Source organism: Mesoplodon bidens (assembly GCF_964165515.1).
Source record: "Mesoplodon bidens genome assembly, chromosome: 11".
NCBI lineage: Eukaryota > Metazoa > Chordata > Mammalia > Artiodactyla > Ziphiidae > Mesoplodon > Mesoplodon bidens.
Window position 1 is genome coordinate 43,140,891 of NC_138167.1, and position 142,599 is coordinate 43,283,489.

Genomic DNA, 142,599 nt, shown 5'->3' on the forward strand with positions numbered 1-142,599 from the left:
GTTAGTGGTACTTTGTTACAGCAGCCCTAGGAACTAATACACCATCTCCCCCTGTCCTTCCGGCTATAGCAGTATTCAATGGCCAACCCCTGGCAAGAGGAATGCCAAGGCTTGGGCTGGGGCCCAGTGCCCTCTGCCAAGCTTGGTAGGAGTGAGGGAGGAGGATGGGCTGTGACTTTCATATGACCCTTCTCCAACCACACTCCCCTGCTGAGCAGCCCCCGGGAGAAAACCAGGCATCTGCTCCCTGGCCGCCTACCGTCAACAACGCACCCAGAGCCCAGGGGCCCCTTCCCTCCTACTCCCAGTAACCTACCTCAGTCCCGTCCTGTGGCTGGGGAATTTTCCATCCCACCCCCAAGTCAAAGTCAGTAGATTTAATCATTAACAGGGCGGGTGTTAATTAGCGGGGCAGGGTGATCCTCCATGCTGATGAGGACACAGCTGGCCATCAAGAACAGCTGACCAGACAAGGGTGGGAAGAGCAGGGTCTCGCTAAAAAGGGGCAGGGGGTGTTCTGCAGAACCCCTCCCAATTCTGAAATTTTTGAAGCCCCCATTTCTTTGTCCCTGCCTTTTCCAGAGTCAAAGGAGGAAACATTAGCTAAGATGATCTCGTTACTCATGTTCCTTTCACAAGAGCTTGATGGGTGCCAGGCACTGAGCTAGGCACTCTGTGGACATCACCTTATCCCACCCTCACTAGGATAATAGAGATACCTGTTAGTTACAGATAAAGAAACCAAGGCTCAGAGAAGTTAAACATCTTGCCCAAAATGGCAGAGCTAAGATTTGAACCCAGGAGACGGTTATCTGAGCAATCAGAGGTTATATTGACCTTCCTCCTTCCCTGATGCACCTCATTCTTGTACTTTCACTTTGCAGTATTTGTCATTTATAATTACCTAGTTACCCTACTCCACCCGGAGCCCTGCTAGGCTGTAAGATGCCAGTGGACAGAGACTGTACTTGTTCTGTGCTCCACTGTATCCCCAGTGCTTAGCACAATGCCTGGCACATATGAATACCTGATAAAGATTGGTTGGGGGCTTCCCTGGTGGTGCAGTGGTTGAGAGTCCGCCTGCCGATGCAGGGGACATGGGTTCGTGCCCCGGTCTGGGAGGATCCCACATGTCGTGGAGTGGCTGGGCCTGTGAGCCATGGCCGCTGAGCCTGCGCGTCCGGAGCCTGTGCTCCGCAACGGGAGAGGCCACAACAGTGAGAGGCCCACGTACCACAAAAAAAAAAAAAAAAAAAGATTGGTTGGAAGTATAATTCAACCTGTTAGAGAGCTGGGGTGGAAGGCGAGGGATTGGGTCTTCTAGACTAGTGATGATCACAGGGTTAAAATGCATTTCGAGAGGTCCTCTGATCTACGCCCCTGCTTCAGGTTCAGCCGTTGCCTCCAAATCTGGCTTATTGGGGAAAACATTGGCATGGGTTCAGGTCCTTGGAAGAGCTGCTTCCTCTCTTGGCCACAGTTTCCCCTCTCTAGCTCAAGGATGTTGGGTTGACTGATCTTTACGTCTCTTCCACCTCTACCAGTTTGTGGTTCAAGAAGAGGCAAAGCATTTTGGAAATGAGCATCCCCTCGGTTTGAATCACCAGCTCTGGCCCCATTCCCAACAGTGCCAGCTGCAAGCGGGTGTGCACCCAAGCCTGGCAGAATCGCAACAGTGGGTTTTTTTGCAGGCAAACCAGGACTCAAGCAGCTGGAGGAGGCTGGGCCTTCCAGGTCATCCCCTGAGAGGCCACACATCTACTCCAACAGTGCTGCTGGGGCTCACAAGAAGTTCTGGAAACTTCTCTTGCAGAGATGGTTTCTAGAAGGGCTTTGGAGCCCCAGGGGGCAGACAGCCTCACTGCAGGATACCCACACCTCAGTTCTAGATCCAGTTCTGCTCCTCATCTGGTTTCCCCCCTTCTTCACAAGGCACAACCCCTAAAGACTCTCACTCGTTTCCAGAAGAGCAAAGCCACCCCAAAGGACAAAGATTCGCTCCCCAGTAAGGATTTTTCAGAGCAGATGCCACCAGTTCTGAGATGATTCCAAAAGACTTTCCAGAAATGTTTGAGAAACTGAAGCAAATTGGTAGGAGCATATGGCTTCCCAGGGGACCACTTGGATAGGGTCATTACTCCTTTGGGTGTATAGAGTCCTGAGAGCTGAATGCGTGGAAAGTGCGCATGCATCATGTTTTCTTTCCTTTTTTTTTTGAATTTTATTTGACATCATGTTTTCAACAGGCAGGAGTTTAGCCCTGACACACTGGCCAGCAGGGAGACGCAAAGACAGAGGTAAGGGCTTGGCCTCCTGGGTTCTAATCATAATTCCTGACCTCCTTCCTGGTTGGGTGTGGGGATTAGTAAATTAACGCAGGAGAAGGTTAGTGGGGGGTGAGGATGACAGACAAATAAAAGCAGAAATGCTGAGAACCACAAAGAGCAGCCACATTAAGCCAGAGTCCAGCTTGGAGAGTAGGGGCGGGTGGGAGCTGTGAAGCAATTGCATCACCGAGTCATATCCCTGTAACCTTAAATATTTCATGGACCCAGAAGTACACCACGTGGAACAGCTGCTGCTCCTCCGGTGGGGCCGGGACTGCGGCAGGGACGTGAACGCTTGCACACACACAAGCACACCTTGCACAGGCATGTGCAAGACAGGGACGGGGCAGGCTCCGCTCTTGCTCATTCTAGGAAGGGCTCCAGGAGCAGGCATTGCAACTCCCAACCTCATATGCAAGCGACCCACGTCTTCTTCCACCCACAAGCCCAACAGACACCACAGTCACCCACCCAGCTCCGGGCATAAAAAAGGTCAAAACGACATCACAGGCCTTCACAGACAGACCCCTTCCAGCTTGTGTAGCAACCCCAGGACCAGAGGCTGCAGCCAGCCACACTCCCCTCCCTGCTACACTTAAACGTTTTGCCCCCACCCCCAGGCTCCTGCCAAGCCAGAACCAGGAGCTGCCTGTCCTCCCTCCCCTCTCTTCCCCCTCCTCTGCCTCTACCCCAGCGTTGGCTGCTCCCAGGAACCCTTGTCCTACACAGCCCCCGTCAGCCATCTCTCCAAAGCCTGAGCGCTCTGGGCCCTCTCCTGACATGGAGCTTTCAGGGGAAGGGAGTCTGAGGATCTGGAGCCTGAGAAGGGAAAAGGAAGTGTGGATGTGAGGCTTTGGGAGGAATTTCCATGACCAAACTCAAGTTTGAAGGGAATACGGCAAACTGGGTGACTGGGGTGGGTGTGGAGGGTCTTCTTTTGAGAACCTGGAAAGGTGACTCCCCTAACTCTGCTGTCCTTCCAGGAGATAACACGACAATAATAACAGCAGCTATCAATTAATTGAGGGCCTTCTATGTGCCAGGTGCCTTACCTCCTATGATACTGAACTTTATCAGGTAGGGACAATTCTGCCCATTTTACAGATGTGGAAATCAAGCCTCAGCGAGGGGCATCTGAGTCACCAGAGACGGGGGTGTGGGAACCCTGGCTTCAAGTTCCAGGTTCCAGGGTCCTGGTGGAATGGGGTAGGGGAGGGACAAGTCACCTACTTAAAGGACACCTTGGACCCTGCTCTGTGTATGTGTAGTTAAGAGATGGGTGAGCGGAGGGAAAGCCAGAGAGAGCACCTGGGCCCTATTGGGCCCCCTTGTCCCCCACCCTAACCTTATCTTCTTGGCTTCAGTACCTTCACACACCCTCCTTCCAATGTCACCTGGGGGGAGGGGAGCAACTGGAAGGGAGGGATCTGAGGATCCAACCAGCTGTTATCCAGACTGGCCCTGCTACCTAAAAGAGAGCACAAAGGGGCTATGCATGTGTAGGCTGGGTGTAGGGGGTCATTCCTGGAGTCCAACTGCCAGCAAAACAGGAGCGAATTAACAGCAGATAGAGGTCTGGCTGGCCCACTAGGTGCCTATAACCCCAGCCTTGCCCTGAGAAAAGTGAGCCAGACCTGTTTTGGTAAAGGGATACGGTTAGGGGGAAGAGCAGGGGAGGTTTTTTTGGGAGCTAAGATGGAAAGGGGCAATGTGAAATCCAGGCCAGGGAAGGGCTGCCTGGAAAAGGAGGCAACTGAGGATTTAGGCTGACCACTTAGAGGAGAGGATGATACCAGGGTTCCCAGAATACCGGGCATCAATCTGTACGGAACGTGCCAGTTGCTCAGTTTAAGACTAAAGAAACAGATCTCTGGCCCTGGCCTCTACCCAGCCCCTCCCTCAGAACTCCCTGTGCCCATTTCTCCTCCTCCCCCAAAGATACATCCAGCCCTGCCCCTCCTCAGTGCCCAGCACCTCTCCTCCCTCTACCCAGTGGGCCCCAGCCCCTGGCAGAGTGCCCACCAGCTCCGGTGAATATCCTATCTCCCTCACTCACTAGTATTGACATCTTGGTCCTACACCAAACTAGTAAGTTCTTCACATAGTCTCACCTCCATCCCTTCAGTTACAGCAGATCCTTTTCATTATTCTGCCAATAGTGGAACTGGAAACCAACCCCATCTATAAACAAGCCACTCCACCAAAGGTGTTTCCCTCTCCATCCCCGGGAAGTGTTCTCCCCTGGCAGGCCTTTCACCTGCTTTACACCCCCAGAATTTAGCAAGCAAGAAGAGAAACCTATTTCACAAGCATTACTGGCTCGCCACACCCATTTCTCCTTCTGCTGAGTCCCAGATGGTCCTGCTCCCTGAGCCCTCCACCCACTGCCATCAGCACTTCAAGACAGAGGCTCTGGATACCCTCTAAGGTCTTCGGTTCCCCCCTCTCGCTGCACAGTGAACCCAGACCTGTGCCCAGACCCCACGCCTCCCCTCCAAGTTTCCACCTCCGCTCTAGTGGTCTCCTCTCAGTGGAAAGTCCCTCTCCTGGTCTAACTTTAATCCCTCCTGCTGCAAGCCTAGATCCCCTTTCTTTCTTTTCTCTATGAGGCGACCCCTTTAAGATCAGAAAGGAAATCTTCCTCTAGCGTTTGCAGCCTCCTCTCTGGCAGCGCCCCTCCACATTCCCAGCCCTTCAATTCTGCCCCAGCCTGGAGAAGTTCTCCACCTCCACTCCCCGCCCAGAACTCTGAGGATCCCCGCATACCCATCCGGTTTGTGTCCACTGCGACCGGGACCCAGGTTCGCCCGCCAGCGGGGCGGTGACCCCCGCCAGCCCGCAGCCACCACGGGGTTAAGGCTCCGGGCGTGGGGAAGGGGAGGGGGCCGGGAGGGGCGGGTGCCGAGCCAATCGGCGGCCGCGGAGTCCCCGGGGCCGCGAGCCGGGAGCGCTGAGCCGGGAGCCGAGAGCCAAGCGCGCCGGGCTGGGGCCGGGCCGGAGCGGAGCGAAGAGGGAGCGCTCCCGCCCCAGCCCCGAGTCCGCCGCCTGCCCGCCCGCCGCCGCCGCCGCCGCCGCCGCCGCCGCCGGCCCAGCGGCCGCCGCCCCAACCATGGAGCAAGACCACAGCCCCCGGAAGATCCAGTTCACCGTCCCGCTGCTAGAGCCGCACCTTGACCCAGAGGCGGCGGAGCAGGTGCGGAGCGGGGCGGGGCTGCAGGGAACTCGCCCCACAGAGGACGAGGGACCCTGGACTGTGCGATCCAAGACCCCCGCTCAGTCCTCCCTTGGCGGTGCGCCCCTGCGAGCGCCGGCGCGCTGTTTGGGGGGAGGGGTCTTCTCTCCCCTCCCCCACCGTGGAAGCCCTATCTCCCCGTCTGTGCTTCTTCGAGACGGACTGAAGGACGAGAGCCTGCCCTCGAAGCCGGTCCCCGCGAGAGTTGCTCCCTGCCTCCCCAGCCCTGGGGGAGGGGGCTTGCCTGAGGACACGACCCCTCCCCCCTTCGCCAGTCTTTCATCCCCCACCCAGTCAGCCCCCTGCCAGAGTTTCTGAGCTCGGTAGGGGCGCCCAAAGGTGTCGGAGGGCCTAAGGGCGAGGGCAGGTAATGGAGAGAGTTGAAAGAGGAGAAAGAGACCCCCCAGCCCTCTCCTAATTGGGGGCGACCCTGCCGGACCCCAGAGGGTGAGGACAAGAAGGGGCTGAGGAAAACTGCGAGGGCCGGGGCTTGGGGGAGAGGAGTGGTCGTGTCAGCAGGCTGACTCCGCGCTCTGCAGGTCTGGACACTGGGTCCTTATTCCCATCTCCTGCCCTTTGGATCGGTAATGGGGTGGGGGGGGCGGGAAGGGGAGGGAATGGAGAGAATGGCCCTGGGGAGCGCGAAACGAGGGCTTTCTCGGGGCTGGGGTCCTAGCTGGGCGTGGGCAAGGTAGAAGCACTGTGCTGGCCTGGGCTCAAGGGGTGGGAGTCCAGGGCCCTGGCCCAGCCTCCCGGCCTGGCCTATTTTTAGCTCCGAGCAGCCTGGCAGAGGCGGCAGTGTATGAGACTGTGTGAGCAAGTGTGTGTATCAGGGAGAGTGAGCCTGTGCGTGGAGACGGTGACCACCCGTGGTCGCTACTACCGCCCATTTGCCAAATATTTGTTCATTTGCTCGTTGCTCCATCTCTTTTCGCATTCTCTATCCATTTGCCTAGACATCCCTGTTCCTAAAGACTATCCATCTCCCACAAGGTCACTTCTCTGTTTCCCCCAACCGGCTGCCAAGTCTCTGGCTGGGCCTCCCCACCTGAGAAAACTCTGACCTCTTGGGATGGGCTGGAGGGAGTGTTCTTTCTGCTGCTCCAGCTGTTTGGTGGAATAAGGTCTGATGTGAAGGGAAAGGCTGGGTACACACACTCTCCCTATAACGTTAGCTTCCCAAAGTGTGGGGAGGGGTTAGGGACCTGTGTCTCCATCCTCTCCCTGGCCTGTGGGGGGAGTCGCATCTCCAGACCTCTAAGGTGTGACAGGAGGAGGGAGGGTGGTGAGACTGCAAACCTCCTGAGGATGAGGAGGGTGGAGAGCCAGGAGCATGGGGAGCGTCCCCTTGGGGTCAGGATAAAGGCTATTATGCCTAGAGGCAGGGGGCCGGCTAAGATAACCTCAGACCCAGGGAAAAGCGCCCAGGAGTGTGAGCTACCGGCTCAGGGGTGAGGTTCCAAGCAGAAATGCCTTTCACTGGCACAGCAAGTGCTCACTGCCTGACGCCTGCCTCTGTTTGGTGTTAGATGTGGCAGGTGTAGGTGTGTGTTGGGGGAGGGCAGGCCAGCTGGCCCAGGGCTCTGGGGAGCAGGGGAGGAGGATGAGGCAGTGCTACAGAGCCAGAGGGAAAAAGAGCTGGGACTTCAGCCTGCTTTTCTCTCATCTTCAGAAATCTGTGTCTGCTCAACCTGAAATTCTACCTGCAGTCTAACTTCAGCCCCCTTTGCCGTGTTACCCAAGTGTGTAGGCAAAAAGCTCCAGGCTTGGCAGGAACACCTAACCCAGACTGACATGAGAGGGCGGCGGGGGTTGGAAACTCTGAGTTATGGAGCACAGAGTGGCAGGGGATGGAGGGGTGCCCACAACTACCAGGTCCTTGGCATAACTGGTTTGGAAAGAGATCAGAGGCAAAGGCACCAAGTGTCCTTGAGAACTAGGATTTGTGATCGAGGCAAGGAAAATAAGAGACCGCCTACTCATTTGCTAGTAGTTCAGGTGCCTGGGAGGTACTTCAGGAAGTCTAACTTTACTCCCTCCTGCTGTAGGACATCAAAATTCTCAAGGACTCTGAGTGCTTAGAAATCTTGTCCAAGGCAAGGAAATTGGTTAAGGGACCTGTCCAAGATCACAGAGCCCTGCTGCCCTCTCAGAGGCCCTTTCTATCAAACTTGCAGACTCCTTCTCAGGCTCCCAACCCCCATTAATCCCCACCCCCACCGCACCCTCTCCCTGTCTCAGCTCCCCTCCCCCAGGGCAGGAAAGAAAGAGAGAGGAGTCCTCTCTTAGGAGAAGGATGGCCTCACCCCACATGCACGAAGCACACTTGCCCACCTGCTGGCCCCCAGCACGTTTGCACCAGGAATAGCCAGTGACAGACTCACAGATAATGTCTATGCTGTGCATGCTCGTATGTACACACAAACACACACACAGAACTGGTATTGCCAGGGACCTTGAAATGCCACCAAAAACAGATACTGCTGGATTCTCCCAAGAAAACAGTCCCTACCCCAACCTACCCCCATTCTATGTACCCATTTCTTCTTTGAGGTGTCCTTCTCTCAGATTAACCTTGCCCCCAGCTAGGGCTGATACCCACTTTCTGCCCTGGAGGGAGCTGCAGGGACTCCAACCCCACGGTACCCTTCACTTTCAAGCCTCCAGAGAAACAGAAAAAACTACGTGTCCCAAGCGTCCTTGGATTGACTTCAACAACAGTCAACTTTATTGGCAGCAAGACAAAAGAGCAGAGGCGGGGAAAGGGGGCTCAGAGGCCCAGCAGTCAATCCGCTCTTATCTGTTACTTCCTTAGAATGGGACCCCAGAGCCCAGGATAAGATTTTTCAGCTTAGCTTTAGTGCCTGACCAGGGTCCTGCCTCACGCTTCTCCTCATATTATATTTACCATGACAAGGATTTCTCCAGGCCGTATTTCCTGACAAATCAGAAAGGCAGTGTGTAGAAGGATAGGGAGGAGATGAGGGAGGGAGGGGCATGGGCCAGGTGAAGGCACGTTCAGACCTACCTTCTCTGTGCTGTCCTCTGGGCTGGGTGGGGTTCGAGGGGCGCTCTCTGCAGGTGCTGGCCCACCACAGGTTCATGTCCGTTTGGGGAGTGGGCTGGAAGACTAAGGGGAAAGCTTTGTGCCCTCTCGGGTTATTTCTGACCATTGATCCAGGATGGACGGAAGGACAGCAGGCCAGAGATCGATGCATTAGCACAGATATAGCTGCTGAGATGGAGAGCTGGGGCCAGGACCCGGGAGATGCGGAGACAGAAAGGGGGTTGGGGGAAGCAGGGAGTGGAGGTGGTCTTCTGGGTCCCCAGGGCAGAGGGACGGGCCCAAGAACGTCCACCCGGAGACCGTGGGTTCAGTGTAACGTGACACTTTTGGAGGTGTGCTAAGTGGGCGGCCTGGATTATGTTGCTGAGTGTGCGTGGGGCTGTGATGCTTCCACGTGTACTTGACCTCTTCCCTCAGATCCGGAGGCGCCGCCCCACCCCTGCCACCCTCGTGCTGACCAGTGACCAGTCATCCCCAGGTAACCCCAGGATGGGTCGCTGAAGGGAGTGGGGGCTGCTGAAGACAGCTGGGTCCCAGTGAGAGAAGGTGGGTGCTAGACAGGAGGGCACATCTGAGGAGCCCGCCGTCTCCTCAGTCCTGGAGGCAGGGAAGCAGTGGCTGGGTTAGCAGGGGGATTTCCTCCGCTGTGGAAAGACAGAGCAGTGCTAGGAAGGAGGGGAGACAACCTGGTTCCTAAGCCCCCCAGGAGTTGAGGTGGTCAACGGAGTGTTGGTTGCTGTGGCAACAGCCTTCCAGGTTTCTCCAGCAACTGAGAGGCTGCTGCCCCCACCGCCAGAGGCGGTGACAGCTGTGAGGGAGAGGGACCGCCGCCATCAGCTATTCTCATGGCCCCCAGAGGGGAAGGGGAAGGTTAGAAACAGCTCAGGGGGCAGCTGGCATTCTGGTCACCAGTGTCTCCATCAAGGTCTGGGGAGAGAACAAGGTCTCAGAGAATGTCAGGGGCGCTGGCGAGAGCATGGAAGAGAGGTAGTGATGCTAATAAACCGGACTGGAATTCAGGATACCTGAGTCTCCAACTTTCCTCCAACTACTAAAAAGGACTGTCCTGGGCCCTGCACAGGATAAGTTTGCTGTTCTCTATCCGGTGGTCCCTCCTAGGCATGTTTCAGTTCTGGATCGGGGGCTGACTGGAAGGAGACAGGGAGGAAAAGGACAAAAGGACCACAAACCCTGCCTTCAAGAACCTACAGGTTTGAGGCAAGGATGTAGATGCAGACTGACCACAGAGGCAAGGACAGGACTAGAAGCAGGAGGTAAAGCCAGCCAGCAGAGCAGGAAGGAGCTGGAGGGAAGAGGCTGGGGACAGCCACCATCAGGGCCAGCTTCCTAGGGGCAGATGTGAGGGACGGATCAGGAAGGAGGTGATGGCAGAGGCTCCTCCCCTTGGGAAGTCAGTCTGCGGAACCCCTGGATTTCCCATCCTCATCACTTTCTCCTTTCCCTCCTTCCCTCAGAGGTGGATGAAGATCGGGTCCCCAACCCACATCTCAAGGTGAGTTGGCCCCTCCCGCTCAGCCCAGCACAGAGAACCCCCAGACGCATTAGAAGATTATTCCTCAACCCTCCCATCTGTAGGACCTTTTGTCTCCCTCTTTCTTGTACCCCCCCCCACATGTTCTTGAGTGGATGTACACACATGGTCCTCTGCGTTCTCCCATACACGGTCTCCTTGCTCACATCATGGGGGTGGGGGCCGAGGAAGCAGTTTTCTTCCCCCACTTGCTGAAGCCCACACCTACCCCCAGTCTCCAGTCCCAAAGCATGGCACGGCAGGGAGGAGGGCGAGAAGGGCGGACGCCCACCTGTGCTCTGTGCCCTTCACAGTCCACTTTGTCCATGTCTCCACGGCAACAGAAGAAGGTGACGAGGACCACACCCACAATGAAAGGTTCGGAAGACCCTTCCCCGCTATGCCTGATGCTGAGCAGTGGCCGGGACGACCCCTTTGGAAGGAATCCTTGGGAAGTCATTAAATCTGCCTTTATTAAAGGAGAGTTGTTGCTGGACCACCCGGGGCTGCATATCAGCTCTGCCACCCACTAGCTGGGTGGCCTTGGAGAACCTGCTTAACCTACAGGGGCCCTGAATACTACCTCACTTTGGCAGTTAAATAAAGTATGTGAACTTACCCGGCATAATGCACAGCACAGAGGAGGTACTCAAATATTTCTTGAATCTAAATTGAGTCTTTTCTCCTGCCCCCAAAGGAGACCAGGTATCCCAGCAAGTCAGGAGGATCTTTTGATCTTAAAGGCTCTTCCTTTCCCCTCCCTTACCTTTGAAAAAAGTACATTTTATTGTCTAGCTTTAGTCCCTCCTTATTGCCCAGCAGATGTCCCTCCTTGTTCAATCTCAGACAGGAAAGTCAAACCACACGGGCAGTGTGTGCTGGCCCTCTAGTGGGGCTGTCAAATCTGAGGGTCCATGGAGGAGGCTGGGCAGTCACGTCCAATGCTCTCTCCCTTTCTGTTTGCCCTCAGAGATCCAGATGATGGTTGAACATCAGCTGGGGCAACAGCAGCAGGGAGAGGAGCCTGAAGGAGCCGCTGAGAGCACAGGGACACAGGAGTCCTGCCCACCTGGGATCAGAGACACAGCAGCGGAGTCGTGGCTGGGCACCTCTGGGAAAGCACACAGTACGTTCAGGCTGGGGAGGGACCAACCCCGGGGGAGGCCAGCCTTCCCCATTGTAGGGAGGGGCCTAGCAGTAGCCAGAAACTGTCTTGAGAGTATGGATTCTTTGCATGGATGGCATGTGTTTGCATCTCTCATCTTTCTTTACTGAATGACACCATCCCCTCCCAACTTGGACTTCAGAGCTCCCTGTTGTATCGGGGGAGCCCGCCGGAATGGGAGCAGCCTTCACGGGCTGGAATCCTGGCTCTGCCACTTTATCAGCCCAGAGATCTTGAGCAGCTTAACCTCAATCAGTAAAGTGATAATGATGGCGCCTATTGCATTGGGTTGTTTGTGAAAATTCAGTGAGACTGGTCCTTAGCCCAGCAGTGAACACAAAGTATGCAAGCAATGGAACCTGCATGTCCATGAGTCCTTATCCCAGATGTGGGCCAGAAGTCAGAATTTTTCCAGTTTTATGAAGGTGACACGGTATATATACCATATGTTCCATAATACCCCCAGCAGAGCCCCCTGTAATCAAACACATGAATATTTCTGCAGGGAAATGAATGGTCACACTAAGTGGGATAAATAGGCTATCAAAAGCTCATCTCGGGCTTCCCTGGTGGCGCAGTGGTTGGGAGTCCGCCTGCCGATGCAGGGGACGCGGGTTCGTGCCCCGGTCTGGGAAGATCCCACATGCCGCGGAGCAGCTGGGCCCGTGAGCCATGGCTGTTGGGCCTGTGCGTCCGGAGCCTGTGCTCCGCAACGGGAGAGGCCACAACAGTGAGAGGCCCATGTAACGCAAAAAAAAAAAAAAAAAAAAAAAAAAAAAAAAAGCTCATCTCTATTCAGATCAGGTTTAGCCACACTTTGAGATCATACCCAGAATTTTAAGCTTTTTTTTAGAGGGTTTTTTTTTTTTCAATTTCCGATTGCAGATTTAAAAAAAATAGTGAACCTAAGTAGTCATTGTGACCAGAGAAAACCCTGTTGGTCTTGCCCCGTTGCCTTCCGCTTGGTCTTGGGCTCCTCTCAGGGGTCGTTGAAGTATGGGCTAGGGTGAGCAGAAGCAGCTGTCTCTCTCCAAGCCCTCGTGAATACTACCTGTCCCTCCCACCACCTGTCCTCCCTCCTCAGAGCCTGCAGAATCCATCCCTAATGCTCAGGAGAGGGGCAGTGAGAAACCCAGCACAGAGGAACCCTCAACCCATAGACCACCATTGGATTCCAAGGAAGCCAGTTCGGTAAGACCCCAGGGCTGGGCTGCCCAGTCTGCAGGAGAGCAGGCTGTGTGGGGAGGGTGAGGGCTAAGATCTGGAGTCAAGGAAAAGTGGGACAAAGGACCAGCTTCAGTCACTGAAAAGCTGTCCTCTGTGGCCAGAGGATTTGCATCTCCCTGGAAGGACAGACAAAGAGAAACGGGATAAAAGTGCAACAGGAGGCATTGAGGTTAGACTCTGTCTGAGGATTTCTGGCTCCTGGAATGGGTGATGGAAGTAGACCGTGGATTTTCTGATAAAGGGCATTTGGAACCCAAAGGGAGATCCTCACCTGTCCAGGCTGGTGAGCACTGGTCCTGCCTGGAATGGAGACACTGATGAAATAACCCTGTGAGCTCTGATTTTACAGTCTCCCCTCCCCTGTGTAGACTGGACACGGGGCCAGGGACTGGTGTCAGACATAAGAAGTTAGATGCCTAACGGGATGGTTGGACACACCAGCAGGGGAGGGGACAATAGGACCTCAAGCCTCTCACTCACCTTCTCTTTCTACCCGCTTCCCTCGCAACAGATCTGAGAGTGAATGAGGTATCTTGGAATCAAGACTGCAGTTGGGAATGCACGGACACTGAATTTGTTTCTTATTTCTTCACTTTTGGGGAAAATCTCGTTTTTAAAAGTGATAAATTTAGTGTTAAGTCCTTGGTATTCTCCTTCTTTCCCAACTCGGAGAATCTTTTCTCCCTCCCGTCTTGTCCTGCCCTCTCTAGAGCCCCCCTCCCTCTTGCCCAGCTGCCTCCAGGAAGGAGGAAATAAGGAAGCTGGACAGGAGCCTTGAGAAGGGAGTTTTACCCCAGCCTTGCCCTGACTTGCTGGGGGAAGAGAGCTGAGGGTCAGATAGGTAGGAGGACTGACTTCCGGGGTACCAAGAAGGAAGGATGACCCCAGGCTCTCTTCATATTGAGGAAAAGATACAACCACCTGGCAGGGCTGCCCTGAAGCCTTGGAGCCCTAAGGCCCGGCTGGCTGCGACGCTGCTGTGGGCGCCATCTGCTGAACAAAGCCGGGAACTGCACCCTGGCACTTGGCCCATGGGAAAGAGGCGGGGTGTTGCGGGGATGCCTCCCTGCCTGCCCTCCAAGCCTCAGTGATTCCCAGGCTTCAAGATGTGTTCCTTCTCCAGCTGTGCGGAGACCACCACCCAGATTCCAACCTGTTAGCCAAGCTAGATTGAGGACACCGTGGCTATTCACGGAGAGGCCCTTGCTGGGAACTAGAAAGGTCACCTCTCCCCCTTGTCCAAGACACCAAGGGGCCAGGGTAAACGACGAAAGCTGAGCAGAAGTGAAGAACCTTCCTCAGACCCCACAGCCAGGCCTCTCCTGTCTACTGCTTTTGATTTTTCCAGGCAGTGGAGAGAGGAGAGGAGGGGAGGGGAGATTCACCCCTCTTTACTGAAGAAGTAGTGTGATGGAGAGAAAAAAGAACTTCAGAAGTGTAAGGTCCCTTTCTGCCACCCTTGCTGTGCAACTCAGGCAAGACCTCACCTCTCTGGGCCTCCATATATAACAGGATGAACACCACACCAGGGTTTCATCAGCTTGAAGAGACAGTGCACGTGAAGATGCCCAGTGCACTTTCACCCGGCAAACACCACACACAGCCAGGCCAGGTCTCCCTTCTTTATTGATCTCTGGCTATAGCAGGATTCTGGGAGACCAAGGGTGGGGGTGAGTCTCATGCGTCTCTGCCCCACTCAGGGTGGGGTAGGAGGGACAAGTGGCAGGTGGCAGGGCTAAGAGACCATGGATATGACTTCACAGGAACAGGGCCCACTGTACAAATGCATGGTTGGTACAAGAAAGGAGGAGGGCAGTCACCTGGACTTGGGCCCTTCCTGGGACAAAGCGGGGCGAGAGGAGCCTGAGGAGAGGAAGGGGCAGGGGCCTAGCTGGGCTCTCGCCAGAGGACACGAGAGCAGCAGCCCTGAGCCCCTGCCTGCCTTTCCACCCGCCACTCCCCACTTGTCCTGGGGAGGGGCCTCTTGGGCCAGGGCTAGGAGGGGGAGGGACCCTCTCTGTCAGCAACACAGGATTACTGGGTTACACCTCACCCTCCCCATGCGCCCTTGACCCCAACCCAGCTCTCCCCACCTGTGCTCGTAGGATGTATCCTGAAGGTGCTTTGCTGGGGAGACTTCAAAGCACTTTACAGACATTGGTCGGATGGGAGCCTCCCAGCCCCAGGGGAGAGGAAGGAGGCAAAGGGTTCAGGACTCAGCCAGGGCAGGTGACAAGCCCCAGGGGCCTAGACCAGGCCTGAGTCCTTGGGGACCCCAGGAAAGGCCTCCTCTCAGCCCCTGGTGGCAATGGCTCCTCTTCCCCCAGTCACCATTTCAGAATGGGAGAGAGGGAAGATTGCAGGGTCTGGGCTGGGGATGGGACTGAAGCAGTGCAGGTCTGGGGTAAAGAGGATGCCCCCCATTCCCAAGCCCTAGAAAGGTACCATGCCCTGAAGGAGCCCACTCCCCTACCCTCACATAGGGCTCTGAAAACCCCCAGCTTCCTATCCTATTCCAGCCCTTCCCAGGGGAGGAAAGGGGGGACCCAGACCTGCCAGCTAAGATCTGGGGTGGGGGCTGAGGAAACCCCCCAAATGTATTGCTTAGAAACTTGGAGGCAAAAAGGATGGGGGAGGACCCAGGGGGCTGGCATCTCCAACCCTCACCCCCAGGCCCTGGGAAGCCTCCCGGAAGCTCCCCTCCAGCCGGTCATCTGGCCATAGGGAGAGTCCAGAGGCAGGGGGGGATGGACACAGTGGCCACTGGGAGCCTGAAGTTCCCCGGTCTTGCCGCCGGGAGATTAACTTGCGCCCCAATGGGTGTCGGGTGGGGACAGGCCCTTTCCCCAATCCCGCAATCTCTGGCATTTGTCCTTCGGGTGGGTGGTCTGTTCCTCGACGTCCACGCTCCCTTGGAGCAGATGGGGGAGCCAGTCCCGATAGATGGTGCTGATGACATCGAACACTTTGGACTCGGTGAGGACCTGGGGGAAGAGGAGACACCTCGGTGCTCTGACCTCCTCCTTCATCTCCAGCCTGACTTACCTTCCTCGGGTCCCACTGGATCCCCACTCAGTCCCGCTTACAGTTGAGCAAAAAATGCCCTGCAGAAGGAGCTCAGCCAGGGCGCGAGCGGGGCTGGATTGAAAGTCACGCCCAGCTGACCTCCCGGAGCCTTGGGCCCTGAGTGCTGCCTCTCCCCAGGCCCTCACAAAGGAGCTGCTCAGCCCCACTCCTCTCTCCCTGCAGGTGGGAGGACTCTGCTCTCCACTCAGGCCCCAGCTCGAGTCTGTGTGTTCACTTCCTCCATATCCCTGCTGGGAAAGAGGGAAGGACCACCTTGCATCCACTGAACCCCAGAGATGACCCTTCAAAGAGGCCTGTGGGACACCCTGCTGGCCCAACTCCCTGCGGAACCTTAAGCCCCTCCCCATCCACCGCGACAGGCTCACCTGGGCCAGCCCCAGGCTAGTCCAGATTCCCATTCTGGTTGTGCTCATCTTCAGCAGGGGAGGCTGGGGCCTCTTCCTCACAGGGGGACAGCTCGTCAATGGACATCTGGTTGGTGACGCCTGCAAAGGCGCATGAAGGAAGCTGGGACCAGACCAAGCAGTATGTTTCCCCCAAACCCAAGGAGTATGTGGAGACAAGTAAGGGATTCTCACACATCCCCCTTCCTTCGAGCTGAGCTACGTTCAACCCACACCCACCTGGGGACAGCCTTTCCAACCTTGCTAAAATGCACAGCCCTCAACTCCCACGTTAAGGAAGAGATGTCCCAGCCAGGGCCACCAGGTTACCACATCCACAGGGTACCACTGACAGACCACAATGTGCATGGGGTCCCTCGGGTCGTGGCATGTGGCTGTCCCTATCCTCTCTCAAGTCCGCATTCTAGAACAGTCCAGGCCAGTCAGCCAGTCAGTCGTTCCTGTGATCTTACTGCAGCCTAGTCAGTCACCTTCCCAACTCAGGGAAGGAGTCAGACAAAGGGTTGCTTGACGGGCTTAAGGAAAAGGGACCCGCTACTGCCGCACCAGCCACCCTCCCCGCAAGGCCTCATCCTCCCAATGGACCCACCACTTGCTGCCCGTTCCTTCCATTTCTGCTTGTTCTCCTGAATGTATTTGATCCAGGTAGAGCGGAAGCTGACCACGTCGGGGTTGGGGTCTCCCACTTCCACATCCAGAGAAGGCTGGCGCCACTGGAAGCTAAAAGCCGGACCCCAACATTGCAGAGGTCAGGCCCTGCCTACCCCAGAGCCATCTTCACAGCCCTCGGAGTAGAGGGGGTAGAAGACCAGTCGGCTCAGGGAGCCTCATCCTTCTCCTCTTTTCCCTCTGCTAGGTACCCGCAGTCCCCATCCCTCTCCACACCTTCCCTCCTACTAGAAGGAAAATAAAAGCAGATTAGCAGAAAGGCAATAAAGACAGAGCTAATGGGAGAGATGTAATTACGGTGGAGGGAACAGAGGTGCAGACCACACTCCCTGCCCCCCATCCTTCCGCCCCTATGTCTGACTCGCGGTAGAGGGGCTCCCAATTTTGGAGTCGCCTGCTTCTCCACGCCCGCCATACCTGTACCTCCTCCCTGGGAGTCAGTGCTCTCTGTGGGCCCCCGGCTGCTGCGGCCACCCTCACCTGGGCTGGGTTTTCGACTTGGAGTCTTCCTCCCCCATGGGCTGGACGCTCTTCTCGGCCACATCAGTCAGCACAGAGAACGTGGGTTCCACGATGAAGTCAATGAAACCTGCAGTGCAGGGGTAACACAATGGAGCCATCTGACCTGGGGGCCTGGGCAGAGGATGTGGCCGGCACAGCTGTGCCCCCGGCTGCATGTAAAACAGGGTCACCTAGGGCTGAAAAGTTCCCGGTGGGGGCAGCCTTTGTGATGATGCCTTTGCGACCCCAGAGAACTCCACCCCAGGACCCCATGCTCTAGCACAGCAGGCTTGCCGCTACGGGAAGAATGGCTTTGAAGGATGTGGACTTAGAGAGGTCCTGACCCGGCCCAGCCAGCATCCTTTAGCCTTCGCAACTCTCTCCTTCCTGCGGGAAGGGACACTTACCAATCTGGGACTGTGCCACGAGAGTGGAGGTGCGGTCACAGAGCGGAGAAAAGGGCAGGCCCAGCTCTGCCTCTTTGTCACCCTGGGGGAGCAGACAGCGCGGGGAAGCACCTCAGTCTACCAGATCGAGGTGCAGCTAGGGGTAGAAGGGGCTGCCGGGGGAGAAGAGGGATCTCTGTGCCTTTGACCTGGAAATGAGTGGCATGCAAGTGCCACTGCCAGCAATTACTGTTAAGCTTTTCGGAGATGACACTATATCCCATGGTTGTGGGATCCGGTTGGCAGCTGCAGGCCACTGAATGAGGAGCTGGAGTAGGAACAGGGAACTTGGAGAACAAAGGGGAGAGAAGGCCCCATGGGCGGGGGCGGGGGCAGGCAAAGAGGCCTCGTACCTGGCGGAAGAATTCCTCCATGAGGGTTTTGGTCCAGCGGCTGTGAACCGACCACTGCTTGGTTGGGTGGCTGATGTCAGCAGCATGGAGCAGTAGAGACAGGGCCTTGGACTTATCAATCCTGTTGGGGCAGATGGCAAGGGGAGGGAGACTGGTCTTTTAGGAAGAGGAAGCCTGGACCATTCCTAACTTCCCATCACACGCCCTCTCACAGATCAAACACCCTGTGAGACTAGACACACACACATTTACATATGTATAGGAAGCAGCCCAGGCTCTCAGAATCAAAGGGCCTGGGTTCGAATCCCCACCATACCTATTACACGCTAGCTGTGTGACAAAGAGCAAGTTACTTAACATTTACATATTTCATTCTCCTCAATCCTAAGTGGAAATAATAACAGAATCTGCCACATAGAGTTGTTCTGAGAATTAAATGACATACAGGATATAAGTATTTAGAAGAGTGTCTGGCACCTAATAAGTGCTTGGTAGATGTAATCTATAATTATAATTATTATTATTATTATTATTATTATTTCCCAACAATGACATGCTCTGACACTGCACTCTCCCACACCCAGACACCGTACAATTTTTTTTTTTTTTTTTTTTTGCGGTATGCGGGCCTCTCACTGTTGTGGCCTCTCCTGTTGTGGAGCACAGGCTCTGGACGCGCAGGCTCAGCAGCCGTGGCTCACGGGCCCAGCCGCTCCGCAGTATGTGGGATCTTCCCGGACCGGGGCACAAACCCGTGTCCCCTGCATCGGCAGGAGGACTCTCAACCACTGCGCCACCAGGGAAGCCCAACACCATACAATTTTTAACACACACCCTCAGGACACACAAACACAGTCTGTTCTCCCTTACATTTATATACTCCCACCCACTTTTAAGCAACATTAGATGTAATTATGGCATTTCTTCTGTGCTTTTTTTTTTTTTAACCTCACATGACTCTCCCAATAGCCCTATTAGAGTAGGAACTGGTGGCAAGCTATTGTGGAGAGAGGCATTACATTTTCACATTTCACAGATATATAAATGAGTCCAAAGAGTTGAATGCTTTTCCATTACATTCCAGAGTAAGCCTGACCTGAAGCTGCCCTGAGAACGCCCATCTCAGACCCCCAGGCCAAGCGCTCTCCAGTAGACCAGCTGCCTGGGCTGTACACATCACATACACAAGATACACTCAGATACCTGGAGCCAGGAGAGTTTCTATATCCAGGTAAAGACTTGTCACACCCTTTACCCATGTGGATGCCCCCCCCCAATTCACACACCCCTCACTCTGGCCTATGCCCAGCCACACCCCACCATATCTCACCTTTCCAGCTGCTGCAAGGCCGTCTTCATGGACTTCACTTGCTGGAAATGGCAGGACATGTCTGTGGCCAACACCATCTCGATGACCAGGGCCCGCAGCTCTCTGAAAGGACAGAACCCAAGTATTGATCAGCACTGCTAGGCAGGAGTTCCGGGAAGTGGGAAAAGAGGGTTGGGGTGAGGGGGTCCCTAGGGATGCCCACTCCTGGCTTCTGCTCACACAAACTCATCCTTGGTGAGGTTGATGAAAATGTTCATCTCGTCGTCCTGCATCATTCGGAAAACAGAGCTGATGTGGTGATTCTCCAGCACCGAGCGATCATTGTACAGGATGGCGCAGTCCGACCTGCAAAGCCCAAGTCACCGCGTCCGGCCCTCTGCACCTCCACTCGGCCCCTCCTGCCCCTGCCACGTCCCCACCCCTCACTTGGTCTGGATGTGGAAGCTGTTGGTAGTGCCGGTGTGCTCATAGTCGTGGATGGCTGCAGCAAAGATGATGGCCAGGACCTCGATCTCCGACAGGCAGTGCTGGGAGAAAGAGACAGACGATGAGAGGGGGCGGACCCCGTGCCGGCCGCTGCCCAGAGACCTCCACACACAGGCAGGACTGCTCAGCCCAGCCCTTCCATTCTTTGAGGCCAGCTCTTGGGCTAATGCAGCCACGTTTCTCAGCTCGCGGAATGGCCAAAGACCTTCCTCCATCACAACCAGCAACATTCCCATCACATCCCGGCACACATCCCCAGCGCTGCCCATGAAGTTACGGTCCACCCAGGAATACTCTAGAATGAGTAAGCCCAATCTGAATCTGTAAAGACTTTGGGATGCCAAAGGAGAGGAACCAAAGAGAGAAAAAAGGAAATGGGAGTAAAGTCTAGACTTCCCGGTTCTGCAGCCATAAGACCCTGAGTCACAGAAGAGTGATTTCCAGGGCACCTACCACCATCCCTGTGCGGAGCAAGAAGCAATGGACCGTCTGGGTAACGTCAGCTGCGTGGATCTGGTTATGGTAAGGGTTCTTGTACTTCCCATAGCCTGTCTCCAAGGCATCCAGGAAAGTCATCAAAAACACAGTGGGAATCTGCAGTAGGACGGAGGAAATCGAGATTTGTGGAGGATGTGCGGGGAATGGCAGGCGGCTGAAGACGGAGGTCAGCAAGGCCCTTTCTTTGGAAGGCAACAGGGCATAGGAGAGCGCTGGCTCTGCAATCGGGTGAACCTGGGCTCACATCCTGGCTCTACCACCTGCGGGCTGTGTGACCTTGCGCAAGTCACGTGCCTTCCTGTGCCTCAGATGCTTAACTGCAGAATGAAGAGAATACCACCTACCTTGAATTTAACGAGATAAGCACAAGGCACTTCGTAAGTGTTCTCTAGAGAGTAGCTATAATTACTATTATTTCCCTGGAGATTTTTAAGAAGAGGAAAGAAAGTTTCCCTCCTACCTTCCAACCACTTCACCCCATCCCCAAGCCAATACCATGGAGAGGGGCTCAGAAGCAAACGAAAGAATAAGATGACCCGGGGCTTCCCCGGTGGCGCAGTGGTTGAGAGTCCGCCTGCCGATGCAGGGGACACGGGTTCGTGCCCCGGTCCGGGAAGATCCCACATGCCGCGGGGCAGCTGGGCCCGTGAGCCACGGCCGCTGAGACTGCGCGTCCGGAGCCTGTGCTCCGCAACGGGAGAGGCCACAACAGTGAGAGGCCCGCGTACCACAAAAAAAAAAGAAAAGAATAAGATGACCCGGAGAGGCCCCTCTAGCCAGATGTGGATCACCCCCTCCTCTGAGAAGCCTTTCTCCACCCTTCGACCACCGCACACACACACCCAAGCAGCAGGAGCCAGAGCTCTGTCAGGCTGCGGGCTACTCAATCCTGTCTCAATCCTGTCTCGGTCTCTGCAGGTGCCCTGGGGTACGTTTGCTTCCTTCAAAGGCCCAAGGTTCCGGGAGGGCGGGGCTGGTGTCTGTACCTGTCCCTAGATCTCTGAGGCTGCAAGGAGAGCAGGGTTCAGGACTTGAGGAAGCTTCTGTAGAGATGCGCAGTAGTGACGAGACAACAGAGATGTGCCACTAGTCAGTCAGACCCTCACATCCCCTGTCCCAACCCCTGGAGGGCTGTGCCCCAAATTCAGGGAATTTTAAAGGACTGTTTCCACGACAACCGACCTTGCTTTTGCGTTGCCATGGTGTCCCTGGAGGAAGGGAAGGGAAGGGGAGGAGCATGGGAGGGGCTGGGTGCCCAGGAAGAGAATGTGGAGCTTGAAAAGGGCGGCTCCAAGGGGGTCTCTACTACTAGAGCAAGAAGGCTCCTCTCTCTCGAACTGCCTTGGAGCAAGGTGGGCTGGGGCTAGGCCAAACCCAACGTGATGCAGTTACTCTTGGAGTTCCCGGGAACCAGTCCTTCCAGGTGAGGAAGCACCTGTAGGAGAACTTGGTGTCTGGAGGAAGCCTGAGAACCAGTCTGGAGAAACATGAGCTGGGAAAAGTCTTAGGAAAAATAAGAGCCTGCTGTTCTCCGTCCTGGAGAGGGCAGGATTGGAAAGAAGAAAACGCAACTGCAGAAGAACAGGGCTCAGGGAGGCACTGAAGAAAATCTCAGCTGAGCATCTCAGGGAAGTTCTGGAAACACCTTGGGAGTTGTAAAGGGAGGAGTCAAGGGTCAAGGAAAGGCTCTCACACACCAATAGTCTGTTATAGTGAAGTGGAGGCACAGGTGGCCGGGTGACCTTCCAGAGCCCTCTGGGAGGGGCCCTCCAGCTGGACTCCTTTGACCCCCCCAAACCCCTCAGAACACACATGTTCTCCTCCACCCTAACGCCTATTGTCACCCTCACCCAAGTGCTCACCAAATACCCCCCTGGCGACTCCTCAGCTCCCCTCACCCTCCACTTCCAAGTGTGGTTTTTCCACGTGCAAGTGATCTTTTTCCAGCCCCTGTTCCCAAAAGACGCTCCCTCCTGGCACAGGATCTGAAGAGGACGTTAATCCTGTACACTTCCTGGCCAGCCAAGCTGAAGAGCAAATCGAGTTCACACCCTCCCTCCCCTCCTACAGCCCTACCTAGCCTTGCCAAGAGCTGACCCTCTCCCTAAAATTCCTTGGACAGAGACTAGAGCTGGAGGGGGAGGGGAGGGAGAGCCCCCCCAAAACAAATGGAGAGACAGAGACCCCCCCAAAAAAACAAATGGAGAGACGCTAGTCCTGCAGGGCACCAGCTGAGAGCATCTGGCCTCTAAGCCTCCAGCATCCATGGGCAGGGGCAGGAGGGCGGAAACAGGGAGCTGAACTTGCAGCCAGCCTGGAGAGGACAAGTTAGGGGACAAAGCCAAGGGCGAGAGTGCAGAATCCTAGGCTGGAGAGTTGCAGGGCTAGAATCTTCCCCTAGAAAGCAATACATGAAGCCAGAGGCTGGGACTGCAGCAAGTGAAGGAAAGGCTAGACTGGGGTGTGCACGGGGCGACTTCACTGCCAGTGAGACCGAGCCAGGGAGCCTGTGGAATCTGCTGCTTGTTGGGACCCTTTGAGAACAGGGTGGTGGGAGTAGAGAATCCTACCCAGAGGCGGGGATAGGATGCTGCCCAACCTTAAAGCGGCTGATGAGGTTGTGCCGAGTCAGCAACTCAAAAACAATGGTCCTCAGGGCGTGGTCATCAGCTGCCCGGTTCAAGGAAAAGACATCAAAGCACCAGAGATCCAGGTTCTGTGGAGAAACAAGGGACTAGGCAGGGAGACTCCCAAGGGGGACATCCCCTGCAGCAGCGAGGGCTGCAGGTAGACTTCAAGGAGGACTTCCCAATGATTACAGAGGCTTGGGAAGCAGGAAAACAAAGAAGTGGTAAATAGGACTCTTTCTTCCCAGATATCATTCAGTATGGGAGTGACAAGAAGTCAGGAGTGTGCCTCTTGAGTGGGGAAAAGTTGTTTTGAGGAATATGGAAACAACAGTTAAAAGGGAAGGCAGGGGCTTCCCTGGTGGCGCAGTGGTTGGGAGTCTGCCTGCCGATGCGGGGGACGCGGGTGCGTGCCCCGGTCCGGGAGGATCCCACATGCTGCAGAGCAGCTGGGCCCGTGAGCCATGGCCGCTGAGCCTGCGCGTCCGGAGCCTGTGCTCCGCAACGGGAGAGGCCGCAGCAGCGAGAGGCCCGCGTACCGCAAAAAAAAAAAAAAAAAAAAAAGGGAAGGCAAAAATCATCCCGTAAAGAGTCTGAAAGTCCCAAGGACTGTTCCACACCCCCCAAGCTTCTCCTCTTGCCTGAAACCCCCGGGATCACCTTGAGACAGTTGAGGACCGCAGTGGAATGGGTGGGGCCCACAGAGGTGTACGTTCTCCGGAACATCCTGAGGGAGAAGAACGAAAAGGAGCCCAGGTGTGAGGTCTGGGAATGGCGTCGGATCAGGCGGGGCTGTGCGGATAGGCCGTGGGCGTGTGAGGCTGGTGGTACAGTGGGGTCCTGGAAGACGAGGGTGGCTGGGAACGAGGGACACAGCTAGGGGTAGAAGCGGGCAGGGCGTGGGTGAGCCTCACCGTTCCACGAAGATCCCAGCCTGCACCGCGTGCACGATGCTCCGAAACTTGGGCTTCTCCTCTGCTCGGCGGCCTTTGGCCCGGGCCTGCTGGGTGAAGGTGGAGGCCAGCCAGTCCCGCACCTCCGAAGGCACCGCGTCAGACCGCAGCTCCTGCAGCTCATCCTCCGTGTCCAAGATTTGCCTGAGGCCCCAGAAGGGGAGTCACAAAGGAAAGACAGCAGGTGCTTCCACAGCCTAGAGGCCCATGCCCAGCCACACCTTGGAAACTCTCACACCAGCTCTCTCCCTTCTCTGACCCTCCCTTTCCTTTCTTTTGCTAAGTCTTTTTACTTCTGTTTCTCTATCTGATGTCTCCAATAATGAAACAGGTCACTATGCTAAGTAGTGAGCACCCCAGCTCTGGAAGTATTCAAGCAGACAGTGGAATGGATACCACCTGTCGAGGATGCTACAGACCAGCAGCACTGTCCTCCAGAAATAAAATGCAAGCCACGTATAAGTTACTTAAATTGTCTAGTAGCCACATTCAAAGGTTAAAAAAACAGGTGAAATCCATTTTAGTGATAACATTTCTTTAACCTAATACACGCAAAGTACTATCATTCCAACGTGGAATCAGTATAAAAATATTAATGAGATAGTTGACATTCTCTTTTCAAAATCTTTTGAAATCCAGCATGTATTTTACATACACACACATCTCAATTCACACTTGCCACATTTCAAGCCCCACAGCCATGTGTGACCAGTGGCTCCCATCCTGGGCGCGCAGGTCTGGAAGGCCTCCGCACTGGGGAGCAGGTTAGGACTAGATGACCTTTAAGGTCCCTTCCAGCTCTGGAACAGTGTTCTCTTCTTGATGTCTGTGTTTGTCTCTGTCTCTGCAACTCTATGCCTGTACCTCTGCCGATATTTCTACCTACAGATCTATCTAACCTCCCGCCCCTCCTCCCTGCTCTGGCTGGGTCAGGTTTCTGTCCGACTCCCCAGCCCTCCCTGAATCACTGTGTCTGTCTGGTATCTTTCTCCTCTGTGTGTGGGTTTCTCCCCGCAGCCCCATGTCACCACTCTCACCGCGTCTCATTTATGTAGACGGCCTCCAGCAGGGAAGCTGTGTACTCCAGGTTTTGCTTCAGCTCCTCAATGTTTACCTCCCCATTCTCCAACTGCTTCACCATGTAGCGCAGCCTGTAGGGGTACAGATAACCTGCTTAGGCGCTGCCACCTTGTCAAGAGAACAGGATACCTCTAATAGGATGCATTTTACAGAAACAGCCTCAGTCTTCCATAACCCATTAATCTTTCTAATAGAATAACAGCAGTTGGGCTTCCCTGGTGGCACAGTGGTTAAGAATCTGCCTGCCAATGCAGGGGACACAGGTTCGATCCCTGGTCTGGGAAGATCCCACATGCCACGGAGTAGCTAAGCCCACGCGCCACAACTACTGAGCCTGCGCTCTAGAGCCTGCAAGCCACAACTACTGAGCCCACGTGCCACAACTACTGAAGCCCGTGCACCTAGAGCCCTGCTCTGCAACAAGAGAAGCCACCACACTGAGAAGCCCATGCGCCGCAACAAAGAGTAGCCCCCGCTCGCTGCAACTAGAGAAAGCCCACGTGCAGCAACAAGGACCCAATGCAGCCAAAAATAAATGAACAAATTAATTAATATTTTTAAAAAAGAATTAAAAATATAACAGCAGTTAATGTTTTTCATCACAGGTCATTGCCACTGCCTGTACTAAGTTTACCTAGCCCCTAAAGTTAAATCTCAGGCTCTTCCATGGTCCCCACCCCCTCTGACCTCTCAAAGCCCCCCTTTTAGTCAGTGTTTCCTGAAAACTCTTGTTTAGATTGCCCAGGGCCCAGCAGAATTAGGCAGGTACAAGCTCCCGGGGTGATGTTTTGGGGATGAGCTGTTTCACAGTCTGAATAACCAAGAGCTGAAACTGCTTATTTCCCCCTAAGAGAGGGCTTTGGGATCAACAACCATCAAAAGAGCCCCCAGCATTCTTTCATTATGTCTTTTGGTCTTGGCGGGGAGGGGGTTCCTGTCCACAGCCCCGCTGTCTCTGGCAGGGATGGCAAAGACACAGAACAAAGACCAATCTGAATTGGTCTTTCGCCTGGCCTCACTCCATCCCGGCAGAGCTAATCGATTATGATTCCAGAATCCATCAACCAGGAAAAAGCAGGGTTAACCCCTGCCTCCCCAGTGCCACTCCAGAGAGAACCTCTGGCCAAGGGTGACTGTACCCGCCCCCTACCTCTGCCCCGTGGCAGCTTCCCACAGAGCCAAAGTGGGGAGGGTGGGGTTGGAGGTCTCACTTACTGGATGCTTCGCCTGAAGGAACAATCCCTCATATTTTGCACTCATGAATTCCAGGGGATTAACAGGGAGGCTTCTTAAAAGTCTGGTTTGTGACTGCCAGAGTCCAGCCCAGGCAGTCACAAAGCAAACAGAGCTCTCTGACTTTAGATAGTGATTTTAAAGAAAGCAATGAAACATTCCTCTCTGGCTCCTTCCCCCAGCCCTGCCCCATCCCATCCCACCTAAAACCAAGATGGCGTGAAATGGTGGCCAGCACAGTTCGCCACTGAGAGGGGCTTCAGAAACCCAAGGTCACCCTATGAGTCAGGGAGGAGAAGAGAATGAGTCAGGGACCGGAGGCTGAAATTAGCATCGATTCCCAGGGATGCCGGGGTGGGGGGAGGGAGAACAATGGCATTCCTGAACAGAAGCAGCTCTAGAATCCTGGGGTCTCAGCAGCTTTGGAATAGGGGCATCCAGAATAGCCAGCCCCAGGAAGCGTCAGGGACCAGCAGTCCTGGCCAAAGACAGGTCTGAATGCAAATGGGGCAGAAGGGAAAGGGGAAAAATGGGTGGGGAAAGAAGTTGGAGGGTGACACTGCAGCCTCCTCGGTGGGCTATCTTCTAATATCACTTCCAGCCTTCCTGCTGCACCATCTCCATGTGGAAAGCGCAGGTGGTTCAACAAGGAAGAGTCCGGGTTCAGTAAAGCTCAGCCCCAGCTCAGGCTTCATTAGGGAGGAGGAATAGAGGCTGACAACATAAAAGGCTTTCCAGGGGGCTTCCCTGGTGGTGCAATGGTTAAGAATCCGCCTGCCAATGCAGGGGACACGGGTTCGAGGCCTGGTCTGGGAAGATCCCACATGCCGCAGAGCAACTAAGCCCGTGCACCACAACTACTAAGCCTGCGCTCTAGAGCCCGCGAGCCACAACTACTGAAGCCTACACACCTAGGTCCCGTGCTCTGCAACAAGAGAAGCCACTGCAGTGAGAAGCCCACGCACCGCAACGAAGAGTAGCAACCCCCACCCCCCGCTTGCCGCAACTAGAGAAAGCCCGCGCGCAGCAATGAAGACCCAATGCAGCCGTAAATTAATTAATTAATTAGTTAAATTTTTTTAAAAAGGCTTTCCAGCCAATGGACTGGAAAGGAGCAACTGAGAGCTGACCAGAGATCACAGAGGAAAGAGATACACTCTGTCACTGGGGCACACAGCTTCCCTCTCCTGGTCAGTCCCCAGGGCCAGGGACCCTCAACTCTAGGGACACACAACCCAGGAAGAAAAAAAGGCCTCTGGTCCCATCTCTTCCCAATCCCAGCCCCAGTCTTCCATTTCGATCAGCCCCTTTTACAGTGGAAAACTCTGCCCACTAGGGGTCAATACCCACCACCGAAGTTCTTCTTTCTTGAGCCACCTAGGGAAACACACATCCCAGCACAAGCTCCCAAGTGAACAGCCAAGCCCATGGGTGCTCATTTGCATGTATTTGCATAATCTCTGACAATGCTGCCAGCTCTACATTTTAAAAAGGGCTCGCTCCTACATTATCTCCTTTTGTCTTCACAATGGGCCTAGAGGGAGGGAGAGAGGGAGGCGGGAAGGCAGTGCTGCCCCTATTTCCAATGCAGAAACCCAGGCTCCCAGCACAACTCTGGAAGACAGGACGCCTGGATGCAGACCTTTCACTTCCTGGCTCTGAGTCCTGGGCAAGTCACTAATTCTTCATCAGTGTCTATTGAAGTGTGGCCTGAAGACCACTACATCTGAATCACCTGGGATACTTGTGAAAATTTTAGATTCTGGGCCTCACTGCACAACTACTACTGAACCAGAATTTCTGAAGTTTGGGTCCAGGGATCTGCATTTTTAACAAACATCCCAGATAATTCTCATTCACACTAAAGTTGGAGAACCTTTATTTTCAAGCTTCAATTCCTTCATCTGTTAAATAGTGAGGACAATAGTAAACCACCTGTTAATAAGAGTAGTAAATGAAAGAATGTATGTGAAAGGCCTGGCATATAAAATGAGGCTCTTTAAACATGATTTGAATTGGAATTAACTGACCAGCATCATGCTGGCCCAGCTCACGCCTCACTTCCTTCAAGTCCAACAAGCACCTACCTGCCTTCTTGATCCCAAGTCCAGGTGGAGAAGAGTGAGCCTAGTTTGGACGGAGGCCGGTAATTAGGAAGCCCCCTAACAGAGGAAATGAGAGGATGATAATGACCATGATCTCTCCTTTATAATTACAAAGCTGACTTGAGCCTCACAATCTCCTTATGGGGGAGGTTATAAGACTCGTCCGAGGTCACACAACTTGTCAATCTCACTCAGGTTGGCAAGCCTACAGCTCACTCTACTGGAGCCTAACTGTGTCCCAAACACCAAAAGCGAGGCTGGACCCCACTGCATCACAGCTCCTTCAGGGTCAGTCATCCAGGCTTCCTGGGGTGATGGTGTCTGCAGACACCATCAGACCCCCAGGAAACTGGGGGTGTCTTGATGGCATTGACAGTGACTTTTCTATCCTGGGTGCTGTGCCCAGAGCACACAGTACATGCTCAGTAAATGTTCATTAAACAATAAAAGGGAATGGGAGCAGATTAATCAGGTCGGGGGCTATCTGCCAGCACTCCCAATTGAGATCTCAGGGCTGGGGGAGCAGAGTGCGGTTGTAGGCTGGCTTTCAACATGGCCCGCCCTCCAAGTTCCTCCCATCTCCACCTCTCGATGTTGTCCAGGAGCTCTTTTATAGCTTCTGTTGAAATCTGAACCCAACATGATCCAGATACCAGAGGGAGGGGGTAAAGGAGGAAAAGAAAGATTAAAGAATAAATTTGACAAATGGGGAGGCCAAGGAAGGGACCTGGACTCGGGCAGCTGGAAGGATCCAGGTGCTGAACTTCTCCCTCCTGAAGTTACATAACTCTCCCCACGTGTCTCCCCACGACACTTCCTGGCCTGGCGGGGGGCCTCTCTGACTCTAACGCCCTTCAGAGTTAGGATCTCCACAGACCCACCCAAGGTCCACACCTTGGCATTCATCTGCTTGGATGAGCAGGATGCTCACCCCTGTCCAGTCCTCGTCCAGACCTAAGGAAACCTGGAAGTTTCCCAACAGTCCTTCCACTCCACTCCTAGCCCTGGTTCACCACCACCACTTCTTTCTCCTTTATCTTCAGTCCCCATACCACGACGGGAAAGCCTCAGGTCCTGACTGCTGGAGGCCCCAGTCTCTCCCAGCTCTTGGCAGCCAGCTGGAAAAGGCGGCTCTGAGCAGTAATAATCCCAACGCCCCAGAAGAGTGCAGCTTCTCCAGCCCCCACCGGATGATCTGACGATTTCCAAAGTCCCCTGCCACTACTTCCAGCACCCACACTCCCTGAAAGATCACTGTAAGTAGGGGGTTTAGGACAGGGCAGCCTCAAGCTAAGAGGCTGGGAGTTGAGAGAAGAATCCTATTCCCCTCTGGAGGTTTTAAGACCAGATGAGGAGATATTGGAGGAATATGAGGTCCTAACTGATGCTGGGGGTCAGGAAGGAGAGAAAGAGGGGAAACACTACTAAGTCACCCGCCACTGCTAACACACACACACACACACAGCATATGGGGCTGTCAAGTCTTGATCCCTCCCCTCCACCAAACTACAACTGGTAGACCCACAGCAGCCTGTCCTCCTCCTCCCCTCTCCCTTCCTCATCCCTGGCCGCCTACCTGAGGATGGGGCCCTGGAGGTGACTCTTCGGCACAGGAACAGGGTTTGCCATGGGAATCAAAGTTTCCTACTTCAGAGTATCAAAATGCTGCCCCCAGGCCCCCTGGGCCCCTGAGGGGAATGGCTCCCTCTTGGGCCCCTGACTTCCTCCTCCAGGTCTCAGCAAAAGTGACTGACCAGAGAGAATTTGGGGGAGGAGAACAGGAGGAGCCTGGCTGGAGGAAGGAGTGATGAGGCAGAGACCCAGCCCACAGCAAGTGGGTGAGAGGCCGCAGGAGAAGTTTCACATCTGAATCAGACTGAAAACAAGAATCTGTTCTCAGAAGAATCCCAGAAAGGACAGAAATAGTACAGGCCAGCCCCTTGCTCTGAGGAGGTGGGGCTCCTCTTTGGGGAGAAGGAAAGGGTTAGTAGGAGGCTTAAGAGTGCAGGGACAGGGAACCATCCTGAATTTGTCCATGAGAGGAAGTCTGTAGTGAAGGGAAAGGGCCCTGTAAGAGCCCCTCAGCGAGGCTAAGGCAGATTCGGCTCCCTCCCAGGGTCTTTTTCCGGGGCCATTCTTCAAAATGAGCTTTAACCCACCTGAAAGGATGGGAGCAAGACCGGAAGACAACTAGGAACTGCAGGAGAGGGGCTCGCTAAAGCTAGGGATCCGGGGATCCTTGCCCAGAGATCCGCTCAACAGGGAGGGAAGCCCCCACCCAAGTAGTGACTGAAAGTCAGAAGGACTTGCTCATGGAAACCGAGAGGCTGGGCAAGTTTCTTTAATACTCCCAGCCCCAGTTTCCTCATCTGTAAAACGGGGACTGGGGAATAACCGTGAATTAACTGGAGAGAGGTCAATCCAGCCCAGAGGCAGAAGAGAAGTGATGGGATGGCCTAGAAAGTGCCTGGGAACCAAGACTCCTCTTTCTCCTCCTGGCTTTGCTCTCGCTCAGGTTAGAAAGAAAAAGAACCCAGGCTCTGCGGCGCGAAGTGGATGTGCGTATACAGCTCCAACCCGCGTCCGGATTGGCGGTGGGGTGACATCACCAATACAAGTGCATTGGGGTCGCGATTGGTCAACGGAGGGGCGAGGCGGGGCTGAGGGGGAGAGCCGGAGTGAAGCCAAACGCAGCGGGTGAAGAGAGTTCCGCTCGATTAGTCTCCTTAATCTACGGCTTAGGGCTGGGGGTAACGTGGGGATGAGGAAAAGCGACTAGAGGGGATGAGTATGACAGGAGAAAGAGAAAAGAAAGGAAACGGGCCAAGAGCCAGGATTTTATGATGGGAAGTCTTGCTCCACCCCCCGCACACACCCCGCCTCGCACCCCTCCCACCAAAAGCAGGGAGAAATCAAAATACCTTGTCACCGTGCCATATCCTTGAAGGCTTATAAACAAATGAAGTTTGGGAAATTACTGGGACCAGCGGAAGTGGGCTTCAGCAGCAGCAAGAAGCAGCAATGCAGGCTAAATGTCTACAAAGTTGTGTTCTAGTGAACTCCTGGTAGCCATGCAGCGCGGCCGCTGCGCTAGGTAGTGTTTTTAGAGAGAAAGAACTAGACCCAGAGTCAGAGACCTAGAACTGCCACCCAGAGGATGAGGGACAAGTTATGCAGCCTGCTCTGTAGACAAGCTCGCTTGGAGAGATACAGATGGGGTGGGAGTGGGGGCAGGTGGTACACCAGCAAACACCAACCCAAGCCAGCTCCCCTCCCTCACCTGACTCCAGGCCCAGCCCCCTGAGCCAAGTAGGCACTAACCTCAACCATCCTACTGAAAGGTAGACATTTCTTAGACTAGAAAAGCTCTAGAGAGGATGTCTTGTCCATCCCTCTGCTCTCTTGCCCAGTAGAACCAAAGATGGTTGGACAAATAACAGCTTACCACATCACCCCACGTGCACAGATGCTGCATCATCCCAGCGTGCACGCCGTACATGCTCATCCCAGCCTATTATCAACTGTTCCTAATTAGGATATTGATCAACCACCATCCCTTCCTGGGAAAAAAAATTTTTCCCACGTATCCACTCACCCACACATATACACACATGCCACACTCTACCTCTGTCTGAGCTAAGGAGACTGTTCCCTGGATGGGAGGCAGGGCATAGATGTGATGATCCCAGCATGAATCTTCCTTCAACCCTTAAATGTAGTTTTAAAATAGCAAGGAGCCCAACTACAATGCCTCCCTCCCTGGTCCATCCCCACTATTCCCCACCTGCACTGAAGAACAGGAGCTGGAATAGGGGATGAGCAAAGCATAGGAGACTCTGCCTGTCGTCAGAGGAGAGGGATGTGAGGGGGAGTGGGTGGAGGGGTGTTGGGGAAGGGATTACCTGGCTGATCTAAAGGCTCCAAAATCTCAGAAGTTGAAAAAAATCAAGGTAATCATCTAAACCAATAGAAAAAGGATATGAATTAAAATCAGGAGATTTTGCCTGGACTTTAGCACTATGTGTGACCTTGGACAAGACACCCTGGGCTCCAGTTTCCTTGCTGTAAAATGGGTAAGTACACGCTTCATAGAATTCTCACAAGGATCAAATGAGGTCTTATGAGAGCACCCTGGGAACTATAAAGTGATGCATAAATGCAAAAGATTACTATTTCGTTTTTATTTTAGTTAGTTCAGCAAGGTTCATTACAACTCCTCCATGAACAAAGTCCCCCGTGCCCACCCTTGTACCCAGGGCCCCTGGTGTGGAAAAGCCCAGTCTCCCCGCCACCACCATTCCAGATGTCTGGGTCTCCTCCCCGGCTCCTTATTCCAGGGACCAGGGAAGCAGCGGAAGCGGAAGCTGGGGACATGCAGAGCATGGAGCTCCAGAGACCAGGAACAACCAGATCCCCACCTTACCCAAGCAGTGCTGCTCCCCTCACTCCCCTGGCTTCCCACTGCTATACAGGCAGCCCCAGTTCTGGCAGCTGGCTGGGCACAGTGGCGGGGGTGGCTCCAGAGATAAAAATAGCCCCCCTGGTGACAGAGCTGGGGTACCATCCCGGGAGGCGACAGGCCTCAGGTTGACATGGCAGCGGTGGTGAGAGATCTCCAGGTACTGGACAGAGGAGCTGGATGGAGGGAGGGTCGAGGGAGAATTGGGCAGGGCCTGGGGAAGGCTGGTGGGTAGTGGGGGAAGGACAGGAGCCAGGCGAGTGGAGGGAGATGAGGGAGAGGGGCAGGAGGTATTAAGGGGGCAGGGAAGGAAAGAAAGGACACTTGAAAAGTGCTGCTGAAGAAGGTCTGGGAAACACTGAAGAAGAGGGGGAGTTGTCGGCTCACACCCCACGTGTGTCTGAAGGCAACTCCCCCCTCCGCCTCCTGACCGGAAGCCCTTTCTCACAGGTGTTCCTAGCAACAGCCCAGCACAGCTCAGATCAGCTGAGGCAGGGGTAATCTAAGCAGCTGGAGCCTTAGGCCAGCCTAATAAGAACCCAGATACCCCAGCTGCCTGCGCAGCACACAAATGAGTCATGTCTCCCTCAGGCTTCAGCCCTTGAAAGACGGAGGAAATAGGAGGGGTGGGCAAGAAGGTCAGGGGAAGGGTAGCCAGAGAGGAGGCTCCCAGGACCCCACCCAGGAGAACTCCGTCTCTGGCTCACTTGCTCACTCCTCTTCGCCCTCCCTGCACTATTTAATTCTACTCATTAACCTCCTGCGCGAGGATCACCCCACCGGCCCTCCAAACCACGTCCCAACAGATGTTCCCAGCAGATGTCCTGCTTCCAGGGGACCTGACAGACGTTGAAGGGGGCCTGGGTTGGGAGAGTGAGTTGGAAGCTTGGCAAGGTACTGACTGCCAGTGTGATGGGAGCAGCTCTAGACTGTGAATCAGCAGCATTTGAGTCTGGTCTCAGCCCTGTCCCCCACCTCACCAACTGTTTCTGGGCATCAGTTTCCCCCTCTGTAACACATTATGGTTCTCAGAGTCACTGCCTGGGTTGGAGGCACTAGGGAAGTAGGGTGCCTGGGTCTCGGGTCCCTGGTTGGAGTTTATCTTTCTGACTGGCTCACTGCTTCCCCCAACTTAGCCCTAACCTGATGCTTTAAAGGAGGAGGGTGGCTTTCTTCTTTACCATAGGAAGGTTACATTCTAACCTCCATGAACTTTCCAGGAAGTTCTCCTGCATATCTATCTTCAGTCCATCTCGCTGCAATGAAAACAACAGCATTTTCTTGGCATGTCAAAGAAGAACAGAAAGGAAGAGAATGGGCAGGACGAAGAAGTCTTTGGGGTGAGTCTGGTGCAACTTGATTTATTATGTTTCTTTCAGATTGGAATTTCTAAAGCTACTGCTTGTAGAGAGACGGTTGGGGTTTAGGGAGCCTGATAATACTGTTGGCATGTGTGCTCACTCAACCCAGGCCCCGAGAAGTTTCCAAACAAGGTGGGCGCAGAGGAGAGAACTAGGCGGATGGTGCCAAGTTAGATGATCAAGAGATGATAAACAGGGGAGCAGAGAAGCCAAGGAATAGGAAGGAAAGAAGCTTCTCTGGTCCCCAGGTCCTGCCTGCCAGAGAGTCATTAAGCCCCCTGGAAGCCAAGCTCCCTTCCCAACCTAAATGGTGCCAATGCCAGCTGGCAGGCTAATCCCACTGCAGCCACTGTAATTATTTGCAAGTCTGACTTCTCATTGCAGCTGAGGAATCAACTGACCTGGGGGCCTGGCTGGATCCAACAGTACCACCTGAGTACCCCCCTTTCTAGCTTATCTCCCAGCCCTGAGCCCCCAGGCCTCTCCCTGGATATGCCCTTTCTCCCCCAAGCCTGCTTCTCCACCAAAACCCCATCCCAGCTCCCTCAGTGGACCTCTGCCAGGTCTGGGATGCTGAAGTCATATCCTAACCTGCTGTTTTCTTCCCAGAGAGCGAGAAGATGCCACTGGAACTGAGGGGAGAGGAGCAGCTGCAGGACTGGGGACATGGGAGACAGAGGGGCAAGAGCACTGGCACGAGGGACCTTCCTGCAACGAATGGATCACAAGTCGCTTTTCTCCTTTTCCCTTCTCAGTAGACCTTCTTCCCCCTCAAGTCCCATCTTTGCCCCACTCACTATTCCCAGGATTCTCCCCCAGTTCTCGCAGACCATTAAGTCTTCCTCCCTTAGAGGACAATCTCATTACATAACAACTGGGAGACCAGTCTCCCAGTGGTCTCACCTGCAGCCCACCTGCTGCCCTGGTTCTGTCCCCCTTTCTCTGCTGCTGTCCTGAAGAGAGTTGGAAAATAGCTACTCAACTTCCATACCTGCGAAAATCAGCCCCGTGAGATCCAAAGGCAATTACCCGGCTTCCTCCCCAGAGGAGCTGGGAGGATGAGGTCACTGAGATGGCAAAAGAAAGGCCTTGCAGAATACAGGAGTTGAGGCTGGGCTCATCAGGCGGCCCCAAAGGGTGCCTGCAGCAAACTTGCCCTGAACCATCACCGCAATCACCACAACAACACCTGAGCCTGGGGAAGCTGGCGGGGGCGGGGGGTGGGGGTGGTGGTCCTCGCTCCTGACCAAGAGAGAGAGGAAGAGGGACAAGAGAGGAGAGCAAAATAGAGCCCAGCAGAGAAAGAGAAACCAGAAAGAGATGGGAACAAAGGAGGGAAGGGGATAGAGGAAAGGCTGCAGGAAGAATCAAAGAAGAGGAAAGCAGAGGGAGCAGAGAAGCTGCAAACAAATCCTTGATGATCCCCGTAAAGACTCAAAAAAGAAGGAAAGATCTGTTTCAAGGTTCCCGGCTCCTCCATCCCAATCTGATGGGAATCGCCAAAAAAATAAAGAGAAGATGAGACACAACCCCTCACTGCATTGACTTCAGGAGCTCCCTGGACTGGGGGCAGGTGGAAAGGGTCTAGAGACATCCAAGCTTCCTGAGTCTGTCACCTGGCCTTCCAGTCCCATAGCATCATCCCCAACCTACTTCACCCTCCTCCTGGCGAAAGTGTTAAGTGGCAACCTCAAACTGGGATCTCCTCTGTCTTTTTTAACCGGCCTCCTGGGGCTCCCGGGCAAGCAGAGTGCTTTTGGGTTCTAAGGGTAAGAGATTCTCTAGAATAGGATGTGTCATACCTGGTCATATCACCCCCAGGCCTAGAGACTTAGGATAAATGCCAGAGGGGAATTCCTCCAATGCTCACGGAATTCACCAACACAGTCCCTAGGCTGCCCACACCCACCAAAACTTAAAATTGCTCCATCCACTTCTAGTTTGACCAGTTCCGGAAAGAGATGACAAGGAGTAAGTTTCTCTCTTTTCTTTTGACCTCAGGGGCCCACACCCTTTGTGGGACAGCCCTCTTCCCACCCCACCCAGCCTTCTATTCTCTAAGCTCAGTCACCTGCCTCACCCCCTGCCTCAGTCACCTGCCTCACCCCCTCCAGACAACCGCTCATCAGCAAGACTCTTCCAAATCAGGTCCCAGACACCAGGACTCAAACCTATTAAGTCATTCATATTCCTGCCTCTTGAGTCTTTATTTTCTCCCCATCCAAGCCAATGGCCACCCATTTATTCCCATCCCGCTGCCTCTTCACACAGCAAGCTCTCCCATGCTGAAAGAACTTCAGACTTTATCATTTAACAGCCACTTTCATATGGACGCTACCAAATAAAGAACAGAGATGCAGAGATTATGTGACTTCAAGATCATGCAGCTAATACTTGGCAGAGTGGAAACAAGAACTCAAGCTCAAGTCTCCCGATATTCCCTCTGCTCTTCCACTGCCACCACTCTGGTCCCCGGTCCCCTCCAGCCACCTGTTCTGACCAGAGGTTTGTGAAGTTCTCCCCTTGGTCTAAATTTGAGTTCCCGTATCTCTGCACCTCCCCCTCATCTTACTGCAGGTGTTTTTCCACCCTCTACCATCGAGAGATGCTTCATTCAAGACAAAGTTGGTGGGGGCAATAGCTGCCTCATTCAAGACAATAGAGGGGGATATAAAAGCCAGGGAGGAGAGATTCCCTTTGCCATGGTTGAATATAAAGGAAGAAGGGCCAATCCAGGGAGGAAGGCACTAAAAATCATTCCTGCCAAGGCCTGGGAGAAATGATGCTCCTTTTTCTCCAGAGGTCCGGGGAGCCAGTTTATCCTGCAGTCTTCATGGCAGCTCCACAGCCAGATGCAGAGAAAGGGCAGCAGCACAGTTTTCAAAACTGGTAAGAGCCACAGAAGATCAGTCCATGGGGCAGACACAAAATGAAGACAGAAGGTGGGACAAATCAGTGAGGCACCCAGTCCAGTCCCTGGGCTTCTTCCTCCTGTGCACTTGACCTCCCCAGATCGTCCAAAATTTGGGTGTGTCACAAACACATACACCAGATCACACATACATATTATCCCATTACCTATACACACACTCACGTACACACGTACATCATCTCATTCATACATAGGACAATTTCAGGTATTCAGGTAAGCGCGTGTTTATTATCCCAACATATTTATTATCACACATGCCATTTATAAACATAAAAACAGACATCGTCATGGAGCTCACACTCCACCAAATGTCCTTGTCACTCACATCAACCTTTACCCAGATTCATATGTATACACGTCAGGCATTCACAATTTCATCCTGATATATCTCGTTCATATATCCAGATTGTTTCTGTATCTTCTCTGTAACTCCTTCAGTTCCAGGCTCTGGTTTGAGGTCCTCAAAAGAGGGGACCACACCTTTTGAACATCACCCTCTAAAAGCAACAACAAAAACAACCTCTCCCTTTCTTCCATCCCCATGCCTACTCCCCTCACCCCCTACACACAGGAATACACGCAGCACAGAATCAGAGACGGAACTGGGCTCTGTGACATATACAGGTATATTCATTAATTCATTTGTTCATTCCTTTATTTAAGAGCAATTTTTGAGTGCCTATTATGTTCTGAGTCCCACACTAGACTCTGATGAAACAAAGATGGGCAAAAATAATCCCCAACTGGGTCTTTGCTCCAGGTCCCCTGAAATGACCTTGAACCACAGCTTAGGACATTGGGTCTAGACCATGGGAGCCTGAGTGTACACCATGTGGAGAAAGGAGAAGAGAAAGGGATTGTGTCTATACTATCCCAAGGAAAAGGGAAGTTCTGTCTGTAAAATTCCAGGAGGAACTGGAGCAGAGAGAAGAGAGTGATGCTTGTACTATCCTGGGAGAGGGAGAGAGAGAAATCATATATGTGCTCTTCCTGTGTAGGTAACCCCCCCGCCAAAGGAAAATATGAGGCAGATACCAGAATGGTTGAATTTTACCACTTGGATGGGTGTGGCAAAACGAGGAGCAGGAGGCTTTCTCTACCCTCCACTCCATCTGTTGGAGTTGATCCATATTACAAGCTCCACAGAATCAGGGACTGAGTCCATTTTGTCCACCACTATATCCCCAGCATCCAGCACATCACCTGCCCCACAGGGGGCACTCAGTTAATAGTTGTTAAATGAATGAATGAGCTAAGGATGGCAAACCAATCTCTGCTCATAGCTTTTCTTGTTTCACAAAAGACACCGAAAACCCTTTCAACTTCTACTGGCCCCTCCCCACACTCCTCAAGGCCCTCTGGTCTCAGAGAAGGGTGGGCAGGCAAGTCCAGTCCTCCATCTTAAGGTTAAAGATGCTGAAACTCATCTGGCCAACCCATCATCCCTGAACTGCCTGTCTCAGCCTCTCTCATGCCTCAGCCTATTAGTCTGCTTAGGTAGGAAAATCTTCCTGCTAGGTAGAGGTGAAATCCCACACTGGAGACTCTCCAGCTAATATGCTCCAGATTCTGAATTTAGCTTTGGCAGAGTGCTAGTACGGGAAACAGAATTCCTGGATGCCCTTCCCAAGAAGAAATTGCCCTGGACAATTATATTCCTATGGGTTTTTTTAACCAGAGGAAAAAACACCAGGCCCAGGTTCCCTAAAGAGAATCTTGATGTCCCAGATTAGAAATTAAAAGGGTCATAGGGGTGGGGGAGATAGGATATGTTGAGCATGGGAATCTATATAGTCCATCTGTCTTCATTTCTGTTCAGTGTCTAGTCCTGAGATAATCACGTCCATCTACCTATTTCCAGACTAAATAGCCCCTTCCCACCCAGGCCTATTTGGGGACAGTGGTGACTAGGGGTGAGGGTGAGGGTTCTATTTCCATTTAAAGGAAGAAATGTCCTCTTTGCTCACCTCTTCAGAAACCACTCGACCCTGAGAGTTGTTTCCCTCTCCTACCCAGCAAAAGTCCTAAATCCTTTTATTTCCCTTCATCTGATTGGCAAAGCACACACCCCCTGCCCAATATTCAAACAGGGCCAAATCTAGTAAGCTATCAACTTGGGATCTAACTTGATATCAAGATCTGCCTCTGCTTTGAAAAAGTGAGACTGGGAATCTATTCCTGGTAATTAACATTGAGGAGATGGTACTTTTCTGGGTAAGTTATTACATGCAGCTAGCACTCTTAAGGACCAGATTGCTGAAGTGAGTGAAGACCAGAACAGTCTCACCAATAAGATTAGTGATCCTTGTCCACAGTGATCTCCTGTAAGGACATCTCAGCCAACACACTCTGTAGGGGCAGCTGCCTCTACACCCTTCTTTCCCTGGGTTTCAGTGCCTCCTTGTGAGGGTCCTCTTCTCTTGCCATTGACCACTTCTCACACTAAAGGAAGAAATAGCAATTTGCTTCCAGAAAAGACCTGTGGTTAGCAAGGTGTGGGAGAGAGTGAAATGGTAGAACCTGCTCATTTGCAGCATCCCTTACCTGGAACAGAGGCCAGGGAAGTACATGATGAGCCACTAGTGCTGTGGGGAAGCATCCTAGGACACCTTGAATTCTGCCACTTATAGACCCTGTGGACCCTTCTTTACCTTTTGACCGCTTCCCTACCTATCCTTCTTCCCAGCTTAGTTCCTGTTCACAGAGCAGTGTTTTCTGTCAAGAATCACCCAGTGCTCCTCCCAACAAAAATCAGTTCAATCCGGTTTTCCATTTCTTCATCCCAGAACCTCATTCCAAGGCTGCATTTCATGGAGCCCGCAAGTTGCATTGGTCAGAGACAGCAAAGGAGGGGACCAAGAAGCATATTTGGATTCCACTATGGCACATTCGTTGCCCACTATGCCTCCATTCTCCCTAAGGCCTCTCTAAGCAGCCAGTGTGTAAATCAGACCCACGGGCCCAATATAAAGGCGTCATCTTATCACCACAGGTGAAGGCTTTTTAAAAAACACAATCATAAACATCTAGCCATATTCTACCCCCATCTCTCCCTCTGCCGGAGCCCAGAAATGAAAAGCTTCAGAGCTCACCATTGAGAATGCTGGCGAGGAACTGGGTTTGGAGGCTGTGTTTCCTGTATTTCCTCACCAAACATCTGCAGCCTCTTTCCTAGGGCCATGGACAGTCTTAGCAGGGAGAGGAGCACTTCCCTAGCTCTAGTTAAGAATCAACAGACTGCGGAGATGACCCGATGGCAGCTGACAGGGAGATAAACATGATGCACGGCTTGTCTTTGACTCAATCCTCTCCTTCTCTGATGAGCAGGAAGAAAAGTTCCTTTCCTTCCCTGAAACTGGAGTATGGGACAACGGAGTCCTCCCCTTTCCCATTTATTCCTCCCCACATGCCCTCTTCCTGCAACAATAAGAAAAGATGCCTAAATGTGCTTGGAGATCCTTGGGAGACCCTACAGCAACAAATAGGCTTTGACAGTTACCTTGCCCCTGTCAACAAATCTCTCTTCACCACCACCCCAGCTCCCAGGTAGGGGCTCCACCCCTCCTCCTCCAGATCCCAGGTCGGGGTTCCACCCCTTCTCTAGATCCCAGATGGGTCCCCCATTATTAATATGCAGAGAGGTGAGCAGCTCAGGTATGGGGTGCCCCGCCCCCGCCCATCCCCTCCCTCCCCACCCCACCCCCGTTGGATGCAGGAGGCGGAAACCACCAATCCCAGTCGAGATACATATAACCCACAGGTTAGCACAAGTATCCCCATGCAGTAGATCTGCATCTGTGTGCAATCACTCTACACACATCTCTGTGACCCTGGGACAGTCATGCACACACATGTGATGTGTCTCACATCTGCACACCCCTGCACATGGATACGTGTGAGTCAGCCTGGCACCTCGCGAATGCTGCCCGTCCGCGGCCCTGCCACACCGCAAATATTGTGCCGCCTCTCTGCGCTGCATGTGTCACCCGGGGGGTCCGCAGGCACATCGTTAGCTCTGCAACTCCTAAACCCGCTCCATCCGGCCGGCTTGCTCCGCACATGCCTTGCACATGTGGTCTGGCCTCGCGTGTCAGGGCAGCTTATTTCCTCTCACCTGCCAACATGTATGCCCGAGAGAATCCACCGGCCCGGCCCCGGCTCTCCCCCGCCTTTCCAGGCTCCCTAAGATCCCTTCCCCCAACTCCCCTGCCCGGGGACTCACAGAGACCGAAGCTTAATCCACATCTTCTTGCTGGGGGCTGACTTCAGCTCCAGGTCTGACGGGCAATCCGACTGCAGCATCTCGGGAGGGCTGGGGGGGGACAGCTCCATGCTCAGCCTCTGTCTACGGAACAGAGGAAGGAGACAGCCCCGCGGCTCAGCCTCAGCCGCTAGCCGGGAGACCCGCGCCCTCCATCCCAGCCCCTTCCCACCTGCGGCTGGCGGAGACCAGCCAGGCCGGTGTCTCTAGGCTCGGCCCAAGCTGGCAGAGCTGCAGTTCCTGAGGCTCCTCCTCTCCCGCTGCCCAGCCGAGCTCTGGGCTCCCAGTCCAAGCCCTCCGCGCCGCCGCCGCCGCCGCCGCCGCGCGCTGCCGGAGCCGCCTCCTCGCCTCTCTCCTCCTCCCCGGGCCGGCTTCCCCTCCCTTTCCCCCCTCCCTTCTCTGCCTGCGCGCTTGTCTCTCACTCCTCGCAGCCTCTCCTCCCCCTCCCAAAGGAACGCTTGGCAGCCTGGGGCACACACCGCCGGCAGCGCCCAAAGGCGAGTGCACGCACGCTGGCGCCGGGTGCGGGAGGCTGCGTGTGCCCCACGCGGGTGGATGTGAGTGCGTGTTCACGGAGCGCAGCGCAGGCGGCGGGCGGCAGGACTTCGCTCTGGGCGGTGCTGTGGGTTCCCTGGGTGTGTGTTTTGAGTTTCTGTGTGAGTGCGTGCCGTTTCAGAGCCGCTGGTGCGTCCCAGGCTTGAAGGAGGGGTCGGGGACGAGTCCACAGCTCTCTGCCTGGGGTCCTGGGCACCCGCTGAGTGAGGCCACCCACCACCAGAACCCAGCCCCAGACCAGACCCTCGCATGTGTGGTCCTGACTTTGAGGTGAGAACTCCAGCGTCTGCTCTGAGTGGCCACTGGTATCCCACACCTCTGCCCCCGTGCCCTTAGCGCGGTCTTCCTGACACGCACCCATCATGTGGCCTTCCCCCTGGGGCCTCTAACTACCCACCTGGCGGGTGGGAGTTTCTCCTAAACTGAAAGCTTTCCAGAGAGAATTCACAAGAGCAGGCCGCACCCCATCTTCATTTGGCTATAGATAACTCCATAAGGGCCAGGAAATCATTCCTATCTCATCTCAACCCCTGCTGTAGCTTTCCAGTTTATTTCCTCTTATTCTGTCTTCTGTGAAAGAAATCTAATGGCTAAGGGCCCAACACAAAACAATTTAGCTGCTTAAAACATCTGTAGAATGTATGATCTGGAATTTGAACTCAAGACTTGTAACAGGGCAAAGCCTCTTCCATCAAATTGAGTCCTACCTGGAACTCTGGCAGGAACCACCTTAGGATTCCTTAAACTTCTCCTCCTTAATGACCACCTACTTTGGCATTGGGGAAAATCCTATATAAACAGAAAGTGGAGATGTATTCACTAACGAATCCATGATCCCAGAATGGGAGTTTTAATTTCAAGAACTCTGGAGGTTGGAAGGAGGGGTGATAAGGAAAAGATATGTACTCCATTCTAAATATCGGGTGGAAGCTCCCCTCATCCCAAGCAATGGAGGAGAAAAGAACAGAAGAGGCAGCGTGAAGAGTCCCAACATAAAATGATTGCCTTCTAGGCAATTAGGTTAGGTCAGGCCTTCAGACCTGACAGGACAGAGAAGTATCAGCAGAACCAGCTCCCAGGAAATACAGAGGCAGAAGGAGAGAGCAAAGTCAGAGATGCAGAAAAAAGCAGAAAGAATACTGAGACTTCAGCCTCTCTGTCCATCTAACTTCAGCACACACTGTTTCCCCTCCTGGCCAGTGGAACTGTCCCAGCCAAGACATAGATGCCTCTGAGATCCGAGTCTAACTCCTACACAATCCAGCTCTCAAAACTTGAGAGCAATCACCTTCCTTATCAACTGAAAAAGAATGGGCTGGAAACCATAATTCTTTTTTTTTAATTTATTTTTGGCTGCATTAGGGGTCTTTGTTGCTGTGCGCAGTCTTTCTCTAATTGTGGCAAGCGGGGGCTACTCTTTGTTGCGGTGCACGGGCTTCTCATTGCAGTGGCTTCTCTTGTTGCAGAGCATGTCCTCTAGGCGTGCAGGCTTCAGTAGTTGTGGCTCGTGGGCTCAGCAGTTGTGGCTCATGGGCTCTAGAGCGCAGGCTCAGTGGCTGTGGCACACAGGCTTAGTTGCTCCGCAGCACGTGGGATCTTCCCGGACCAGGGCTCAAACCCATGTTCCCTGCATTGGCAGGCGGATTCTTAACCACTGCGCCACCAGGGAAGTCCTGGAAACTATCATTCAAAAGAACTGCAAAATAAGATTACAGCTAAAGAGATTTAATTAGGAAATTAGGATTAGAGCTAAGGAGCTCTCCAAATTAGGCAGGTATTTCAAGTAGAAGAGGTGGGAAAGAGGCAGGAGATGTACTTCCCGAGGGATCTCTCAACGTTTCTTGTCAACACAGGGGCATATCCCATCCCTGCCCTCTCAGGCCCCCAAGTCCTAACCCAGTTTAAGAAAAGGAAAATTCACTCACACACACACACACACACACACACACACACAAATTATTCATGAAAGATACTTCAGAGTCCATGTAGTCTCACCCCATCCATTTAACAAATGAGAAACTAAGCCCAGAAAAATTATGTGGTCCCACAGAGTCAGTGACAAAGCCAGGGCCAAGTCTCCTAAACTGTTTCTAGTGCTTTTCTGTTCTGTGGCTCTCTTTCTCTTTCTTTATCCCTGGTCCTGGCATTTAACCTCAACCTCATCCCTCTTGTTTTAATCCAATCCCATTTCTGCCTTACCCTACCTCTACAGAGGTAAGAACAGGGTATGTCTGCTGCATTCATAAGCTCAAAAGACCACCACCGTTCTTCTCTCCCTGTCTTTTCCCCTTGTCCTCCACCCCCAGCTTTCCCAGGCCCCTTCTGCCCAACCTCATCCCTCTCTTTTTCAGCTTCCAAACTGCCTCTGCCCCAGAGACCCTGCCTCCTCACTCCCCTAACCCCAGCCGACAAGCTTTGAGTTTGATAGAGACCAAAAAAAAAAAAAAAAAAAAAAAACCGATGCTTTGGCAGCGGGTGGCGGTGACGGCTGGATGTGATCTGCCTCCTACAGGAATGCTATTTAAAGGGGCAGCCTCACAATCCTCTCCCTCCAAAGTGACAAGAGAAAAGCCTGCTCCTCAATCTCTCCAGAGCTGCAAACTCAGCTCAAGTTAACTTCTGACTTCCTCAACCTGCACCCTGGCCTGCTGCTCCTGCTTCCTATTTAGGTGGGAGGGAGAGGACTTGACAACTCATCGAGGTGTGGGGGCTGAGGGGGGATTCATCCTCATCTCCTTTGATGACAGGTACTTAGGAGGAGCAGGAGGCCCTGTGGGGCGGAGGACTGGAAGAACACGCGTCCCCCAACCGCGTGAGTGCATCTCAACCAGGTGCCAGCTTCTTCTCAAAGTCAAACTTTGTTGGAGGAGAAGTGATCTAGGCAAGAGGATCTAAGGTTAGGGAAGTCTTGTCCCTAGCGGGGACCTCCTTCCCTTCTGGGTCCCCGTGCGCAAACCACATCTGTTCTTTTCCTCCCAGGCAAAGTGCCAAAGGGTGAGATCCCCTCGGCCAGGCCCTGGCCCCCCGCACATTAAGGCTGCCCTCACCCACCCACTGGACTGAACAGCGTAGTGGGGGAAGCACTGTTTTTACTGCCCAAAGGAACGGGGAGCTCCTCTGCAAGCATCTCGCCCCAGGTCTGGTGGGAGGGATAATTCTATCTCATTGCCGCAAACAAGTTAATGGAGATTTTAATGAAAACGCTGCACTGATGAAAACGCTGAGGCTAGAACCTACTCTCTGCCTGTGAGACAAAACAATCGGGGTCAGAATTTCTCCTTGATATTCATTCTGCAGTTCCTTTTAGACCTAACTAAAGCGAGCTGGGCATCTGAGAGGAGAAAGCAGTTCATCGTTGATTGTATCCCAGACTGTAAGAGGTCAGAGACCCTCCTGGCCAAGGAAGTAAACTGCCTAGAATGCCAATGGGTCCTGTTACCTCATCTGTCCTTCACCTCTAGACAGTCACCTTTTGTTTCAGATGGTAAAGTCCATATGTCCTCACCTTCTCCTGTTTTTGCTCATTCTAGGGTCTCTGGATTCCCTGATGAAGAGGCAGTCGGGGCAGGTAGAAAAGTCTAGGACTGAATGTCATATTGGGGTCCCAGTTCCAGATGTACTGCTAAACATGTGACCTTCATTAAGTCATTTAACATCTCTGAATCTGCTTACTGGCCTGAAATAGGGAAGCATTCCCTGGCTACCTTGCAGAATTGTCTTAAGGACGTGAGAACACTTTGAAAAATTTTATGTGGTGGAGAAGTGTGTGTGTGTGATTGTATGTTTATAAAAAGATATTATGGGGCTTCCCTGGTGGCGCAGTGGTTGGGAGTCCGCCTGCCGATGCAGGGGACTCGGGTTCGTGCCCCGGTCCGGGAAGATCCCACATGCTGTGGAGCGGCTGGGCCCGTGAGCCATGGCCGCTGAGCCTGCGTGTCCGGAGCCTGTGCTCCACAACGGGAGGGGCCACAGCAGTGAGAGGCCCGCGTACCGCAAAAAAAAAAAAAAAAAAAGATATGATGTCATTATTACACATCTTATGTCTACCCTCTATTCCCCTGCAGCAACTTGTCTTGCTGTCCTCCTTTAGAAAAGGAGGACAGATTTGTGTTGCCAGGATTTAGGGAAGGGGAAGGGGGTTGCAGGAGGGGCAGAAAAGAACAAAATGAGGGGTTCTCTTCTTTAATATTTATTTATTTGGCTGCATCGGGTCTTAGTTGTGGCGAGTGGGCTCTTCTTTGCGGTGTGTGGGCTTCTCTCTTGCTGTGGCACGTGGGGCTCAGTAGTTGTGGCACACAGGCTCTCTAGTTGTGGTGTGCGGGCTCTAGAGTGCATGGGCTTAGTTGCCCCGTGGCATGTGGGATCTTAGTTCCCCGAGCAGGGATTGAACCCACGTCCCCTGCATTGGAGGGCAGATTCTTAACCACTGGGCCACAAGTGAAGTCCCTGAGGGGGTTCTTGCAGTGATAAAACTGTCCTGTGTCTTGACCATGGTGGCGGATGCGTGAACCTACATGTGATAAAGCTGTACAGAGCTAAATACACACAATGAAACGAGTATTGGGATTGATAAAGTGCCGTTGGCAACTTGTGATTAAAAAAAAGATGTAAACATGAAAAAAAAAATCCTGGTTATGATGGCATAGTATAGTTTTGCAAGATGTTACCTTTGAGGAAAACTGGTAAAGGTACACAGGATCACTCTGTATTATTTCTTACGAGTGCATGTGGATTAACTATCTCAATAAATATTTTAATTTTTTAAAAAAGTGATTATGTCTACCCTCTATTCCCCTGCAGCAACGTCTTGCTGTCCTCTGGGAGGCTCCTCTTAGCGATTCCACATGTATATGGAAAAAGGATCTCCCAGCTCCTCAACGAGAAGATCCCAGCAGAGATATAAGAGGGTAAGGGTAGTTGCTCAGATATTTCTGAGCTTTCTCTTCCTCATCAACTTTGCCGTCAGTCTCAGTAGGCCTGACCCCGAATCACTCCTTGGAACATAATGTCCTTTCCATAGCACAGAAGGACAATTCACTGACGCACGAAGCAGGACCCTCTGATGCTTCTATCCTAAAGAGTAGACAACTGTTGCTAAGAAAAACTTGTGTATTGATTATGGCTGCCAAGTTTAATGCATATTGACTAAGCCTGGGTCTCGAGAAATAAAGATCAAACACACAAATATCTAAAAATAGCTAACAAATAGCTTTAATGAACTCCGATGGATTTGCTGAAAACCAAAAATCGCTTCCCTTTTATCATGGAAGTATAGACATGACCCTAATTAATCAATTAGTTCATTATATTTGCCCATTCCAACCACTCTAGACTTGTGACATATATGATCTGTTGCTCCAGTCCTCCCTGGCACTGGGTGCACAGAAGTGCTGGATGGGGGCCGCTGTTTCCTGCCACGGAGTTAACTAAACCTAGTTTAGTGCTATCTTGAATGCCCTGGGCTTTATGACACTTGAAATTCTAATTAGTGCAGAAAAGGGCTAAGCGGAAACAGCTTGTACTCCCTCAAGTATACCTACTCTCAGGGCCCTGTAACCTAATGAGGTCTATGAAATTTAAGATCTAGAAGAGCAACCCCTGCCTGGAGCAACAGCTGCACCCAGGATGACAAGGGGATTTGGGTTGTTAGTCCCTCCAAACAGGGGGGAGGACACCCCCAAACGCTATGTGACGGAGACTCACATGACACTGGTCCAATTAATTGTCCTGTGACCTACAGTTAATCTAGACTGACCTTCTGCTCTGGGTTGTGGCGATGTCCAGGAAAAGCAGGAGGGGTTAAAGTTAAACAGATGAGAGGACTTAACTGGTTACCTACAAGGTGTGGTAGGGCAGGTGAGGGGGGGGTTGGGGCAGTGAAAACCTCTCAAGAGCACGTCCTCATTGTCCCTGCAGGCTGCACAGCTGGAAGCAGAGGAAGAGACTCACGGCTCCTACAAGAGCTCCCACAAGGGAAAAAGGGGTTCCTTGGCTACTACTTTGCAGTAGGGGCAGGCTGAACGCTTGCTGAACACATTTGGAAAAGGAAGAGAGGAGATAATCGTCCTAATGAATGTGCAGGAGACAAAAGCAGCTCCAGTGGGAGGATTACAGGCTCATCATAGTTTAATATGATGATTGATCATCTCTGCCCTCCAGCATTATCCTGGAATAGTGATGAAGGTCGAAGAGACCCATGCCAGTCAGAGCTCAAGCTCTAGTCCCCAGAAGATAGAAAACATACTTGTGTGTCAAGTTTTTTTCATTGTAAAAATTCATACCCGTGGCCCCAATCCCCTAACTTTTTTCCATAAAAAAATCCTCCACTCCCCGCCCCAGTGGGCCCCACTTCTCTATGATATCTCAGCACTGGGCTGTTCCCCCATATTCCTCTTCACCAACTCTGGCTGATCCTCTCTCTAGTGACTTCACCCCATTCCCACCCTTTGAGAAAATAGCCACAGTTTCCAGTGCAGCATGGGCTGAGGTAGGTCCTAGGGGCCCTTCAGTGGGTACTGGCCGACACTCGGTTCAGGTGGAAGGCCCGGGATACCTCCCGATAGGCATTTCGAAGCAGGACATATGGGAAACAGGACTCCAGCATGTCCAGAGTCAGGAAGGAGGATTCCTCCACCACCTGGAAGAGAAAGGGCCAAAACAGATGAGGACCCCAGGTAGGGCATACCTCAGTGACACCCTGTTCCTCTTCATTCAGTTCCCTGGGCCCTCTGGGGTGCTTAGAGTTACAAGTGAATGGGGTTCCCAAGGCACTCTCCCCCCATTCCTCCCACACTTCATTCCACTCTAGGAAAGCAATGTGGCCTCTTCAGCTCCATTATAATGGCCTCTGTGCCGCTCCTCGGGGTTATATAAAGGGCTCAGAAGAAGAAAGCAGGAAAGAATCACTTCTCTAGCAACGGAAAAACTCCCATTCTCTCCCATTCTGGATGCTAAATCATACGTGGGTGGGCAGCACAGATGCAGGTAAGGATGGATAAAAGAGCTAACGACAAAGCTCTGCAGAGAAAGAAACAATTACCACTACAGGCCAAGAAAGAGGGGTCTGGAATCCACAAGGGTCCTCTTGTGCTGGGCCTCAGTCTCCTCCCTCCCTTAGTACAGTGCTTGGGGAACAGTAAGGATGCTGCATAAAGGAGCAGGCATGATTAATTAGTTTAATTAGCAGCCTGTGTGCCGCGGTAATCCCTGCAGCCCACAGAGCCAAGCAGAATGATAGATGGAGATACCTGGGTAAGACAGAGGGAAGCGGGGCAGGGAGATATTAGCAGAAGAGCAGCACAGCCTAGCGTTGGGCCAGAGGGCCCCCTTCCCTAAGGAAGGAACAGGGTGTCTTTCCTTTGGTACTCTCCTCACCCAAGAGGTTGTGGGACTAAAAACACACTCTGGAGAGAAGTGTCCCATATCCTCTGGCAGTTCACACAGATGGGCCTTCCCAATATGTCTGGTGTTTCAAGTCCTGAAAATTCACTCACGGAAGAGAATCTACCGTCTCTCCTCTAACACGTTTCTCTCCCTGAAGCCCTTTCAAGTTTTAAAATTTGTAAGATACTGCAATTCTCAAACCATGCACACACAATACACACAACAGCCTCAGAAGAGCAGACACCACAGGCTGAAGGAAAGGAAATCTGCCTGTAAAACTGTAGCTCTGATCTTGGGTTGGATGACAGAAAGAATTTCTCGCTACACACAAGACTTTCAAAACTTAAGCCAGGAGAGAGATAGGATCTCTTTTCCAGGACATGACCCTTGGGTACAGGGAAATGAGTGGTGGCTTCAAGAAGACCCACTTGCCCAAGACTTCTATTCTCCACTCTATTAAGCACAGAAAATCCCAGGGCTCCTAACTGGAGGAAATTCATGGTAGTGGAAGCAGCCCTAGAGTGAAGGCCAAGAAATGGGTTCTAGTCCCAAATCTGCCCATGTATTCTGGGGGAGACCTTGGATGTCATCTTTCGCTCCCTCTCACCTATGAATTGTGAGGACTGGACTAACTGCCAGCATCTGATCTGGTTCCGACATCTAGGATTCCATGAGCCTATGACAGAGTCATTCCTTCCCCCGGGACACCCAAGCCAGGAACAATCTGACAGTAGTGGGGATGGGTACTGCCCAGGCTTGGCAGCCAAGACAGAAAGACCCCACAGAGAGAAGTGCCGGCCCAGGATTTGGGGCTACATGAGTAGCCTCTTAACTCAAAATACAGCTCCTTCCCTTCAGTCATTTCCAATTTTTCTGTGGAACCATTTGCATTTAAATTGCTTTGCAGCAGCCTGGCCCTCTGTCTCTTCCCTCCTACAAAAAGTGCCTGGTCCTATAGCTCTGTTCCAGCCACTCTGCAGGCCTGTGATGCCGTAAGGGGCAGACAGCTTCCCACACTTTGGGGCGGGGGGTGGGGGGACGCAAAGCAGAGGGAGGAGCTAGCACTGAGCGGCAACACAGCATCACCTCCAACCTCACAGAGGTGAAAACTGCCCAAGGGAATCAACAGGCGTGCCTAAATCAGCCAGAAACTAAACTAAGCAGCGGAGAGAGGGGACTAACATTTATTTAGCCTCTCTTATGTACTAGGCACTTTTATATATACTGTCTCATGAATCCTTGCCCCTCTATCATAAAGATAATTGCCCACTTTCCTGGCTGAAGAATCAGTCTCAGAAAGGTTAATTAACTTGCCCTAGGTCCCGCTGCTCTGAAGACTGTGCTCTACCTAGCATACTACACTTGCCTTCCCTCTGCCCTCCTTTGCCTCCTGTGCCGTCTCACCCCTCACCTCACCCCTGCCCCCTCAGGTCCATTCTCTTCTCTTCTCCATCATAATCCTTAATCAGCCCAACCTAGGCCTTTTTCAAGCCGGAGAAACTGAGACACAGATACCACTCAATGCCTGTGTATTTAAAGAAGGAGACCCAGAGGGAGTCCCAGGCTTGCCTGCCCCTAATATTTGTCAGCCTGGCCAAGAGTACAAATGGAAGCCCATATACCATATGACTAAATAAATCAGACAAACTATTCTTCCTTGTGACCTTTGCAATATGTAGTCGTCTCTCAGTATTCATGGGGTACTGGCAGGGGGTTTGTTCTAGGACCACCCCTGGAACTAATTCAGGGGATTCAGATACCAGAATCTGTAGATGCCCAAGTTACTTATATAAAATGGCATAGTATTTGCATATAACCTACAATATCTTCCCATATACTTAAATCACCTCTAGATTACTTATAATACCTAATACAATGTAAATGCTGCATAAACCATTGTAAGTACAATGTAAATGCTTAAATAGTTGCTGGTGTGGGCAAACTGAAGTTTTGCTTTATAGAATTTCCTGGAATTTTTTTTTTAATATTTTCAATCCACGATTGGTTGAATCCATGTCTGAGAACCTGTGGATATGGAGGGCTGAGTGTACCTTTACGATTTCATGGAAGACAGGTTTGAATCAAGAATTCTTAGACCCCTCAGAGTTCTGCACCAGGATAGGGGGAAGAGAGGGAATCAGCCTCCAGCCTGGCCCCCTTCTCCTCCCACCCCCAGTCTGGGGGATCTGTATACACACATAAACTTCCTGTCTGCACATCTAAACTCCAGCCATACATTCCGTGGGCTCTAGAGCACAGTCTGCCTCGGTAGGATGGACTTGAAGAAGCTCAGCCCAAGCCCTACAAGTGGGCTGGAGCTGCTTAGCAGAGAATTCTGAGGCCCTAGAAATCTTTAGTGGGGGCTTCAAGGTGGGGCACAGGCCCCAGGTGGGCATGTCCTCTTCCTGTAGGCCAGTGGGGGACCACTTAAACCCAGGGCCCCAGACAGGAGCCCCTCCTGTCCACGTCTAAGTGCAGCACTAACCAAGGGAATCAAACTTTAGAGCAAAAGAGTAAGCGTGTTGAAGAGGGAAACAGGGTCAAGAGGAAAAGATTTTTTAAAGGTTAACTGGGTCAGAGTTCCCAGAACTTTCTGCCAAAGTAGGGGAAAGGCCACAGCTTGGGAAGACAGAACAGACAGCAGGAGCTGTCTGATTCATGGCCCACCCGGCTCCCTGCCTTACAGCTTTTCAGCTAAAATCCCATCTCTCCTCTGAGCCCCCCTCCCCCTCCCCCAGTTCAGCTGTGTGCTACTCAGCACCTTCTTCGTGCTACTCTTAAGGACAAGAAGTACAGCAGTAGGAAGTGGTCAAGTAAAACCAAACATGTACTGGACAGATAGTTATGGATGAGGGACACAGCTGCCCCACCACGTCAGACTCAAGAACACTGCAGGGAAAGGGACCCAGTTAGCTAGGGGCTGGGAGGACCCTGTCCTGCAGAGAAGTCCTTGAAGTCTCTACTACCTTGGGATCACAAGACAAGTCTAGAATGTTCGCCAGAACGTAAGGCCTAGGCCTCCTCAGGCAGAATTAAGTTCTTAGTTAATGCTTTTGGGTGATAACAATGGCTGGGAGCCAAGGACCCTGAAGAGGAACCTCCTTCTAGCCCTTCCTCTAACACCAACTTACACCAGATACATACCAAGCGCATGAGCAGAGAAATGGATTCCCGATTTCTGGTTTTAAGCTTGTCAGTCTCCTGGCCCAGCTGCAGGAGGCTGACAGAAGCTACCTGTAAGGGAAGAATTTGTAAGGAAGCAGATTTTTTTTTTTTTTTTGCGGTACGCGGGCCTCTCACTGTTGTGGCCTCTCCTGTTGCAGAGCACAGGCTCCAGACACGCAGGCTCAGCAGCCATGGCTCACGGGCCCAGCCGCTCCGCGGCATGTGGGATCCTCCCGGACCGGGGCACGAACCCGTGTCCCCTGCATCAGCAGGCGGACTCTCAACCACTGCGCCACCAGGGAAGCCCAGAAAGCAGATTTTATGGTCAGGGTAGGACAGCCTCAGACTACAGAAGTCAACAAAAGATCAGGAGGTGAGTTAAGAAGTGCCGGGATGTTCCTGGAGGCTCAGGGTGGGCAAGCGGCAAATCCCCCAGGTTTCAGAGATGCACACTGCCTCTAAACTAGCCAGTGCAGACAACAGGAGGTTGCTGGGGATGCTGGAGGAGAGGCTGCAAGGGGCGAAGAAAGAACCTGCAGCAGAGGCAGGTAATATTGTATGCCAGGAGATTAATCTCTTTTCCTAGGCGGCCTCCAGACACCACTGTCATCAGACTGTTTACAGCTGACTCCCCACCCGACCAGAGACAGAGCTGGGCCTCTGATTCAGACACAGTGCTCTTGGTATTCTCCTCCTGTCAACTCCCGAATGGCTGTCCTCTTCGTTCACCTTCAGGCCCCCAACAGATCAAAGAGGGAGAAAGGTATGTCACTAACTGCATCCCAGGCCCAGGTTACCTGTATTTAGCAAACAAAGAGGGTAAAAGGGGAAAGGTGTGGGGGGGCTGATTCCCTTGTCACCCCATCTTAGAGATCTGGTGTGAATCCTCTTTCTATCCAAGATGCTCAGAGCCCATTTTGTGTGGCCTGTTGTCCCAGTTTAAATAGAGACCCTCTCACTAAGCTTCCAAGTCCCTGACATGTACTTCTCAGGACAAGAGTGTGATTGATTCCCTAGAGCATATGATCTACTGTTTCCTCCTAAAAGGAGATAGATAAGGACCCAGTTTTTCAATCAGGACCAGGCTTTGCAAAAGAATAAGCTCCGTATTGCTGAGAATGCTCAAGCAGGCAGTGGGTACTGGACCATGTTTCAGAAGTGTATGGATGGGATTCCTCCACGGAGTATTTAGAATGGGAAGCTCTGGGGACTCTTTGAACAAAGGAAAGAGATTACTTATTCTGTGATTTTCCAGAGGCAAAACTTAGATCAATAATGATAGCTAGGGCTTCCCTGGTGGCGCAGTGGTTGAGAGCCCGCCTGCCGATGCGAGGGACGCGGGTTCGTGCCCCGGTCCGGGAGGATCCCATATGCCACGGAGTGGCTGGGCCCGTGAGCCATGGCCGCTGAGCCTGCGTGTCCGGAGCCTGTGCTCCGCAACGGGAGAGGCCGCAACAGTGAGAGGCCCGCGTACCGCCAAAAAAAAAATAATAATAATAATAATAATTGGGCTTCCCTGGTGGCGCAGTGGTTGAGAGTCTGCCTGCCGATGCAGGAGGCACGGGTTCGTGCCCCGGTCTGGGAAGATCCCACATGCCGCGGAGCGGCTGGGCCCGTGAGCCGTGGCCGCTGAGCCTGCGCATCCGGAGCCTGTGCTCCGTGGCAGGAGAGGCCACAGCAGTGAGAGGCCCGCGTACGGCAAAAAAAATATAAATAAATAAATAAATAATAATAATAATAATGATAGCTACAGGGAGTCAAACTTCGGCTAAAAATAATTTTAACAATTTTTTTCAAACAAATTGGACATAACTTATAGTAAAATCAGCTGCTTGATTGTAAGTTCCAGTCCCTGGAAATCTAGACCAGCGATTCTCAAAGTAAGATCACAGGATGGGCAGCACGAACATTTCCTGGGAACTTGTTGAAATTGCAAAATTTCCAGCCCCACCTCTAATCCACTGAATCAGAAATTCTCCAGGTGATTCTGACTTACAATGAAGTTTGAGAATTTGAAAAAAGCTTGACTTTTTATCAGTATTAGAGTGGAAAAGGGCCTTATAGATTATAAAACTCAGTGTCTCTCCAACTTCACTGTGCATCTTGTCTCCTGGAGACCTTGTTAAAAACAGAGGCCTGGACTCACCCTAGAATATTATAATTCAGTAGGTCTGGTGTAAGGATCAGAAATATGTATTTTAACAAATTCCTCAGGATAATGTAATGCACACCAGGTAGTGAATCATGGATTCCGTTTAATCTTTCTAGTCAATAAATGGGAAAACTGAGGCCCCAAAAGTTTGGGTCTTCAGAGATCACACAACTGCTTAGTGGCAGATACAAAACTAGAACTCAGATTTGCTAACTCTTAGTCCAATGCTCCTTCCAAGTATTTGGGCAGAGGCTGAAACACCAGCTGTTAGAGAATCTAGAAGAAACCCCTGCCTTTCACAAAGTGGCCTCTCACTACTTAATGAATAGGATGGGAGGTTAGGCTCCGAGGCCTGCTCCACAATAACTGTCTATGGATTTAAGTCAAACCAATTCCCACCAGACTTTGCAACCGTCCATTCCTTATAACCTATACCCACTCACCACCAGAAATTCCTTGAGGTGAGTTTCAATGTTCTTGTTGTAGAGGGTGAAGAGGGCAGCAGACACCTGGATGATGGCTTTGGTCAAGCAGTGAATATTGTTGCTGTAACCTAGGTTATTATTGACAGAGAGGGAGAGAAAAGAAAGGAAAGTGAGCCACCCCAGGCGACCCCAGCTAGTAACTTCTCATTTTTTCAGGCTGGGCCATCCCTATTTGACACCAAAAGGACTGGAAGGCATTTGAGGATTAGGAGAAGGATATTCCTATGAAATTTCACTGGAATTGAATTTTAGGAATAGTTCATTCTCGAGTGCTTTTTGAAACCGAACTTTACATCTGAGTCAGAAGCCTGTGTTTTCCAGATAAATGTCTCCATCTCATCTCCCGACCCCAGGACACTAACCTAAACGGCACTGGTCCCTCAAACCTACTCCTTACTTACCGTCCTTCTCAATGCTATAGAAGGAAGCTGGGTCCATGGCAAGGAGGGGGAGGGAAACGGCAAGAAAGATCAAGAGCAGGCAGGCCACCTTATATTCTTCCTCAGGGGATGACGTATCTGGAAAGAAGGAAAAAGGAAAAGAGAGTAAGGTCAGCAAACAGGAGTTTTCCTCCAGGGGGTCCTACTTCGCAGAATTACTAGGAGGATCACATGAGAAACTATCTGTGAAAATAACCTGTAGAGCACTATAGGCAAGTCACTACTGCTGCAGGGGACAGTACTAGCCTCCACTGATAGTGAGAGGCCTGAGTCCTGGAGGCTTCCCCTGGTGACTGAGCACAGCTCTTGGCAAAGGGCTCTGCTGACACGCAGTTTGAGGGCACTCTGTCAGCTACCTGATGGGGTACAGAGGCAGGAAGGAGAGGAAAGAGTCTCACCAAAACCGAGAGAGAAGAGGGAGAGCCAGTCTGGCAATTTCAAAAGGGCTTACTACCACCCGCTGATTCCATCCCATTCTGAGTGTGTACAAGTATGAATGTGCTAATCCGAGGAAATGTGTCATGGAAATATAAGAGGCAAGTGTGAGTCCAGGGGAGGAAGTGCATGGTGCCAAGGTGATTACAGGGGAGGGGAGAGCACAAGATCGTTCTGGGGAAATTGGATGCTATACCACACAACTTAGTACGAATTCACGTCTACTGTGTATCGTTCGCTCATCGTTTCATTTGCATTACTCTTATTTCCCCAACCAGGTTGTAAGTTCCTTTGAGCACTTGCTGAGTACCAGACTCTCACTTAATACTTTTTAGCTGATTGACAGATCAACTGATTAGAACCTGACTAGAAATCTAAATTGCCTGTGGAAGTATTTTCTGGGGATTAGAGACTATGCTTTAAGTCTTTCCTTAGCTCCCAGTGTATAACCTCTGAATTCCCAATCCTAAATAAAGGCTTCTTTGAGACTGACATTCTTCCATCCCAAAATAGGGCCCAAGCCCTCCGTTGCCCCCTTTCCCCAATCTTACCAGTTTTCAGATTGGCAATGGCAGCCACCAGAGCTGGGTCAATGTCACAGCCCACCCCTGCAGCAGATGCTAGCTCAAAGACACTCAGGGTCACCTGGTAGAGAAGAAAACAACATTCTGGAGGGTATCCCCTGGAGAGAAGGGCTTGACAGAAGCTACAGGCAGTCAAGACTCCTGGATCACAGATTTTAAACTTTTGGTGTACTATCATCTTTTCTGGGTATTCCTTTCAAAGATCTCCCTAACCTACAGAGGAAAGAGGAAAAAAAAAAAAATCCAGCGCTTTAGCTTGGCATTCAGATTCTCCATAGTACAAGTTTATTTTTTCAACCTTATTTCCTCAAATGCTTCCTACAATCAATGCAGCCAGGGTAATTTATTCACTGTCTCCAAGCTACAACTTACTTTCTTACTTGCATGCTTCGGTTCATGTGCTTCCCTCTTCTAGAGTGTCCTTTCTTCTTGAGAGATGATAGAAAATATATATATTGGTCCCTGCCCCTGGTTCCTGACACAGGGCTCCTAAAACCCTTATAATTTCCTAAGTGATAAAAACACTAGGAGGGCTTCCCTGGTGGCGCAGTGGTTGAGAGTCTGCCTGCCGATGCAGGGGACACAGGTTCATGCCCCGGTCTGGGAAGATCCCACATGCCGCGGAGCGGCTGGGCCCGTGAGCCACGGCCGCTGAGCCTGCGCGTCCGGAACCTGTGCTCTGCAACGGGAGAGGCCACAGCAGTGAGAGGCCCGCGTACTAAAAAAACAAACAAACAAAAAACCAAAACACTGGGAGCATTTTTTTGTTCTTATGCGGCAACTCTGGGCGTGCTCCCGAACAGCTCCCGGATGGCGGCTGGTGACCAGAAAGACCAAGCTTGGTTAGAAGCTGGGAATTTTCAGCCACACCACACCCCCACTTCTCCAGAGAGGGGAGCGGGCCTGGAAATAGAGTTAATAATTGATCACGCCTATGTGAAGAAGCCTCCATAAAATCTCAACAGTATGGGGTTCAGAGAGCCTCCAGGTTGAGAACACATCCACGGACCAGGAGGGTGATGCAGCCCAACTCCATGGAGACAGAAGTTCCTGCCCTCAGGATCCTTCCAGACTTCGCCCCATGTATCTCTCCATCTGGCTGTTTATCTTACATCCTTTATCACATCCTTTAATAAACTGGTAGATGTGTTTCCCCGAGTTCTGTGAGCCACTCTAGCAAATTAATGGAAAATAAGGAGGGGGATATTGGAACCTCCGACCTACAGCCTGTTGGTCAGAAGCACAAGTGACAACTCAGGTTTGCAACTGGCTTTTGAAGTGGGGAGTAGGTGCAGACTTGTGGGAGTGAACCCTTAGCCTGTGTGATCTGACACTATCTCCAGGTAGATAGTGTCAGAATTAAGTTTCAGGACACCCAACTGGTGTCACAGAGAATTGGTGTGGGGAAAACCCTCCACACATTTGGTGACCAGAAGTGTCAGAAGTGAAGTGTTCTGTGTGAGAGGGAAAAAGACACTCAGGAAAGAAACACGCAGGAAAGAACTGGTTTTCCCTACATAGGAAGGAAAAACGTCTAGAGCTTTTCCTATTTACCTCTCCTCTACTTATATCTAAGTGACACCCACCCTTGAGGCCTAACTCAAATCTCATGTTCTCTATGGAGCCCACCCTGTTGACTTCAGCCCAAGCTCATCTCTCTCTCCTTAACCTGGCACCACTTACTTCGCAGTGATCACACACAGCACCTGGTATCATCAGTTTTCTTTTCAGATTGGAGGTGAGATGTATGGCTTATCTCATCAACTAGATTACAATTTTTTTTTTAACCTCATGGCATAGAGAGGGGAGAAAAAGGCTTTGGAGTGAGAAGATCTGGGTTCAAATCCTAGCACAACCACTTACTAAATGTGTGACCTTGGCTAAAAGTCACTTAACTTCTTCGAGCCTCCACTTTCTCATCTGTAAAAGTGGGATAATGATACCTACCTCACAGAGTTGCTGTGAAGATTAAATTAGACCACATTTGTAAAGCATCTACCCTAGTGACTCACAGAGTCACTAAGACACTAATAACCATTATCCCTTTCGCTCTGCTTCCTTTCTCTCAAAGCCAGGAACTCTGCATTTCTTTTATCCTCTCTAGGCTTTAACACAATGCTAAGCACATAGAAGGCATTTGGTTAATATTGATTGATTGATTCCTGAATCCCTCACTGTACTTAGAATCAGGTTCCCAGGATGTAGCCCCAAACACCCACCCACAAAGTACTCAGACCCCTTTTGAGGTTAAAAAAAAAAAGACTTGAAAATGTTCTGAGAGAACAAGGATAACTGTTTCAACAGTAGATAACTAAGTAGAGTATCTTATGCAAAGAACCCACAGACATAACAATAAACACACTGCCTGTGGTGCTGGACACAGAAAGTTCACCTCAGCCACATTCTGCTCTGCCCTTTATTTAAATTCCCTACTAACTAAATAACCCTGCTCATGGCACCCATGACCTAGGAGATCAGGGCCCTGGTCCATGACCTGTGGTTTTCTGGAGGAAGAAAGTGATCATTGAAGGAGCTTCTGTTCTCTTCTCCTAATCTTCTCACCCCTCTGAGGTAGTAACAGAATCTCTGACGGACAGGTCATCCCCCGCGCCACCTGACCTGCTTATTCTCCCAGGCAGGCAGAGCCTAAAGCTCGGAGCTGCCTGGGAGATGCCAGCTAGACACACTCCTGACAGGCCAGGGCGTTCAGCCCACCCACCAACAGCTGCCTGAACCCCAGGCTCACCGTGACACCAAAGACCTGGCCTGAAGGAGCAGCCAGCCCAGTGAAACGTCACCCCCTCAGGGCCCGTGACCCCTTGACCCTCATCATCTGATTTCAGGCAGAGAGAGAGGAAATGTTCACAACTCTTTTGACCTCAAGGTAAAGGAAGTTTTTTTCTCTAAGTTTTCTTTTTTTTTCTATTTCCTGTTAACCAGTTTCCTCTTCTCACAGACCTCCCTCCATTAACGGAATCAATTATAAGAGAAGTGCCCTGCCCTGTGCATTTGAAGGCCCTTGTTCCCAGCCTTCAGCTGTATTTCCTGCAAAACATACTTGTTTGTTCTAGGTGGTTCAAAAGGCAAGCTGAAGTGAGGTGGGGGAGGGGGAATGGATGTTTAACTTGGGTGCTTACAGAGTCCCCTCCGCCTTTCCCCATCTCTAGAGGAAATGAGGCCCAAGGCAGGTGACACACACACAGAGGAACCAGAAAGTTTCAGAACTAGGAGGAAGAAAAGGCCAGAAAAAGAAAGGAAAATCTGAGGGCAGGCAGGGTGGGTAGGAATGGAAGAAACAAATTTTACAAAAAGTACCCAGGCTCCTGACTAAAGAGGGGACTTGTCTGCATATAGTTGGGTATCTAATTTGCACATCTTAGGAGAAAAGCTGTAGAAACTCTCCTAGACCTTACTCCTCTCCCTCCAGTAACGTTTCCCTAGCCCCCCGCAGGATCTCCCCAGGGTTCCCCAGCTGTGCACCCCCTCGTCTGAGCAACGCCCCTCCCTCCACAAAAATCTCCCCCAACGTGTTTCTATTCAACTTCTGGCTCTTCTCCCTGCAGTATTCTTCAGAGCCCTCTCTCCCTTACAAGATCCTAGCTCCACCCATTTTCAACAACAAAAATCTCCTAATTAGATTCCACTTTGCACTCTCCCATACCTTGATATCTGTGTCTGGGGTGACAGACTCCTTCAGGCACTCAATGGGACCCATAAGAAATGGGCAGTGGGAGGAGAAAACCTGGAGGAAAGAGAGTACAAATGAGTCCAAGGGACAGTGGCCGGTGCCTTCAAACAGGTGGAAACAAAGAATCAAAAACAAGCCCTCAGCTTAGATAAGAATTTAGCCAGCTTCCCATGCCACTTCTCTCCTCATGTGTCTATGTTTCTTCAGCTCATCTAGCCTCAAAGAACTTTCCAGGACCTCTACCAAATTAAGCTCTGTTCTCAATGCTCACCAACCCTTTCCACAACTTCTCACACAAGCCCTACCCAAGGCTTTATCCTGTGGCAGCCCCCTCTCCCCAGCTCACCTCCCGAAGTCCCTCTTGGGCCATGGCCCTAAAACTGAGGATAACTCCAATGATGGTCATACGCTTCAGCACATTATCAGCCCCTGAGGAGAAAGAAGAACGTTCAAGAAGAGAACTCAGGAGAATGGCCACGGCTTTGCTTCTTCAGACCCAGCCTAGGCCCCAGAGCCCCAAAAACCCGTCATCCACAATGCTTTTCCCACAGTTCCTTCTCCCTTTAGGAGACGTGCTCACCCATCAGCTGGGGAAGCAGAGAAGCCATCAAGTCTGCCTTGCTAAAGTTGGATCTGATCTGAACAAGTACATCCATGTTTTCCACCACCAGCTTCTGCAGCCAGGACATAGAGCCATTAAGCACGAAAAGATGAGACCCATGGTACATCTCCCCCCCAGTCTCCTACCCCTACCCTTCTTCCCCCGAGGGCTGGACCTTCTTCCCAGGGGCTTGCTTCCACAGTACCTTCAGCTCCACAATCTGAGAGGTCACATGCCACATCAGGTTTTCACTCAGGAACTTCATGCCATAGGGGCCCAGGAGTTCAGCCAAAGCCCGCAACTCTGGAATAGAGTCACAGAGGTCCCAGGTGGGACTCAGAGAACACTGGTGCGTTTGCACAATAGCTATAGGGTAACGTGAACACCTTAAGTGTTTTTCAGCAAGGAAAGGAAGTGGGAAGTTGGAGAGCAAACATAGCCTGAAATCCTGTATTCAGGTGACAGGTCTGGCCTGCCTGTGGGACAATTTACCCTCTCCCCACTGGTACCCACACCAAGACGTACCACAAATGATAACTATTCACTTTTCATTCCTATAAGAATCTAGACTTTCCCAGTCCCTTTACATGGCACCTGGGCTTTACTCTTGCTGGACTAGCTGCACTAGCTTTATCAGATGTTAAGCCCCTCTCTGAGCCTCAGTTCACTTCTCTGTAAAATGAAGAAATTAATATCCACTCTGAATACCTCACAGAGTTGATATGATAACATAATCAGTACACATCCCCAGACTCCCAGTTGTCTTTTCCCCTAAATTCTTCTTCCCTCAAGTCTGCCCCATTACCTTATCCCTCCCTACCCAACCTGCTTCTGGCCCTTTGTGAATTAAATAAAACCTGGCTGAGGAGATCCCATGTTAGAAACACTAGTGACAAATTCAGACAGGGAAGAGCTCCAGCTATGATCTTTGGTTGTGGGTGGTCCCAGCAGAGAAAACCATAAAGACCAGAAGTAACAAGAGACCAGTAGAGGAAAGGTGAGTTTAATATAGTTAACAAGAGTTCAGAGGGAAAAGGAAATCAAGGCTCCACACTCAGGTGTTTAAAGGCAGGACCAGTGGATCTCCACCTCTACCATTGACAAAGGAAGTGGAACTGGTCACAGCAGCCGACACAGAGCCTCATGTGGAATAAATACTAAACATTTTTAGTCACCTATTTACAATAGGAACAACTGAGCTGAGAACTAGAAAAGGATTTCCTAACTGGTCAACTTAGATAATTCTAAAATGGCTGACAGAGAGGCAGAGAGGCTGAACTGCCTTCTCTGGAGAGAAGACACACTGATCTACTGATTTGGATCTGCCAACTCTCCTTACTCTAGTCCTCTCTAGGCTAGTAACCCTAGGGCATCCTTCTCTAGCCACCTATCTGTTTTTGCAGCAGCATTGCCCCATCACCATGGTAACCCAGGGAAATTGGGGTGGGGGTGGTAGAAGGGGGAATCAGCATTACCTCCTGCTGCTCCTCAGTTGTCAGAGAGACCTAAAGCTGATTTTAGATGCTGCCTACAGTCTGTGGGAGGAATTGATAAGAAGGGGACATCTGAAGCCTCCAGCAGGTAAAGGGTAGGGTCAGCTCACTGATGGAGTCAGTATGAGGGTAAGAAGAAGGCAGAGCTGGAAAACAGAACTGTATACTCTGACTTTCATAACACCCCCCAAGGAAGGGGAAGAATGGAGAGGGCAGGGTCATTGAAACATCTCCTACCTGTCTCAGATACCGTGCGGGGTCCATGACTTACACGGAGGTGAGAGGAAGGAGGAAGCAGTGGGATAGTTCATGAATCAGTCAGTCAGTAAAACAAATCTATTAAAAAGGATCTGCATGGCTTCAAGCCCCCTTTAAGAAGAGAATAACTTCCCAACTCATCCACGACACACTCCTCATCTGCCTGCCTTGAGACACAAAAGCACTTCTATACACTGGGAAGCAGCGTGACATAGTGACTAAGCACCCAGGTTCTGGGATTTGACTGCCTTGAGTTGAAATCCCAGTTTTACCATCTATGAATGATGTATGACCTTAATCAAGCTCCTTAACCTCTCTGTGTCACAGTGTCCTCATCTGTATAATGGGGGTAATAAGAGTACCTACCTCAAGGCTGCTGTGAGGAGTAAAGGAGTTAAATACATGTGAACATTTAGAACCAAGCCCACACTAAATGTCGTCCATTAGCTCATCATCATTATTAAACAGCAGCAATCCAAGCACTAGCTAAGGCTCTAAAACTTATCCCTCAGGAAGAAGATGCCATGATGTCAGACCACTGTTTAATAATTCCAAACATCAGAATGTCCTCCTTACATTTATCCTTTACCCCTCATTATATGTCCTACTCTTTACTCTTTGTGGAAATGGAAAATAACCATTTACTACCCTTCGAAGAATAAATCCTTTCAGTGACTTGAGTGCCCCTGCCTAGCTCCTAACTCTCCTCATCTTCCCTCTCCACCTTCAACCCCCAAGCCACTCCTCAATTCTGGGCCTTACTTGAAATCTCTTTTTACTGTCCCTAAGGTAGAATCTAGCAGAGATCTAGGAGAGTACAGAATGAGCCTCTGGGAAGGAAGGAGAATTTAGATGGGATCCATAGGTTAAGATATCGTATTGAGGGGAAAGGTTCGGCTCCCTGACAGGAGACCAGGCTCTGGGCTCACCAGAGATGTCAGAGAACTCCTCTGCGCTGAAGTTCTGCTCCCCTTCTCTGGGGAGGCTGATGAAGGCCTGCATGGCTGGTGAGAGGATAATGGTCCCACTGCTCGCCTGTCTAAGCAGACTTTCTAGGTACCTACAAGGTTGGCAAGAAAGCACAGAAGATTAGTGTTCAATCCTTTCTCCCTACCACCACCACTGGGCTCAGGAAGAGAAACGCCACCAAAGGCTGGGGTGGGGAGAAGAGACTCAAAGAAGATAGTACAGCACTCTAATTAACACCCCAAGCTGTTGGCTCAAAAACAACTGGCAGTAGCGTGGTTCCGCTTTGCCTCTAATCTGCAGGGCATTTGGCTGCGCTGTCAGACGTAATGGTGTGCACGCCCTACCACCTTTTCCAGCTACTGCATGCCCCTCACCCTTGGCCTTCCTCTGTCAGGTGAGACAAGCCTAAGCTGACAAGACAAAACTTCCTACTAATTGGGCTCATCTGAAATAAACTTAGCCTCAACCTCTCCAATGAGAGTGTTGGACTAAGGGCCTAGGACCCTGGAAGCAGGTCTCAAGTCAAACCTCCTGGACGGAGAGAGGCCCGGTGAACACTTGTCATCCAGTCTCCAAATATGCCCTCCTGACCTCTAGGCAAGCTGAGAAGGCCTCCAGCCAGTGTCAGCAGAGGGCGTGGCAACGCCTGCCACTCACCCAGGCACTAGCTCCGGGCCTAGGTCTTACAGAAGTCCCAAGCTAACCACGGGTAGGTCAAAACCAGCACTCAAACGTGAAGTTTTTTCCTTTTAATTTGAATCAGTTGTCAAATTTTTGAAACTGAGAGATTTTACATTAAAATAAGGATTTAGTGGGGCAGCGATCAAATGGGGCTAAGTGGTGGCCGCCGCCTTTCAGAGGGGCATGCCCTCTCCAACTATTCAAAGCCCCCACCTAGCCCACAACACCCATTCACCTTACCTGCCAGGCCCCTGTTGGCATTTTATTGTAAACCTTGTCTCAGTCTTTCCCCCTCCTCAGGGGGTTCTTTGCAGCCGGGCTCCTGCCGAGCTGATACTGGATTAAGAATGCCACCCAGTGGCTTAGGGAGGTAGGAATCCAGCTCCTCTCCCCATCCTTAACCCTCAGAGGAAATACTGCTGACCCCTGCCTCCTCCAGTCTGGGGGAGGAGGCTCCTTTCGCTATGAAGAACAATCTACTAGACACGACATGGTCATGTCGGGAGGTAAGGAGACAGTGCTCCGGAGAGATGGTGTGAGACAGAATGGTTTTCAGGGGGAGACACTGGACAAAGAGAGAAACAAGAGAACTTCAGAAAGAGGGAGAGAGATCATTTGAAATGAAAACAGTAAGAATCCAGAAAAGGAAGGTGGCAGATTAAGAGGAAAAGGGCCAAATTGTTACAGAGTAGATCAATGGATGTTACATGGAAGCTTAGAAAGAGACCTCATGGTGGACAGAGGGGATCTGAGTTTGCCCCAGCTTACAGCTCCAGTCCTTGGGCAGAAACAAGCTTCTGTTTGGGGGTCTATGACCCTAGGAGCTAAAATGCCTGGTCCCGAGGTCCTACTGCATAAAGGAAAAAGTGCTAACAAAGAAGTAAGGCAGGGCTTCCCTGGTGGCGCAGTGGTTGAGAGTCCGCCTGCCAATGCAGGGGACGCGGGTTCGTGCCCCGGTCCGGGAAGATCCCACATGCGGCGGAGCAGCTAGGCCTGTGAGCCATGGCCGCTGAGCCTGCGCGTCTGGAGCCTGTGCTCCGCAACGGGAGAGGCCACAACAGTAAGAGGCCTGCGTACAGCAAAAAAAAAAAAAAAAAAAAAGAAGTAAGGCAGTGAGAGAGGATAAGCAACACTGACCAATTTGTGTAGAGAGTGGTGATAGTCTGTTCCCCACACGAGTCCAGTGGCTGCGTCTGCTGCAGGAGGGCATTGCGGATGACTCTGGACACATCTGCACCCAAAAACTGGGCCAGTGACTTTATGAAACTGATGTACGCTTTGACTCCTACCAAGAGCTCAGAAGGCCTGGCGATCTCCTGGGTTGTGGCATTGTAGCCAGCCAGCCACACAATGGCTCTAGGTGACAAAAATCATAATCACAATCATAATGACAAACATAGTAACAGTTATCACATTTAAACTGTGTTCTGGGTGCTGTACTATGATTTAACTACATGCATTATCTCATGTAAATCTCACAGCAACCCAATAAGGTAGGTACAATTATTATCCCCATTTTATGGATGAAGAAACTGAGACACAGATAGTAAGCCACTTGCCATCTGTGAAGACCACATAGCTAGCAAGTGGCAAAGCTGGGACCTGAATCCAATAACATTTGATTCTCAATCACCATGCTCTTCTGCCTCCTCTGGAGAAATTAAATCAGGTGGTAAAAGACCTGGGCTCCCAATTGCCATCTAACTGTACGTGCTTGCTTACAACCTCCTGCACTCTCAGGGCCAGCATTTGTCTTTTCTCCTCGGAAAGAATTAGTTCCAATGACTTTCAGAAATGGAAAATCACACCCAGAAATCTTTAGAAGTGCAGTGCAATCCCAAGTGACCACGGGATGCCAGGTGGAGAGAGAGTACACTTGGCTGGCACACATCTATAGCTAACCTTAGAGAAGGTAGAATAACTGTCCACACTGTATTATTTTAGGGGCACACCAGGAACACCCCTCCTCACTGGACTCCCAGCCCCTTCCAAAATACCTTCCCCAGGAACCTGAGAATCCACAATTAGAGTCAGTCCCCTGCCTGAGGCTTTCTTCCTTGTTAAAATGTAAACAGTAGGGGAAAGAGGAACATTAGACTTTGCCAATACAAGCTTTTGTCAGTCATCTGCACATCAGTATGAAAGAGTCCATCAGGTTCTCCCTAAAGCCACAGATGTTTGGGAGTTTTTTGTTTGTTCTGTGTTTTTGGAAAACTTTATGGCAGGGGAGGGGAAGGGAACAGGAGGGCCTACTCCCCAGATGAAAAGGAAAAGAGAAAAGGTACCACTTGAGGAAAAATACTACGGAAGGGACAGACGGGAGGCAAGCCTAATCTATTTTAGAGTTTTCATTGAGGCCAAACCTTTAGGCCAACTTCCATTAGGCCAACTTCCAGGCTTTAGGAACAATGATGCCAGGGACATGCTGCTCCAGGGCCTAGAAACCATTGCCAGCTTCTGAAGGTTTACGCATGGATGATTATCAAATTGTCATCTTCTTGACATTTTATATGCACCTGAGACACTTCCTTCCATATAGCTAAAGTGTACGGAATGAAAACAAACTAATTTTACTGTCACCCAAGCAAAAACTAATTGAAAAATTAGTCTGCATCTCCTACAGTCAAGGCACAGACTCCTAACTGTTCTCCCTACTCCTGTCCTTGGCCCCCCTAGTGCAGACAGAGTGAACCTACTGAAATGTTGAGTGAAATCATGTTCCTGCTCTGGTCAAACCCTGCCTAGGCTCCCCGTCTCACTCAGAATCAAAGCCAAAATCCTTACGATGGCATAGAGCCAGCTGAACCGTCAGTCTGCCACTCCTCCAGCCTCTCTGACCTCACGTCCTACCAGTCTCCCCCTGGCTCATACTGGTCTCCTCCTTCTTCCCTGAACATACCAGGCATGTTCCCACCTCAGAGCCTTTGCACTTGCTGTTTCCTCCGCCCAGAATGTCCTTTCCCCAGATAGTCACCCACTTGGCTTCCTCAATTCCTTCAGGAGTTCACTCAACTGTCACTTTCTCAAGCAGGCCTTCCCTGGCCACCCTATGTAAAATTTCACCACCACCACCACTACACACTTCCCATCTCCTTTTCCTGCTTTAACTTTCTGCTTAGCACTTATTTTCTAATCTATCATATATGCTATGTTCTTATTTTTCTTGCCTCTCCCGCTAGAAGGTAAGCTTTATGTGGCCAGGAATCTTTATTTCTTTTGTATACTGCTGTATTAACAGCTTCGAGAACACTGATGACACACAATAGATGTTCAATAAATACTTGTTAAGTAAATGAGTAAATATACTACGTATTGCAAAATGAAACACAGAAGACTAGGAGATTATTCATAAAAAATTTTTCCCCTCACTCCCCTAATTTGCCTACTATAGTGCCCAATTTGAATGTAAGGAATGTTCCTGCAGCTTCAGGGAGCGACAGAATGAGAGGCAAAATGGAAGGAAGGGAATTTATTTTGTTGAGGCCTATATATGTCACTCATTATTATCTTTAATTCTCTACCAATTCTCAATTACAGGTAATTCTCATTATAAGGTAAATATCATTATCCTTACTCTATAGGGTAGGAAATTAAGGCTCAAACAAGTTAGATAACCTGCTCTGATGTCTTAGCTAACAGCATCAACACAGATCTGCTGACTGCAAAGGCCCCACTCATCCTACTAAACCAGTGATGACAAGTTCTGGTTGTTCATCAAAACCACCTATAGAGGGACTTCCCTGGTGGTCCAGTGGTAAAGAATCCGCCTTACAATTCAGGGACATGGGATCGATTCCCGGTCAGGGAACTAAGATCCCACATGTCGTGGGGCAACTAAGCCCGCGCACCAAAACTACTAAGCTCGAGCGCCTCAACTAGAGAACCCGTGTGCCACAAACTACAGAGTCCACGCACTCTGGAACCCGTACACCAGATCTACGGAGTCCACGTGCCCTGGAGCCCGCACGCCACAACTAGAGAGAGAAAACCCACACGCCACAACTAGAGAGAAGCTCAAGTGCTGCAACGAAAGATCCCACATGCCCCAGCGAAGATCCAGCATGCTGCAACTAAGACCCGATGCAGCCCAAAATAAAACAAATAAATAAATAAATAATAAAATAAATCTTTAAAAAAAAAGAAACCTATAAAGGTTTGGGGTTCTTTTATTTGTTTGTTTGTTTGTTTTTGGCTGCATTGGGTCTTTGTTACTGCACGTGGGCTTTCTCTAGTTGCAGCGAGTAGGGGCTACTCTTCGTTGCAGTGCACGGGTTTCTCATTGTGGTGGCTTCTCTTGTTGCAGAGCACGGGCTCTAGGCACATGGGCTTCAGTAGTTGTGCACGTGGGCTCAGTAGTTGTGGCACATGGGCTTATTTGCTCCACTGCATGTGGGATCTTCCTAGACCAGGGATCAAACCCGTGTCCCCTGCATTGGCAGGCGGATTCTTAACAACTGTGCCACCAGGGAAGTCTGGGTTCTTTTCATTTATTTATTTATTTATTTATTTATTTTTTGTGGTACGCGGGCCTCTCACTGTTGTGGCCTCTCCCGTTGCAGAGCACAGGCTCTGGATGCACAGGCTCAGCGGCCATGGCTCACGGGCCTAGCCGCTCCGCGGCATGTGGGATCTTCCGGCATGTGGGATCTTCCTGGACGGGGGCACGAACCCGTGTCTCCTGCATCGGCAGGCGGACTCTCAACCACTGTGCCACCAGGGAAGCCCTCATTTATTTATTTTTAATAGAGATGCTTGGGACCTATGCCAGAATGACTGCATCAGAATGACCACCAAGATGGATCTAATGGAACCTAACTTTGAGAACTACCATACTAAGCAAACAGAAGACAACAAAAGAGTGATACCTGTTGAGTCTGGCCTCCAGATGGCTGCTGAGATACTCAGAAGGGAAGATGGTGTGTTCAAATACACAGAAGCTGTGTACATGATTCATTGTCAGTGCCAATTCTGTCAAGTTTAGGTGTAGCTTGTCCATGCTGAGTAAAATTGAGAAAGTAAAATGAGCCTCCATTACAGGTCTGGCACTGCCTGCTAGTATCTGGGGAGGATCTGTCAGGCCCATGACCCTCAGACCCCTTTCATCTTCTGGAAAAACTCAGCCTAGAAGAGTACACATTGATGGCGACTTCAAAGGCAAAGTAGAAAATTCATATTTAAGCGCTTTTCCATATCTGTCATTCCCCACCACCACTTCCACACTCTTTTGCTGCATCACCTTCCCTCTTTCCTGTTCTCCCTTCTTTGAGGTAGTGCCCTGTTGGCCCTCTAAGGCCTAGGTCCTCACTTGGTGACAATGCTGCGGTTCTTCCGGTGACTCTCAGCTCCTGGTTTGTCCCTCTCAGGCTCTCCTTTTCTCGGAGTCTGCCTCTGCTTCATAGTTTTCTTGTTTTTGGCCTTGCTGATGGTAGTGGCACAGTGCTTAGGTAGAAGCTTTAGAAACAAACACAAGTGAATGGAGAAATGAGATTCGTTCCTAAAACTGCCGAGTAATCCATCTAGCAGTTATAAATAGGTCCCTCCCTTATGGTCTGTTCTTTTCTCATTCTGCCTTTCCCTCTCTTTCCTTCCATACATCTCTTCATTTGGAATTACTCTTAGAGCATGATAGCAGTCACGAGAAAACTGGTTTTCTTACTTAATAGTCACACTTGTTTTTTTTTAAATCCAAGCTTCTACTGTTTCCAAAAAATCAAGTCTACCTTGATGGGCAAAGGTGCATCAACCTTGAAACCATGCAAAGCTGTCTGTGGTAGATTCTGAAAGTAGTTCCCAAAATGCAACTCTATTAGTAATGGCAACATCACTATTTATTCAAAATGATAACTTTGGAGGGGTCAGTACTCATTTGCAAAAGTTTTGGTGTGTGTGAAAATAATACATAATGTTTTAGTCAACCCTGATACAGCCCTGAGCAAATATCTTTAACTGTGTCCTTTGCATGTAGTAGGTATTCAAGTTGAGCAATGAATATACCCATAATTGTACTTGTTTACATGTCTTTTTTGCATTAATTATTAAAATTTCTTTCAAACGTGTATTTGTACACCTTTCTCCCTTAAATTGGGACATTCCCCAAGGGGAGGAATTGTGTACCTTTCCTTCTGGGACCCCATCCCCAAAACCCAGCACAGGGCTTAGTGCCCAATAAATACCAAATAATATAGCAGCTAACATCTATTGAGAATTGCATACCAAATATTTAACATATGCTATTTCATTTCACCTTTATGATACTTCTTTTAAGAAACTATTTTTGGACTTCCCTGGTGGCACAGTGGTTAAGAATCCTCCTGTCAATGCAGAGGACACAGGTTCGATCCCTGGTCCAGGAGGCTCCCACATGCCACAGAGCAACTAAGCCTGTGTGCCACAACTACTGAGCCTGCGTGCCACAACTACTGAGCCCGTGCGCCACAACTACTGAAGCCCGTGCACTCTAGGGCCCATGCTCTGCAACAAGAGAAGCCACCACAATGAGAAGCCCACAAACCGCAATGAAGAGTAGTCCCCGTTCACCACAACTAGAGAAAGCCCACACGCGGTAACAAAGACCCAACACAGCCAAAAATTAAAAAAAATAAAAAGAAACTATTTTTATCTCCATTTTACATATGAGAAAATGGAAAGGTTAAGTAATATAACTGTGCATATGTACACACACGCACGCACACGCACACAACCTGACTCCCCTCCTACCAAAGTTGCCACAAAGCCTGACTCAAACCCAGGAAGGGTGGGTAGTCTAGGAAACCTGAAAGAATCCAGGGCAACAGCGGAACAAGTTCTTCATTTTCAAATTTCCTATAAACTTAGGCTGAGCTAATCATGACCGGGTGTTATGAGTCAGTCAATGGAGGGGAGGGGAAAACAACAGACAAAGACACAAAAGCAAAGCAGAAATTTCCAGCTGAAAATCAGCATACAGAATCCAGAAGCAAAGTGAAGAATAACACTATGATGGTGAAGTATGTTGAATTAGTGATTCAATATTAACATTCATTAACATAATTCAAAATACTAATAAAATCAGGAAGGTTGACTCCTCAAAAAAAAAAAAAAAAGACACAAAAGCAGCCCTGAGGATAAACACAAAGGAGGTGCCTGAAAATGTTCAGATAGCTACAGATTAGGGTGCAGATGGACAGAAAGGTGAGACAAGACAGGTGATCTGGGGCCACTGTTCTAAGTATGTGTACACAGGGCAGAGAGAGGAGGGGAAGTAAATTAGAAAGTTAACTCATCTCTTGGAACACTTCAAATGAAAGCACAGATTTTGTTGCAGTGCAGCTGTTCAAATTAGAGTATTTTTAGACACCTCTATTAAGTCCCAAGGGAGTAAAGACTGAGATGGGACTACACTCAAAAAAGAAGCCTGCCATAAACTCATGTACACAAAAGCCCTAGCCCTACCTGAAAGGGTTAGAGAACTTGGTGTTTGAGAAGAAGATAAAGGTAGATAGAGGGGAAGGCACCAAGGGACTGCAGAGGGCAGACTGAAACAGAGAGAGGGCTGAGCCTACCTGCTCACTCAGGTTTCGCTGTTCAGCACAGACCTCCAGGACACAGTTGCTGGTCTGCTTGGCCAACTCTTCCAGGAAGGAGTTGCAGTGATGAAGGCCATGGTTCTTCAGGTGGGGGTACTTTGGGAAAGAGGACCCAAGGAAGAAACGGTCATCACCAGGACAACCACTTCTTCCTCATAATACTGTTCTGAGCCCCCGCCTGAGCCACCCACTCCCACAGAAGAAGAAAATGAGACCCAGAGAGAGTACACATTCTACATAAAGCTGAGACATTTAGGGACTTGCATCAGATACCTATGTTTGTACCCTTCCAGGGACCAAAATCAACCCTTGGAATTGTGTTTTGGGGGAATAAGCATGAGATGTGATTAAAGAGATGACAGGGTTTGGAGTTCAGGGTACTCACCTCCTCTGGGCACATCTCGTGAGTGCAATGGACAAAGTGAGCACAAATCAGGGGAAAAGCAATGGCATAACGCAACATGGCAGGTTCCTCCAGGGTCATAGCAAACATCTTCTCAAATGTACGAAGATGAAAGCTGCGGAAAAGGGGGAAGGACACTTACAACCAGGGTTTAGGAGCTGGTCCCTTTGAGATAGAGAGAATATTCATTCTTTCAACAAATATTTATTGATATTCACCCCTCCCTCCTTAATTTCCCTACCCTTAAGGTAGACGGGAACCCAAGAAACTCAACCCCTTCAGACTTTTTTACTGGATCCCAGGACAGGTTAGTATTGGGTTGGCCAAAAAGTTCATCTGGTTTTTTTCCGTAAGATGGCTCTAGTAGCACTTAGTTGTCTTTAACTTCATTCGAAACAACTTTTGTTAGACTGTATTGTGACAGCTGTCATTTCAGCATGCCTTTAAAAAAAGTGTATCAAAATTGGTGAATTTTTGTGTAGCCATTTTAGTATTGAAGATGAGAGGAAAAAAGCAACATTTTTGGCATATTACGTTTTATTATTTCAAGAAAGGTAAAAGCGCAACTGAAACGCAGAAAAAGATTTGTGCAGTACGTTGAGAAGGTGCTGCGACTGCTTAAAGTTGTCAAAAGTGATTTGCGAAGTTTCTTGCTGGAGATTTCTCGCTGGACAATGCTCCATGGTCGGGTAGACCAGTTGAAGTTGATAGCGATCAACTTGAGACATTAATTGAGAACAATCAATGTTATACCACGCGGGAGATAGCCGGCATACTCAAAATATCCAAATCAAGTGCTGAAAATCATTTGCACCAGCTTGGTTACATTAATCGCTTTGATGTTTGGGTTCCACATAACTTAAGCAAGAAAAAAACCTCCTTGACCATATTTCCACATGTGATTCTCTACTTAAACATAAAAAAAGTTCCATTTTTAAAACAAATTGTGAAGAGCGATGAAAAGTGGATACTGTACAATAATGTGGAACGGAAGAGATCGTGGGGCAAGCGAAACGAACCACCACCAACCACACCAAAGGCCGGGCTTCATCGAAAGAAGGTGATGTGCATATGGTGGGACTGGAAGAGGGTCCTCTATTATGAGCTCCTTCCGGAAAACCAAATGATTAATTCCAACAAGTACTGCTCCCAGTTAGATCAACTGAAAGCAGCACTCAACGAAAAGCGTCCGGAATTAGTCAACAGAAAACGCATAATCTTCCATCAGGATAACGCAAGACCACATGTTTCTTTGATGACCAGACAAAAACTGTTACAGCTTGGCTGGGAAGTTCTGATCCACCTGCAGTATTGCACCTTCAGATTTCCATTTATTGCGGTCTTTAAAAAATTCTCTTCGTGGAGAGAATTTCAATTCCCTGGAAGACTGTAAAAGGCACCTGAAACAGTTCTTTGCTCAAAAAGATAAAAAGTTTTGGGAAGATGGAATTATGAAGCTGCCTGAAAAATGGCAGAAGGTAGTGGAACAAAAGGGTTAAAACGTTGTTCAGTAAAGTTCTTAGTGAAAATGAAAAATGTGTCTTTCATTTTTACGTTAAAAACCGAAGGAACCTTTTGGCCAACCCAATAATACCTCCTTCCCTTTTCTTGTACAAAATTTGCTATTCCTCCCTCAGAACCTCTGCATGATTTGGGCCCTGATTTAGAAGTCCCTCAGTATTACTAATTCACATCTCTCTCAAAATTTGACACTCAGGCTCCAGAAAACTTTCTCTGATTAATTTCATGAGACTGATCTTTCCTCAACCCTGTATTCTCTCAACATCATGCACATTTGCCATTATTATGTTGATGTCCTTTTCACATATGGGTATTATACCTCCCCACTCACACTGAATGCAGAGAGCAGAGCCAACATATTGTGTTGTGTGTTTGATCTCTCAAAGGGTAGAGTTATGAACAACAGTGGTCACTTAGTAAAGGCCGAATGTTACCCAAGGAAGACAAACTCATTTGCATTCCCTAAGACCCTGTTCCCCAGCCCTCCCAATTATTTTCAGTCCTCTCCACTAAACTTCCAAGTTTTCCATGTCTCTTTTAAATCACAATGTCCCAAGAATAAAAAGAAGGAGCAAGTTCCACATATAACCGTGAGGAAAAGACAATCAATGAATTATCCCAGAGAAGAGAAGGCTGTGTAAAGTCCAAATGGCTTTTCTAAAGAAAGCCAACACAAAAGGGAATCAGCTTCAAATTCCTACCACTTGATAAAAGCCGGAAAGAAGAAGCTGTGGAGTTTGAGCAACCATCTTTAAAGAGATCTCAAAGAAAACAAGCCTTTCCCGTATATCTGGGGGAATTAGAGTCCTCCACAGAGGCCAGGCAAGAGGTCGGGTCAATTGATAAAGAGCTCTGAGTCAGGACATACCAGAAAGTAGATAAATCAGAAGTTTCCACCAGCATATTCTCTACTGAGTCCAGCATTTGAGAGTGAAAGACAATGAGGTTCATCACCTTGGCTAAGTCAGGGTTCTCGTGCAGGTGCAGGGGAGCCTTAGCCACACTGGTATACGCCTATGGTTGGAGTTCGGAAAAGGGTGGAGAAAAACAAGATAAATGAAAAAGACTCCCAGCCTTGGGACTACAGTTTGGCTGGTATTTGTCCTGTCCAATCAGCAGTTTTCAGTGTTGAATCATTCCATACAGCAGAGCTTAGGAGTTAGAAAGAGAAGGGATTGTGAGGGAGAAAAAACCTTGAGAATGGGGGACCATTAACAGAAACAGACCTACCTGTAGACGGAACCAGTCCAGCCTCAATCCAGAAAATTCAAATTTTTCTCCATTATCAACTGCAAGAAAAATAGAAGTTTAAAAGGAAATAATAAAACAGCACCTCCATTCAGCTGCATGGAATGGTATAATAGGTCCTCTTCAAAGTCATCTTGGCTATTCCTTGGCTCAAGAGATCAATATTTCTAGAAAAAAAGATGTTTGCCCTCACTCTTCCTCCTCCAATTCCCTCCAGTTACCTTGTTTGAGATTCAGAGAGGAGAGAGTATTGACGAATGAGGACATTATGATGGACTCCTCCTCAGGACACACAGACAGGTTCTAAAAGAGAAGGTGGAGTTACCGTCAAGGAGGTATAAGCTCCACCAGGAGAGAAACAGGGACCACAAGGCTCAGTCAGTGCATGAAGGTAGAAAGAGCTGCCAAGTGCCACAAGCAAAGAGAAAGAACCAAACAGGACACGGAGGAAACTCCCTGAGTTCCCGGCCGTGCTAACACCCAACTGCCCTTTACTCTTCTCTCCTATTTCTATGCAGCTTCACTTGGGGAAAAAATTGCTAAGATTATTAGTCCTTTTTTTAATTTTAACAAACGTAGAGGGGAAAATCGGGCTTTTTGACACACAATCTACAGAACATGAGATTCAGCTAGGGTGGCCCCCAGGGGAAAATGACCAGGGATCACCCCAAAATTTCCAAAGTATCATCAATTAAACATACTTGAATGATGTCACTGAGCACAAGAGCATCAAATCTGGCCAGGTACTGAAGGTGGTATTGCTCTATCACCTTGATGTGTCTTCGGACCAGAGCCCTAATCTCCTCCAACAAGAAAAGCAGTTCTGCAATGCTCCTACAAAGTCAAGGATGAGAACAGAGAGCTGTATGAGACTGAAAACCTGACCCAAAACAAAGACAGCGACAACAGGGCAGAAACTGAGACCTCCCGAAGTCATTTGATGTCCCCCCCGTCCATTTTCCCAGTCCATCTAAGGTCAAGATTCTTAACCATGTCAAGTACTAACGAGTCAGCGTAGTCCTCAGGTGTCTTCGTCTTGGTGACATTTTCTGTGTGGCGAACCAGCCAAGTGACCTCATCACGAATGAAGGACAGGGCCATGAAAGCAAAAAGGGCCTAAGAAGGGGACAGGGACTATGAGAATTTTCAACTTTAAAAATGGATTTCAGGGCTTCCCTGGTGGCGCAGTGGTTGAGAGTCCGCCTGCCAGTGCAGGGGATGCGGGTTCGTGCCCCGGTCTGGGAGGATCCCCCATGCCGCGGAGCAGCTGGGCCCGTGAGCCATGGCCGCTGGCCTGCGCATCCGGAGCCTGTGCTCCGCAACGGGAGAGGCCACAACAGTGAGAGGCCCACGTACCGAAAAAAAAAAAATGGATTTCAAAGCACAGAGAAAACTATCATGAAAATACGCATATGGATACAACTGTGTAACCATACCAACAGTGGTATCCAATATTAAACACAGAGACTCACAAAAAACTATCTGTCTTCAATTAGTTCACAGTCAAATAGAGGATAAGTACACAAATAGCTATAATATATGATATACTATGATAGTGCCCAAAAAAGAGATACAAGAAGTTTTAGGGTACTCTAAGAAGATTCAAGGGAATCAGCATATACATACACAAACAGAACAAAAAACTCAGAAATACAAAAACTCATGAATGCCAAGTCATCGCCCACATAGGAGTCTTTTATCATTGAACATCGTCCCCCTCCCAACGTTTCTTTCTCTTGCCTTGGGACCCAGTAGTCCTGGTTCATCGGTTAACACAGTCTCCAGCTCCTTCACAGCCATCCGCAGAAATTGACGCCTTTGAGAGTGAAACTGGCCACTGAGGAAAGAAAGTGGAAACTAGAGAATATTGCCTCATCCACCCTTAAAAATCTTCCAAAGGCAGTGCAGAAGACAGCTGCATTTAGGAAGGGGTGTCAGCTAGGAGGAAGGTTCAGTGCCACAGTTAGACCTGGTAAGGAAACACAAGAATCTGTGGGGCAGCCGCAAGTTCTTGGGTTGAGACAATAAGGCTGTACAGAAACTTGGGTGAGAACAAGGAGAGGAGAGAACAATCTCAGGAGAGATTCCTATTCCATCCCCTCTGGAAGAGCTCATTCCCCGCCTTTACCTGTTTGCAATTGCATGTTCCTTGCTTTCCTTTATGTCTGCCACTCGCTTGCCATACCTGAGGATTGACATACACACAGAAGGGTTGGCCATACCACCAGCTAAAGGCCTCGTCCCACCTTCCCAGTCCTCAGAGATTCCAAATTACAGCCTGCAGGGAGCATGGGCAGCCTTCACCATCAGGATCTTTCCAAACCTAACTTTTTACCCTGACCTATTAACAAGAGACTCATAGAGCTTAGAGATTATCTAGTTCTCATCATTATTTTGCAGATAAAGAAAATAATATCTGCAGAAGAAAACTGACTTTCTCAAGGTCACATAGGGTTTTAATGGCAAAGCTGGGACTAGATTTCTTGTCCTGTGCTCCTGCCTTGACACCTTCAAGCCGAAGTACTCTTCCAGGTTTGAGGGAAATACAAAGAAGCAGTGCATAAATATGACACAGGCCCTGCTCTCAAGTAAAAGTAGTTACTCCAGCTCTCCCCTGGGTCCCATTCCCACCCACCTCCTCTTAGAATTTAACCTTACCAGTTACCCTTTTGTCACTTCAATCTTTCTCTCTCTCCACTGGTTTATTCTCTTCTCCCAATAAGCCTCCCTTATTCTAAAAGGACCCTGCTTGACCCTGACAATCTACTGAACTTTGCTCATTCTCCCACACCACCAAACTCCTCCAGAGAGATACCTTTAGTCTTTTTCACCTCACCTTTCACTGACCCTTGAAGCCCATATGACCTTAGACACTAAACAAACTGCTCTCTCTAAGGTCACCATCAACTTTTGAATCACCAAATTAGATGGCCTTTTCATTGTTCTTTGTTTCTCCGTAACATTTGACTCTCCTGACCATATTTCTTTTTTTCAACTAGTGACCCATGCTCAAAAGTCCCACACTGCTTTAGGCTCTATGCTCCCTATGTCCCTTATATCTGTCTTCTCTTGTCCTGCATCTGTTGCCACCACATTAGTCGAATTTATAACCTTTCGTTTCTCTTCTCCAAACCACCCCTTATTGAGCTTAGCACAGAATCAAAGAAATTTAGAGTTGGAAAGTATCTTAATCAAATCAGGATTCAACTCCACAGCATTCCTGGTGGGTAATTATTTCATCCTCTACGTGGTATGATGGAAAGTGAGAGGATTAAGAGTCCAAAAATCTGGAGTGATTTCCTAATTCCATCTCTTATTAACTGAGTGACACTGAAACTGAGCCTCTATTTTCTCATTTATAAAAGAAGATATTGGGACTTCCCTGGCAGTCCAGTGGTTAGGACTCGGCACTTCCACTGCAGGGGGGCACGGGTTTGATCCCTGGTCAGGGAACTAAGATCCCGCATGCCATGTGGTGCAGCCAAAAAAAAAAAAAAAAGAATATATTAAACATATACCTGAGTATAAGTAACATGAAGATCAAACTAGATCATTTATGTCAAAGAACTCCCTAAACTATAAATCTTACATGTTAGTGTTGTTCTTAGTGATGGGGAACAACACACGCTTCAAATATCCCTTCCATTCCCCAGAAGCGGTAATCGTTAGAAAGTTTTTCTATATATCTGTATCTATTTACCTCCTGTAACTTCTAATTATTAATCTTAGATTTACTCTCTCTTAAATCTGGCAATGAATTTTTAACAACACTCAGTTGTTGAGAGTATGAGGAATAAGTATTCTCATAGATGGTAGATAATACATCTGTTTGGAGGACAATTTGGGAAGAGCTATTAAAATTTGAAATATGCATATCCTTTACCCCAGCAATTCCACTTGTAAGAATTTACCCTATAGAAATGTTCACAAAGATATATGTCTAAGGATGTTCATTTCAACATTGTTTGTAAAGGTTTTTTTTAAAAAAAAAAAAAAGGAGGGAGAGAGGGAACACTTCAAATGTCCATCAATAGTGGATTGGATTGGGTAAATAAATTATGTTACAACCACATAATGAAATACTGTTTGACTGTTAAAAAGAATAAGTCTCTATAGACTGATACGCAAAGATATCCAAAATACAGTAAGTAAAAAAAAAAAAACAACTTCAGAATATAATGTAGAGGGGCTTCCCTGGTAGCACAGTGGTTAGGAATCCGTCTACCAATGCAGGGGACACAGGTTCGAGCCCTGGTCCGGGAAAATCCCACATGCCGTGGAGCAATTAAGCCCGTGTGCCACAACTACTGAGCCTATATTCTAGAGCCCGTGAGCCACAACTACTGAGCCCACGCGCCTAGAGCCTATGCTCTGCAACGAGAAACCACCGCAGTGAGAAGCACGGGCACCGCAACAAGGAGTATTCCCCACTCGCAGCAACTAGAGAAAGCCCGCGTGCAAACAAAGGCCCAACGCAGTCAAAAAAAAAAAGAATATAATGTAGAATGTGGATCCATTGCTTTTTATCAATTGCTTATATAAGGTTGAAAATATATGCACACCTTTACATGTTCATATATATACACAAGCATCTGGAGGACATGCACCAAACTATTCTGGGAAGTGAGACTGTAGTCAACTTCCTCTTTGTATTTTTCACATTTCTGGTGTTAGTTTTGCAACTACAAAGATAATAAAGGTATTTGACCCCTTCCTTAATCCCACACCTCCTTCTCATTATAGCTCTGTCTCTATTCTTCCCTTCAAGGTCAAACTTCATGAAAGAGTTACTTACTAAATTCCTTATCTCCCATTTGGTCCTAAACCCACTGCAATCCAGGTTTTGACCTCAGCACTCAACTGACGTTATCCACAAGAAGGGGACTAAGACCATCTTTACAGCCAAATTCAATGAACATTTTCCTGTCCTCATTTTATTTGACCTCCCAACATCGTCTAACATATTTATAGATAACTGGTCCTTTCTTCTTAGCATGTCTTCTTCCCTTGCCTCTGTTATTCTTCTTCTCAGCACCTCTCACTGATTTCTCTGCCTCTGCTGGCCCTTAAATTTCAACGTTCTCAGAGGTTCTACCCCAGTCTCTTCCCACTCCACACATTCTCCGTGAGTAATCTCACCTACTCCCATGGCTTTGATTATCATTTTGCCAATCTTTATCTGAATCCAGATCTCGCTCCTAAGTTCCACAATCACAAGGTAAGAGGTCTACATCTAACTTCACTGTGCTACAAATACTTCAAATTCAAACTGCTTAAAACTGAATTCACAACCTTTCCCCCACAAACCAGCTTTTATCATATGTTCTTTATCTTAAGGAATACCAAGTATCCAATCCAGAAACCTTGACTTCATCCTCAATTCCTCCTAATTTACTTAATTAATCCTGCTTCTAGTTTTTTTTCCACCTAACTTCTTTTCTTCCCTGCAGCCAGAGTGACTTTTTCTAAAATGCAAATATGATTATGTCACTCCCCTGTTTAAAAATCACTCAGTGGGGACCTCCCTGGTGGCACAGTGGTTAAGAATCCGCCTGCCAATGCAGGGGACACGGATTCGAGACCTGGTCCAGGAAGATCCCACATACCGCGGAGCACCTAAGCCCGAGCACCACAACAACTGAGCCTGCACTCTAGAGCCTGCGAGCCACAACTACTGAGCCCGCACACCACAACTACTGTAGCCCTTGCGCCTAGAGCCTGTGCTCCGCAACAAGAGAAGCCACTGCAGTGAGAAGCCCACGCACCGCAACGAAGAGTAGCCCCCGCTCGCCGCAACTAGAGAAAAGCCTGCACGCAGCAACGAAGACCCAACGCAGTCAATAAACAAATAAATAAATTTATTTTTTTTTTAAAAAAGAAAAATCACTCAGTGGCTCCCTATCCCTTTTTTTAAAAATAAACTTATTTATTTATTTTTGGCTGCGTTGGGTCTTCGTTGCTGCGTGCAGGCTTTTCTCTAGTTGCGGCGAGCGGGGGCTACTCTTCGTTGCGGTGCGTGGGCTTCTCATTGTGGTGGCTTCTCTTGTTGTGGAGCACAGGTTCCAGGCACGCGGGCTCAGTAGTTGTGGCGCACGGGCTCCGTAGTTGTGGCACACGGGCTCTAGAGCATAGGTTCAGTAGTTGCTCCGCGGCATGTGGGATCTTCCCAGACCAGGGATCAAACCCTGTTCCCTGCACTGGCAGGCAGATTCTTAACCGCTGCGCCACCAGGGAAGTCCCTCCCTAGGCCTTTTAGAACAGGCTCAAACCCCATGACAGGACATCCAAGGCCCCAACTTACCTCTCCAAATCTGTCTCTTGACAACATCTTCATTTTTGTAACCTGGGCTATATGAATTTCTTAGAACTTGCCATGCTCCCTTTTGCCTCGAAATCTTGATAGTTTCTCTGCCTAAAGTATCTTTCTCTGCCTTAAGCAACTTCCCTGCCTTTCCATCCCCACCCCCACCACTCCAGCGCGCGCGCGCGCGCACACACACACACACACACACACACACACTTTCCCTGTTTAATTCTTCAGGTCTATCTGTCTCCAGGTTTTCCTGGATCCTCCAGGGCCAGCTTAAGTATCCTTCTAAAGCACTTTAGGTTTATACATCATAATCCCTTATTATATCACAACAGTTTATCTGTTTTTCACTAATTTGCAAGCCCTTTGAGAGCAGAGATTCTGTCTTTTTTTATTTAATAAGCACATATACTGCACTTACAAAGTACCAGGCACTTTTCTACATGCTTTATAAATAGCTACTCTTTCATTCCTCATAACAACCCTATGAGGTAGGTCATAGAGAAGTACTATTATTATTTATAGACAAATCGAGGCAAGGCATAGAGAAGCTAAGTAACTTGCTCAAGATCACATAGCCAGTAAGTGGTAGAGCTGGAATTCAAACACAGGTAATCTGGTTTCAGAATCCATTATCTTAACCTCTATGCTATCTTATTAACTAATGTATCAAGTGAAGCACCTAGTAAATAGAATGTATTCAATAAACATTTCTTCAATAATTAGAATTATTCCTTAACACCTGTACTTGGGACACTTATGGAGACTAGAAAAGGATGTCAGGAGGGGCTAAAAATCCCTAAAGAAGATTAGCTGGGACCTCATATCTCACCCTTTCAAACCGCTAAACAGATCCTCGGTGACCTTGTGCACTTGTAGCACATCTTCCCGTATGAGGGTGATGTACAGGGAACCCTGCAGACACAGCTTCCACAGCTTCTGGCACTGGCTATTGGAGTTGAGGCACCCGTGACAAAGAAGAAACCCAACTGTGGGTGGGTAAAACAGTGCAGAGGAAGACTTTTAGAATCTGATCTCCATATAACATGCTATGTATGTTCCCACCTCATCCCACAAAACTTACTGACAATCCAGCGCTCCATCACTTCCACAGACAGGTACTCACAGGCCATCTATGAGAAGAGAGGCAGAGATGGTCTAGCAGTTATTTAACTTGGTCTACGCTAAAGACTAAGGCAGTCAAGACAAGGGCAGTTAAGCTAGAATTTGAGTATCAAAACCAACTTTTATTTTACCAGACTGGATAAGGGCACTTTGATAGGCCAATATCTGGGAAACCTGCCAATAATGGAGGTGAGGCACTAGAAGTGGAGTGAGGAAAAAAGAATATAGTTGAGAAAAGAAAAAGGAACTTGGACTGGAAGTGAGGACAAACAAATGGTTTGACATAACTTCTCTTCAACAATTCAGGAGAGTAATACTCAAAAACTCATGATTTCCCTCTCCCTTGGATTCTTTTACCATGTAAAGTATACATCACTTGTTTGGTGCTTCTCATACTCTTGTACCGTCAGTTGTATTTTTATGAATACATGGCATATCTTCCTACTAGATTATAAATTCTTTGAAGCAAGGACCTTGGGCTGATAGTGGTTGAATAAAAACATTTGTTAATTAATTGACATCTATGCTCAAGTTCCTGCTGGGCTGAATAGGCGCCTAATGACTCAGTTTCATCCATTCATTCATTCTATGAACATTTATTAAATTCCTTCTGTGGGCAGGCACACACTAATCCTGGTCCAAAGAAAAGCTCCAACCCAACTATGATTTTTTTTAGCCACAAGAGGCGATCAACTCAGAGGTATATCCTAGAAGAGGGCTAAAGCACTCTTAGGGCTGATATTTCCTGAAAAGAAGCACCCTCTAAAGAGATGGCCTTGGAAAGAGAATGCTTCCACTGACAAGAGGAAAAGGGAACTCACTGTGTCTGAATTAGCAGGGTTAATCATGGCTGCAGGGGTGCTGATGAGACTTAGAAGCTGGGCACTACGCCACTGCTCAGCCCCCTGGTTCCTTCGGACAAACAGAAAGTGCAAAGAAAGCAGGGCTCCACTCACAGCCTGTGGAGAAAAACAAATGAATCTTCAATGTCAATGATCGGGACAACATACTTCTGCCTGAGGAATTCTCCACTCTCTCAAGAAACTTGCCTTTGTGTGAGGCCCAAACTCCTCTGTCAGCTTCTTCAGAGGGTGGTCATACTCCAAGACCATCTGACCCAGACGGGCAAAACTGGGGTCACTGGAAGCATAGGAAAAAGGAGTTACAGCCCTCCCTTAAACATGACGTAAACTCTCATGTTTGCATATAGGATAACGATGTGTACATAGTCTGGTATTCTCCACCACCTCCAAAGATACTAAACTGTGAATTACATATACAGATAACTCACTCCAGGCCCAGGTATAACTAAGACAGAATCACATTACTTGGGGCTGGTCCATGAAAGTTTCTTCCTTATAAGCACCTGAAATAAGGTTGGACACATGATAGGTATTCTATAAATTCATATTTATTAGTCATAAAATCAAGTAATATGGCTGGACCCAAATCTGTATACAACCCAAAAGAATATATATACATTCAAAGCGAATGGTAAGTCATGTGCCTAGCTATTCATGTAGGCACATGGGAATACACATCATACATAGAACAATGTTCCACAGCCCACTCTGATCCCTCTGGTCTTTATTTTTTTCAGCCCTTAAATACTTTTATTTGCACTAATGGAAAGGCAAAGAATTGCAGATAATCCAAAATCCATTTATATTTGGCTCCAAATGTATTTTCATACATTACTTACCTCTAATGGCTTTAACTTTACTAATATTATTCCTACCAATATTAAAAAGAATTTTCTTTGCCTTTTGCAATAACCTCAAAAGCAGAGTGGCATGGGCTTCCCTGGTGGCGCAGTGGTTGAGAGTCCGCCTGCTGATGCAGGGGACACGGGTTCATGCCCCGGTCCGGGAGGATCCCACATGCCGCGGAGCGGCTAGGCCCGTGAGCCATGACCGCTGAGCCTGCACGTCCGGAGCCTGTGCTCCACAACAGGAGAAGCCACAACACTGAGAGGCCTGCGTACCGCAAAAAACAAAACAACAACAACAAAAAAAAACAGAGTGGCAGCCAGCCCAGGATTAAAAACTCATTAGAGACAGTGGAATTGTTTTATTTTGCCTGGGTTATCATATAGATTATAGATTCTCACATGAGAAAGCATGCCATCTATTTCTCTTGTATCCACCTTTACCGCATAGCGCCATGTATGAGATTCTTCATTTTGTATATCTCAACTCACCTATGTCCATGCAGCATCTCATGGGCACAGTTGTACACGCCAATGAGCACCCGTCGATCCTCAATCCGTGACAGAAGTAAAATAACTGAGGTATAGGTCACTATCAAGTCCAGGTAACTCCGAGTGAAGTCAAAGTTGAGATTCTACAAGGAAAATACATAGGAACCCAAGAACAGCAAGGCCTATTAACCACTATTTCCCCAACCATTCCAGACAGCGATAAACAGACTCTGGAAAGACCTATTTAGAAGGAGAAACTGACAAGACTGCAAATTCAGAAGGAGAAAATTTTAACAAAATTCAGGAGCTAAAAGTGAGCTCAAGATATAAGGAGGCCAGGAAATAAGGTGACATTTAGAGGTTGGAGGAGGTAGAATAAGAAGATTTTTATGTGAATTCTGGATTAAATAAATCACATTGCTGATCTGCTTAACATGTAAATACACTTTAACTTCAACATTTTTACAAAAGAATTATAGCCCTGGAATTAATAGCCATTCATTCATTATACAGTATACATTATATTATATATATTATATTATAGTCCTGGGGGAAGAGCCATTCCTCCAGTCCCATCTCACCCCACACTGTCCCAACAGAGACAATTTCCGTGGCTCTAGGATAGAAGAGAATTGCCAAGAATCTTACAATATCAAAATGGCACTGGCAGGCATCAATCGTGTTGAGAAGTTCATATACATGATCCTGGGGGTAGAATCAGAGGTGAGAATGAATAAAGAATAAAGAGAAGATGACATGTACTACCAGAATTTGAGGGGAAGGTTCTCTCCCTTGGAGGTCCTAGAAAGCCACTGAATAACACAAGAGAGGGTTGCTGAGTAGAGGGAGTTCCTCCTCCGTAAGCTGTCCATGGGCCCCTATCAGGCTACCCTACTGGATGCCCATGTCTCCACAGGCACAAGTCACTACTACATTATGCACACTTTCCCTGATATTATCATCCCAGTGCCCCCTTCCTCCACAGAAAAAGGTTACAAGATGCAGACCATCTGATAGGCTGTTCCTAAAATACCAAAAATCAGACACATTTTTATTGATGAATCCCAAAATCAGTCTGTTCTTCGATTCTGTCTCTTATTCTCAGAAGTTAATCATTAACAAATGGGAAAACTACCCAACTTTCTACATGTTTCTGTTTACTGATCACCTACTATGTACTAAGTATTTACTAGGTAAGTTGCATAAACTTCATTTAACCTCATTTCAGTGTGAGAGGGATTCTTTTTCTTTTCATACATAATTTTACCTAAATAAATATGCAGTTTTACTGTGGACACGTCCCTCCCCGCAACATCAGCACCCACCCTCCATCCTGCCCAACCCTCAGGTAAACCAGTTTAACAACCTGGTATGTCCTTTCTTAATTTTCATCCTATTTATATAATCCTATTAGATAGGGAGAAAAAGAGAGAGAGGGGTCTTTTTGAAAATCATTTGTGTTAAAATTTTGAGATAATATTACACTGTTCTTATCATTTTACTTTTCTTATTCAACCTTACCTGCTAAAATTCCTCAAGTCATCTGGTAGAGCACTAATGTACTTCTTATTAAGGGCTGCATATTAGCCCATGGTATGGCCAATTCATTCAGCCTTTTTCCCACTGATGAGTGTTTGCTTTGTTCCAATTCCTGGCCCTATCCACTGCACATTGGTACTTTCATTTCTACAAAAGTGGAACGGCTAGATCAAAGGGTATATATATTTTTATTTTTAAAATACGTTGCCAAAAGATTTGAACAGGTTCTTTACAATTAAAAATATAAAAATGATGAACAAGCACATGAAAAGACGCCCAATAATATTAGTCATCAGGGAAATGCAAATTAAAATCACAAGAAGATATCACTACACACCCATCAGAATGACTAAAATTCGGGAGTTCCCTGGTGGTCCAGAGGTTAGGACTTGGCGCTATCACTTCAGTGGCCCAGGTTCAATCCCTGTTCAGGGAACTAAGATTCTGAAAACTGTTTGGCACGGCCAAAAGACAACAAAAAAAGAATGACTAAAAGCAAGTGTTGATGAGAATGTGGAGCAACTGGAACACTAATATATTGCTGACGGGAAGGGAAAATGGAACCATGACTTTGGAAAAAATGTTTGGCAGTTTCTTATAAAATTAAACATATACATACCATATGATTTAGCAATTCAACTTCTAGATTATTTACCCAAGTGAAATGAAAAATGATTTGTACTCAAATGTTTATGGCAACTTGTGCATAATGGCCCAAAACTGGACACAACCCAAAAGTCCATCAACAGGTAAGTGGATAAACAGATTGTATCCATACAGTGAAATAGTGCTCAGCAAAAATAGGAAATGAATCATGAAACATAAACAAATCTTAAAAACATGCTGAGTGAAGGAAGCCAGACACAAAAGAAAAGATGCTATATAGATTCTAATTATATATATGAACCCCTGAAAAAGAAAAACCTAATCTGGAAAGCAGACCAGTGGTTGCCTGGGGCCAGGAGTCAGGGAGGTAGGGATGGACTGAGGAAAAAAAAGGTGCAGGGAAGCTTTGGGTTGCTGGTAATTTTCTGTACTTTTTTTTTTTTTTTTTTGCGATACGTGGGCCTCTCACTGTTGTGGTCTCTCCCGCTGCGGAGCACAGGCTCCGGATGCGCAGGCTCAGTGGCCATGGCTCACGGGCCCAGCTGCTCCGCGGCATGTGGGATCCTCCCGGACCGGGGCACGAACCCGTGTCCCCTGCATTGGCAGGCAGACTCTCAACCACTGCGCCACCAGGGAAGCCCTAATTTTCTGTACTTTGTGGCAGTTGTTACACAGGTGTATACATTTGCAAACTTATTAAATGTATGGGGAAAAATGTTTCCAAGTTACCTTCCCCAAAAGGCTGTATCTAAAGTAACATATGGGGAAACTGAGGCTAAGAGCAGTGAAGAAACTCCCCAAAGATCACAAAACTAGTAAGGCAAAGTATCAGAATTAGAACCCGGAGGCCATGATCTTCTGTATATACTACATGATCTCAAGACCTCTGTCTAGGTCTATGCTGCCTCCTTTGCTGGGAGGGCCTGTCTACAACTCCTTCCTGCAACTCAGTTCCCAAGGGATATAAGATATAACTGAAGTTTGCTTTCAGCCGCTCATACAACCAGTGTCACTATACTGTAAAGACAGAATCAGAAGGGAATGGATTTAACATCTGCTTGGCCTATTACTTTATTATATGCTAAACACTGTACTAGATGTTTTCAATGTGTTATCTCATTTAATTCTCACAAATACCCCATGTAGTAAATCTCATTTCCCCTTTTATAGATAAAGAAACTGGGAGTCAAAGAGTTTCTTGTCTAAAGCCATACAGTTTGTAAGTGATAAAGCTGAGATTTAAAACCAGGTCTGTCTGATTCAGAGCCTACCTACTTTACAATGCACAATATCTCCCTGTCTCTGTTTCCCTTCCTGCCCTGCATGAGGCATACTAGGTTCCTTGGGCTCAGAACTTTACCACTGCAGCAACCAGAGGTATCCTTAAATCTCCTTTGGACAAGTTTTCTAGTAATAGACTTTCTATATGCTTCCAGCATTCTTCTACTACCTCCACCAGTGCCTACCTTCTTCCTAATCACTACTCTCAATTCCAAGTGAATTAACCTCTGACCTGACCCTCCTTCAGACCTTACGGTCTTCCGTGTCCCAACTTCTCTCTTCATTCCATGATCTAATGAACAGCCTGGATTAGCTCCCTAGAGAAAACACAGGACACCCAAAGCAGAGTCCCATACTCTTGTACCATCTGAAGAAATACTATAATACCATCACAAACTTAAATGGCTCAGATGACTAAAATTTGTGTTATTTCTTGAATATATAAATAATAGGTGTTCGTTGCAGAAAAATTAGAAAATACAAACATAATTTCTATTTATTTATTTATTTATTTATTTATTTATTTTATGCGGTACGCGGGCCTCTCACTGTTGTGGCCTCTCCCGTCACGGAGCACAGGCTCCAGACGCGCAGGCTCAGCGGCCATGGCTCACGGGCCCAGCCGCTCCGCGGCATGTGGAATCTTCCCGGACCGGGGCATGAACCCGTGTCCCCTGCATCAGCAGGCGGACTCTCAACCACTGTGCCACCAGGGAAGCCCTCAATTTATTTTTAAAGCCACTCATAATCTCACTATGTAAGGAAGTTCCAACCTTATTTCTATGCATATTTATCTATGTAAATATACATTTTAGGGACATCTCCTGTCGTAAGCTACATTGTAATTTGCTTTTATACTAAAGAACATGTGAAGAGCATTTTTCCATGCCAATTAATATAAATATGTGCTATCTTTAACAGCTGTATAATATTCATTTATAGACATATACTCTGAACTTTTAACTAAGCCTCTATTTTTTGAATATATCAATTATCAAGTTGTCACTATCATAAATAATGCAACAGAGTACATTCTTGTACATATACCTTTGCACTTCTGATTGTTTCCTTAAGACAAATTTCTAGAATTAGAATTGTTACATTTAAAAGTATATACTTTTAGGGGCTTCCCTGGTGGCGCAGCAGTTGAGAGTCTGTCTGCTAATGCAGGGGACACGGGTTCGGGCCCTGGCCTGGGAGGATCCCACATGCCGTGGACCAACTGGGCCTGTGAGCCACAACTACTGAGCCTGCACGTCTGGAGCCTGTGCTCCGCAACAAGAGAGGCCGCGATAGTGAGAGGCCCGCGCACCGCGATGAAGAGTGGCCCCCACTTGCCACAATTGGAAAAAGCCCTGGCACAGAAACGAAGACCCAACACAGCAAAAATAAATAAATTAATAAACTCCTACCCCCAAAATCTTCTAAATAAATAAATACTCAGTCTCTAAGTATCATTTTTAAAAAAAGTATATATATATATATATATTTGCGAAGCACAGGCTCCGGACGCGCAGGCTCAGCGGCCATGGCTCACGGGCCTAGCCGCTCCACGGCATGTGGGATCTTCCCGGTCCGGGGCACGAACCTGTGTGCCCTGCATCGGCAGGCGGACTCTCAACCACTGCGCCACCAGGGAAGCCCTAAAAGTATATATTTTTAAGACTTTTGAAACACCATATCGATCTGCCCTTCAAAAACATTGTACTAAATAATTTTTCACAGTTTATGTTTACAAAAATAGTATATGCTCATTGTTTAAAACTCAATTTATCATCCATGTATTATGCCACCAAACACTGTTAACAATTAGACAAATCCAAATTGAGGGAAATTCTGAAAAATAACTAGTCTGGATGCTTCAAAAAGGTCAGTGTCATGAAAGACAAAATAAGGCTGAGAACTATTCTAGATTAAAGACTAAAGCAACATGACAACTAAGAGACATGACATCATAAATTCAATGTGTGATCCTTGAGACAACTAGAGGAATATGAATATGGGTTATATATTAACTATAACATTGTAGCAATTTTACATTTCCTGAGTACGATAATTGTATTAAGGTTAGGTAAGAAAATATTCTTGCTCTTAGCAGATGTATGCTAAAGTATTCAGGGAGGGAAATGTCATGATGCCTGCAACTAACTCAAATGGTTCAAGAAAAAAAAAAAAGGTAAGCAAACATGGCAAAATACTAAAAATCAGGACATCCAGGGGGAGAGTAGAACAATATTCATTGTACCATTCTTGAAATTTTTCAGTAGATTTGTAATAAACTGTTGGGTAAGAATACTTAAAATTTTAACTCAAATAATACAAAAATGTATAGTGCAATAAGTTAAAGCCAATCATAATAATCCACCCCCAAAGGCAGGTATTTTTAACAGTTTAATGTGAAATATTCCAAATCTTTCATATATATATATATATATATATATATATATATATATATATAACACTATGTGTATATAAGTTTATGTATCTTTTAAAACAAAAATAAAATTGTATCATACACTATTCTGCATTCACTTTCATTTAACAATACAACTTAGATATCCCTCCAAATATCAATACATCTTATTTTTTCAAGAAACAGGAAAAAGGAACATAAAAGAACATCCAAACATTGGGGACCTGGGCTAGAGAGAGCTCACCCGAAATTCCATAACGTCCACAAATGACTGGTAGTAGTTGGTGAGGAATCTAATTATCTCAGATTTTTCCCGATGTACTGGTCCTAAATGTTGCTGAGAGAAACAAAATAAAAAACACAAATTAAGAAGACAATTGATCAAAGTAACCCAAGAAGAACAGGGGTTGTACCTTAAACATTCTTAAAGAGGATTAAAATACACTGACAGGGGCTTCCCTGGTGGCGCAGTGGTTGAGAATCTGCCTGCTAATGCAGGGCACATGGGTTTGAGCCCTGGTCTGGGAGGATCCCACATGCCGCGGAGCAACTAGGCCCGCGAGCCACAACTACTGAGCCTGTGCGTCTGGAGCCTGTGCTCCGCAATGGGAGAGGCCGCGATAGTGAGAGGCCCGCGCACCACGATGAAGAGTGGCCCCCGCTTGCCACAACTAGAGAAAGCCCTCGCACAGAAACGAAGACCCAACACAGCAAAAAAATAAATAAATAAAAATAAAATACACTGACAGGAAGTTGGAAAGTCTTCGAACTCTGAAGGTTTTTAAACAGAGATTATTCTCTATCTAGGCAGGATGGTTGCATGCAATCCTGACTGGATATAGAGTGTGAAATGAGAGGAAATTTCAAGGTCTCTTTCAGCTAAAGAGGTTTATTATTCATATCAAAGTCAAAAGAAGCTGAATGAGAAGATGCTATAGGTAAGATGGTAAGAAATCTAGGGCTAACATTTAATAAGGGAGAAGTAAGGCATATGACACTAGATACATAACTCTAAGGCAATAACCGAGAAAACACTGAGGGGAAATAGGAACAACAATAAAATATATGCAACTGCTTCATCGATAGAGCTGTCTTTCTTGGTAAGAACAAAGTGTTCTTGTGAATCTTACAATGGAGAAAGGGGCAATGCTTTGCTCCAGTTTACCCTAGGAGAATCCCATCTTATCTCAGAATTCTTAAGACTACAACAACCTGAAGCCCTGTGGTTGAGCTTAGGAAAACTAAAAGAAGGCTACTCCATCCTCTGCCAAGTTCAAAGAGAGGCAGTCAAAAGAGAGTTTGAACCATCCAAGCACAGAGTTATTTCAGAGAAAGGAGAGAAGAGGGACAGCATTCTCACCGTGCTGTTTCGGACATCTATGTTGGGAAATTTCTTGTTGATGTACTTGAGAGATGATTCCATGGACTTTTCCAGTAAGAAAGGGGGCTTGGATTTGGGGTCTGAACAAGTCTGCACAAATAAATAACACAATATTTCAACCCTTTCTCCTGCTCCTTGGAAACATACCTCTTCCTGCATCATGCATTCTCACACAATCTCTCTTAGGGAAAGGGAATCTGGGAATTAATTATAAAAGTATAAGAGTAGGTCAGGAACAAGTTCCAGGACATTAAGCCAACTATCAGAAGAGCTAAATAAACTCAGCATTTCGTCTTGCTGGGTAAAGTTTAACATCTGCTCGCCCGGCACAAAGAGGAAGCTCTCTCCTCACCCCTCAGCTGAAGCCGGAAGGAGTGAGAAAAGCAGCTGCTCAGGAGTTAGACGCTGTGGGAGAATCAGTGTCACAATTATGTCCACTATATAAGCATCCTATCCCAAAGGGCATTTATAGGGGGCATGGAGACAGAGAAACTATGTCTCCAGTGATTTGTTTTATTATGAAATGCACCAAAGTCTCCTCCCCCAAGTCCGCTATTTTCTCTTCCAGAAATTCCCCACTCCCACCCGTCTTTATCTCTTAACTTCACTAGGCCCAGCCCCTAGCCCACCTCTTGCCACCAGCTTCTCCCAATTCCAAAGTTCTTACCCTAAACACACATATATATAACCACAGCAAGAACTGTCTCAGAGTCTAAGTCCCTCAGAAGGTACCTACTCTTTTTTGAATCCAAATAGCATATCTATTTTTTCCTTTTAGGGAAAGTACTTGCATGAAAAAGTTTTTGCCAGAGACCCAACTTTGGCTGTCTTCAGAGTGTGGGGGACTAGCACTAAACAATAAGACCCAGAATTCTAGACCCAGACTTTTATCCAGGAGACCCGGAACACAGTTATTTCCCATCCCACCTCTAACCCCAGCAGGAAGCAGACACCCTCGTTGGGGTGAGATTCATACCAAGAAAGGCGGAAGCCCTGAAAAAAAGCCTCCACTTCTGCCTCCCAGCACTGGCTGTCCTACATAATCCGAGTGACTGAAGGCCAGTTAAACTAGTGAGAAAGAGGAGCAAGCCTAACGGCTGGACCTGCCTCAGGGTTCCCTGCCTTACTACTGCTGGAATAGTCAGTACTAGTCCACTTGCTTATGCTTACCTTCTTGATGTTATACATTCGGATGAGAACCCCCTGACCTCGGTCATTCAGGATAGTGAGCTTCTCTGCTAATTTATGCTGGTAGGCAGAAGTCAAAGACATGATGGCCACGGAGAGAGAGGAGCATCCAGACAGCAATGCCTGATCTCCCCAAACACTTTCAGCTTGGGTGGTGACACCCTCTGGGCGGAGGCACCCAGCCTGGTTGGTGCGCTGGTCTTCCCGTTGCCTCTACAATTGGCTCATGGCTGAAAGCAGTCATTACACCTCACAGGCCCTCCGAATCTTCTGTGCTTCCTCTTGCACACTCAGCAGGGGAGACTTCCTCTTTCTAGCTGTGCAGCATTTTTGGTAAGACTGTAAAATGTGTGGAAGTGGGGGAAAGGGGCAGGCTTTCAAGGCTCTTCACAGGCTGCCACCAACCTTTTTGGCCTTACCCTTCCACTAGTGCCCTATATAAAGCTCCACACCAGACAAAAAGTATCAACCACCCCAGGCCCATCCACCTATATACTTTCCCTCTTTTATATCCCCATCAAGAATGCCTATGTTATTCTCTCCTGAACCTTAAGCCTATTCACATTTTAGGGCCTAGATTAAATTCTAACTCCTCCAAACTACCCCATTCAATGTCAAACATTATATAACACTGTATTCCTTGTTATATTTTTAAGTATATGTCTTATCTCCCCAACTACATCATAAGCTCCTTAATGACAGGAATTGTATCCAACACTTCTCTATATCCCTCTAGCACAATGATTCTCAGTGTGGTCACATTAGCATCACCTGGAAACTTATCAGACATGCAAATTCTCAGGTCCCACCCCAAACCTACTGAATCCAAAACTCTGGGGTAGTATCCAGCACTCTGTTTTAACAAGCCCTCCAGGTTAAATTCAATGCTCTCCCAGGTTTGAGAACCACCACTTAAGTACAATGATTCTTAAAGGTGCTTAAGAAACTGAGATCAATCCCTGTCTCCTGAGATTCAGGATTGGCAGGTCTGCAGTGGGGTCTAGAAGTGTGCATTAACAAGTACTCTAGGAGGTTTTGGTGCAAATGTTCCATTGGACACATATTGAGAAACAATTATCTAGAACACCACCTCTTAGACACAATAGCCACTCAATAAATATGCTGATTTATTTGTTGAATTATTAAGACTAAACTGGGAAATAGGCTCCATAAAGAAGAACCAAATTAACTGAGATTAACAAGAGGAAATTAATGACAGACTTTAAATCTTAGAAGACTAGATAAATTTTAGCACTATAATATTTTTGTCACTCCAAGTTAGGCCTTAACTCCCTAACTCAAGAAAATCAGCTCCCTTTCAAGTTTCTTTCAAGGCAAAAAGCAGAAAGTCCTCAGAAAATTCTAAATCAAACAGAATTGTCTTCATATCTACCTCCTTTCTAACACCTTTTCAAATAAACAAGAAGATGGAATAAAATTCCAAATATCTCTAAGGTAGACTTTGCATTTTCGGAAAACAGAATCTTCCTTCCAGCTTATTTACTGCAATTGAGTCCCTAGAAGGCTATGGGCCTAGCATAAGGTGAGATTGGCCCCAAATATTTGAATTACCTGCTGTTACCAACGAAACTCAGGTTCTACTAAAGAGATCCGTGAGGTTTCTATTGGTCTTTCACCTTGATGGAGGAGAATAAAGGGCAGGCAGTAAGACACCAATATCCACGGAGCTGACCAGCAGTATAACAGCAGCCTCCTTATGGGTTAGTATAGTTCCTATTGGATCTTTCTCACTTGCATTTCTTATCCCCATCCAAAAAATTTTGTTAAAGACACTCCATGCCAAGCCAATCTTATGCTCTGCTCCCCTATTATGTACTCACCAGCTTAGTGGGGACCATGTTCTCAGTGTCCTATATTCATTTTTCATTTCTGCCTTTCTCATTTATATATGCTTTCCCTCTTGCTGACCCAAATCCCAGTCAATCTTCTGGATCTAGCACAAACAATCCCAAGTCCAGCCCTTGCTGAACTCCTACAGCACTTGGTCTATAGCACATATTTTACACCTAAATTAGTTTTTACCTTTAATTGCCCATTTCACATTATACTGCCACCTCAGCTGAACTGTAAGATTGCTAGAGCCTAGAAACACTTATTTGCCTGTACTTGGCATATGGGAAAAGCCTACATTTTGGAATCAGACAGAATTCTGGGTTCAATAGTTGAGTACAGTGGACTGAGCCTTATGACTTAGAGGCTAGGATCCCAGGTTCTAGAGCCAGATAGCCTGAGTTCACATCCCAACTCTATCACTTAGCAACTTTGATCCAGTGTCCCTGTCTGTAAAATTGAGATGATATTAATAGTTCCTATCTCTTGGGAGTACTGTGTGTATTAATTAAGTTACTGCATGTAAAGTGATGACCTGGTTATTTACTATGTACCAGGTACTTTAAGCGCTTGACATGTATTACATCAAACAATAGTAATAATGATACTCAAACACTTGCTAGCTTTTTTTTTTCAGAGAAAACAACCGACAGTATTTATTGCCACTGATAAAATACAAACTGTCAAGCAGAAATGACAATTTTGGAAAACTTTTATCCACTACTATGAGCCTGACAGATTCCCGATACTTAAAGTCGCTCCTGGGGCTTCCCTGGTGGCGCAGTGGTTAAGAATCCACCTGCCAGTGCAGGGGACACGGGTTCGTGCCCCGGTCCGGGAGGATCCCACATGCCGCAGAGCGGCTGGGCCCGTGAGTCACAACTACTGAGCCTGTACTGCACGTCTGGAGCCTGTGCTCCTCAACGGGAGAGGCTGCGACAGTGAGAGGCCCGCGCACCGCGATGAAGAGTGGCCCCCACTCCGCAACTGGAGAAAGCCCACGCACAGAAGTGAAGACCCAATACAGCCAAAAATTAATTAATTAATTAATTAATTAATTATTTTAAAAAAGAAAAAGTCGTTCCTGATGACATCAACACTTACTAACTTTGTAACTTTAAGCTATCTACCACCATTGAGTTGGTTTCCTAATCTATACAATGGCAGTAATCCCTCATACAACTGTGCAAGTAATTATATGACATGGTGTATGTAAATATTTGGCTCAAGACCTGGTACACTGGATTAGGAACGCCAAATATAAATTTTTGATTTTTTTAGCATGTAGTGAGCTTATGTTGCTTTCTGTGGAATTCTATTTGGCACCCCATAAAGAAAAAGGCCAGGTTTAAAGATGAGACCAATCATGCCAACAGGTAATCTCTAGAGGAACTTCACTGGAAACATTATGTGTCAGGTTCTGCTGGAAACTGGAGGAACCCTTCTAAGGGGAGTTTAATTACCCCAGAGCAGGGTCTAGTAACCCTGGCTACAAATCAGAATACCCTGTGGAACTCTCTTAAAGCCACAGTTAGCCAGACCCCATTCATGAAGATTCTAATACAACAGTTCTGGAGTGGGGTCAAAGGCTCTGTCACTTTAAAACTACTCAGTGATTCTCATGCACAACCAGGCTTGAGAACCACTTCTCAAGACCTAACTATGACATCAAAAGCTTCCAAACCTCTGAGAAACCACAGAACACATGATGGGAGAAGAGGAATTGAGTAGAAAGTTGCTTCACACCACTTGAACAGAAAGTTGCTTCACATCACTTGACTGAAAGGTACTTTGCTTTCCCTCCCGTCAAACTTCAGCTATTTGCCTTGTTTTGCCTTACAGAAGGATTGTTCTCCTGTTCAAGTGACCCTGCCCTTCGGATTCTTGAGAGTCACTGTTTTAAGAATAAGTTTGGTCTAAAAAGCCTTTAGACTAGGTTTAAGTGTCAAGCTAGCATCAAGGTTGGAATACTCTTGCCAAGTCTAACAAATGGTATTAAACCAAATGGCATCCATTATAGTGTTGGCCTCTCTACATGGGATATTCAGCTATCAATAATTAGGTGAACGATCCCAGGTCACCAATTCTTGAGGCCTATTCCTGAAGCACTCTTTGTTTATTAAGACCAGCCTTTCAGTCCAATCAAACTTCAAATTTTTCTAGGCTGCTGGCTAAAAATAAGGGTTTGAGGTTATCTAAAGACTACATTTAGGTATTAAAGCTCTTTTTCCATTATCTTTAAGAATCTTCATTGTAAAACAACTATACCCCAATAATAATAATTAAAAAAAGAAAGAAGAAGAATCTAAAGATAGCTATGCGATGTTGGATTATACTGCGCCTTTATATTCAGGGAGCCAATTCACTTCAGAGTAATTGCTCACGGCTCTACTATAACCAATAATATGCATTGTAAGCTTTAAAAAACACCTTGGCTTGTGTTCCTGAAAGGTACCTGAGTTTAAATCCCTAGACTTAATCACCTAAATGCCCTCAGGAAAATCTGACATTTAACAGTCTAGCTCTGTGCCCTTTGTCTATGCCCTAGGCATGATGTAAAGTAGAATTGAAATGGGCTATTCTAGGCACTTTTCTATCCCTACTGCTTATGGCAGTCTGCCTTGATCTTTTTCCCCCTTATCAGACTGTGCTGTCTCTGCTTTGCAGAAATCTCAACTGTAGCTGTTGCCTGGAAACTTGGGAGTCCTTGAAGTGAATGTCTGCGATGCTAAAGACAGCTAGCCATAAGGGAGTGTAGGCCTCCTATTGGTAGTAAAATAAGGCAGATTTGAGACTGTGTATTCTTAGTTCACTTCTAGGAGTCTTCATACGTTAATACCTACAACTTCAGAGATTTCAGATGGGCATTCTCAGATAATTATAAAGTAGCCTGAACTTGAATATGGTAATGTTCATTCTTCCAAATCCCTCCCCCAAAAGCGTCTATGCTGACCTATCTGACAAGTAGCATCCTTGTCTGGAAAAGAGCTTAATTTAGACAGGTTTGGCAGAGAGATGGAAGGGGGCAGTGCTGAACAGTGAAAGAACTGGCTGCCCCAGCCCTTGCTTTCTCCAGCACTCAAGTTTATGGTGTTAAACTTCACCTTACCCCAGTACTGTGAGTTTTCCAAGGAATCCTACCTGTTTATTTAACACGCTAACGAAGGGCAAAAAAAAAACTATCTAAAACAAGCTATATAACATGTACAAATACTAATTTTTAGCCTTCTGAGGCAGATAAGCAGTGAATTTGTCCTATTATCCTATTATCTAACTGGCTAGGCTATTGTTTAGTTATCCAAAACTTTCATAGGTAAAACTTGAGACATCCATATCTTTCACACTACTCTTTCTCTGAGAACAGAAAATAGACCTATGTCAACATTACTTGATCCTAAACATCAGTATTTTCTTTGCCAACCCATGGCTCCTGCTATTTAGGGCTCATGGAGCTAGAAGTCTTGGAAATATGTCCTTATGACCCAAACCACAGGATGTCAGCCAGCAGGTTACAGTATCACCTGGCTGGTTCACCATCATGTAGAAAGGTGAGTTTTGCTGATAACTCTTAAGTCACTGGAGGGAGAAAACTAAGCTCAGAATATAAAAGGTTAAAGACCCTTAAAAAAAAAAAGAACAGGACTTCCCTGGTGGCGCAGCGGTTAAGAATCCACCTGCCAATGCAGGGGACACAGGTTTGAGCCCTGGTCCGGGAAGATCCCACGTGCCGCGGAGCAACTAGGCCCGTGCGCTATAACTACTGAACATGCACTCTAGAGCCCGCAAGCCACAACTACTGAGCCTGCGTGTCACAACTACTGAAGCCCGCGTGCCTAGAGCCCGTGCTCCACAGCAAGAGAAGCCACCGCAATGAGAAGCCTGTGCACCACAATGAAGAGTAGCCCCCGCTCACCGCAACTAGAGAAAGTCCGGGCACAGCAACGAAGACCCAAGGCAGCCAAAAATCAATAAATAAAGAAAGAAATTTAAAAAAAAAACAAAAACTTCTGAGTATACATAGCACCTGCAAGTTCTTAATGTTGGAACATGGTATGTCTTCAGCATTTCCAGAAAGAAATGGAGGGTAGAATACAGGCAAAACCTAATAGCCATTTAACAAGAACTTCTTCCTTTTAGAAAAATCCAAAGAAAACTAAAAAGATGGCTAACTGCAAATATAATGCTTGTCATGTGGTCCCAATCAAAAGGCTCAAAGAACATGAGGCTAACTGTGTCAATAGAACTGCTATAGATGACGGCAAGTTTTTCATTTGGGGGACAGATAAGTGGAGTCAAGTTCTATTGGCCCCCCCCACTTTCCATATTCCATATCTATGGACACCTTAGCCAAATGAGGAATGAAAAACAAAAAGAAGTTTCCACTCTGCTTCTATAACTTCTGGTCTGCTTTATTTCAGAGCCATTTAATCTTCCAAAGATTACTTCTCCAAGTTCAGAACCAAGTGAAAAATTTTCTGACACCGCCAATCAGATTCCTGACCCTGATGTCTGAAATGTAGGTAAGCAAGGGTGAGACAGTGAACACAGTCCTAAGTGAAGGCTTGGACCCTAAGTCCTCTATAGCTAATAAGTACAGAAGCCCTGCAGTAATTAGTCTTAATACTACTCCCACAAAATCCTTCACCAAAGCAATCAAAAGAGTAAATCTCAGAATTTCAGGGCTTCCCTGGTGGCGCAGTGGTTGAGAGTCCACCTGCCAATGCAGGGGACACGGGTTCGTGCCCCGGTCCAGGAAGATCCCACATGCCACAGAGTGACAGGGCCCGTGAGCCATGGCCGCTGGGCCTGCACGTCTGGAGCCTGTGCTCCGCAACGGGAGAGGCCACAACAGTGAGAGGCCTGCATATTGCAAAAAAAAAAAAGAAAAAAAAATCTCAGAATTTCATCTCTCTCTGGAGAGGCAACCCAGTAAAAAGGAGTCTAATTAAATCTAAATTCACTTATAACAGTGAAAAGATTCTTATCTTACCAATACCCAGTCACTTTCCATAGAAGTAATTTTTTACTTGTAATCTGAAAGGTTAGGATCTATCCTATCTCAAGTGATATCCTTTCTCTAAGATGCAGCATGTTATATTGGAGAATTCACTAGCTTTTCAGTCAGATCTAGGTTCAACTATCTGCTCTGGCCTTAAGGAAAGTTACTTCTCAAACACATCTTCCTCATCCGTAAAAGGAATAATATCTACCTCATAAGGTAGATTAATATTAAATAAAGATGTATGTATGTGTTAGAGCAATGCAAGCCCCTTTAACAGATAAAGTCCAAACTGTGTTAATGTCATGATTTAACACAACAGAAGTTCCCTTGTATACAATCCAGTGCAAGTATTTGGTAGGAGTGGTGATTCAAGAATAGAGGCTCTTTGACTTTTGACTGTCACCTCCCACACCTGGCTTCCCAAGCTGCCACAAAAAGAGAATGGAGAAAGTACAGCTACCTCATAACCACCTCAGCCCAGAAGAGAATGTTTCTACTCACATCCCATTGGCAAAAACTAGTCACAAGACCATACCTATGTCAGGGAGGCAGGAATGTAGGCCCAGGCAGAGCAGTCACTTCCCAGCAGCAGCTATGGAAGGGAGACTCAAATCTCCTGCCAGCTAGCCTTCTCTGCAATAACGTAAAAATGCTTAGTACTTGTGTTACTTCAACCTGATTTCTTTCTTTCTAGATAACACACATCATTTTCCTTCATTTGTCCATAAGACATTTGCTCCAAAAATGCTGGTTTGTGAAAGGTAAGATAAATCATCCTATAGAAGTTATTGGAATAGAGAGCGGAATACCTTTAATACCTTAGGAGAATGGCCACTAGATCATAGGCATGGCAGATGCCTAAGCTTCAATTACAAATTTTAAAAGAGCTGTATTCATGGGCTCTGAGTATTTCCATTCCTTTCCTAAGGCTCCACTTAGGACTTTAATCCATCAAGGACTTGATTACACAAGGTTCTCAATTCTGTGTAAGATTTTCAAGGAAAAAAAACCCCAATTCCTAAAGCTACAAAGGGGAAAGAGCTAGTAATACTATACATGGGCAGGATCCCCAACCACACAAACTTCAAGGGCACAGCCAAGAGCTAGAGGAGCCCTCAGTGGAGTTACCCACTGGATACACAGTGGGGAGGGAAGGTGCAAAGGAACTATATAAAACAGAAGCGAGCACAAAACCAGTAATTCTTACCCTGGCATGTAGTAGCATCAACTATTTTTGTTAAAGTAACTTTAATCTCCTAGAACTGGTTATCTAGACTAATTCTCTAGTTCTGATTTCCAGCTAACTTTCTTCCTTTGGTCATCTTCTACAGCGACTCAAGAGACATTAAAAAAAGAGACTATAGATGATAAACATCCTAACAACCATAAGTCCTGGAGAAAAGGTAGAATAACCTTTTTAACATCACAGTTTTAACATATATTAACATAGTTGTTTTTTTTTTTTTTTTTTTTTTTTTTTTTTTTTTGCGGTACGCGGGCCTCTCACTGTTGTGGCCTCTCCCGTTGCGGAGCACAGGCTCCGGACGCGCAGGCTCAGCGGCCATGGCTCACGGGCCCAGCCGCTCCGCGGCACGTGGGATCCTCCCGGACTGGTGCACGAACCCGTGTCCCCTGCATCGGCAGGCGGACTCTCAACCACTGCGCCACCAGGGAAGCCCATATTAACATAGTTTTAACTAATATCACTAACATCGTATTCTAAATCGTCAAATATTCTTAAACAAGCTTTGCTTCTTTAAAAATAAACATTTTCAAAAAATAAATAAATAAAAATAAACGTTTTCTATTCAAAGTCCTCCTCCTCTCACAATAGAATGCAGGGAAAGTCCTAATGGCTTTAAATCAGACTGGAGAAAGAGCTGTCTAGAACTCTATTTGAAATGCTATTAGCACATATCAAGCTTAGGTCTTCCATAAAAACGCTTGCTATCAAAATGACACTGCCTCAATGTTCTCTTTCTATCCTTAGGTCAGAAGAACTGATGGGGAAGTTGTAGATTAAAGAGCCAGCAGATGGAAGATTTATTAAGTCTTTTTTTAAAACTTTGGGGAAATCTTTACTGTCAAGTTTTAGGTAACAACTCTTGTCACTGTTGGCATCTTAATATGTTTTTATTTATTTAAATAAAGAGTATTTTTCCTATGACAAGCTTCATTTGGTTTTTTATTCTTCCTTGTTGGCATATCCTCATTTTTCTTTTTTTTTTATAAGTTTCTGCTTTATAACAAAGTGAATCAGTCATACATATACATCTGTTCCCACATCCCTTCCCTCTTGCGTCTCCCTCCCTCCCACCCTCCCTATCCCACCCCTCCAGGCGGTCACAAAGCACTGAGCTGATCTCCCTGTGCTATGCGGCTGCTTCCCACTATCTATCTACCTTACGTTTGGTAGTGTATACACGTCCATGCCTCTCTTTCGCCTTGTCACAGCCCACCCTTCCCCCTCCCCATATCCTCAAGTCCATTCTCAAGTAGGTCTGCGTCTTCATTCCCGTTTTGCCCCTAGGTTCTTCATGACATTTTTTTTTTAAATTCCGTATATATGTGTTAGCATACGGTATTTGTCTTTCTCTTTCTGACTAACTTCACTCTGTATGACAGACTCTAGGTCTATCCACCTCATTACAAATAGCTCAGTTTCGTTTCTTTTTATGGCTGAGTAATATTCCATTGTATATATGTGCCACATCTTCTTTATCCATTCATCCGATGATGGACACTTAGGTTGTTTCCAGCTCCGGGCTATTGTGAATAGAGCTGCAATGAACATTTTGGTACATGTCTCTTTTGGAATTATGGTTTTCTCAGGGTATATGCCCAGTAGTGGGATTGCTGGGTCATATGGTAGTTCTATTTGTAGTTTTTTAAGGAACCTCCATACCGTTCTCCATAGTGGCTGTACCAATTCACATTCCCAACAGCAGTGCAAGAGTGTTCCCTTTTCTCCACACCCTCTCCAGCATTTATTGTTTCTAGATTTTTTTTTAATTAGTTTCTGCTTTATAACAAAGTGAATCAGTCATACATATACATCTGTTCCCACATCCCTTCCCTCATGCATCTCCCTCCCTCCCACCCTCCCCATCCCACCCCTCCAGGCGGTCACAAAGCACCGAGCTGATCTCCCTGTGCTCTGCGGCTGCTTCCCACTATCTATCTACCTTACGTTTGGTAGTGTATATATGTCCATGCCTCTCTTTCGCTTTGTCACAGCTTACCCTTCCCCCTCCCCATATCCTCAAGTCCATTCTCAAGTAGGTCTGTGTCTTTATTCTCGTTTTGCCCCTAGGTTCTTCATGACATTTTTTTTTTAATTCCGTATATATGTGTTAGCATACGGTATTTGTCTTTCTCTTTCTGACTAACTTCACTCTGTATGACAGACTCTAGGTCTATCCACCTCATTACAAATAGCTCAGTTTCGTTTCTTTTTATGGCTGAGTAATATTCCATTGTATATATGTGCCACATCTTCTTTATCCATTCATCCGATGATGGACACTTAGGTTGTTTCCAGCTCCGGGCTATTGTGAATAGAGCTGCAATGAACATTTTGGTACATGTCTCTTTTGGAATTATGGTTTTCTCAGGGTATATGCCCAGTAGTGGGATTGCTGGGTCATATGGTAGTTCTATTTGTAGTTTTTTAAGGAACCTCCATACCGTTCTCCATAGTGGCTGTACCAATTCACATTCCCACCAGCAGTGCAAGAGTGTTCCCTTTTCTCCACACCCTCTCCAGCATTTATTGTTTCTAGATTCCTTGATGATGGCCATTCTGACTGGTGTGAGATGATATCTCATTGTAGTTTTGATTTGCATTTCTCTAATGATTAATGATGTTGAGCATTCTTTCATGTGTTTGTTGGCAGTCTGTATATCTTCTTTGGAGAAATGCCTATTTAAGTCTTCTGCCCATTTTTGGATTGGGTTGTCTGTTTTTTTGCTATTGAGCTGCATGAGCTGTTTATAAATTTTGGAGATTAATCCTTTGTCAGTTGCTTCATTTGCAAATATTTTCTCCCATTCTGAGGGTTGTCTTTTGGTCTTCTTTATGGTTTCCTTTGCTGTGCAAAAGCTTTGAAGTTTCATTAGGTCCCATTTGTTTATCTTTGTTTTTATTTCCATTTCTCTAGGAAGTTGGTCCAAAAGGATCTTGCTGTGATTTATGTCATAGAGTGTTCTACCTATGTTTTCCTCTAAGAGTTTGATAGTTTCTGGCCTTACATTTAAGTCTTTAATCCATTTTGAGCTTATTTTTGTGTATGGTGCTAGGGAATGATCTAATCTCAAACTTTTACATGTCCCTGTCCAGTTTTCCCAGCACCACTTATTGAAGAGGCTGTCCTTTCTCCACTGTACATTCCTGCCTCCTTTATCAAAGATAAGTTGGCCATATGTGCGTGGGTTTATCTCTGGGCTTTCTATCCTGATCCACTGATCTATCTTTCTGTTTTTATGCCAGTACCAGACTGTCTTAATTACTGTAGCTTTGTAGTATAGTCTGAAGTCAGGGAGCCTGATTCCTCCAGCTCCGTTTTTCGTTCTCAAGATTGCTTTAGCTATTCGGGGCCTTTTGTTTTTCCAAACAAATTTTGAAATTTTTTGTTCTAGTTCTGTGAAAAATGCCATTGGTAGTTTGATAGGGATTGCATTGAATCTGTAGATTGCTTTCGGTAGTAGAGTCATTTTCACAATATTGATTCTTCCAATCCAGGAGCATGGTATATCTCTCCATCTATTTGTATCATCTTTAATTTCTTTCATCAGTGTCTTATAGTTTTCTGCATACAGGTCTTTTGTCTCCTTAGGTAGGTTTATTCCTAGATATTTTATTCTTTTTGTTGCGATGGTAAATGGGAGTGTTTTCTTGATTTCATTTTCAGATTTTTCATCATTAGTGTACAGGAATGCCAGAGATTTCTGTACATTAATTTTATATCCTGCTACTTTACCAAATTCATTGATTAGCTCTAGTAGTTTTTCGGTAGCATCTTTAGGATTCTCTATGTATAGTATCATGTCATCTGCAAACAGTGACAGCTTTACTTCTTCTTTTCTAATTTGGATTCCTTTTATTTCCTTTTCTTCTCTGATTGCTGTGGCTAAAACTTCCAAAACTATGTTGAATAAGAGTGGTGAGAGTGGGCAGCCTTGTCTTGTTCCTGATCTTAGTGGAAATGGTTTCAGTTTTTCACCATTGAGGACAATGTTGGCTGTGGGTTTGTCATATATGGCCTTTATTATGTTGAGGAAAGATCCCTCTATACCTACTTTCTGCAGGGTTTTTATCATAAATGGGTGTTGAATTTTGTCGAAAGCTTTCTCTGCATCTATTGAGATGATCATATGGTTTTTCTCCTTCAATTTGTTAATATGGTGTATCACATTGATTGATTTGCATATATTGAAGAATGCTTGCATTCCTGGAATAAACCCCACTTGATTATGCTGTATGATCCTTTTAATGTGCTGTTGGATTCTGTTTGCTAGTATTTTGTTGAGGATTTTTGCATCTATGTTCATCAGTGATATTGCCCTGTAGTTTTCTTTCTTTGTGACATCCTTGTCTGGTTTTGGTATCAAGGTGATGGTGGCCTCGTAGAATGAGTTTGGGAGTGCTCCTCCCTCTGCTATATTTTGGAAGAGTTTGAGAAGGATAGGTGTTAGCTCTTCTCTAAATGTTTGATAGAATTCACCTGTGAAGCCATCTGGTCCTGGGCTTTTGTTTGTTGGAAGATTTTTAATCACAGTTTCAATTTCAGTGCTTGTGATTGGTCTATTCATATTTTCTATTTCTTCCTGATTCAGTCTTGGCAGGTTGTGCATTTCTAAGAATTTGTCCATTTCTTCCAGGTTGTCCATTTTATTGGCATAGAGTTTCTTGTAGTAATCTCTCATGATCTTTTGTATTTCTGCAGTGTCAGTTGTTACTTCTCCTTTTTCATTTCTAATTCTATTGATTTGAGTCTTCCCCCTTTTTTTCTTGATGAGTCTGGCTAATGGTTTATCAATTTTGTTTATCTTCTCAAAGAACCAGCTTTTAGTTTTATTGATCTTTGCTATGGCTTCCTTCATTTCTTTTTCATTTATTTCTGATCTGATCTTTATGATTTCTTTCCTTCTGCTAACTTTGGGGGTTTTTTGTTCTTCTTTCTCTAATTGCTTTAGGTGCAGGGTCAGGTTGTTTACTCGAGATGTTTCCTGTTTCTTAAGGTGGGATTGTATTGCTATAAACTTCCCCCTTAGAACTGCTTTTGCTGCGTCCCATAGGTTTTGGGTCGTCGTGTCTCCATTGTCATTTGTTTCTAGGTATTTTTTTATTTCCTCTTTGATTTCTTCAGTGATCACTTCGTTATTGAGTAGTGTATTGTTTAGCCTCCATGTGTTTGTATTTTTTACAGATCTTTTCCTGTAATTGATGTCTAGTCTCATAGCATTGTGGTCGGAAAAGATACTTGATACAATTTCAATTTTCTTAAATTTACCAAGGCTTGATTTGTGACCCAAGATATGATCTATCCTGGAGAATGTTCCATGAGCACTTGAGAAAATTGTGTATTCTGTTGTTTTTGGATGGAATGTCCTATAAATATCAATTAAGTCCATCTTGTTTAATGTATCATTTAAAGCTTGTGTTTCCTTATTTATTTTCATTTTGGATGATCTGTCCATTGGTGAAAGTGGGGTGTTAAAGTCCCCTACTATGAGTGTGTTACTGTCGATTTCCCCTTTTATGGCTGTTAGTATTTGCCTTATGTATTGAGGTGCTCCTATGTTGGGTGCATAAATATTTACAATTGTTATATCTTCTTCTTGGATCGATCCCTTTATCATTATGTAGTGTCCTTCTTTGTCTCTTCTAATAGTCTTTATTTTAAAGTCTATTTTGTCTGATATAAGAATTGCTACTCCAGCTTTCTTTTGATTTCCATTTGCATGGAATATCTTTTTCCATCCCCTTACTTTCAATCTGTATGTGTCTCTAGGTCTGAAGTGGGTCTCTTGTAGACAGCATATATATGGGTCTTGTTTTTGTATCCATTCAGCCAATCTGTGTCTTTTGGTGGGAGCATTTAGTCCATTTACATTTAAGGTAATTATCGATATGTATGTTCCTATTCCCATTTCCTTAATTGTTTTGGGTTCGTTATTGTAGGTCTTTTCCTTCTGTTGTGTTTCTTGCCTAGAGAAGTTCCTTTAGCATTTGTTGTAAAGCTGGTTTGGTGGTGCTGAACTCTCTCAGCTTTTGCTTGTCTGTAAAGATTTTAATTTCTCCATCAAATCTGAATGAGATCCTTGCTGGGTAGAGTAGTCTTGGTTGCAGGTTTTTCTCCTTCATCACTTTAATTATGTCCTGCCACTCCCTTCTGGATTGTAGAGTTTCTGCTGAGAGATCAGCTGTTATCCTGATGGGGATTCCCTTGTGTGTTATTTGTTGTTTTTCCCTTGCTGCTTTTAATATGATTTCTTTGTGTTTAATTTTTGACAGTTTGATTAATATGTGTCTTGGCGTATTTCTCCTTGGATTTATTCTGTATGGGACTCTCTGTGCCTCCTGGACTTGATTAACTATTTCCTTTCCCATATTAGGGAAGTTTTCAACTATAATCTCTTCAAATATTTTCTCAGTCCCTTTCTTTTTCTCTTCTTCTTCTGGAACCCCTATAATTCGAATGTTGGTGCATTTAATGTTGTCCCAGAGGTCTCTGAGACTGTCCTCTGTTCTTTTCATTCTTTTTTCTTTATTTTGCTCTGCAGCAGTTATTTCCACTATTTTATCTTCCACCTCACTTATCCGTTCTTCTGCCTCAGTTATTCTGCTATTGATCCCATCTAGAGTATTTTTCATTTCATTTATTGTGTTTTTAATCAATGCTTGATTCATCTTTAGTTCTTCTAGGTCCTTGTTAACTGTTTCTTGCATTTTGTCTATTCTATTTCCAAGATTTTGGATCATGGAAATAGAATCTTGGATCATCTTTACTATCATTATTCTGAATTCTTTTTCAGGTAGACTCCCTATTACCTCTTCATTTGTTAGGTCTGGTAGGTTTTTATCTTGCTCCTTCACCTGCTGTGTGTTTTTCTGTCTTCTCATTTTGCTTATCTTACTGTGTTTGCGGTCTCCTTTTTGCAGGCTGCAGTTCGTAGTTCCCGTTGTTTTTGGTGTCTGTCCCCAGTGGCTAAGGTTGTTTCAGTAGGTTGTGTAGGCTTCCTGGTGGGGGGGACTAGTGTCTGTGTTCTGGTGGTTGAGGCTCGATCTTGTCTTTCTGGTGGACAGGTCCACGTCTGGTGGTGTGTTTTGGGGTGCCTGTGGCCTTATTTTGTCTTTAGGCAGCCTCTCTGCTAATGGGTGGGGTTGTGTTCCTGTCTTGCTGGTTGCTTGGCATAGGGTGACCAGCACTGTAGCTTGCTGGTCGTTGACTGAAGCTGGGTGCTGGTGTTGAGATGGAGATCTCTGGAAGATTTTCGCCGCTTGATATTATGTGGAGCTGGGAGGTCTCTTGTGGACCCGTGTCCTGAAGTTGGCTCTCCCACTTCAGAGGCACAGCACTGACTCCTGGCTGTAGCACCAAGAGCCTTTCATCTACCCCGCTCAGAATAAAAGGGAGAAAAAGTAGAAAGAAAGAATTAGTAGAAGAAAGAAAGAGAGAGAGAAAGAAGGAAGAAGGAAAGAAAGGAAGGAAGGAAGGAAGAAAGAAAGAAAGGAGGGAGGGAGGAAGGACGGAAAGAAAGAAAGAAAGAAAGGAGGGAGGGAGGGAGGAAGGAAAGAAAAAGAAAGAGTGAAAGGAAGAAGGGAAGGAGGGAGGAAGGAAGGAAAGAAAGAAAGAAAGGAAGAAAGAAAGAAAAAAGAAAGAGAGAAGGAAAGAAAGACAGGGAGGGAGGGAGGGAGGGAGGAAGGAAAGAAAGAGAAAGAAAGAAAGGAGGGGTGGAGGGAGGGAGGGAGGAAGGGAAGGTAGGAAAAAAGAAAGAGCAGGTAAAGTAAAATAGAATAAAATATAAAATATAGTAGCGTTATTAAAATTAAAAAGTAATTATTGAAAAAAAACGGACAGATAGAACCCTGGGACATATGGTGGAATCAACGCTATACAGAGAAAATCTCACACAGAAGCATACACATACACATTCACAAAAAGAGAACGGGGGAAAAAATCGAAAATCTTGCTCTCAAAGTCCACCTCCTCAATTTGGAATAATTCGTTGTAAAAAGAGGAAAAGGGGAAAAAGTCTTAAATCTTGTCCTCAAAGTCCACCTCCTCAATTTGGGATGATTCGCTGTCCATTCATGCACTCCACAGACACAGGGCACATCAAGCGGACCGTGGAGCTTTAATCCGCTGCCTCCGAGGCTGCACAGAGAGATTTCCCTGTCTCTTCTCTGCTCTCACAGCTCCCAGGTCTCAGCCTTGGACCTGGCCCCGCCTCTGCGCGTAGGTCGCCGGAGGGCGTCCGTTCTTCGCTCAGACAGGACGGGTTTAAAGGAGCCGCTGATTCGGGGGCTCTGGCACACTCAGGCAGAGGGGAGGGAGGGGCACGCAGTGTGGGGCGGGCCTGCGGCGGCAGAGGCCGGCGTGACGTTGCACCAGCCCGAGGCGGTCCGTGCGCTTTCCCGGGGAAGCCGTCCCTGGGTCCCTGGACCCCGGCAGTGGCGGGCTGCACAGGCTCCCCGGAAGGCGGGGTGGACAGTGACCTGCGCTCGCACACAGGCCTTGTGGCGGCGGCAGCAGCAGCCCCAGCGTCCCACGCCCGTCTCCGGGGTCCGCGCCTTTAGCCGCGGCTCAAGCCCGTCTCTGGAGCTTCTTTAAGCAGCGCTCTTAATGCCCTCTCCTCGCGCACCAGGAAACAAAAGGGAAGAAAAAGTCTCTTGCCTCTTCGGCAGCTCCAGACTTTTTCCCGGACTCCCTCCGGGCTAGCCGTGGTGCACTAACCCCTTCAGGCTCTCTTCCTGCCGCCAGCCCCAGTCCTATCCCTGCGCTCCGACTGAAACCCTATACCCGAGCCTCAGCTCCCAGCCCCACCCGCCCCGGAGGCCGAGCAGACCTGCCTCTCGGGCTGGTGTGTGCCTGAGGGCACCGGTCCTCTGTGCCGGATCTCTCCGCTTTGCCCTCCACACCCCTGTTGCTGTGCTCTCCTCCGCTACTCCGAAACTTTCCCCCTCCGCCACCCGCAGTCTCCGCCTGCGAAGGGGCTTCTAGTGTGTGGAAACCTTTCCTCCTTCACGGCTCCCTCCCACTGGTGCAGGTCCCGTCCCTATCCTTTTGTCTCTGTTTATTCTTTTTTCTTTTGCCCTACCCAGGTATGTGGGGAGTTTCTTGCCTTTTGGGGGGTCTGAGGTCTTCTGTCAGCGTTCAGTAGGTGTTCTGTAGGAGTTGTTGCACGTGTAGATGAATTTCTGATGTATCTGTGGGGAGGAAGGTGATCTCCGTGTCTTACTCTTCCGCCATCTTCCTCCCTGTCAGCCATATCCTCATTTTTTAACCAAAGGGCTGGAGGGCTGATTTGCCTATTTCTCTTTGTAGGGGAAATACAGTCACCATGTGGTCCATAATGCTATTCCTTAGTTAGGTTCTTTATCCCCCCACCTTTTTCTCCTACCTCCAAGTCATTTACTATATGACCATCATATCAACCTTCTTCAATCAATTCTCCATACGAATCTTCCATGCTTAAAGGATATAGTTTTTATGACAAGCTGAGTTTGAAACATGGCTCCAAATCTACCTTCCTAACTCTGCAGAAGTCAGTTTACACCCATGTTAAATATGTTTTTTCTTTTTCACTCGGTTCATTTTACAATGTCACTCCTTGCCCTTCAACTATTCAAATCCCTGTTCTAGCTTTTTTTAAGTCCAATTCTTAATCCTCACCTCATTTAAACCTTCCCTGTCTCCGGCCTCAACCAAACCACAAACCTTCGGGAAGGAAGGCAGAAGCACATACTGCTTTATATTTGCTACCTCATTAGCCTAGTGCTGTGCATCTAGGAGATATTCAAATACTTGGTGCTTAAACTGAACCAAGACCCAATTTAAAACAGGTCAAAATTAGTTCCTCTTAAGCTGTAATTTTTTATTGCAGCTAGCTAATCCTTTTAAAATAATGAGTTTGGGGTTTTGCTAGTTTACTGACTAGTCCAGGTATATTTAGACTTAAAGAAGTTTTAGTCAAATGAATATTTTCTGCCCTTAGGAGTCCTATCCCTACCTAAGTATTTTCTAGATCCTTTTCAAATGATCTTTTTTTTTCTTCCACTAAAATAGAAGGGAGAACACTAGACACTTTTAGCATCTAGCACATTCCAGTGTATTTGGTACAAAGTGGAGGGGGTAGGGGGCTACTGACTTTCTCACTTAGCTTTACAGAATATAAACAAGATTTACTTTTATCTCTTGACTAAGACCTTACACATATTTTGAATTTTTAAAATTATACTTTGGTATATTAACACCAGACTATATAAAAACAAAAGGTTGTTTCCCAGGAAAAATGGCCCTAAAATATAAAACTGTCTTCCTTTATCATATTTTAGCTATATGGAATCTTCCCCTAAAAGAGCATGCAGTCTTAACTGGGGGACCATATAATTTTTCCTCCAAACCAGGATACTCTTGAGCTTGAAAGGGGGAATAATAATTATTCTGGGATAACAGACAGACAAACCGAGTCAACTACCCTAATAAGTCATCACTTATTAGGCAATTGTATCATTCAAAACATGGGTGCCAGATTTACTCAAATCCTGCTTTAAGAGGTTTTGAGTCCCTTGGAAAAAGGCACAATAGAATCACTTATTTGGGTTTCTAACATAACATTTGGTCAAAGCTTCAAAAAGACCAAATTTACTTATGGAAAAATACTTTTTAAAAAAAGCAAAGTTTAAAAATAATTGCCTCAAAGCTTGCCTAGATTCCCTCAAGTCCTAACTATTCCCCCAGGCTCCCATAACAGGTGGCTTATGTCTCCTTTTAACCTCCTTTCATTCTGATTTATTACTATTAAACTATAATACGCTTTAGGAGAGGCATGATCTTACTATGTACTAGTCCTATGCCCATACAAAATCAAAGCTGCTGAACGTGGAGAATCTCTACTTTATACCCATGGTGTAGTAAAAAGAGATTCAGTACTCTGGGCTAAATATTTATACTGAAAAAAAATCAACCTTTCAAAACCCTTGGTAACCAGGTTCACTCATCTTCACAGAAAAGTTCTATCAAGGTGATTTAAATTATGTTTGTGTAACAGTAATAAGACTTTCTGGCTATAAAGTTTCGTCCCTAAAATCAGGTTTTAGGGTTCCTACTCTTACATTCACAGGATGAACTATGGGGAAAAAGTTGTTAAGGCCCATTACTCATGTCGTAGATACGTACCAAGACATATCTCATTGGTTCCGCATCTTTTATCCTTTTGTTGGTCCATACTTTATGGGCCTTTTTGTTCAGGCTTTCCAAGCAGCTGTGGTATAAAAAAGGGAAAGAAAACAACCTCAAATATTTTAGTCTCTTCTTCCCACGTATTCTCTTACAAGACAGATGATGTCTTACAGTTGCTGCAGCCCCTGACAAAATATACCTGTGCTCTCAAGTCAAATAATCAAGTATCTACTAAGTTTGGGACACTATGTTAAGAACTACAGTAGGGGCTTCTCTGGTGGCACAGTGGTTAAGAATCCACCTGCCAACGCAGGGGACACGGGTTTGAGCCCTGGTCCAGGAAGATCCTACATGCCGCGGAGCAACTAAGCCTGTGTGCCACAACTACTGAGCCTGCGAGTCACAACTACTGAGCCCATGTGCCACAACTACTGAAGCCTGCGCACCTAGAGGCTGTGCTCCACAACAAGAGAAGCCACCACAATGAGAAGCCCCTGCTCGCCACAACTAGAGAAAGCCTGCGTGCAGCAACAAAGACCCAATGCAGCCAAAAATAAATAAAAATAAATAAATTTATTTTTAAAAAAAGAACTATAGTGGCCTTGGTCCATTATAAGGGAACAATGTTGACAACTATAGTTAATATAAGGCAACTGTTCTCAAACTTCAGTGGATATCAAAATCACTTGGAGGGCTTATTAAAACAAAGATTGTAGGGCATCTCACCCCTGAATTTCTGATTCAGTAGTAAGGCCCAAGAATCTGCATTTTTCTCATGTTCCCAAGTGATGCTGATGCTGCTGGTCTGGAGATCACACTCTGAGAACAACTAGTATGACACGCAGTTTAAGTGCTAGGAGGAAAGGAGGTAATAAGAAAACATAAGAACTTAATCCTAGGCGGAGGTTAGGATTTCTTTTCTTCAAAAAGAAAATGACCCTTGGGTTTAAACATTTGACATTCCTTAAAATAACATCAGAGGAATAGTATTATTGGAATTTTAGAACTGTTCCATACAAGAGTAGCCCTTTACACAATTTTTAGAAGGTAAAATTTCCTTAGCGTAATTCTGCCATTCTACCATCTTTTCAACAAACGTTTAAGAAGTTTCCATTTTCTTACCTATCTATTCATTAAGCCTTGCCAAAGCAATACTAACAATGGTTTGCAAACTTGGACTTACAATTTACATCTTAGATGCCAGCACCAGAAAGGGCATGAGGGGCTATTTGTTGCTGAGTCCCAGGGAAAGAAATTACCTAGAAGTCAAGGAAAAACACAGAGAACAGATTGCTTGAGTACACTGACAACTATTACAGGCAATGTGGATTACACAGCTATATAATATTTACATATTAGGGCACAGAATGAATTTAAAGACAAAAATAAAAAAGTCACTACTGGTTTTTCATTTATCCTGTATCATCCTGTGTTTGTAGAGGGGGTTGCTGGCTATTCTTGGCAAACTCCCATTAATGACCCTTTTTAAAACATAAATTTATTTTCAATGGCTCCCTGGTGGGAACACCTCTCCCTGCTATTTTGCCTGAAAAATTGTAACCAGCCCCAACTTCTCAGCCTCCTCTACAGCAATACTTCCCATTCTAATCTCACCAATAAGAACATCTATTATGTTCCCCCATAGATCTCTTTTTGAAATATTTTGCAACTGCATTTATTGAATAATTTTCCTATTTTAAATTATACACTTAACAACCAATCAGAAATCATAATTAGATGAGGGAACCAGGACTTAGTTGATAAAATTTAAGCCAAAAACAAAGAAATTTAATGTTTTAGTCTTCTGATGGGCAGAAGTTTAAGTTTTATCAGGCTTTCTGAAACACTGAAAATCTCTAAAGAATCTGAAAGACTACTGGGATTCCTTCAGTCCTAAAAACTGAGAAAACTCATCTTCTAACAAAGTTGGGGTTTTTTTCAGTCATTAGCATACAGATATGTCTCTTTACTCATTAGTTTAGTCTTTATTTTTAACTAATAACTCTAAAAATATAATTTATAATTTAGGGATAAATGCAAGCATATCCAGAGATAGAACCAGCAAAGATCAGATTCAGTTTAGGGTATTAATCCCAACTAGCTCCTAGAATGACCCTGTGTAATTGCCTTGGCCTCTCTTTTTTTTTTTTTTTTTTTCCTTTTCAAATACATTCAACCTGGCTGGAAAATCAGTCTGAAAGAAAGCTCAGCAGGGATATCAGATAAAGCAGGAACTTTCTGGGTTGGAAAGGAATGAACAAAGCATTTAAGAATAGAAAGAATAGATGTGTGATGATGCATTTTTATTTTAATATCTCCACCACTGAAAGACAGGTTTGGTTCTTTTGTTTGTTTGTTTGAAAGTCAGTGGGCTCATTCACTGGTGCTAAATGGAACAGCTTTAGCTTTACCAGTTGAGGATCCTGTCACCCTGACAAGGCATTACTGAATGCACTGAAGCCTGACTTTGGATTCTGGTTTGGTACCCACTCCCCGTCCTCTCAAGCTCTTAGCTCTTTCTTCCCCAGAAATTTCAACCTGCAGGTATCTGAATGTAAAGTTCAGATGGGTCACAGAAACAGTGTCAACAATTTCACCAGATTACCTCAATTTAAAGCCTGAAAAATCGGGCTTCCCTGGTGGCACAGTGGTTAAGAATCCGCCTGCCAGTGCAGGGGACACGGGTTCGAGCCCTGGTCCAGGAAGATCCCACATGCCGTGGGGCAACTAAGCCCTCGAGCCACAAGTACTGAGCCTGCGCCCTAGAGCCCGCGAGCCACAACTACCGAAGTCCATGCACCTAGAGCCTGTGCTCCGCAACAAGAGAAGCCACTGCAATCAGAAGCCCTCGCACTGCAACAAAGAGCAGCCCACCACTTGCCGCAACTAGAGAAAGCCCGCGTGCGGCAATGAAGACCCAATGCAGCCAAAAAAAATGAATAATAAATAAAGCCTGAAAAATCACATTTCATTTCAAGTCACAGTGGCCCCACTAATTCTGCATGAATAATGTTGTGATAAATCCAGAGGTTTAAGGTTTAGGATTTCGTAAAGATTACGTTAAGATACTCCTAACAATCTGAAACTGATGTGCCAAAACAGCAGCTTTTTCTAAAATGCTTTGTGCTAAGCTTGTAAGGAAGCTTTCATTCTTAGCAATCATCTTTCAAGAAGCACTTTAACAGCTTGCTCCTCCTTCACAGGAATCATCTAGGCCACCCAGGTGAAGAATAGCTTTTGTAAGTTCAAAACAGTGCCTAGGTCAGTGGTTTTCAACCCTGACTGCACGTTAGATCATCTGGGTAGATTTTTAAAAATAACTATGCCCAACCCTTTAATTGGTCTGCGAGGGGAACGTGGCACAATATGTTTTAAAAGCTCCCCAGATGATTCTAATGTGCAGGCAAGATTAAGAACGAGTAGCCGGGCTTCCCTGGTGGTGCAGTGGTTAACAATCCGCCTGCCAATGCAGGGGACGTGGGTTCGAGCCCTGGTCTGGGAAGATCCCACATGCCGCGGAGTAACTAAGCCTGTGTGCCACAACTACTGAGCCTGTACTCTAGAGCCCACGTGCCACAACTACTGAAACCCTCGTGCCTAGAGCCCGTGCTCCACAACAAGAGAAGCCACCACAGTGACGAAGGCCACGCACCGCAACGAAGGGTATCCCCCGCCTGACGCAACTAAAGCCCGCGTGCAGCAATGAAGACCCAATGCAGCCAAAAATAAATAAATAAATTTATTTTTTTAAAAAACAAAACAAAACAGTAGCCTACAACAAGAATGAACCAAAGGCTATGAAGCACACTCTAGTCAGCCCAAGGGATGATAATTAAACAAAAAACAGGACTTCCCTGATGGTCCAGTGGTCAAGACTCCGCGTTTCCAGTGCAGGGTGCTTGGGTTCCATACCTGAACAGGAAACTAAGATCCTGAAAGCCGCGTGGTGTGGACAAAAAAACCAAAAAACAACCGAAAACAATGTTTACATATTATTCATGTAAAGATAAAATGTCCCACGACCCTTTTCACTGAAGCCACATTAAGTTCGTGCTGTCAGGATAAGTTCTCCTAAATCATATTTAGGCTCCAGAAACCACTAAAATGTTCTAAAGTCCACAATATTTCAGCACCCAGACTGAGCTCCCAGACTGCCTACCTTGGGCAATACAAAAATTTGTCATATCACATCTTTTACTTCTTGGTTTTGAAAACTATTATTACCAGATCTACCTGTAGTGTCAATCTCTTCCTTTTTCTGTCTAATCTTCAAAGGCCACATGTCCTTTTTCCCAAAGCCTTCCCCAAGTGACTCTGGGTCCCACTGATTTCCTCCTAATATGAATTTACAGTCTCAACAATTTTTTTGGCATCTGTTACACTACCATTTAACCTTTCACTTTGGGGCCTATTTTCCTAGCACCTTGGAGACAAGAACCACCGCTTGAAACTTTTTTTTTGGGGGGGGGGGTATCACAGTTTCCAGAACAAAGGCTCACAATATATGTTTCGTTTTCCACTATCAAATTATAAGTTTCTGGCCCTTTTTACCTCGAGCTCTCTCCTCAACTCTAAAACTCGCTTTAATCTGACTAGGGCATCCATCCTACCACGCAATCTCAGATAAACCATTATCAACTTTTGAATTTTGAAATTCTACCTACAACACGTGCTACACAAAAACAACTAGATTCCTGTCCTTGGTGATTCGTTTTGGGGGGTTGGGGTGGGGGGGAGAGGGGCCTCTTGTGTCTGCTTATCTCCTTTCCAATTTTCCTCTTCCTTCCAGTCAAAATCTAAATTATCTTTCTCTCTGGACAACGTCCACAAACAAGGCTTCGTTCTCACCAGTACTCATCGATCGACCCCTAACGAGTCCCTCCCCTCCTCGAGTGCCCATGTCTCAGTACTCGTTCTCCTTTCTAAGACGGCCACCCCAGAGCCCGGCAGGGCAGCGCGAGTTCCACCCACGCAAGGCCACGGTCATTCCGGGGGCCAGAGGACAACGGCCCGATGTGGGGGGCAGGGGTGGGAGAGCCAAGGAGGCCCTCTGAACAGCCCGCGGCTGGCTCGGTCAGAGCCCAGCCTCCATCACCGGAAGTGGGAGCCCCACCCCCTAACGTCAGGGGCCGGAAGTGAGAGTTGCTGGGCGTGGCTGTGGGGTGAAGGCGAGTGTGAACAGAGCGTGACTCGGCGGAGGTAGGAATGACGCGCGTGCCCCGGCTTGGGGCTTCCAAAGACCTCACCTTTAGTGGGCTGGGATACCTTCACCTTCTAGTATCTTCCCTTTTTCTGCCCAGAGCTTTTGGCCTCGTGGGTTCTGAGCGCGGCTGTTTTGGCAACCTGTGGTGCCACCGCTGCTTCGTCCCCTCGAGGTCCTCCCTAGCTCCTGTGTCTCCATTCTTTTAAGTTAACCATCTTCCCCACCTTCTCCTATTTAGTCCCATTGTTTAAATAGACTCTGTTTTGTTTAAAGGAAGAAAAATGATGGTTTTACCGAGATCCCAGCTCGGTTAAGAGTGTAACCAGTTGCTTCAGGCCTCAACCAGCCCCCAAGCTTGACTGCTGAGTGTCATTTGTCCATTACACCGCTGTCTAGTACTAGGGAAAACGTAAAAGACTCACTTGTTGGGCTTCCCTGGTGGCGCAGTGGTTGAGAGTCTGCCTGCCAATGCAGGGGACACAGGTTCGTGCCCCGGTCCGGGAAGATCCCACATGCCGCAGAGCGGCTGGGCCCGTGGGCCATGGCTGCTGAGCCTGCGCGTCCAGAGCCTGTGCTCCGCAACGGGAGAGGCCACAACAGTGAGAGGCCCGCGTACCGCAAAAAAAAAAAAAAAAAAAAAAAAAAGGAATGTCAGAATTTCTTAATCCAGACATGAAAAATATTTTTTATGACAGTTTCACCGATGATTGTCATTTACAAATGAGCTCTGCAGCAAATTACTAAACGAGTTCCAGAACGAGTTCCAGCTGATCACTTGTATTTCCTATCATAGGTTCCAAGGCTGCTTATGTCATGGAATGGGGGGAAGGGGTGTGGAATTGTATGAGGCGGCAAAGGAGAGCTGGCTCTAGAGGCAATAGATGTAAACCTAGCCAGTTTTCAGAAGTTTCCTATGGAGATGGTTTTATATAAATTTAGTCTTTTCCATAATGATAAGTTTATTTAATCACAGAGCTCAATAGGGGGGAATCTCAGGTGGAAGAGGACTGAAACTAAAAAAATTGGTCTTTTAATCTTCCACATTTCTGTTACAGACGTGTTCTTTTATGACTGTCAACTATAAAATGGACAGTTCTCGAGTCCTAACATTCAGAACTTTTTCCTCAATGCATAGAGGGAATGAGTATTAACTGGAGAGATTTAAATAACCAAGTCTATCCATTTTAGCATAGGAGATTTGGGGAGGGGAGTAAAGCATCACTGGAAAAATTATGGTACGTCCTAATCATGTTTAAGAAGTCATAGAAATAGTAAACTAGAATGTCTCTGGACATATTGGATGGATTGAGTGTATAGTCTGACACAGGCTTCCAGCATCCCCAGGTCCCCCGGGGGAGAAGCAAGACTGGCAGCCTGCCCATCCTGAATTTTTGAGGACTCGAGAGGAGAGCTTTAAAATAGTACCCTTTTCCTTTGTTTATCCTGAAGTTTAAATAACAGTATTCTTGTGGGCTTGACTTGCCCCCTCTAATGTTAAATAGCATCAAACCCTAATAGATGGTAAACAGTGACAGGGTGTTGTAATGGCACTTAAAATAGACTGACATCTTATCACCTGAATACAGTTTAAGTTAGTAGTCATATTTGGTTTTTCTTAACTGTGAGCCCTAGAATTTATTCCAAGAGTGTGAATTGGGCAATGATGTTAAAATGGTTCAGAGTAGTAAAGAATGCCTTCAAGGGGAGAAACTTATTGAGGGGGAGGGAGGTGCTATAAGGGTTTTTTATATTGAATTTGGGTGACTTCAATTCTAGTTTGAATCCAAGTTTGACTCCACTTCTTAGGGCTACTTTTGATACATTTCATTTCTGATTCCCTGATCCATTGCTTTTTCCCCCCCCCCAGCACTTGGATTTGGCTCCTTCATTTCCAGCATGGAAGAGACTTACAGTACGTACTTCTTTTTGCTTTTAGAAAATAAGTTAAATTACTTACATGTAGTTTTCTGTCTGACAAGACTTTTACTGTGTTGGGAAAGATTCACTTTTCTCACTAGACTGCTGAGAAGAAAAGGTCTCCCCAGAGACTGTTTTAGTAATGTAGAGAAATGTCCAAATTTGAAATACGACACTTGAAATTTAAATAAAGAAGTATGAGAAGTCATCAAGCTTTGAGAAAGCTGTGTTTGGGACACCTGTGTTAAACTATATTTTTATTAAATGAAGCATTTTCATTCCTCAGGACTTCAGTTTCTCCTGTTAATGACACAGGGATAGTCATTAACTAACTAACTGGTTTCTTTCTATGTTGTGGGATAACATGATACACATAATGTTGATGTACATTGAGTTTTTAGACTTAAAGAAATCCTAGGGAGGATTCTTGTTTCTCAAGTGATCCAGGAATCTAGATGGCCCAACAAATCAATTGGGAACCAGGAGACCTAGGATCATGCAAGTGTAGCACCAAAAGAGACCTGAAAAATCATTTCATTCAACATCCGAATTTTACAACTGAGAAAACAGAACCTAGATTAATTGATTTGCCCTAAAGTTACCTAGTTAGTTGGGGACAGAGTCAGAACCAGAGTCTTATATGTTGCTTATATGTAGTGCCCTACTTGCTACTACAAAGCACTATGGTTTCTAGACCCTGACCAAGTTTGAGGAACATCTGAGTGGATGAAACTCGTCAACAAGGCCTCCTTTGTTTCCTACTTTCTGTCTTGTTCAGAATCTCTATAATTAATAAGTTCTAACTAAAGGGTATTTTAGTCCCATTCTACCTTCAAGGAAGAGTCCAATAGAATCTTTATCACCAACATATAGAAACTACATGGAAACAATCTTTATTAAATATCTACAATAGAGATTCTTAAACTTTAGCATGCAGCAGAATCACCCGGGAGGCTTGTTAAAACACAGGTTGCTGGACCCCACCCCCCAAATTTTTGATTCAGAAGGTCTAGGACCCAAGAATTTACATTTCTAACATGTTCCCAGGTGATGATGCTAATCTGAGGACCATACTTTGAGAATAATGGATCTGATTCTCCTTGATCTTCCTTAGGGCTTCCTCCTTCACCCCCTTAACTTTTCTAAAAATATGTTAATTAAAATCTGAGATTTCCATGTGAGATATGAGAGATTTATATTTATTTATTCTTGGAAGCTTACTACTCTATTAAATTAGAAAGCAACATCTCCCCTTTATATCTCTATTCATTACTTTTGTCAGTGGTGATTTTTTTTTCTTAGAAAAATATCACCTGGTTCTTTTAATTACTGTATTGCTACATAACAGAAACTTTTTTACATAGTGATAATCAGTAGATGTTTGTTAAAAAAAGAGGGAAATGGTGAATTTTGCTGTATGTTTACAATTTTATTTAAGTTTTGTGATTAAGTTTAATAAATAAATAAGTTGGCTTGTGAAGAATCAACTCCTTTAAGTCTATAACATTTCTTTATCTGTGTCTTTCTTAATAAAGCTTCATTGTTTTAAGACTTAAAAAAAAGAAAAAAAAGAAAAATATCACCTGGAAGCAGGTTAAAAATGCACAACCTCAGGCCTCATCTCAAACCTGCTGAATCAGAATCTGTATTTTAACACAGTCCCCAAGTGATTTAACACCGGGAATCATGTTAAAGTGAGAAACAGTGCTTTAGAATATGTTTGACCTTTTTCCCAAAGTGGCCTAAAACTCTAACGTTAATCTGATAGATTTCTGAAGATCTCCAGCTTCTGTCTTTGGGCAGTACCTCTTAGCTGATGATACTCTCGTCAAGTCTAGTTCCTTATTTCCGTGAAGTTTCCTCCATTTCTCACCATGGGTTCTGGGCCCTATGCAAGTGCGAGGAACATCTGAGTCTACGGACAACCTGAGGAAGGTTGTCCACAGGGCCTGCTTTGTTTTCCAAATTAAGTTATATTCCCAGAAGGCCACTCAAGATCTTTGCTGAGCAGTTCGATAGTATTCATTACAACTTCAAATGCATGTATACTTCGTGTAGCACCCTTAGGTATCTGCCCAAGGGTAATACTCGTACAATGCACAAAGAAGTATATGTTATATTGCTAGTCACAGCATTGTATATAATAGTAAAAAACTGGAAACAACTTAAATGTCTATCCGTAAGGGAACTGATTAAGAATCTATGGTACATCCGTATGCAGCAGTGAAACATTTCTTAACATACTGACATAGAAGGAGCTCTAAGATAATGTTAAGTTAAAAGAAAGCAAATAGCAAAATAAGTACAGGAAATCTTGTCACAGGCTACACTGTGGATGAACTCTGAGGACATTGTGGGAAGTGAAACAAATCAGTCACAAAAAGACAAATGCCGTATGATTTCACATGTATGAAGTATCTAGAATAGTGACACTCATAGAAACAAAAAGTAGAATAGTGGTTGCCAGGGTTTACAGGGAGAAGGAAATGGGAGTTGTTTAATGGGTATAGAGTTTCAGTTTTGCAAGATGAAAATTTCTGGAGGTTGGTTGCACAACAATGTGAATATACTTAGCACCACTGAACTGTATACTTCAAAATGGTTAAGATGATAAATTTTATGTGAATCTTATTACCACTAAAATTTTTTAATTAAAAATAAAATTAAAAAATTTTTAATCTAAAAAACCAGTTTAGAGCTGAGCTAAGTTATCAGAGACCAAAAAGTAAAGCATTTTGGTAGGAAGCTATCATTATCAACTCTGATGAATACCACTGTATGGACAGTAAAATGTGTATGAATCATAAGGTACGTCCAGTCTGTCAGCTGCTGACATGGCCTATCATTTGCTAGTGATGGAATGGATTAAATGAAGGAAAACTAACAAGAATTTCATCTGTAAACTCTTCCTGGGTGTCCTGAAGCTTCAGAAATATGAAAAGATTGCTGGTCAGGATGAGCCTGGCTGGCATAATAAGCCTGCTTGTCCTTTAAGACATTTCATTCCTATTCATTCTGTCCTTCAAGTCACCTTTCTGGCTCATTTGCATCACGATCATGGTTAGCAATTTATCCCATGTTTACCACTCTTCCAGTGAAGCTGTCTGTTTCAATTCCCCACTAGCTTCTGATTTTCATAGCAGTCTCCTGGTTTATAAGCTTCTTATCAAATGTGAATTATTTATCTTATTTCACTTTTATTATTGCCTTCAGTGGTGGCAACAGCGTTTTATTAGGTTGCCTCTTGTCCTCATTATATATTCAGAATGTGCTTAACCATTTAATTTCCCTTCTTTAACCAGGCTTCTTAAAATTTGGGGCTCAGCCTGGACATTTTGCAGAACGTAAGGATAGTTGTACACGTTCAGAGAAACTTCTCTATATTCAAACTACTGAAATGGTCCCTAAAAGTATAGTCTTCTAAGGGTAGTTTTAAATAGCGTGATATAGGTTAGGGGCTTTCTTTCACACAGCAGCCCCGTTAAGGTATCTGCAGTTGTCTTAACTTCAGGTTCTCTTTTTTGCAGATTATTCTACTTTTTTATCTGGCCAATTTGATAATCACTAGGTTAAAGAATTCTCTGTCTTTTTCTCATCATGTTCCAAAATATGAAAAGTAAAACCACCGATCTGGTAAAGGTATTGGTTTCATTTGAGAGGTAACTAGATTAACCAAGATCAGGAACTACTTATAGAAGTACATTAAAGCAGACGAAAAAGAAATCTATCAGTGAATATTTCTCAAGCTTCCACGGAACATATAACTGATATAGAGCAATGCTTACCAACTTTTTTCATGTCATAGCATACTAGTAAATAGACAGGGATGCTAGTGTAGGGGATTAACTACCCTCAACTTACCCTAGGACTGGTTGGAGAATAGGGGACACGCATGCAATGGACCCCCACGGCAGTGTATCAGTACACTGTCCATTCCAACCTTCAACATACTGGCTGGGAAGCTCTGGTTGAACTAGCTAGAGATAAGAATGACCCTGAATTAGCACTTTTTTTTCTTTTTGGCTGCGTTGGGTCTTGGTTGCTGCGCGTGGGCTTTCTCTGGTTGCGGCGCGCAGGGGCTACTCTTCGTTGCGGTGCGCGGGCTTCTCATTGTGGTGGCTTCTCATTGCGGAGCACGGACTTTAGGCACACGGGCTTCAGTAATTGCAGCACACGGGCTCAGTAGTTGCAGTACACGGGCCCTAGAGCACGTGGGCTTCAGTAGTTTTGGCATGCGGGCTCAGTAGTTGTGGCTCGCGGGCTCTAGAGCGCAGGTTCGGTAGTTGTGGTGCACAGGCTTAGTTGCTCTGCGGCACATGGGATCTTCCCGGACCAGGGCTCGAAGCTGTGTCCTCTGCACCGGCAGACAGACTCTTAACCGCTGCGCCACCACGGAAGTCCTATGACACTGAATTAGCACTTTTAGAAGAGGAAAAGATGTTTCATTTAATTTTTTTGTTTATAATAAGGATAACCAACAATGAAAACAACAATATTTATGTACAACCAAATCTGAACTAAGACCCCACCCCATGATTGCTGGTTTTGCTGGACTTAATGAAGATTCGATGATAACGCAGTTTTATCTTCTCACAGTTACATTTTTATTTTCAGATGTTTAGTCACCCTTTTAAAAAAAAAATTCCGGGCTTCCCTGGTGGCGCAGTGGTTGAGTCCGCCTGCCGATGCAGGGGACACGGGTTCGTGCCCCGGTCTGGGAGGATCCCACATGCCGCGGAGCAGCTGGGCCCGTGAGCCATGGCTGTTGAGCCTGCGCGTCCGGAGCCTGTGCTCCGCAACGGGAGAGGCCACAACAGTGAGAGGCCCGCATACCACAAAAAAAAAAATAAATAAAAAAAAAAAAAAAAAAAAAAAATTCCAAGCCGTCGTTAGACTGTCTTGTTCAACTCGTACAGATTCTGTTGAAAAAATCCAGTGTGCCCGGGATGCTGAAGTTTTACAAGGGCCTGTTAAGCTTTATACTTACCCTATTTTTCTCTCTTTCAGTCGATACCCTGGACCCTGAAAAGCTGTTACAATGCCCCTATGATAAAAGCCACCAGATCAGGGCCTGCAGGTTTCCTTATCATCTTATCAAGTGCAGAAAGGTAGGGTATTATTTTCTTAATTTGCCCTGTGATGCCCTCCTGAGTTCTTTTTAAAAGCCAAATTTTGTAAATATCAAATAATTTTAGCATAAATGTTTTAACTGAATGCCAGAATTGCTTTGGGTTAAATACCAATATTTATAGAAAAGAATTTGTTTATTTCTTGGATATGTAAGTTTTTCCTTGTTTTGGTTTTTCCCCCGAGTAGTGACAGAGCACCCTTCATAAACAGCTTCTCTAGAATCTTCGCAGCCTTTGTAAACAGAGGAAACACTAATTTTTGCTAGCAGTGAGAAATCCCTCTTGCCTTGTGAATTTGATGTGGTCACTGTCCTGATAAGGATTGAGTATTGTAATACACTTATTTCTGATTTGTTTGTTTGTTTGTTTAGAAATTTTAGAGAAGTTGAACAGCTAGAGGTTAACCCAAGAAAAGATCATTCCTAAAAATAACTGTTTCTCCAAGTTTCAACAGTAAGCATCTTTTGGGGAAAAAAAACCAGCTCAAAGATTTTTTTTTCTCTGGTCACCCTTTTGTAGACTTAGCTGATGTAAGCTAGTTTAATGCTGATATATTAATTGAGGCAGTTTGAAAGGATTGTTAGAATATAGATGTCAGATACAGAGGCCAAAGTTCTGCCAGGATTTATGCTTGGAAAGCAATTTTGGTATTTAATCTAAACCTGCATACAATTCAAGTATGCATTAACATTCTTCAAAGGATGTTTCTCTTGCAGTCCTGGAGACATGATTATAATGCCACTGTTGATTATTTCTCAGCTCCTTTTAATCTCTAGAGCAAGGATTCCTTGAGGTTGAACCTGGGCAATATGGACTAGCAAATACTACCACAACTTCCTCCCCTAGGCTCTCAAAACTGTTCCAAGGATAAAGGTTGGGAAAGGGGTCCAAGTGGTAAAAAGACATTGTCATAACTCCCCTATGCTAATGCTCTTAATCTTCAGCTACAAAACCTTTGCATTCGAATGCCTGATACCTCTTACAAAAATCATGGAGATACCTGCCCTCACAGTTTTCTCCATCCCCTATTTTTTCCACCCTTCTCCCCACTTTACATTATTTTTACTTTTTTGAGTATCATTTATAATATATCTTTTCTCCTAATAAATTTCTTAATTGCTGGTAAACTTACCATAGGATTTGGGTGATATTAAACATTTTGTTTTGTTTTCTTGTTTTGTATTAAAATAAAGAACTTGGTCAGCAGAGTTCTCTATCATTTGGGCTTTTCCTTAGTGAAATAGCTGAAATAAAGGTCAAATTGTTCAGAGCCTCATTTCAGGCATCATTACTTTAGATAAGCGTTCCTGTGTTAATCTGAAAAATCATTGGGTTTGCCTCTTCTGCAGCTCCCTTCCAACAGCTGTTTTCCTGCACTATTGTACTGCAGTAGCAGGGGCACTACCGCAATGCAGACTAAGTGTGTTTTAGTGTTGCTGTTCATCCTGAATATCAGCTTTCAAAGACGTCCAGAGGGCTCTAGCATTACAGGCTGTGCCGCCTGAATTTTGTGACCCTGAGAAGTAAACGGGGTGAAGATATGTTTCAAATACCCCATCCTAAATTCACTGTTACCCCAATATCTGTGTTGTCAGTCTTTATAATCATAACAAAGAGGCTTAGCTTTTGATGATTCTGAGGTAATGTCTCTATGGTCCATATGAGTGATAAATAATTCCCTCTTAATGTTCTACTATGAGTTTACCTACCAAGTTAAGCCACACGTTTATTGACGGACCTCTTTAATTGTTTTCACAGAATCACCCTGACGTCGCAAACAAACTGGCTACTTGTCCCTTCAATGCTCGCCATCAGGTTCCTCGGGCTGAAATCAGTCATCATATCTCAAGCTGTGATGACAAAAGCTGTATTGAGCAGGATGTAGGTAAGGCTGACTAGCTAAATGTTTCAGTGTTGGAGGTTAGCCCCTTCAAATTTATATGATGCTACGTCATCACCTTGATTTTGGCTTTCATCATTTCAGAAGAACAATGGTTTTCTGCCTTTGAGATTTTTATTTTAGCAGCAAAAGGTTGTCAGGTTGTGTTTGTCAGACTGCGTTCTCTTCTGAACAACCTTATTTCATTTTACTAATAATTCATCTAAAAATGAAAATTCTTTTATTACCATAAATATGGCAAACATCTTTGTTTCTGCTTCTCTTTCTTGTCTTCTGTTGGCAAGGGGATAAGACCTCTCTGTTTAGCTTTCATCCCATCCATTTTTCAGAAACAAAGACCCTGCAACCTTCTAAGCCACTAACCCCTTTAAACATAATAACTTGGCAGTGTTCCCTTGTTAAGTCAGAATCTCTATTGTCTTGCAGTCAGCCAAACCAGGAACCTTGGACAAGAGACTCTGGCTGAGAGCACATGGCAGTGCCCTCCTTGCGATGAAGACTGGGATAAAGGTGAAGTGCTTCTACATCTTTTTCTTCACGATGTCAAAATCTCAAGTCATTTGCTTTAGACAGAAGGAAGATTTTCCTTTTTTATGAACATACCATGTTGTTCAGAATGACTTGTTATTTTTATTGGGCCCCAGTACAAGCACATTTGTCTCTCTGTGCAGACACGTGGAACAGCCTATCCCTCTTGATTGGAAATAGCACTTCTTTACATCTGTTTTTTTCCATAAATTGTGTTGTACCATCTGTGTTTGGTTGCTACTAGGCACATTTATTATTATTTATGTCACTTGTGTTTATATCCTTCAATTAAATTCTTGCTACTCTGTCACTTAGCATGGGTACTTGATGAGTTATTACTTGCTTCTCTAAACTTATTTATTATTTCTCACCTTACAAATTCAACTAGCATGAATTGGTGTTTTACCTAGTAGTACCACAAACCATGTTTTGCTTCCTTTGGCAGATTTGTGGGAACAGACCAGCACCCCATTTGTCTGGGGCGCAGCCAACTACTGTGGCAACAACAGGTAAATGAAAGGGTCTCATTCCCACCTCTTCCTCCCAGAATCACAGTGCTCTGTTACCAATAGAAGCCACCAAAGCACGTATTCACCTCCCTCCTTGATGATGTTACTTGGTGGTAATTTAGTCTAGATATAGTTTTGGTGGGGTTTTTTCCTTACTTATTCCTTGATTCATAAAAAGGTCGCATGCTTTGTGTTAATTACCACGGGAACACAAAAATACTAGCTTATAGTCTAGTAAGGGAGACAGTGGCGCCAGCCATTCTTATGTCTTAGTTGGAGTTTTTGCTAAGTTCACATTATTTTAATGCTTTGAAAAAATTCTCTAGCTATACCACATGTATCATTTTTACTCTGGGTAACTAGTGTCTAAGGAAAAAGTAATCTTAAAAGTTCTATTTTTTTAATAAATTTATTTTATTTATTTATTTTTTTTGGCTGTGTTGGGTCTTCGTTGCTGTGTGCGGGCTTTCTCTAGTTGCAGCAAGCAGGGGCTACTCTTTGTTGTGGTGTACGGGCTTCTCATTGCAATGGCTTCTCTTGTTGCAGAGCACAGGCTCTAGGCGCACAGGCTTCAGTAGTTGTGGCACACAGGCTCAGTAGTTGTGGCTTGCGGGCTGTAGAGCGCAGGCTCAGTAGCTGTGGCACATGGGCTTAGTTGCTCCGCGGCATGTGGGATCTTCCTGGACCAGGGCTTGAACCCGTGTCCCCTGCAGGTGGATTCTTAACCACTGCGCCACCAGGGAAGCCCAGAAGTTCTTGATTTGAGATTGGGCAATCCATAATACCAAATGGGTAGGAAAGAAAACGCATCTCTTCTTCCCACTGATTTTGTATCTAATTTAAATCTCTTAAGATTTTTCATTACTACTTGATCTTCAAACCTTAAAGATCATGTTTCAAATACCCTGGCGGTCCAGTGGTTAGGACTCCGTGCTTTCACTGATGAGGGCACAGGTTCAATCCCTGGTTGGGGAACTAAGACCCCATAAGCTGCACAGCGTGGCAAAAGAAGATCATGTTTCAAACCCAAATGAGAATATTTCTGGATTAGAAAATGAAGGAAATAGATGCTAGACTTCTTTTTTTTCCTCAAATAGAACACTTATCAATTTTTATTTTTTAGCTCCTGAAGTCAGTTAGTTATAATAAATGTATCTTAGTCCGTGTATGCACTGAGATAGAAAAACGTAAAGATGAATTCCATTGGTACAATTTTAATTTTATCTCAGTTCTGTGAGATTTGTTGCCTTTAGTTTGGTTGTCTTGGCATTTTATTTTATCTCTTTTATCTATTGAGTTCATGAGCCTGTCATACAACTGAACAGTAGATGGCATTGCTGTTTATCTCAATTTCTGGAAAATGAAAATGGTTAGACCCGTCTTAATGCCTGTACAGAAGAGTAAGCTTTCCAGAGAAGCTGGTAATCATTCTCATTGTGAGAATGTTTTGATGGAAATGTGTTTACATTTCAGAATGTAGGTTGTTGTTTTCCCCCAGATTACAAAAAACGCATTTTGATTGTCTTGTGTGTGCGTGCCTGAAGAATACAGATACGTTGGCATAGTCAAATTCATCTTTCTTTTTGCAGCCCCGCAAGCAACATAGTTATGAAACATAAGAGTAACCTGGCTTCAGGCATGCGTGTTCCCAAGTCTCTGCCATCTGTTCTGCCATGGAAAAACAGTAAGTGAAATAGAGGGAAAATGCTTTTACTCTGTTTGTTGTGCTAAATACAGTTGGTCTTGATTATTCAAGGACATGTTCAGTCTGAACACCTTGTACCCACATTACCCTGAGAGTGAGTGCCTCCTTAAATTTTGCACCCCAAGCACCTTACTCACTTCCCCCTACTCCTGGTTAGTAGCAGGAAAGGACAAGATCACAGAAGCATAAAGAATATTTTCAAGATGGGGTGATCACTGACATCGAATACCATGGGTAAATTTGGGGACCAGTAAAAAGGCTATTGATTTTGGCTAGGAGGAAATCATCCCTGATTTTCAAGGCATAATATTGATAGGGAATTGGGATTAGAAATTGGATTGCAGGGGCCTAAAAGGTAATGGGTAGAGACAAAATGAAAGTAATAAGTCGTAAGAACCACCATAAGAATGGTATTCAGATGTCTTTCCTAGGCTTCAGAGACCATGCTGAGTAAACAGGTACGAAATTCATGTCATACCACCCTAGTAAAGAAATTCCCACATATGGTACACCTAAGATACTGTCATTTTTATTTAATACAAACTTTCTTTTCCTAATGTTACCCCCAAATTCAGATTCTCTTGATTTCAGTTTTTGCTACTGTTTGAGCTAATTTTTAGATGGCTAGAGGATCCCCTTTAAAACATTTCCCTTTGGATTACTTGCATTTCTCCAAAAATGAGATCACCAAATCATATGCCATAAGGCTTGATAGGTAGAGGACTATTTCCTTTTTCCATGCTCTTGAGTGGAATCCAGTTGCTAATTTTAAATTCTTCTACTTTTATATTGTAATTCCATATACCCCAGGAATAAGTCATTCGTGTTGAGTAAGAATAGGGGATGGAGTGATTTTCAATTGACATGGCGTATTTATTTTGAAATATTTCTACTCCGTAGATGGAAATGCACAGTAACTGAGTATCTATCTCAAGTAAGTATTTCAGTTTTATTTCACTATTTTTTTTTCCAGATGGTAGCAAGATTTAACTGGACATAAAGCAATTTGGGTCCAATTTTCTTTCAGATTATGGTACCAAATTAAAGCTTTGTATGTGCCTGTGTTTTTAAGTATATAGCCTCTGTTATGGCTTTACACGCTAATGAATAGGCATTTACTAGTTAAATTAGAATTCTGCTACATGCCAAGTTGCTTTCCCTAATGTTAGTACACACTACCTCTTTCCTTTTTCTTTTTTTTTTTATCAAAGTTGCATTCTAGATCTATCATGTCTTTTTAATGGACTGAGATTAATCAAACAACTGTGCTTCACTGCTCTGCAGTTCTTCCCCTGTGCAGTACAGTTTAATACTCATCAAAAAATTCATACTCTTTTGAATGAGAACTTTAAAGTTTTGGGTCTCTAAGAGTCTCTCACTGTTGATCTTATCTGAATATTTGATTTAGCAGAACCTCACAAAATCTATATAAAGAGTCCAAAATCTTTTAGTTTTCACAGATGAAGCCTTTCTTTGAGGTCACCCTATGTACCCATAGCAGAGCCAGGTTTGATGCTTCAAATGCTGTCTTGGCTGAGGCTGCCCAGCCACACTGCTTCTGGCAGAAGGAGTATTGTTGGGCTGGGAATGGGATGATAATCCCCACTGTCTTGCAGATAGTAGGCCTTCAGTGAATATTTATTGAATGAATGAGTAATTGGCCTGTTGCCTTCTAGTCCATTTACTTTCTCTGGACAGTGAAGTAGATGGATCTTCTGCAAGTTAGGGTTCATTTTAGTACCAAAACTGATGTTTCTTCTGGTAAGAAGCAGAAAAGAGATTCTAAAAGCAAACACCCCTTAGCTATGAACAATAATATTTATCAGTTGCTTGTAGGTACTGGCCATTTTTCTTGGTAGGTTCTGACATCAAATTATTAAATATATCTGGAAGCCAGAAAGTTGGATTTGATCCCAGAAGGGAAAGACACAAGTGCACTGGGGTGTGTCAAGAAAGCATACACAGACATAGGTAAATGGTGAACTTTGAATCCTTCTCTAACACACTGCATGAGATGCTTGGTGTTCATAGAGTGTGGATAGTTACCTAGTAAAAATGGCTACTCTACAGTGAAAGCCTAGGAGAAACCTCTCTATCACTTAAGACTAAACATTTTTCTGCTTTGGAACTTAACTCTTTGCTAATAAACTCCTTACACACTGATAATTTTTTTTTCTATGTAACCCCTGAGGAATAAGGAAAAAAAAATAGGTAAGAATCCTTTAACAACAACAACAAAAAAAAAGAATCCTTTAACAGCCAAAGACCTTCTTATCCCCTTAATAAAAATAAAGCATCGTTTTTTGAATGCCTGTTGTTGCAGAACTCTCTTCTTTGGATAGATACACACACACACAAAAAAATGTAAGACATGACTTATTCCCTTAAGAAACGTAAGAGTGGGTGGAGAATTTTTTTTAATGCACATGCCTGAAAAGGGTTTGTTCACCTTGCACTTAAATGCTTTATCCCATTTGTGTTTTTATCAACAACTCCAATTTTTACTAGGTAAGTGCCACAAAAGCAGGTAATACCATGTTAATTTTTGTTCCCCTGATGTACATTGTAACAGCTCAAAAATATTATTGAATTAATGAGTAGACGGGTATATGAGAAGAGAAAAAGATCAATATAAGTTAATTGAAATTAATCCAGAATTGTTGGAGAAGTCAGTTGCCTGGATGGTCAATTCTGATTTTCTCCTCACCGGTGAAAACTGTTGACACAACAAGTGTACATTGATCTCTGTACAGAATGTTTTTAATTCAATTAACAAGTTTCTGTGTGCTTAGTGATAGTAAAGAGCTATGGGTCAGAAAGTACTTAGTGTTCTGCCATTAACAACAACAGATTCTTCCAGCAGACCAGGAGACTAATTGGGCTGTAGTTGTGTGGCCCATTGTCAGATGTAGTTGATGCTTTTGTCATTGATAGGAACTAAGAACTCTTCTTTTTTTTTTTTTTTTTTTCTCATTTCCTTGCAGATGCCAGACCCTAGAAGACTCTTTGCTTCTTCCTGCTATGGTGGGTTCTTCATTTTTTTCTCCTAATCTAATTATAGAAAGGTAAATTGTCTGTGACTTTCAAACTGACAAGTACCTTTCTTTTCCTCCCCCCTTTGAGTCCTTACTCATCTGATGCAAGAAAGAACCCTCATACTCAGAAGAACTGTTTCAAATAAACCATCATTGTAAATAGCTTGATAGTTTGGTTAAGTACCTGCAGCCCCAAGATCAGAACTCATATCTCATTCTACATTAATGAAACAAAATCATTTAAAGTTATCTTAAAGGATCCAGCTAAAGCAGGCAAGAAATTTGGGTTGGAAAAAGTAACTGTATATATATTTGTGTTCTCTGACACACATGAACCAAATTCCTTTCAACATTTATAGGAATGGACCTTTTCTGATTAGTGCATTTGTTTATTGAGTCTTTGATGTTGATAGCATTTATGTATAGAAATATACCCTATTCTTGTTTAGAATCTTTAGGACATCTTGTTCCCTGAATATTTGTAACCTAGGGTAGGTTTCTTTTATTTCTTTTCTCTTTCCCACATTCCAGCTAGAAATTGTACTAGCTGTCAAACCAGGTGTGGATTGTGTAGGAATGAAGATTGGAATGGAGAGGAGGAACCAGTGTACATGTGGAGAAGAGATAGGCTTTTCACCTGTGTGTGAAATTTGATTAAGCTTCAAAGCTGAGATGTGTGAAGGCCCTGCTGACTACCCTGGGACATGTGTATAATAAGTTAGATTTCTGAACTCAAGGCTCTGGCTATCCTAGCATCTTGTTGACCCTCACAAGGAGACTTCATAATCTCCCAGACCAGTTTTTTTGTTTGGTTGGCTTTTTTCAGGTTTGGTGTGGTTTGGTTTTAAAACCATTTGGCATGGGAAGGGCTTTGGGATCTGGTATAGATAGGGAGTCAGATGAAGCATACTGAATAATTCCAAAACGGATCCGTTGAGCATTGTTTGTAGGGGGAGTGGGCTCTTGTGGAATGCCTCTTCCACAAGTTTCACACAAAACAGGATTCTCTCTTTAATGAAGCAGAGCTATCTGTGTATTTAGTTCCAATCTCTAAAAACAAATTCAAGATAAGCCCTAGTACAATAGTATTTCTTCTTCTAGCTGTATGAATAAGTGAATAAGTAGACCATTTCTTCTGGAGTGTGTGGTATAATGTATTGAGGAGGGGAAAAAAACACCCATTATTCTCCTAATTCTGGTTACTTATGTTTGAGTATCAGTCAGCAACTCACATTTAACTTTACTTAAAAATAGTTTTAACTAGAAAATACAAAAAAACCCTTTTGATTTCATTTGTTTGGGTAATGACAACCCAAACTGTCTACAGTACATTTGTAACCCAGAGCTCCTTCCTAGTTTAGGGAAAACAGGTATGAGTCATATTGCAAAGAATTAGCTACTCGAGTACAACTCAACAAAGTAATTCAATAGAAAATAGTTTGTGTTTTTTAAATATCTAAAGGGGCAAGAAAGGCTAGCATCTGTCATTCATGAAAAACCTTATGTTATTTTAGGAGGACACCTCTTTGCTCACCACTACAAAAACTTAACCACAACACATCTGACCTTTGCGAGTGTAACACTCACTATGGGAGAATGCCTGCTTATGTTCATTTTGTTAGCTCACAAAATAGATAACCCAGTTGTTCTTTAGTAAACTAATGATTAAAGCAGCCAATTTGTCTTGTCCAGGAGTTTTCAGAGACTGCTTAGGATTTTTATTAGGCCTAGGATTCACTAGACTGGATTTAGTTTGCTGAAGATTTTTGGACATTCCTAAAAACTAGAACAAAGAAGTGACTGTTTAACTCTTGTCAGAAGTTGGGAGTTGGGAGAAGAAGCTTACTTATGTTTGAGACCTTCTTCTTCAGAGGCTACCTTCCCTTTGGAATGTGAACAGTGGAAGGTAAACAGTTGAATATTGTACCTTAATTTCAGTTAAGGTCAAGTGTTATGGTTAAAGGTTAAATGCAGACATGTTTCAAAATTTTGAGCTTATCTTAGAGAGCCTTTGGATCCTGCATACTGATCTTATCCGGGGATTCCATACTCTACCCCAAGGAGAGGGTTTGCTTTCTGGAAGATTACCTTTCTCTGTAGGTATTCTGGAAGTGCCACTGTGATTTGCAAATGTTCTTACCAGGAATAAACAAATGTAGGTAATAAATGATGCTTAGCTCTCCTGGTAGCTGTACCTGAGCTAAACAAGGAGAGTATTTGGATTCAGTTTCAAATAGTGCACTGCAGTACCCTTTCATTGTTGAGAGAGAACAGTAGCTGCTTGTGTTGGTCTCTTAATACCTATACTGACATTCTTAGAGTCCTTTAGTTGTACTTTTCACAATTCATATTAAGCTCCAAAGTAGACAGAAACCAAGGAGATGACATTATACTTCTTATTACCAGTTTTAAATAGGCAGGTTAGGGCCTCCCTGGTGGCGCAGTGGTTGAGAATCCGCCTGCCGATGCAGGGGATGCGGGTTCGTGCCCCGGTCCGGGACGATCCCACGTGCCGCGGAGCGGCTGGGCCCGTGAGCCATGGCCGCAGCGGCACGTCCGGAGCCTGTGCTGCGCAACGGGAGAGGCCACAACAGTGAGAGGCCTGCGTACCGCAAAAAAAAAAAAAAAAAAAAAAGTGGCCCCCGCTCGCCACAACTAGAGAAAGCCCGCGCACAGAAACGAAGACCCAACACAGCCAAGAATTAATTAATTAATTAAAAACACATACCCTCCCCCCCATATTAATCAGGGTTCGGTTGAACAAAACATCTATTTGAGCTAGTCTAAGCAGGAAGGGACGTGTTACAGGGCATTAAATGGATCACAGAATTATTGGGAAGACTGAAGAAACAAACTCTAGACTGGACTTCCAGAAATAACACCCAGGAAGCTGCTGCTTCTACTACAGTAAGGAAGCTGCCACTGCAGCTGCCAGCTCAGGAAGCACACTACCTCTGCCACCGTCAGCATCCCCAAATGTATGCCCTGTACCCTCTCTTAATCGCTGCGGGCTTTAGAATCATACAATAGTTCATCTGATTGGCAGAACCGAGATCACGGCTGAACCCTAGTTACAAGGGATTATGGGAAATGTAGTCCAGCTTTCCAGAGCGGTACACTAGAAGAGTATCATGTTAAGCAAACCGTTATACAGAAACCTCCACACTCCCTCTCGAGCTATTGCCTGCTTGCTTCTTCCCTTCAGTGCCTGATTTCTTGAAAGAATTGCCTATATAGTTGGTCTGCAGTTCCCACTTATCCCTTAATCCATTGCAGTCTGCCCACTCTGTCTCCACCCAACCTACTAATTTGCAGGACCAGTGGTCTATTTTAGTCCTACTCCCTTGGACATTCAAGGAGCAGCAGGTTGTTTTTTGTGTTGCTTGTGGTAAGAGCCATATCAATGTGATGCACAAAAGAATTACTTCAGGCCACTCTCCTGGAACAGGCCTTGGCCTTGGAGGCACTTAGAGCCTTGAGCTTCAGCTGCTATCTAGACCTGCTCTCCCTCATACGTGACTAATCTAGGTTAATGATGTTTCTGTTCGCCTAGTCTTTTCAGAATCCCTCACATTCAATTAGTCACCAGATCCTGGAATTTCAATACCAATGATGACTTCTGAAGCCAACCAGTTCTTTGTATCTCCACTGCCACTGCCTTATTTCCGATCATCGTCCCTGCCTGGATTATTACAGTAACCTCCTAAGTAGTCTTTCAGCCACTAGGTTTTTCCCATTTCAGTTTATCCTCCACCTGCCTTCAAGATATTTAGTAATCGGTTTCCAGTTTACCTAATGATAATAGCAAAGGCTTTTTGAGCACTTGGTCTGTGCCAAGCACTGTACAAAGCACTTTATATGAACTGTCACATTTAATTCCCCATGAAGTAGATATTATTAGGTCCCCACTTGGTAGATAAGGAATCTGAGGATCATAGGATATACAAGATTTGACCATTAGTTACTCCATGGAGGAACTGGAATTGGAGTCAGGTCTGCTACCCCCCAAAGGCAGTATTCTTACTCCCACCACATTTTACAGTTGCTCCAGCCTCATCTCTCCCGACCCTGTTCATAGTCCAGCCATAGTGAACTCCCCATCCCTCTAACGCATTGTGCTCTTTAATGACCACACCTTGGTGCATCTTGTTTCCCTCGCGTTCCCAGTGATTCTCTGCTTAGCATATTCCACCTTCAAGTTCCAACTCAAGTGTTATCTATTTGGGTAACTCCAGGCTCTGTGGTCCAGGCTCCTGCTGTTCTCTGTTAGTACTCATTTTGAGTTGCGTTGTGATTAGCTTCTAAATGCCTGTATCAGCCAGTTTAGAATAGGAAACAGAAACCACTCTCAATATCTCCATATTTTAAGCAGAAAAGAAATTTAATACAGAGAACTATGAAGTGCTTACCAAATCCTTGGAATGGCTGGAGAAGCAGGCTGTAGCTGAGGCCTCCAGGAATGACTCGCAGAACACTACCAAACTAACCCACCAACGGAGCTACAGCCTTGATGGCCATGGGGATACCAAGTGTGAGAACGTAGCACTCTAGTACAACCCAGGTGTCAGGAAGCTGCTGACAAACAATCCCATGACATATATAGTGTCAGACTTCTTGCAGAGCTACTGACCAGTGTAAACATCCAAATGCGTAGTCAGCAAAAGGAGGAAAAAGGAAACTGGATAATCAGAACCTGGAGCACTGAGGGTTTGTTCTAGGGTGGGTTGGGGTTTTTGAATGTTTGCTTTCAAAAAGTAAGATTGAGGTAAGACTTTTTTTTTTTTTTTAAGGAAATAGTTATTTTCAAATTCCACAGGAAAAGATAACCATATGCCAACCTCCCCACTCCAAAAAAAAAGCCAAAAATTCTGTAGCTACAGTACTTGAGTACTAAGTGGGCAGGCAAAACCATTTCAGAAAAGCGGTTATGAAAGCAATTAAGAGAGGTAATGTTAAACTAGGAGTCAGTACAAACTTACCTTGAATCTAAGACCAGCCCTGTGACCTTGGAAACATCATTTAAATTGTCTATGCTTCACTCTTCTTTTCTCTGACCTTCAAGATTTAATCCAACCCTAAATTTTTGGTTTGTTAGTTATTCAACTGAAAAAAACATTTTTAAAGTAAAGAGGAGGAAGATTATGCAACCATCTCTAGGCCTCTCTGTACTTTTGATCATTCTGTAAAATTTCCCTATCAACCTTAAAACATTCTCTGAGGCCATCCAGATGAGGTGAGAGAAGCAGTGGGAAAGAAAGGAACCTAGAAAGTGGAGGGAATTTTGCCTTCACCATACTGAATCAAATACAGTCTTTTAAAACACACAGAGCAGCTTCAGAGTTCCCTAATTTCTCAATTTGGAGTTTTGGTTAACCTGTCCCCTGAGTTAAGGGGGAAAGAAATTCTTCAAAGATTCTAGGAGCTAGAAGGGCTCATCACAACCTCAGAAGCCAAGCTTGTTATAAAAAGTGCATTAAGAAGCGTCCTCTAGGGCTTCCCTGGTGGCGCAGTGGTTGAGAATCTGCCTGCTGATGCAGGGGACACGGGTTCATGCCCCGGTCCAGGAAGATCCCACATGCCGCGGAGTGGCTGGGCCTGTGAGCCATGGCCACTGAGCCTGCACATCCAGAGTCTGTGCTCCGCAATGGGAGAGGCCACAACAGTGAGAGGCCCGCGTACCGCAAATAAAAAAAAAAGAAGCATCCTCTAGGCTACGTTAGCTAGGCCAGAGATTAAATGGAGCTTTCCCCAGGTCCCTGCAGCCTCCTTTGGGCTATTTGAGGTGCTTGCTGTATTTTTTGGCCTAATTTTTTTTTTCCTGCAAGACTTGTCCTTCATCTTCTTGCTTCTCTGATGTAACCGGCTTTTCAGAACACCTTTCCCAGACAAACCTTCAAGTGTTAGCGGAGGGTCAGTTTGCCAATACTGTTTTTTTTTTTTGTTGTTATTTCCTTCAAAATAAGAGACTGGTGCTGTCTTCAGAGAATGCTATGGCATGACAGGAGCCTTGTGCAGCCGTTCATTTCTCCCCTGCTAATATGCTTCCTTAGTTTGCTTCAAAGCTTGTTTACCAACTCTAGCTTGGTCCCTGGATTCTCCTCCCTTCACCCTGCCCCCTGCATGGTGCATTTCAAAAGGTAGAGAAAAATAACAGCCTCTTTTCAGCCGTCTCCAGTGAAGACAGCAGAATTACCAGGGCCAATATGTCAAATTGTACAGCCTTCACCAAACCTTTGCCCAGAGATATTTCAGGTTAGTAAAAGAAAAAGCCACTTCACATATAGCATAAGGGCCTCTAACAGACAGGGAGGTTCCAGGGCTGCCTCTCCTCAGTGCACACACACACGCACACACACACACACACACACACACACAAAGAGATAAGAGTGAATAAGCAGGGTTCTTAGCCACAGATGATACAAACCCCAAGGATACATCTATTGCTACATGCAGCCAAATTAAATGGGATGTACACATGAAAATTTGTTATAGTTACAGCCCTACCCTCAAGCCATTTATAGGCAAAGGCAGTGTTTCTCAAAGCATAATCCAAATATCACCTACATCATAATTAGCTGGGTGCTTATTTTAAAATGCAGATTCCTGGGCTTTCATCCAGATTTCCTGAATCAGAATATCCGGAAGCAGCACACAGGAATCTATTTTTCACAATACACCTCGTATAATTCTTAGGTACAGTAAAGTTTCTGAAGCCACATATTACTTTGAATAAAGGCTTTTTAGGAATTTACAAGGAGGATAATTATACTATTTGAGTTTTAAGGCTCCAAGTCCTTAAAAAAATCTGCACGTTAATCACAAAGTAAAGAGTATAGCATAGTACCAGTTAAGAACATGAGTATAATAAAGGGCAGTACCCGAGTCATAAGATCATTTAAAGGTATAAATGGGGAAAAATGCATTAAAGTTTTTAAGAGTGTTCACAGTAAAGCACTCAATACATTTTAGCCATAATGAATAAACTGAGGGCACCTAATACACAAATGACGTGACGTACATGGAGCACAAGATTATCCCCATACACTGTCTTAACTCCTCGATTTCTTCCTTCTAAAACAAAAATTTGAAAGGCATTAAAGGACATCATTTCAGTCAAGGCCAGGCAACCAAAAAATAAAGAAATGGCTGCTTTTTACTTAACCTGGGTAAATCACAGTATCAGCTGGGAAAGGAGAGTAGATTTCTAGATACGCTGTCATTTGTTTGCCTAGCCCTGTAACCTCCACAGATGGATGTTATTGTCTGTCCTGATCAATTCTGAGGGTATTTATTGACATTGTCCCATTTCACCAATAAAAGATTCATTTGAGAGCTATCCCTACTTATAAATGACCTTCACCTCTGAAGATATAGCCTGAGGACTCTAGGGGTTAGCTAGCCCATGGTTTCAACACGGACTGAATGATGCTAATGGACTCTAGTGGTGTTGTCTCTGCTAGGAGCATAGGAAGAGGAGAACAGCCAGTGAGTATAAAGAGAACAGTAGAGGATGCCCCCACTTTCTCCCATACCTGGGTCAGGCAGGGGATAGACAAATAAGGGCAATCCTTTATCTAGGATTTCCTTCTCCTGGCCTCTAAGGCTAACAAGTACCTAGTGATCTATGCCCAACCATAAGCCCACCTGCCTGCTGCTTTCTGTCTGTGGACATAGTTAACCTGTGAGAGGAGGGGCATAGATTTCAATCTCCCTACACCTCTGGCAGCTGAACAAGGAGACGGGGCTCTATATTCAGCCTCTGAGTTTTCGATAAAGGACGGCATATGGGGGAAACTGTACCCAGGTCTCCCTTGAATCCAGTCTCCGAAAAAGGCAGTCTTCCGAGAGAAAAATGTAACTTCAACAGATTCGGAGAAGGAATAATTTAACGTTGGAATGAAGGTGGAGTCATTGTGAAGTTTTATTTAATTCTATGTCTGAAGAGTTGACACAGAGGTGTCGATCTCCTTGGTGTCCAGCAGGTGGAGATACAGTCTAAGGCTGCCCGGGACTGCAGTGGAAATTACTGGGCAATAGGTACATTCCAGAGTCTTCTGAAGCCTGTGGCAGAGAGTAAGCAGGGTGCCTTTGCTGCTTACCAGTCCCCAGTCATCCTAACCTGCATATTTCTCTTCCTTCCCTTTCACAGAAACTTTAGCCTGAGACTATGACCAGTCAGCTTTTGGTTTCAGACTAGGAAGGGGTGATACAAAGAGCTCTATGGCGGAGGAGAGATGGGAAGAGGGGGATCATAGAGACATTTAAAGAACTTTCCTGAAGTCCGGGGTCTGGGCTGTTTAGCACAGATTCTGTGTTGGCAGTGAGGTGTCACTCCTGCCAATCTGGAAATGCCAGTATCTTTAAATCCATGGAGGGACCAGCCCCCTAAAACTCAAATAAACAAATGGTGACACATAACAGATCTCAAAGTGACACGAACCGGAACCAAGAGACCAGGCAGGATTCAGCATAAGTATCTAACTAACCTTCTGGCATCTGTGGATGCCAGGCATCAGGTAAAGGTATGGGTGGGCGCCCTCCCTGCCATTGGGCACTAGGCCAGGACCACCAGTTGGGTACAATCAGCCTGCCAAGGTGAAGGGCATCCCAGGATGTTGTGCCCATCAGCTTCCCCTGCCACAAACTGAATGGAGCCCGAACCTTACAAGAGCCCTCCTCCATAGACTCAGTTCCTCCTTGAGAACTGCAGGAGAAAGGGAAGCAGGGAAAGGCGGTAATGCTCTACTTAACCTAAAGACAGTAGCAGAGGCTCTTCACTCCTCCACTGGAAAAGAAGAGTCTGGAAATGGACCTTTCTGAGTATGACCCAGAACCTGAAGTTACAAGTTAGTAGGATAAAACAATGTATGATGGAAGTAGAGTGAAGGCAGTGTGGCATCGTGGAAGGAGCTAATTTGGGATAAGGACACCTGGATTCTATCCCACGTTAGCTGCATGACCTTGGGCAAGTCATTTATTTTCTCTGGGCTTCAGTTTCCTTGTCTGTAAAATGAGGACATTGGGCTGGATGGTATCTAGAATATCTTCCTTCTCCGACATGTGCTATTCAATTTTGAGAAGTGATTGACTTTCCCTTGTTGAGGGTGACTAGTCTAGCACCACAGACCCCCATGTGACTAGGCATAAGCTATGTCCAAGCTAAGGGAAGCAAGTACTAGAGGAGTGGGGGAAGTGAAAGTTCTGGGTTCCCAAAGTCCCTCCAGACTCACTATCTCTATTCCCACACTACGCCACAGGGATTCCCCACCACCGCAGAGACTTGAAGTTCAGAGGTCCAGACCTCCTCATCTTCTGTATACTGAGAAGCCTGGAGGCTCTTGTTGTCAACCTTGTAACTAAGAGAATCTAAAACTCCTGTGTCAAAAAGAAAGTGATACTCACCTGGGTAACATCCATTGAATTCCTATCTACTGAGTTTGGATCTAATGCAGATCTGTCTCTGATCTCTGCTCCATTGCCCCCAGAGCTGCCCTTCCTCACTCAGGTCCCTTCCTGCCCATTCAGATTCACAGTGGGCTGAGTGTTGGTTCTGGCTGCCTGTGCAGGGTTCCCCTGGTCCCTAGGATAGGACCTGTGCCTGAATTTATCCTGTGAAGAGAGGTATCCCTTTACTTCCCCTCCAAGCATCATCTCACTTCTTTGCCCAGGTGAGTTTCCATAGGATATTGGAAACTCCTCATTTACCAAAGCTTCCCTATATACCCAGGCTTAAGAAAATATTCCACTTCAGAACTGAGAACAGGGAGTTTGGGGAGATTCAAAAATGACAAATAATAATACTCACCTGAGACCTGAGTTCTACTCCCTTGTCCTCCCCTCCACCCTGGGGAATCTTAAATAATACCCTCAGGGAGGAAAACATGGTTGGAATAGTCGGACAGATTAACATCATGTTGCATTGTGCTGAATTTCAAAGGGAAGTTAATTTCACCGCTCATACTCCACCATATATTTGAATATGCTATAATCTTCAAGGCGGGGAGGGGCAGGGAGATGCAATAACTTGAAGTAAAATAGGTATAAACCATGAATCCCACTTTCAAGGAATTTATAGCCTATATTATTTATCTATTAACACATAACAAAATTACCCCCAAAATGTAGTGACTTAAAATAACAATAAGTATTTATTCTAAAAAAAATTTTTTTTTATTTAAAATTTAAAAAAACATTTATTCTCTCACACAGTTTCTGTGGGTCAGGAACTCAGAATCTGCTTAGCTGGGTGGCTCTGGCTTGATGTCTCTCATGAGGCTGTAGTCAACATGTCACCTGGGGCTGTAGTTATTTGAAAGCTGAACTGGGGTTGGCCACCACGTACTGCAAGATAACTCACGTGAGTGAACTTGATTTCTAGCAAGTTGGTGCTGGCTTTTGATGGAAGGCCTC

General features: G+C 46.4%; 4 protein-coding genes and 1 pseudogene across 6 annotated transcripts; 3 read left to right on the plus strand and 2 right to left on the minus strand.

Moving 5' to 3' along the window:
* The first annotated feature begins 5,293 nt into the window (after positions 1 to 5,293).
* PPP1R1A (protein phosphatase 1 regulatory inhibitor subunit 1A) lies at positions 5,294 to 13,190 on the plus strand. Of its 2 annotated transcripts, none has more exons than XM_081248769.1 (7): positions 5,294 to 5,520; positions 9,044 to 9,104; positions 10,102 to 10,139; positions 10,472 to 10,535; positions 11,128 to 11,283; positions 12,407 to 12,513; positions 13,061 to 13,190. In XM_081248769.1, exons 1-7 carry the CDS (start codon positions 5,437 to 5,439, stop codon positions 13,064 to 13,066), a joined length of 516 nt encoding a protein of 171 aa, XP_081104895.1. In that variant the 5' UTR covers positions 5,294 to 5,436; the 3' UTR covers positions 13,067 to 13,190. The 2 variants fall into 2 exon arrangements, with proteins under 2 accessions (XP_081104895.1, XP_081104896.1); XM_081248770.1 differs by having other exon boundaries at positions 10,502 to 10,535.
* Positions 13,191 to 15,188: 1,998 nt separating this feature from the next.
* On the minus strand, positions 15,189 to 30,036 carry PDE1B (phosphodiesterase 1B). Its single transcript, XM_081249130.1, has 15 exons — positions 29,898 to 30,036; positions 24,941 to 25,054; positions 23,865 to 24,047; positions 23,611 to 23,677; positions 22,923 to 23,039; positions 20,279 to 20,419; positions 19,766 to 19,866; positions 19,559 to 19,684; positions 19,340 to 19,441; positions 18,010 to 18,130; positions 17,618 to 17,699; positions 17,190 to 17,298; positions 16,630 to 16,760; positions 16,002 to 16,121; positions 15,189 to 15,533 (listed from the first exon to the last, which is right to left on the minus strand). The coding sequence occupies exons 1-14, from the start codon at positions 29,948 to 29,950 to the stop codon at positions 16,018 to 16,020; spliced, it is 1,551 nt and encodes a 516-aa protein (XP_081105256.1). The 5' UTR covers positions 29,951 to 30,036; the 3' UTR covers positions 15,189 to 15,533; positions 16,002 to 16,017.
* A 17,038-nt stretch (positions 30,037 to 47,074) lies between these two features.
* Positions 47,075 to 93,087, minus strand: NCKAP1L (NCK associated protein 1 like; the record flags this gene model as incomplete). Its single annotated transcript, XM_081250151.1, has 31 exons — positions 47,075 to 48,526; positions 52,417 to 52,506; positions 55,033 to 55,142; positions 55,476 to 55,592; positions 56,501 to 56,594; positions 60,195 to 60,275; positions 60,568 to 60,650; positions 60,802 to 60,895; positions 61,028 to 61,125; positions 63,503 to 63,633; positions 65,361 to 65,579; positions 69,089 to 69,220; positions 69,529 to 69,674; positions 71,765 to 71,884; positions 72,174 to 72,306; positions 74,581 to 74,726; positions 74,943 to 75,001; positions 75,182 to 75,263; positions 75,662 to 75,794; positions 75,967 to 76,076; positions 76,701 to 76,797; positions 77,089 to 77,145; positions 82,103 to 82,259; positions 82,355 to 82,403; positions 83,217 to 83,354; positions 83,445 to 83,535; positions 84,596 to 84,738; positions 85,244 to 85,300; positions 90,679 to 90,771; positions 91,795 to 91,905; positions 92,986 to 93,087. 31 exons carry the CDS (start codon positions 93,085 to 93,087, stop codon positions 48,395 to 48,397), a joined length of 3,405 nt encoding a protein of 1,134 aa, XP_081106277.1. The 3' UTR covers positions 47,075 to 48,394.
* Positions 93,088 to 98,300: 5,213 nt separating this feature from the next.
* LOC308625723 (gametocyte-specific factor 1-like) lies at positions 98,301 to 101,860 on the plus strand (annotated as a pseudogene). The gene is made up of 6 exons: positions 98,301 to 98,402; positions 98,992 to 99,112; positions 99,273 to 99,374; positions 100,551 to 100,617; positions 101,188 to 101,259; positions 101,847 to 101,860. The product of its transcript is annotated as a gametocyte-specific factor 1-like (transcript).
* A 17,478-nt stretch (positions 101,861 to 119,338) lies between these two features.
* GTSF1 (gametocyte specific factor 1) lies at positions 119,339 to 129,141 on the plus strand (the record flags this gene model as incomplete). Its single annotated transcript, XM_081250219.1, has 6 exons — positions 119,339 to 119,378; positions 124,391 to 124,491; positions 126,271 to 126,397; positions 126,839 to 126,922; positions 127,386 to 127,449; positions 129,039 to 129,141. Exons 1-6 carry the CDS (start codon positions 119,363 to 119,365, stop codon positions 129,139 to 129,141), a joined length of 495 nt encoding a protein of 164 aa, XP_081106345.1. The 5' UTR covers positions 119,339 to 119,362.
* Positions 129,142 to 142,599: the final 13,458 nt, after the last annotated feature.

Bases quoted from the DNA above. Each gene is read 5' to 3' on its own strand.
- PDE1B (XM_081249130.1), bottom strand. From the start codon at position 29,950: ATGGCAAACCCTGTTCCTGTGCCGAAGAGTCACCTCCAGGGCCCCATC. The intron at 17,299-17,617 runs GTAAGTGTCCCT...CCTGCACTGCAG, and splicing joins CGTGGCACAGTCCCAGATTG to GTTTCATTGACTTCATCGTG. The intron at 16,761-17,189 runs GTGAGGGTGGCC...TCCGGCTTTTAG, and splicing joins AAGTCGAAAACCCAGCCCAG to CTTCCAGTGGCGCCAGCCTT.
- PPP1R1A (XM_081248769.1), top strand. From the start codon at position 5,437: ATGGAGCAAGACCACAGCCCCCGGAAGATCCAGTTCACCGTCCCGCTG. The intron at 5,521-9,043 runs GTGCGGAGCGGG...CTCTTCCCTCAG, and splicing joins ACCCAGAGGCGGCGGAGCAG to ATCCGGAGGCGCCGCCCCAC. The intron at 11,284-12,406 runs GTACGTTCAGGC...CTCCCTCCTCAG, and splicing joins CACCTCTGGGAAAGCACACA to AGCCTGCAGAATCCATCCCT.